The sequence below is a fragment of the Podarcis muralis genome, chromosome 13, assembly GCF_964188315.1.
Source record: "Podarcis muralis chromosome 13, rPodMur119.hap1.1, whole genome shotgun sequence".
Taxonomy (NCBI): domain Eukaryota; kingdom Metazoa; phylum Chordata; class Lepidosauria; order Squamata; family Lacertidae; genus Podarcis; species Podarcis muralis.
Window position 1 is genome coordinate 44,752,060 of NC_135667.1, and position 119,425 is coordinate 44,871,484.

Genomic DNA, 119,425 nt, shown 5'->3' on the forward strand with positions numbered 1-119,425 from the left:
GCAGTCCACACCTGGCAACGCACAAAGGCTATCCTGGCAATCTTCAGGCAGTGCCAGGATCTCAGAGCCGTGGTATGCCTGCCCCACCAGTACTGATCCTTGCCCTGCCCACCCCAATGTTCTTGTTGGCTGAGTCCTGGAGCCATTTAAGATTATCCACATTGCTGTTGACCTAGCATAAAAGGTAAAGGGACCCCTGACCATTAGGTCCAGTCGTGACTGACTCTGGGGTTGCGGCGCTCATCTCGCTTTATTGGCAGAGGGAGCCAGCGTACAGCTTCCGGGTCATGTGGACAGCATGACTAAGCCACTTCTGGTGAACCAGAGCAGTGCACGGAAATGCCGTTTACCTTCCCGGTACCTATTTATCTACTTGCACTCTGACATGCTTTCGAACTGCTAGGTGGGCAGGAGCAGGGACCGAGCAACGGGAGCTCACCCCATCATGGGGATTCGAACCACCAACCTTCTGATCGGCAAGTCCTAGGGTTAACCTTGTGGTTTAACCTTGTGGACCTAGCATAGGCATGTCCAAAGTCCGTTTTGGGGGCCTAATTCGGCCTCAATCCTTAAAAAAGGTCAAAATTTGGTTGGCCCTTTGGGCGGCCCTCACGGCCCTTCATTTCATCAAATCTGGCCCTCTTTGAAAGAAGTTTGGACACCACTGACCTAGCATCACATCCGTGGCACTCTTGGGTACCACGGCGCCCTGTGTGAGGCCAAAATTTGGCATTCCTCCAGCCCAGCTCTCACGCTGCCTTTCCCATTGTGGGTAAGGAGGTGCCCAGCTTTGCGAAGGAGGCGTGAGGGCTCTGGAAGGGTCCTAAGATGGCAGGGAGAAAATTAGGCTCGTAGGCTGTATGAATTGTGTATTGCTTTGTAACGATTTGTTGGGTCTCTGGACCGTAATAGAGGTTGATGATGATGAATTAGGCTCAGTTCACATTTAAAGGCAAAGCAACCAAATTTGAACTTTCTGAAACAATGTGTAAACTGAAACACGGTTGCCCTTCTAAATTCACGATTCTCTGAAATTTGCAATGTCGTTCTCCGGACAAGTTCTGTGTACAAAATTGCAGATATTAGGGTAAAGTGTGCATTAAAACGCATATATTATTGAAAAATGGCATACAGAAGTTCTTACATTAAGAGAAGTACAGCAGTACCTCGGGTTAAGTCCTTAATTCATTCTGGAGGTCCGTTCTTAACCTGAAACTGTTCTTAACCTGAAGCACCACTTTAGCTAATGGGGCCTCCTGCTGCTGCCACACCGCCGGAGCACGATTTCTGTTCTCATCCTGAAGCAAAGTTCTTAACCCGAGGTACTATTTCTGGGTTAGCAGAGTCTGTAACCTGAAGCGTATGTAACCTGAGGTACCACTGTATAAATATCCTGTGCAAAACCGTTTCTAGTAGTCAAGATCGCTAAAAATATGTACTTTAGGGTTTTTTGAGAAAATTGCACAGAGGTGAATTTTCATGGGGATTTTATAGGAAAACCACAAATTGACGTGGAGAACTTAAGACTAGGGGGGGGGGGATAGAAATTGAGAGGAACCAAAAGTGACAGATTTGCCCATCCTTAAGGCAGGGCCAACCCAAGATGTTTTTCTGCCCTGTGTTTAGAAGCTGGCCAGAAGCCGGTTCCCCACTTACAGAAGCTGGCCAGCTGAATCTCAGTTTGAACACTGGCAATGGGACAACACAACTTGCATAAGAGGGCACAGGGAAAGCTGGCCTCCAAACACCTCACTGTTGCTCTTTGCTCAAAAGTATCAGCTACCTGAGGCAAACACCTCACTCTGCCCGTTGGGAGGGACAGAATCAGGGCTTTTTTTTCCAGTCAGAACTCACCGGAACATAGTTACAGCACCTCTCAGGTTGGCGCCATTGCCATGATAAGGGAACAAGGGAGGCGTTTGTGGTGAATTCCGGCCCCCTTTTTTCTAGAAAAATATTTTTCTAGAAAAATAGCACTGGCTGATCGCCGAAGAATTGATGCTTTTGAATTATGGTGCTGAGGAGACTCTTGAGAGTCCCATGGACTGCAAGAAGATCAAACCTCTCCATTCTGAAGGAAATCAGCCCTGAGTGCTCACTGGAAGGACAGATCCTGAAGCTGAGGCTCCAAGACTTTGGCCACCTCATGAGAAGAGAAGACTCCCTGGAAAAGACCCTGAGGTTGGGAAAGATGGAGGGCACAAGGAGAAGGGGACGAAGGAGGACGAGATGGTTGGACAGTGTTCTTGAAGCTACAAGCATGAGTTTGACCAAACTGCGGGAGGCAGTGGAAGACAGGAGTGCCTGGCGTGCTCTGGTCAATGGGGTCACGAAGAGTCGGACACAACTAAATGACTAAACAACAACAACAACAAGCACTGGCACAGACCCAAAGTTAAGATTCACTGGCACAGTCCAGCACAGGCCAAGTGACTCTGAAGAGACAAAAAGGAATGAGTAAACACTTTTTCAAAACTGGGAATGTTGCCCCCTGCCCCTGAGCTGCATATCTGAATAGGCACAGGCAGGTGTGGTGTCAAGAAGTCATTTCCTAGGAAATTAAGGTAAAAATGAATCAGACCTCGGCAGCCTCCAAGTTGTGATGCAAGGAGGTTCCTTCCTCATTGTCGAGTGTTTAAATATGTACCTGTCTCAGAGCTTGTGGTTTGCTTTGGAAGGCGGCCATGTCATCGTTGCTGCAGGATATTTAACAATAATGCTGATTTTGTAAAAGAGATGACACGTGCTTCGTGCTATTGGGGGAGAGAAACAGAAGTGTCATTTGACGGCTGGTTTCCCTACCGTTTTTGCACCTAAGTTGATGTGTTAAATTGTACAGTGGTACCTCGGGATGCAGGTGACGCTGTGAGTTAATCCACAGACCCTAGGGCTTGCTGATCAGAAGGTCGGCGGTTCAAATCCCCGTGACGGGGTGAGCTCCTGTTGCTCGGTCCTTGCTCCTGCCAACCTAGCAGTTCAAAAACATGTCAAAGTGCAAGTAGATAAATAGGAACCGCTCCGGTGGGAAGGTAAACGGCGTTTCCGTGCGCTGCTCTGGTTCGCCAGAAGCAGCTTAGTCATGCTGGCCACATGACCCGGAAGCTGTACGCTGGCTCCCTCGGCCAATAAAGCAAGATGAGCGCCGCAACCCCAGAGTCGGCCACGACTGGACCTAATGGTCAGGGGTCCCTTTACCTTTACCTCGGGTTACATGCGCTTCAGGTTACATACGCTTCAGTTTACAGACTCCACTAACCCAGAAATAGTGCCTCGGGTTAAGAACTTTGCTTCAGGATGAGAACAGAAATCGTGCTCTGGCGGTGTGGCGGCAGCAGGATGTTATACGCTGAAAGAAAATTATATGAAAGTGATGTACCAATGGTATTTAACTCCTAGCAAATTAGCAAAAATGTATAAAACAGGCTCAAATGTATGCTGGAAATGTAAAGAAAAAGAAGGCACCTTTTATCATATGTGGTGGAAATGTCAGGTAGTAAAAGGATTTTGGGAAATGATATAGAATGAGTTTAAAAAATGTTTAAAATAACATTTGCTTAAAAAAAACACCTGAAGCTTTCCTTTTAGGAATTCTAGGAGCTGAAATCCCAATGGAGGAGAAAATACTATTTATATATGCGACCACAGCTTTGTGGATGTTATTGGCCCAGAGATGGAAAGAAGATAAAGTCCCTACCAGAGCAGAATGGCAGATCAAGTTGATGGACTATGCCCAAATAGCTAAAATGACCGGAAGAATCAGAAATCAGGAAGACCAAAATTTTAATAAGGAATGGGGAACATTTGGAACTTATCTTAAAGACCATTGTAAACAGTTAAAATCATTAGCAGGATTGGAATATCACTTGTAGTTTAATGGTGAATTCTAGATACAATGGAGATGTAAAAGATTTGGAGCATCATAAAAGATGCAGGAGGAAATGGTTAATAATAGGAGGATGGAAAGCCAGGAGATTCCTTGGAAACTTGTTTTTTATTATCTATGTTTGATATATGACTGTAAAATTTTAATCTGAAAAACCAAATAAATTTATATATATATTAAAGAGAGAGAGAATCATGGCACGAACAGGTTGCAAAAGGAAGAAATTCATTTTACGCAAAGAATGAAGTAAGGATGGCCACTCTCCCTCGAAAGACTCTCCTCCCTGAAAGAGAGGGGAGTGGTTGTGGGCGGGACCCCGAGCACCGCCCAGCAGGGGGTGTTGCCCCCTGCCTCCAGCTCACCTGGCTGGCGCTCACGCCCCCCCCCCCCGTGGCCACCCAACCAGGTGCCGCGGTGGGGGCGTGTTCAGCAGCCTTTTGCTGCAGCGCTAGCCTTTCCCTGGCCTCATTCCTCGTCGTCATCCCGTCACGAGTCACCCACCCTCCACTCCCTTTTAGTTAGGGCTTAGGTCATTGGCCTTGCTATGGACCTTAGGTTGGTTGCCCCGGTTGCCCGGGGGGCCTGGTAGGAGTTTTTCCATTTGGCAATAGGCTTTTTGGTTTTTTCGCCTACCTCGTAGCAATCATCACAACTTTTGTGGTATTGGTGGGTAGGTTAGGCATTGGAATAATGTGTTGTGGTGTGTCGAAGTGCTCGGTGTGGCCATCGCCTATGCCTTCAATTTTTAGGGGTATTCCGTTAAAGGAATCTGGCGGTCGTGTATTCTGTCCGATGCCTGCTTGGCGGGAGGCCATGGCACGACCCTGGGTGACAGCAGGGGTGAGCCTATAGTTGGATTAGCATCAGCAGGTGATGAACCCCTGGTGAATAAACCCACTTGTTTCGATCCAATGCCTAAGCCAATACCTTTTCATTGCTGTAATCAATAAAGTTGTGGCCTTTTCTAGCCCATTAACCTTATATCACGTGTCCTTGTGTCTTCATTTCACTTCGCGGGGGTCGGGCCCTCGAACCACAACAACCCTTTTCTACAACAAAATTAGATGTGGAACAAAATACTAAATTTTAGTGCCTAACTTTGAAACGACTCCATTGTCAGCGCTGCTGCAACTGATTTGGGCAGCGACTCTGGCATGAGCTAGGGAGAGTTCAAATGCGAGGAAACGGTCCTGCAGACATCTCACTTGAGAGCGAAGGAGAGCAGGCATGGACATGCACAGATCAGTAATGTGCCACCCCCTCATATGCTCACATTGGACAGGCCCTGGGGATAGAGATGGAGGAGAAATTTGCTTCGGTTCTCATTTGAATGTGAACTTACTTAATTCATACTTCCTGAAATTACGTGTGTGGGAGAAAACTCCTTTTGGGGGGTTCAATACAGAGACTCAAACCAGATTCCCAATTACTCAGACTTTTATTTGGTAATGCATTGCCGTCTAAAAGAGTCTGTGAGAGCAGTCCAGTAAAACACTCCCTGTCTAGGAAAAATAAGATTTCTTGGCTGTTTCAACCTCTTAGCCAACCACCTACAGCCACCCTGGCACCTCATCATCTCCTCATCCAAGCATAGTACTTGAAAACACTTCGTTTTTTCTTGTATTTGCAGTGGCCTTCTTGCATCTGATCTAGAATCATGGAATCAGAGAATTGGAAGGGACCCTGAGGTTCATCTAGTCCAGGCATAGGCAAACTTGGCCCTCCAGATGTTTTGGGACTACAATTCCCATCATCCCTGACCACTGGTCCTGTTAGCTAGGGATCATGGGAGTTGTAGTCCCGAAACATCTGGAGGGCTGAGTTTGCCTATGCATGATTGAAGGAATGACCGCTGGGTGTGAAGCACACTTCCGTCCGCATACAAGCCACAGCTGTCTGAACATCATGCCCTCTATCTAACCTTTTGCTCTCTTAGTGGTCTGCCATGCCCTGTCTGTGACCTTTATCTCCTTCATTTAAACATTTTTCAGGGGGGAAATGACGCGGTGGAAACAGGTGCCAAAATAACTTTGTACCATCCCATGATCGTGTGATTGGAAGATATGTAAAGGGCACAGTCCAAAATGTATCTGACTGGTTTTGCATATTGTGCTAATAAAAAGAGCCTCTGCAAAGCTAGCTGGCAGCTTGCTTATGCACAGCTCACCTACATTATCAGCTCCTGTCTCATGTCCTTCACTTCACATTATTTAGTCCAACATCTCACAATGCAGGAATCTCAACAGTCCCCCATCCAATTTGAAACCATACTGACCCCTGCTTAGCATTGCAAATATGTTAGCAGCTTTATCGCTGCACCACTGGAACCGTTTTTCCCTGATTCCCCCTAAATTGGTTCTTGTCAGTTTTGTGACCAGGTCGTACCCTTATGTATGTGAAGCTGACCTTACTGATAATGGGTTTTGCAGAATTTCCACCTCACGTGCAAACTGAAATGTGGCTATCCTTCCAAAACCACACTTCTCCAAATTTTGCAGTGCAGTTCTCCAGCCATGTAATGTGTTCAAAAATGCATGTACTAGGGTGGGGTGGGGATATGCATTAAAATGCACATATATTGGTGAAAAGGAACCTACAGAACTGCATTATATTAGGTGAAATGGCCTAAATTTGGGGAGAAAATTGCATTAAAATGTGTGTATGTTAGGAGAAATTAGCACTTAAATACTGATGAATTTTCATGATGACCTTTTTGATTAAAAAAAAAAGTTAAGAGTGGAAAATGGAAAACCATGATTGACAGACCCACCATCCCTCCATGCAGATATTTTGTCCAGTGCCTCCCCAATTCTGGTACTTGCCCTGAGTTTTGGGTAGGCTTAGAGAAAAATAATGACAAACCTAGACAGCATCTTAAAAAGCAGAGACATCACCTTGCCAACAAAGGCCCGTATAGTTAAAGCCATGGTTTTCCCAGTAGTGATGTATGGAAGTGAGAGCTGGACCATCAAGAAGGCTGATTGCCGAAGAATTGATGCAGCAACAGCAAAAGCTGGATTCAAGCCACTTTAAGAAGTCCTGAATGTTGCGGAGGGCCACCAAAAACCACCTCGAGGGCTGCTTACAGCCCCCTGGCTGCATGTCGGACCACTCTGATATAGGCTGTAACTCTGATTTGTAGTAGGAAGAGTCTTTCATTCTGAGTATCATTCTGAGTATTCCTGTATCACCTTACCAACAAAGGTCCATATAGTTAAAGCCATGGTTTTCCCAGTAGTGATGTATGGAAGTGAGAGCTGGACCATCAAGAAGGCTGATCGCCGAAGAATTGATGCTTTAGAATTATGGTGCTGGAGGAGACTCTTGAGAGTCCCATGGACTGCAAGAAGATCAAACGCATCCATTCTGAAGGAAATCAGCCCTGAGTGCTCACTGGAAAGACAGATTGTGAAGCTGAGGCTTCAATACTTTGGCCACCTCATGAGAAGAGAAGACTCCCTGGAAAAGACCATGAGGTTGGGAAAGATGGAGGGCACAAGGAGAAGGGGACGACAGAGGACGAGATGGTTGGACAGTGTTCTCGAAGCTACCAGCATGAGTTTGACCAAACTGCGGGAGGCAGTGGAAGACAGGACTGCCTGGCATGCTCTGGTCCATGGGGTCACAAAGAGTCGGACACGACTAAACGACTAAACAAGAAGAAGAAGATGATAATGTACTGCATCTTGTTCATGAGTAACCCCATGATGCAGAAAAAAAGAAAAAGAATTGGCCTCAGCCCTGGTTCTTTGCCTTCTTTGCCTGCTCATGCCCAGATGCCTGATACCTTAGAGCATGTCTGTGCATTGAAAAGGGGGAGTGGGGAGGATGTTGCAAGTCTCTGAAGCAAAGGATGTTCTGCAGTGAAGCCTCCTCACGTCAGATCCTCAGCCCCTGACCTTTTGAGTCATCCAGGTGCACATTAGGTAAGGAGAGCTCTGATAAAATCAGTCTGGAAGATTAAAGGGCCGTGGATTTCCCGTAGACTCGAGCGCAAATTGATGTGCAAATTCCTCTAGAACAACCAAGTCTGCCAGTTGCAATCTTATTTTCATATTTGGGAAATGGGCAATTGTGTGCACAGGTGAAGCACGCCCAATTACCTCTGCATCTGCTGTGCTCTTTCTTGTTACTGACTTTGGCATTGTTGTTGTTGTTGTTTTAAAAAAACTTATTTAAAAGGTTTCACATTCACAGTGTTCATAACCTGCCAAATGAGTTGTGCTGCCAATTTTCCCCTTCTTATTGCTATTCCTGCAATGGCTATTTTGGGGAAACTGGTGTTATTTGGGACAGAGGGGTGGAAAATAAATATTAGGTTACAAAATGTGAGGTGGTAACAGAAATCCCACAGGTCCTCTCCAATAATGAACCTTGCTTCTAAGTAAAGATGCACATGATTGCACTGTCAGTCTACTCTATAGCATTACTTAGAAAAAGCAAAAGGTACATGTTGGCCAATAAGAAGGGCAATGCTTTTACTAGGTAAAAGGTAAAGATACCCCTGCCTGTTCGGGCCAGTCTTGCCAGACTCTAGGGTTGTGCGCTCATCTCACTCTATAGGCCGGGAGCCAGCGCTGTCCGCAGACACTTCTGGGTCACGTGGCCAGCGTGACAAGCTGCATCTGGCGAGCCAGCACAGCACACGGAACGCCGTTTACCTTCCCGCTAGTAAGTGGTCCCTATTTATCTACTTGCGCCCGGAGGTGCTTTCGAACTGCTAGGTTGGCAGGCGCTGGGACCGAACGACGGGAGCGCACCCCGCCACGGGGATTCGAACCGCCGACCATGCGATCGGCAAGTCCTAGGCGCTGAGGTTTTACCCACAGCACCACCCGCGGCCCGTGCTTTTACTAGGCGAACCAAAATCTCATAAAATAGCTGGCAAGCTTTTCAAGTTATCCAGAACTCTTCATGAAGGTGTATGTTAAACATCTTGCAAGCTATTTTGTAACACGTTGGTTGCCCTTAGTAAAAGCATTGTTCTACTACGGATTTCGGAATCAAACAAGTTTTAAAGTAACATCGTGATGGCAACTAGGATAATCAATTCATCCATTAGGGTGTAGTGCCATCTTGAGGTAAAATGCCAGATTCAAATTTCTTTTCCCGTAAATCCAGGGTGCCTCAGACTATCACTACTTTATAGGAGGGATTCAAGAGCATACTGTAACTGTAGGTTACATTAAAACGCTCTGTTGCCCTAGCAGAACAAATCCACAATCTTTTAGAAATGGATCTTTTGCAGTTTTGTGATGGGGAAATGAATTGAAAAGTGTGCAATGTGCCATCAAATATAGTAGTACCTCGGGTTAAGTATTTAATTTTTTCCGGAAGTCCGTTCTTAACCTGAAACTGTTCTTAACCTGAAGCACCACTTTAGCTAATGGGGCCTCCTGCTGACGCGGCGCCACCAGAACACGATTTCTGTTCTCATCCAAAGTTCTTAACCCGAGGTACTATTTCTGGGTTAGCGGAGTCTGTAACCTGAAGCGTATGTAACCTGAAGCATATGTAACCCGAGGTACCACTGTAATGGTATGAAGTGTCAATGGCACCCTGCAAGCAAATCAGGATGAATACTACCGGTATATTGATTGGGAAGTTCAAGTGCTGGAGGGGCCATATACAGAACATTTGGGAAACACCCAACGCAAGCATACTAAAGATCAGTGGTATCCTGGTTGAGCAGAGTATCTGGCAATCAATATAATCTCACTTTTTCTTCCCTGCAAGATAAAAATACCAGGCGTTCATATGAAACATTGGAGAAACCTCCACTCCACCCAAAAAATGTAGGGGAGAAGAAAATATGCTCTTTCTAACTCTAATTAAGAACGTTAGTCTCTAAATATATATTTTTTTAAATGAACCACAAAAGTTTTTTGGTGTTTTTTTTTAAGGTAAAAGACCCCTGGGTGGTAAGTCCAGTCAAAGGTGGCTATGGGGTTGCAGCACTCATATCGCTTTCAGACCGGGGGAGCCAGCATTTGTCCACAAACAGCTTTCCCGGTCATGTGGCCAGCATGATTAAACCACTTCTGGCGCAACGGAACACCATGACAGAAACCAGAGTGCACAGAAATGCCGTTTACCTTCCCGCCGCAGCGGTACCTACTTATCTACTTGCACTGGTATGCTTTTGAACTGCTCAGTTGGCAGGAGCTGGGACAGAGCAACAGGAGCTCACCCTGTCACGGGGATTCGAACCACCGGTTTTCTGATTAGAGGTTCAATGGTTTAGACCACAGTGCCACCCAGGTCCCCAATAAAGCACAAATGCAAAGACAGTTCTTACTGGTCCATTGAGGTGGCTGTGACCAAAACAGAGACTTAGGAGCAGGCATAAGCAAAACTTGGCCCTCCAGATGTTTGGGACTACAACTCCCATCATCCCTGACCACTGGTCCTGTTAGCTAGGGATGGTGGGAGTTGTAGTCCCAAAACATCTGGAGGGCCACGTTTGCCTATGCCTGCTTAGGAGAGTCCTCCTATATAGTCCATTTATTGTAGGTGCAGGCAAGGGAGCTGATAAATTAATGGCTTGTGTCCTTAGGATACCTCTGGAATGTGGTCCGCTGTTAACACTGCATGTTGGAACTGGGACAAGGTGGAACAATTTGCAACACCCCTGCAATTTTATGCTTAGCAGCGTCAGACCAAGTGTGGGGGAACCTTTGGTCATCGTCCATACATTGCCAAACAGCATTGCTCTCGCCAGCTCCAGCAAACTTCCAACAGCCAGTTTCCAGAGATTATAGGAAGTGTAGTTCTGCAACCTGGGGGGGTAGGGGTGGGCAAATGGTCCTCTTCACCTGAAATATATCACAGGATCCTTTCCACATACGACGATCGAGATTTTTAAAATGCCACTTAAAGAATGCATTGGTGGAATTTTAAAGCAAAGTTCGTGTGCATGCACGTTGTCCATAAAGTTGGTATTTTAGAATTGCTTTTGCAGCCCCCTCCAAAAAATCCAACCGGGGGGGGGGGGGTTGCAGCAAAGGTACACCCCACTTAAATTGCCACTTGAACCTTTCCACCTGGGTGGGATATTTTCCACTCCAGCTTGAGCTATGTGGCTCTATCTATGAGGTTTTGGTTAGTTGGTTGTGATATAGAAAAATAGGGGTGGTTGGCTTTTGCTGCCCAGCTCCCCAAGGGACTGAGTTCCCTAAGTCCATGATCGGTCAGAGATGAATGGATGGAGGCAAGATGAAGAAAACAAGGCAGATCTTTATTTTTCTGTTGCAACAGAGGTCCCTCCCCTCCTGGCCAGGAGGCAAGAAATACCCCATACCCAGAAGAAAACCTATTTTTTAAGGGTTTTTATTTTTGGTGTGGAGGACATCTGTGCTACAAAAAGTCAGAAATTACATCACACATAAGGTGGGGTTAATGTGGCTCAGGCAGGTCAAGGTGTGATGTTCTTGAGGATTTAGCAAGTTTTGCATAGTTCCATACACAGTTTACACAAAACATTCGCATTTGATAAGACAATCAGGATCCCTCAATGCCGAGCATCTGGGCAAACAATGACAATTAATACCAAGGAAGCTCAGAGATATATGAGAGGAATCCCTTCAGGAACATCCCCTGATTACTATCAGGCAAGGTGGGTTAAGGAGGCAGAGGAAATATTGAGTGTCTTTAGGAGAGCAAGATGGTTTTTGGATTGCTCTCCTGTACTCTTTGTGGTCTAAACCACAGAGCCTAGGGCTTGCCGATCAGTAGGTTGGCGGTTCGAATCCCCGCAACAGGGTGAGCTCCTGTTGCTCCGTCCAAGCTCCTGCCAACCTAGCAGTTTGCAAGCACGTCAAAGTGCAAGTAGATAAATAGGTACTGCTCCAGTGGGAAGGTAAACGGCGTTTCCGTGCGCTGCTCTGGCTCGCCAGAAGCGTCTTAGTCATGCTGGCCACACGACCCGGAAACTGTTTGCGGACAAATGCCAGCTCCCTCAGCCAGTAAAGCGAGATGAGCGCCGCAACCCCAGAGTCATTTGCGACTGGACTTAACTGTCAGGGGTCCTTTACCTTATTTACTCTTTTAGACATGTGGTTTATATTCTTATGTGTGTGTACCTCGTGCAATTATCAACATTTCTTCTCTGTTTGAGACCTTAGAATTCCTATAACAGTTGTAACTCTTTGGGCAACATAAATCGACTAACAAATAACACCACCACAGAGGTCTTGCGTTTCATTCACCCAATCAGGTGATTTTTATATTCTTATAAAGCCCACCTTTTGGTACAATAGCGCACAGACACTGGGTCGAATTCAAATATTTTAAAATTATTTTTCGCTTTTAACTTTTTTTTTAACTTCTTAATGATTTCATTGTATGTTTGTATATTTTTTATTTACAAAATAAAATTTTATTTTATTTTATTTTATTTATATATATTGTTGTAAGCTGGCTGTGATAAATCTTTATAATATACAGCGGACTATATATATATATATTTATAAATAATAATAAATAACTACATAAGCGCTCCCGCCCCCGCCCCCTCCCCTCAGCGCAACTGCAAATCAATCCCGCCTGTTTTTACATCCTATTGGACAGAGAGCATCTAATTGGACCGGAGCCCTGATTGACAAGGCCTCGGAGGCCAACCAGGAAGGCGCGGGGCGGAGCTAAGCTATTTTTTAAAAAAAAAAGCCGTTCGAAAGGAGACGCCTGCTGCGGATGTGAAGTTCCGGCTTCCGACGCTGGCCGCTTTCTGCTTCCGGGTCGCGGCTGCCATCTCTTCACCGCTTCCCCCCGCGAGGCCTTTGCCGCCGAGGGTGGGCGGGGCCCGCTTCCCCAGCCATGGCGGCGGCGGCGGCACCTGCTGCTGCTGCTGTGGGGCGGGAGAGGGCAGAGGGGGGAGGGGGCGCCCCCTCCCCCCCGCTGCCGCCACCCCCCCGCGGCCAGAGAGCAGGTGAGTGGTGAGCTGAGTGGCCGGCAGGGAAAGGCCCTGCCCACCCCGACTCTTAGGCAGAGGAGGGGGCGCGGGAGGAGGAGGAAGTGACGCACAGGAAGCTGGCAGGGACTGGGGGGGTTGTTTCAGGTAAATTGGGGGCTTCCTAGGATTTAGTGGGGGGTGATGTAAACAAAGTTTGCCCTTTTCCCTTATGGGGTATCCAAGAGCCCATATAGGGTCCTTACATAGGTTCCCTATTGGGTTCCCTATTGGTAGGAGGTTCCCTATTGGTAGGAGAAGATGACAGAGGCCAACCAGAGAATATTGAGAAGCAAAGCAGCTAGTAAGCTTGATCTTTATGGATCTGTTGCAACAGGGTGCTCCCCTCACCCGCTGGAGAGAGGAGGAACCCAGAACAATGGCTTGCAAGGCTTTATACAGACTTTTGAAATTGCCACCCTGTAGATCAAGACCACCCCCAGAAAAATCATACATACATCACAGAAGGGGTGAAATCTAAGACCACCCCCCCAGATACATCATACCTACATCACAGAAAAGGCGGTCTTAAAACAGACATTTGAATGTTGTTTTTCTCCTGCCCTTGTTTATCTGGCAGGTTACTTGCTTAGATTGCCTGGGTAGCCTGGCCACACACAATTAAACTTTGGTAGAGTTTCTGTGCAGCTTCTATTACACACATGCATAGAAACGAAGTGTTGGGACGGCAAGAGGCATCTTAGTCCAGTCACCTTCCATGCAGGAATCTTTTGTCCATTGTGGGGCTCGAGCCCACGACCCCAGAGATTCATGCTGAATTAGAGGAAAAACCAGCACAGCGCCAGGTGCTGAAAGGGCGGCAGGTTGGGGAACGTCGACAGGGAACCAACCCAATAGGTGAGCCGCCTCCTTGTGAGTGGTGTAATGTTACAAACAAAACAAAACTAAAGGGAGAACACAAGCAAAATAAGGGTTGGGTGTGTCCTGCTCAGGTGTACTTCCGTCATATTATGCTGAACATGCACATCATCTGCTCAGATAAGTAGTAAGTTGCTTAGGTGAACTTGGAAGAAATAAGGTCTGCGCCAGCTCTAGTGTCATTCTTGCATATAGAGTTTCTGCGGCGTTGTGTTGGATTTATTGGTTTGGACTTTGTATCACACAGTTCTGGTAAGCACTCGAAAGCGGCTTCTATGGCAAAAAAAACCCCACCATAATAAATGACAAACAGCAGTCATCAGTTTGAAAACAAGCAATCGTGATGTTGTAGGAATGCAGTGGTGTGGCAGGGGTCTAATGGCACAGTGGGCTTCATGGACAACAGACATGGAAAAGATGGGGAAATATAACTTTCCCCCCATAAGTATTGACCACACACCACCATGTTTTAAGAATCCTTTGTGCAGCCAAAGCTTCGTACCACAGGTGGCTACAGTAGTCAAAGCACATTGCAGGCAAACTGTCCAAGAATCCATTAACAACCAGACTTGGAGACCACCTCATAAAGAATCAGACTTGCAACACCTCCCAGGAATGCGTGGCAAGAGATTTCCTCCCTACAATATTTTACTTGCTCTGAAAAATATGCAGCAACTGTGAGTGAAATCTTAAATTTCATACAATACACCCACTAAAAAAAAACCCAACTCTTCAGAAAGCAAACATTTGAAAAATATCTGAAAACACATCACTTTGAGTTAGATAATTTTTTTGGCCTATATACAATCATAAAATTGTAGAGTTGGAAGGGATCCTGAGGGTCATCTAGTCCAACCCCCTGCAATGCAGGAATCTCAACTAAAGCATCCATGGCAAATGGCCATCCAACCTCTGCTTAGAAACCACCTTGCAAGGAGAGTCCACCACCTCTCTTTTGAGTGTTGAGCAACCCTTACAACCTGAAAGTTCTTCCTGATATTTAATCAGAATCTCCTTTCTTGTAACTTGAATAAATCGGTTCGGGTCGTGCCCTCCCATGCAGGTGAAAACAAGCTTGCTCCATCTGCCTTTTAGATATTAGAAGATGGCTATCATATCTCCTCTCAGTCTCCTCTTATCCAGGCTTCCTCATGAGGCTTGGTTTCTGGACTCTCGATCATCTTGGTCTCCCTCTTCCGCACTCATTCCAGCTTGTCAATATCCTTCTTAAATTATGGCACTCAGAACTGGGCACAGTATTCCAGGTGCGGTCTGACCAAGGCAGAATAGAGTGGTACTATTAATTCCCCTGATTTGGACACTAGACTTCTTTTGATGCAGCCTAGAATAGCATTAGCTTTTTTTTTTTTTTTTTTTTTGCTATTGCATTACACTGTTGACTCATGTTAAGCTTTTGGTCTACTAAGACCCCTAGATCCTTTTCGCATGTACTACCGGCAGGCCAGGTGTCCCCAATCTTACATTTGTGCAGCTGGTTCTTCCTGCCTGTGTGTAAGGTAAAGGTACCCCTGCCCGTACGGGCCAGTCTTGACAGACTCTAGGGTTGTGCGCCCATCTCACTCAAGAGGCCGGGGGCCAGCGCTGTCCGGAGACACTTCCGGGTCACGTGGCCAGTGTGACAAAGCTGCATCTGGAGAGCCAGCACAGCACACGGAAACGCCGTTTACCTTCCCGCTAGTAAGCGGTCCCTATCTATCTACTTGCACCCGGGGATGCTTTCGAACTGCTAGGTTGGCAGGCGCTGGGACCGAGCAACGGGAGCGCACCCCACCGCGGGGATTCAAACCGCCAACCTTTCGATCGGCAAGCCCTAGGCGCTGAGGCTTTTACCCACAGCGCCACCCGCGTCCCATCCTGCCTGTGTGTAGAGCCTGACATTTGTCCCAACTGAAATTCATTCTGTTAGTTAGGGACCAGTTCTCCAATCTGTTAAGGTCATTTTGAGTCCCAATTCTGTCTTCAGTGGCATTGGCTACCCCTCCCAGTTTGGTGTCATCAGCAGATTTGATTAGCCTCCCTCAATGTCTTCATATAATGTTGCTTCATACTACATCAGACACTTGGTTCATCAAAGCCTTGTGGTATCTGCTTTGGCTTGGAGTGGTTCTGATATCCCGTCCTGCTATCCAAGTTGGAATTAACTTTGGAAAAAAATTTCATGCAGGCGTGTGCTCTGCCACTGAGGTATGTCTCCGCCACCTTAACAGTTCATCGGTGGCATTACATTATTCATGTGGTCTTTGAAGATGGATGGACCTTAGTTTGTATCACACGTGTGGTGCCTTACAGAAAACATGTATGCCACTTACGGCAAGAGAAGTTTGGTGTAGATTCCAGATAATTGTCAGAGTTTGTACCTCTCCTTTTGAGTGATTGGACTTTGTGTGTGCTTCAGTGAGACATTTAAAATCTCACTCACTCAGATTGTCATAGCTTGTGAGGTCATAAATCCTTATTCATATCCCAGCAGATTTCACTACGGCCTTTAGGTATGGATTTTTAACTTTTTCTTTTTGATTTCTAACTTCCGTTCTCATTATTTAAAGCAATGAAAATACAGAGACAAGGGCAGTAGAATTTTGTCACTATAATTAAATTTGCCACTTGTTCTTTCCATCTCTTCTCTTTCTTCAGTTGAGCTCATTATACCTAAAGAGGAATGAGAAGTGATGAGCAAGGCTTATGCTATTCACACTTAGCAACAAGCACGCCCCATTGAATTATGGGGTTTTTGAGTTGGCCTGCATAGGATTGTGCTGCAAGTAGATTCATCTTTAAACAAATACAGTTCTCTCATGAAGTAACCTGCACCAGAGAGCAATTTTAAACAACCCCAGGAGTTTGCATACACCAAGGGATTTTTGGCTTTCCCCTTTAAACCATCTCACATACACACTGTATTTTGAGACTCCCTGCGGTTTTCACAGGGGTTTGCCATGCAGTGAAAGTTGTTGGCTGTGTAGGAAAGAAATTCTTAATGTTTCCTTGAGCACATGGAGCTAGTCCTGGGATAGCCAGTGTGGTGAGATGTTGTGAATGTTATTCCTGAGCTGAGGCTGCTGGAGTCCATGACATCTAGCGAACACAAAGCTGGCTTTCCTTGAACAAGTCTTCCTGCTTACATATCATCAGGATCCAGTGTGCTTGAGCCTCTGTGTTTTGCCCTAACAGCTAATCCGAGTACAGTGGTACCTCGGGTTAAGAACTTAATTCGTTCCGGAGGTCCGTTCTTAACCTGAAACTGTTCTTAGCCTGAAGCACCACTTTAGCTAATGGGGCCTCCTGCTGCTGTCGTGCCGCCGGAGCACCATTTCTGTTCTCATCCTGAAGCAAAGTTCTTCACCCGAGGTACTATTTCTGGGTTAGCGGAGTCTGTAACCTGAAGCATATGTAACCCGAGGTACCACTGTATACATTTCCATTCGAAGCAGGAGATTCTTGAAATATCTGTGCTCCCATACTGGTCTTTGTAGATTAGTTTTCATAGCTCATCTCAAACAGATAATGAGGGTGTTATCTGCGTCTGAAAATACGTTCACTGTACAAATGGGGGGGGGGGACATGCATCAATATTTAGGCAGGTACACTGAGGCTGAACATTACTGGCTCTATTTGTGAGTAAAATGTGTTGAAGATGAGTACAGTGTGGATCCTTCATGTCTTTTCTGTGAACCAATGAATAAAATTTCTATAGACTCCCATTCATCCATCAAAGGTGTACACTGCAGTCCTGTTTGGCATGGGAGGGAAGTTTGCATTGGTGACGGTCGGATTTATGTGTGCCAAATAGCAGGCTTTGGAGGCAGTGAGCCAATGCTGGTAGCCCCTTTCCACACCTGCAATTTAATGTTTTGAAAAGATTCACCCAACCACACACTGTAATGTAATTTGGCCTAAAAGTGAGTGGAGGTGTGACATGACTACTCTTGCAATATTTCATATAGGCCAGGGTGGTCCAACCTCTCAGACCAAGTGGGCCGCAAGAGTACTTTGACATAGAACCCGGGGGCCGCACCCTGAATGAAATTTCCATCTCGAAAATTAAAGTGTTCACAATATACAGTGGTACATCGGGTTAAGAACTTAATTCATTCTGGAGGTCCATTCTTAACCTGAAACTGTTCTTAACCTGAGGTACCAGTTTAGCTAATAGGGCCTCATGTCTCCGTCACACGATTTCTGTTCTCATCTTGAAGCAAAGTTCTTAACCCGAGGTACTATTTCTGGGTTAGTGGAGTCTGTAACCTGAAGCGTCTGTAACCCGAGGTACCACTGTAGTTAATACTATTTAATACAGGCAATTAATATATTTAAGGGTAAGGACTCCCAAGCATAATGAGACCTACTCCCGAGTAAGCATGCACTGAATCAGGTTGCTGCTCTACAATCCATAGAACAGAGCTGCAACTCTGTGCACCCTGACCTGGGATTAAGCCCTGCTCAGGTCAAAATGCAGGGCAAACCTCATGCGTTCCTACTCAAAAGCAAATGCCTTTAAGTTCACTGAGATTTACTCCCGGGTAAATGCATAATGTACAGGGCTGCAGCCTTAAATATATACGCAGAGTTATCCAGTTGCCCAATACCAGTGTAGGGGAAATACCTCTCTCGCATTAAATGCATTATTATTGTTATGATTACAGTGGTACCTCGGGTTACATACGCTTCAGGTTACAGACTCCTCTAACCCAGAAATAGTACCTCAGATTAAGAACTTTGCTTCAGGATGAGAACAGAAATTGCACAGCGACGGCAGCAGGAGGCCCCATTAGCTAAAGTGGTGCTTCAGGTTAAGAACAGTTTCAGGTTAAGTACGGACCTCCGGAACGAATTAAGTTCTTAACCTTAGGTACCACTGTACTTTGTTGCACGGTGAGGCCGTGGGGGAGGAGGGGGTTGGCCACGTGGCATTGCAGAGGTTGAGGGAGACACAACAAGCACTTCTACTGCTTGTTTTTGTGTGTTCCTCACAGCAGCAACAGCAAAAGCTGGATTCAAGCCACTTTTAAGAAGTCCTGAATGTTGCGGAGGGCCACCAAAAACCACCTCGAGGGCTGCTTACAGCCCCCTGGCTGCATGTCGGACCACTCTGATATAGGCTGTAACTCTGATTTGTAGTAGGAAGAGTCTTTCATTCTGAGTATCATTCTGAGTATTCCTGCATCACCTTACCAACAAAGGTCCATATAGTTAAAGCCATGGTTTTCCCAGTAGTGATGTATGGAAGTGAGAGCTGGACCATCAAGAAGGCTGATCGCCGAAGAATTGATGCTTTAGAATTATGGTGCTGGAGGAGACTCTTGAGAGTCCCATGGACTGCAAGAAGATCAAACCTCTCCATTCTGAAGGAAATCAGCCCTGACTGCTCACTGGAAAGACAGATTGTGAAGCTGAGGCTTCAATACTTTGGCCACCTCATGAGAAGAGAAGACTCCCTGGAAAAGACCCTGGTGTTGGGAAAGATGGAGGGCACAAGGAGAAGGGGACGACAGAGGACGAGATGGTTGGACAGTGTTCTCGAAGCTACCAGCATGAGTTTGACCAAACTGCGGGAGGCAGTGGAAGACAGGAGTGCCTGGCATGCTCTGGTCCATGGGGTCACGAAGAGTCGGACACGACTAAACAACAACAACTTTCCTGCATTGCAGAGGGTTGAACTAGATGACCCTCAGGGTCCCTTCCTACTCTACAACTCTGTTATTCCTTCTTGTAGGTGGTTGTAAGGTTAAATGGAGGCAGGAGGAGGCCTGTTCTTTCCTGAAGTTTCGTTCCAACCATGTGTTATGTCCCAACAGAACAATCTTCTGTTTGGAGTTAGTAAGCAAGTGATTTCTCTCTTTCTCTAATCCTTAAGAGACTGTGTTGAACCTCACCAAGCAGCAAACTAGGGGAACGATTGTGATTTAAGAGCTGAGTCGTGTGCCGTTCTTCCAGGTTCATACACACCACAAATTGTCACCCCACTGATCTGCGGTGACTCCAAGAGTCTCCAGCAAATGGGGCTCCCAGACCTTCTAACTCAGGTCGTTTAGCTGAGAGTGCTATGGATTGAGCCTGGGAATTTAATTCATGGAAAATAAATATCCACAGGGTTTAAGCCCCTTCTTCCTCGAGCAGGAAAATGTATTTTCCTGTACAGTGAGTTGAGAAGCCATTATCTTGCTTGCGCAAGTTCCTCCACCAATTCTCCGCTCAAAACAAGTTGAATGCTTACAGTGCACAAATTATATATGCGGCAATATATGAGACAACTCATAGGCTCAAAGCCCTGAGCAAAATGCCACTGTGCCACTTTGAGAGGCAATAAACATAAGATCAAATTATGAGATGGAATGCAGGAATGCCTAATGTGAAATAACTCTCTCACTCCGCATTAGACACCAGGAAACTTGCAGCAGTGGTACTAGTGTGCTGCTGAACTTGCGTAAAGTGCGGCAAAAGGTGGGAGGCAGACCCTGTCGCCTCTACTCAGGACCAACAATAAATGGCTGGCTGACACGTTGGACTGGAATTTTTTGTGAACTGATGATAGTGGGACATGAGTATATGGAAGCAGGGCGAGAAAGAATTAGAGGCCTTATGCCATGGCAAAATCACTCCAATAGTATTTTCTTGCACCAATTTCGCACAGTGAATCTTTTTCATCGGTGTTTCTACAGCTGGCATTTCCCATGTATGGGAAAAAATATGCAAGGCCCCCTGATGTGGTTAATAACTGCTCTCACCGCATGGGGTACATTCATAAGAAATATACACCACGTGAAATTGCTGAGACGAAAGCTACCGGGAGCTCAGCAAAATGAAATGGATTGCAACCCAAATACAGTGGTACCTCGGGTTATATACGCTTCAGGTTACAGACTCCGCTAACCCAGAAATAGTGCTTCAGGTTAAGAACTTTGCTTCAGGATGAGAACAGAAATTGTGCTCCGGCGGCGCGGCGGCAGCAGGAGGCCCCATTAGCTAAAGTGGTACCTCAGGTTAAGAACAGTTTCAGGTTAAGTATGGACCTCCGGAACGAATTAAGTACTTAACCCGAGGTACCACTGTAAAAGGGAAACAACATGGCCGAAAGCAGGATCCACTCTGAGCACCAAAAGCATTTTTGAGCTTACTTTAGAGTTGTTGACAAAGATTTTCCAAACCAAGCTCGAAAACTAAATTCGGAGGCTCTTAAAAGGCCACCACAAATGAGAGATGAGTTTTTGGAGCTGCAGGGTGTATTCTCCATCCCATATGAGAATCTGAGCTGCGGAAGAATTAGGGGCTCGTTTTCCTGGCACCTGCTGTTCCCCAGACCCCCAAAACACACTTTCCTCCTACCCTTTGCTCTTCAAACAGCAGGAGAAGCAACAGCCATGCCATAAGAAGGATTGAGGGGGGAGAGCTTCCTGAGATTGTCTTCATAATCTGGGTAACACAGCATTAGGGTGCAAAGCTTATGGGATCTGGGGAGACGTAGTTTTTGTGAGGACTCCTGCAATTGCAGTAATGTCTTGTGATCCTCTGCTAACTCAAAGCAACAGGGCATTGTAGAATGAGAGCCCTGCTGAATCAGACCAAAGACCTTTCAAGTTCAGCATCCTGCATACAAGAAGCCTAGAAGTCTGAGGGCAGTAGTCCTCCCTGTACCTGGTATTCAGAACCCCCAACCCTTCCATCTTGGTTCCACTTCTGCATGTAACACAAGGGGTGCGGGGACTGGTTGGCAAAAAGATCTCGGATACAGTATTTTCGAAATTAATCAGAGGCAAGCTTGGGCCTGCGCATCCACCTCCAGTTTAAACCCATTAAATGTCAAAGCTGCTTGGTGAAGCAGATTATCCGTAAGTGTACGTTTATAAGCAACATTTAGGGTTCGGATGTAATGTTAAAAATGTGGCTAATCATCAATGGAAGCAAAAGTTTCTGATCTTGTTGCTTTGGAAGGGGAACAGGGCCACGTGAGACCAAAGCTCCCCATAGGTAAAGGTAAATGGGCCCCTGACCATTAGGTCAAGTCGTGACCGACTCTGGGGTTGTGGCGCTCATCTTGCTTTATTGGCCAAAGGAGCCGGCGTACAGCTTCCGGGTCATGTGGCCAGCATGACTAAGCCACTTCTGGCGAACCAGAGCAGCGCACGGAAATGCCATTTACCTTCCCACCCGAGTGGTTCCTATTTATCTACTTGCACTTTGACGTGCTTTCGAACTGCTAGGTTGGCAGGAGCAGGGACCGAGCAACGGCAGCTCACCCCGTCGCGGGGATTCAAACCGCCGACCTTCTGATCGGCAAGTCCTAGGCTCTGTGGTTTAACCCACAGCGCCACCCGCATCCCCATACCTTGTTCATAATGCTAAAGCATGGTTTGCCATGGTATTCAAACCAGACCAATGTGGATGTGAAGAAGAATATGCGAAGCTGAATTAAAGTTTTAATAATTAAAAGAATTAAACATGGCAATTGCCTCAGGAGCATGGCATGAGTATTCACAAAATCTGCATACAAATAATACAGTAATCTTAAAGCATTTTTGTTTTAAAATCAGGCATACCACATGTCACCACATGTGCCTCTTGTGTGAGAAGGGGAGTGGAACGGTGATCCCTGTTTAATTCATTGAAATGTTTTTGTTTCCTAAGTGCCCAATTAGTTAGGGCCAGCTTGTCAACTGATCAAAAAGCTTTTAATTAATCTGATGTGAATGTGCATTTGTAGATTGGCACCTGAATGTTCCACTCTCCAACTCTGCCCTGTGTTTGGTTGTTCCTACGTAACCTTGCAGAATAAATACCTACTTGGGAGTGAGCCCGGCTGGTTGGACTGAGATGGCTGGGTTGACAGAGCATGACAATCTCAGGGTTGGGGGTTCAAGCCCTACGCTGGACAAAAGATTCCTGCATTGCAGGGGGTTGGACTAGATGACCCTCAGGGTCCCTGACGACACTGCAGTTCTATAATTTTAAATTTAGTGGGGCTTACTTCTGAATAGACTTTGCAGAAGAGATTTGAGCAGCTACTAGCATTCATACCTGGCCAATCTTGGAAAAAATCTATATTCTGGATAACGAGTTAGAACGTGTTTTTACAAGCAAGTTCAGGTACTTTATTTTAAATTTGAAACTTAAATTTTGATTTATGTTCGTTTACAGAAAGCCATTGACTCCCATTGAATCTTTACCCATGTAAATGGATTTTGGGCTTCAGCTGGATATCGTCACATGTTGCCTCGAGGCATGTGCACAGAAACCCACATAAACTTCGATACTTAGAATTAGCCAAATTGACAGACATAATAAGACAAAACCCAAAAAGTGAAGTAAAAAAAGAATGGGAGTGCCTAAATGAATACCTCAAAAGTCAAGGTTCGAGGCCAGAAATCTGGCTGAGTCTGGAATAACCTTGTGAAGGGAAAGGATATGAAAGAGGGATTTATATCTAGATGTTAGGATAGAGATGATAAAGAAAACAGGAAGACACAATGAGAGATAAAGGAGGTGCTGTGGGATTGGTGGAAGTCAATGTCTTGTTGTTTTAGTGTTTATAATATTAACTTGTAACATATGGATTTTATTTTTATTTTTTGGCTGCTTTCGTTTTAGAATGTTGATTTTTGTGTGTTGTGTATTGTTATTTTTCGATATCTTTCATGTTGTTCTTGTTGTGTGGAAAATACTAATAAAATTTATTTATTTTTTAAAAAAGAAAGAAATCCACATAAACACACTGCTCCTCCCACTGGTTCCCATGTTCATTCTCTTCCTCCACTTGCTGTGGGTTTTTCTTTTTTTATATAAAAGTGTTCTGCGTGGTACAGCATGCAGGAGAGGAGTTGGGGCAGGCAACACAAAGATGGCTGCCAGAAGCGGCCATTCTGTTAATCAGCAGCATCTTCTGACTTAGGATTTGCTGAATGGTTAGACAGAAAACCCCACCAAAAACACGAATGGATTGCCTTGACAATGCCCCATTTTCACACGATCTTGACTTCATTCTGGCTGCTGAGCTCTTAGTGTCTATGGTTAAGTGTCCAAACATGAAATCCCTCCACATTCCCCACTACTTCTGTCTTCCCGTGTGTCTTAATTTTTCATCCTTTCCCCAGTGCTTTGAAAATGGACCACTTTGTACACATCATAGCCTGATCTTCTCATAGTACGAGGTGGAAGGGAGTCCACTGTCAGATAACAAATCCTTTCCCCTTGCGCCAACACAGTCTGCATTACAAGCGGGGACCATTTTAGGCATGCCCAATTAACACGCGGTCGCCAACGCATGGGTCCTTTTGGACCCAGAAGAAGGCAAAACGGGCATGCGTGCTTATATGCACTCTGTCAACATGCATGGGGTCCGAGGACCAGGAACAGAACCCCTACATAAAATGGTCACCACCTGTATTATGACTAAACTTTTTTGCGGAGAAAGTCCCCAGTGCTTTTCAAGCTGCACTGGCTCCCGGTGGAGTACAGGGTCAGATTTAAGGTGCTGCTTTTGACCTTTAAAGCCCTTCATGGCCTAGGACCCTCGTACCTACGGGACCGCCTCTCCCGGTATACCCCACAGAGCGCCTCAAGGTCCATAAATAACAACACCCTAGTGGTCCCGGGCCCTAAGGAAGTTAGATTAGCTTCAGCCAGAGCCAGGTCCTTTTCAACTCTGGCCCCGGCCTGGTGGAACGCTCTGCCTCATGAGACCAGGGCCCTGCAGGATCTGATTTCTTTCCGCAGGGCCTGTAAAACAGAGTTGTTCCACCTGGCCTTTGGCTTGGAGCCAATTTGATTCCCTCCCTCTCTTTCTTTTTTCTTTTCCTTCTCCTCCTGCAATGAGGCTACATTTTAATATTTTAATGTTGTATTTTATTTTTGTTTTTAAGTTGTAATCATCCTTCTTGTTTTTATTATTGCTTGTAAGCCGCTCTGAGCCCGGCCTTGGCTGGGGAGGGCAGGGTATAAATAAAAATTATTATTATTATTATTATTATTATTATTATTATTATTATTAAACTTCCACCCATTAATTTCACTGGGTCTATTCTTAGTTGTATGCAATCCCTTATGATTGCTTTGGGAAATACAAGTAGCACACCAGTGTTTTCCACAGCAAACACCTAACATGTAGACATTGCAGATAAGTGTACATGCTTCTTTACATCACTTTTCACATATGTTAAGAAACACCTGTTCCCCACCCCTAGCAGCTGTAATGAGTGAAACTGGTTTAATTCAATCTCCTCCATTGGGACAAGAGTTGCCTGTTGTTGTTGTTTAGTTTTTTAGTCATGTCCGACTCTTCGTGACCCCATGGACCAGAGCACGCCAGGCACTTCTGTCTTCCACTGCCTCCCGCAGTTTAGTCAAACTCATGCTGGTAGCTTCCAGAACACTGTCCAACCACCTCGCCCTCTGTCGTCCCCTTCTCCTTGTGCCCTCCATCTTTCCCAACATCAGGGTCTTTTCTTTTTTTCCCATTTAATTTTTATTAGTTTCAATTCATTATACAACACCAAACATTAAAGCAACAAAAAAGACAAACAAAACACAAAAAACAACAAAAAAAGAAAAAAATTACATAACATAAAACACCAACAAATTAAACTTACAGTAACTAAATAACTAAATCAAACAACAATAATTGACTTCCCTTCAACTCGGTTTCAGAATATGTTACAAAAGGTTTTCTATCTGCAGTTTCGTTTTCTTAAAACTCTTTAAAGATATCAGGCATCCGGGCATGAGCAGGCAAAGAAGGCAAAGAACCAGGGTTGAGGCCAATTCTTTTTTCTTTTCTTCTGCATTATGGGGTTACTCATGAACAAGATGCAGTAAATTATCATCTTCTTGTTGTTGTTTAGTCGTTTAGTCGTGTCCGACTCTTCGTGACTCCATGGACCAGAGCACGCCAGGCACTCCTGTCTTCCATTGCCTCCTGCAGTTTGGTCAAACTCATGCTGGTAGCTTCGAGAACACTGTCCAACCATCTCGTCCTCTGTCGTCCCCTTCTCCTTGTGCCCTCCATCTTTCCCAACATCAGGGTCTTTTCCAGGGAGTCTTCTCTTCTCATGAGGTGGCCAAAGTATTGGAGCCTCAGCTTCAGGATCTGTCCTTCCAGTGAGCACTCAGGGCTGATTTCCTTCAGAATGGATAGGTTTGATCTTCTTGTAGTCCATGGGACTCTCAAGAGTCTCCTCCAGCACCATAATTCAAAAGCATCCATTCTTCGGCGATCAACCTTCTTTATGGTCCAGCTTTCACTTCCATACATCACTACTGGGAAAACCATAGCTTTTACTATACGGACCTGCCTGTACTGTATTGCAAAATCTGGCACAAATCTCCAAGGACCAGTTCAGATGGTCCTCAAGAAGCAGGAATCCTTACTGTGCTTGAACTTTGTCCACAACGCCCAAGGGCCACTTAAAATTCATTAGAATTTCCTAAATGCCAAAAGTGATGGGTTTTGTAGCATAAGGTCTGTTCTCTCTGCAGCTGCCTGCCTTTATTAACCCCTGAGGCTGTGCTGGCCTTTAAGGAAAGTAGAATCTACAAAACCCACAACCGGGCAATACCTTTAATAAGACACACCAAACTCTCAAAACAGTGTCCAAACGTTTGAGTTCTGTGTGTCTCTTAATTGAGCTAGATGCTACGCAGAACAGGGGTTGGAGGATTAAGTAGAAAAATAGAAAAACAAAAAATAGGGTGGATGTTATAGTCCTGGTGTTATAGGAATTAGACAGGGCTTCTTCGAGATGCACACTATTTTGCCAGTTGGATTAACACGCAGACCAACAGATTTGGTTAAAGTGGATTTGTCACTTGTGCACACACACCCTCAAAAGAACAACAAAAACAACCCAGATTTTGTAGGAAGAAAAGTGAGGGATAACAATTCCTTGATAAGACTTAATTTCTCTCAGGGCCGGATTTAGGTTTGATGAGGCCCTAAGCTACTGAAGGTAATGGGGCCCTTTATATGTCCAGCTGTCCTTTGTCAACAACAAATTGTCACTGTTTTTGTGTTGAATATATGCTATATGGTAATTTATGGACCTAATAGGTACCTAAAGCTATTTGCATGTAACAAAATAAATATGTATTTTATCAAAGTACTGTAATTGTTGAACTGAAATACAATTAAGAAGAAGCATATATAGAAATGAGCAAACCAGTGATATTTTAGGGAGCAGGCTAGCAGGTGGGGCCCATTACTTACATCATAGGAGCCTACACAACACAAAATACTGTTGCTGTATGTAGGTTTTATTTTATTTGTTTTCTATCTTATATTTTGGAAATGTACATCCAGGTTTTCTTTAATTTTGTTTTTGGGGCCCCCCAAGAGAATGGGGCCCTACGCTATAGCTTTAGCTTATACGTAAATCCAGCACTGACATCTCTGCAAATCAGGATGAGTGTTCAGTAATCAGAAGGATGTTATATAACCTCCCTGCAAGCTTTGTGCAAACAAATCGTGATGGATGCTCAGTAAAAAGGTCCCTCAGTTCCAAGATCAAAATTATGGGCTGAATAAGTCTCTGCTGAACGCTAAAGGTAATCAGATCACTGCTCTGCTTATTGACTGCTATATCCTTAATCATTCATTTAGATGATACTTTGGATGAAGTGACAAGGAAAGAACTGTGCACAGACACTTTCTGCAAAGTTTGTGGAGCTGTACTGCAGTTTGAATCGCAAAGGGCTGCACACTATGAGGTAAGCTTTTGGAGCGGAATATGTCAGTTGTGTTTCCTGCACACACACACCCCTTAACTCCTAGCAAAGGACATTTCAGTGTTTCCCAGTACAGGCTCAATTTCCTTGGGAGGAGAGTCCACTAGAGAATTGTAGCATTTTTAGAATATCTGTTCATTTATAAATATTCAAACTGAATAGGCAGACACCCAGACATAGAGTGTTGCACTTTGAAACAGTTCATTTATTTTATTTGTTTATTAAATTTGTTGGTTGCTTTTATCTTGCCCAGGGCAGCCCAAAGCAACTTACAAACAAACCACATAGATAGATAGATAGATAGATAGATAGATAGATAGATAGATAGAGTAAAACCAAGGGGTTTTCTCCAAAAATAGGCAGCATATTGGGGGGGGGGGGGCTGTCTCCTCAAAGCCACCTGCAAAAACTCACACTTGTCTCTGTGGGTTGCAGTACAAGTCATGCCCACAAATGCCCTACTTCACCCTTGGCTGGTAAGTCTTAAGAATCCCCATGAGCTTGTAATCACCATCCACAATTGTTCATTGAAGAAACCTGTTCTAGCCAACTGTGCGCTTTGACCCATTGGGAAAAGATCAAGTAATGGGTTACATCATCGCCTGACAGCCGTAACGATATTATCCCATGTAAGATGCATATTCATGCTGTCCTGCCATACAGTCGCTTCTCCTAGTCCTGAACACATGTTAATATAGGGCCACAGCTATTAATTTTCCTAAGACGCACACCCAAACCCAAGTACAGTGGTACCTCGGGTTAAGTACTTAATTTGTTCCGGAGGTCCGTTCTTAACCTGAAACTGTTCTTAACCTGAAGCACCACTTTAGCTAATGGGGCCTCCTGCTGTTGCCGCACCACCAGAGCACAATTTCTGTTCTCATCCTGAAGCAAAGTTCTTAACCCGAGGTACCCTGGAAACGATGCCTTATGAGGAACGGCTAAGGGAGCTGGGCATGTTTAGCCTGGAGAAGAGGAGGTTAAGGGGTGATATGATAGCCATGTTCAAATATATAAAAGGATGTCATATAGAGGAGGGAGAAAGGTTGTTTTCTGCTGCTCCAGAGAAGCGGACACGGAGCAATGGATCCAAACTACAAGAAAGAAGATTCCACCTAAACATTAGGAAGAACTTCCTGACAGTAAGAGCTGTTTGACAGTGGAATTTGCTGCCAAGGAGTGTGGTGGAGTCTCCTTCTTTGGAGGTCTTTAAGCAGAGGCTTGACAACCATATGTCAGGAGTGCTCTGATGGTGTTTCCTGCTTGGCAGGGGGTTGGACTCGATGGCCCTTGTGGTCTATTCCAACTCTATGATTCTATGATTCTACTATTTCTGGGTTAGCGGAGTCTGTAACCTGAAGTGTCTGTAACCTGAGGTACCACTGTAAAATATTTGTCTTGTTTCATTGCTAATAACATTGCTTTGGCCAGTGAAACCAACATATTAAAGGCATGGGATCCATTTTTCTTTATCCTGCGCCACTTTGATTTAATCCCTTCTCTAAGCCAGCTTGTTAAAGTTTTCCCCTGAGCATTTTAGCATCGGCTGCTGTGGACGTTCTGAGACCTTAAGTAGCCTCTGAACTGTCTGTGTTGTCACGCTCCCTTCTCTCCCTTCTCCTTGTCCTGCCTGGACACTTGAGCCTCTGCAGACACATTGCCTGAGGAAGCCCTGCACCAAACAAGACAAGAAAGGGGCGGAAGCTGTGCTAGGCCACCGAAGAGCTCTTTCGTGGCTCCCATTCATTCTGATGGGGCTCATACAGAATAGCTTCTGTAAGGAGAGTCGCGAGCCGTCTTGCATCGCAGCCAGCCATGCCTTGGCCACTGTTGGGATGCAAAGAAGAAACTCTCTAGCAGAGCTCAGGTAGTGGTCAGGCTGGCAGAGGAGGAGACAGTCTTATAAGTATCTGGGGTCAAGCTATTTATTGCTTTAGAGGTAACCGCAAGCTCTTGAAGCTGGCAAGCAATTGCTGCTGTTGTGAAATGGGGACAATATTCTCTCACCGCTAAGGAATTCTCTCTTTTTAAAAAAAAAAAAGTTTATTAATTTTTCATTAATAACATTGCAATTAGTAACATATCAAATCATGCTACATCACATAACAAATAAAAAGGCCAATTACAGTGGTACCTCGGGTTAAGAACTCAATTCGTTCTGGAGGTCTGTTCTTAACCTGAAACTGTTCTTAACCTGAAGCACCACTTTAGCTAATGGGGCCTCCCGCTGCCGCCGCGCTGCTGCTACATGATTTCTGTTCTCATCCTGAAGCAAATTTCTTAACCTGAGGTAATATTTCTGGGTTAGCAGAGTCTGTAACCTGAAACGTATGTAAACCGAGGTACCACTGTATATATTCTGAATTAAATAATTTAATGGGACTTCCCATGTTCTGGCTGCTCCAGAGAAAATCTTTTGCTTTTGTTCCTGCGTTTTCTCCCAATATCATAGTTCCGATCTTAACCCCTTCTTATCATCACAGTCGCTCGTATGGGACTTTTCCATCATACAGTGGTGCCCCGCAAGACGAATGCCTCGCAAGACGAAAAACTCGCTAGACGAAAGGGTTTTCCGTTTTTTGAGTCGTTCCGCCAGACGAATTTCCCTATGGGCTTGCTTCGCAAGACGAAACGTCTCGCGAGTTCTTGCGAGATTGTTTCCTTTTTCTTAAAGCCGCTAAGCCGTTAATAGCCGCTAAGCCGCTAAGCCGTTAATAGCCGCTAAGCCGCTAATAGCCGTGCTTCGCAAGACGGAAAAACCGCAAGACGAAGAGACTCGCGGAACAGATTAATTTCGTCTTGCGAGGCACCACTGTACCACATGTCCATATTATGTTGGCATGCAAGAGGGTTTTATTCTCCTTGTTATTCTTCTAGCTAAGGAATTCTCTAAACATTGCAGTTCTCCAAGTTTTTTTCAAAGGTACTGTATATTCCAGGCCTTACTCATTTTATCTCAAAAGAGAACCCCAAGGTGCATCCTGATATTAAACCAATCCTTCTGTTTTCCAGGGCAAAAGGCACGCTCAGAAAGTCCGGCTTTATTTACAGATGCATAGTGAACAGAAGGATGGCCAGGAGCCCAGCAAACAGAAGTTACAGTATGTGAATTTCCAGGTAATGTTATCTCATCCTCAGCATAAGCCTGGCAGGCATCAGAGATTGGGCCAGCAGCCAGTTTGGGGAAGACTGTGACCACCTTTCCTGTGCCTGATGCCATCAGAAATGGGGAATTTCAAGCTGTGGCTAAAGTGAAGAAGAGCCAGGAGCATGCCGTGCATGGCAAAAAGGCAAAGGTACCAAATTCAAGAGGGACGCAGGTGGCACTGTGGGTTAAACCACAGAGCCTAGGACTTGCCAATCAGAAGGTTGGCGGTTCGAATCCCCGTGACGGGGTGAGCTCCTGTTGCTCGGTCCCTGCTCCTGCCAACCTAGCAGTTCAAAAGCACATCAAAGTGCAAGTAGATAAATAGGTACCACTACGGCAGGAAGGTAAACAGCGTTTCCGTGCGCTGCCCTGGTTCGCCAGAAGCAGCTTAGTCCTGCTGGCCACATGCCCCAGAAGCTGTACCCCGGCTCCCTCGGCCAATAAAGCGAGATGAGCGCCGCAACCCCAGAGTCGGCCACGACTGGACCTAATGGTCAGGGGTCCCTTTACCTTTACCTTTACACCAAATTCAGGAAGTGCCAGTGTTTTTGGTGCAAAGAATCAAGAGTATAGTTAGAGAGTGCATTCCCGATTATTCCTTTGAATCAAAAGCTTGAATTGCAGGGAGCTTTGCAGTGCAAATAATCCTTGCCCACAGTGGCATCTGCCGCCCAAAGGGAGTTTGTTGCTCACCTGACGTCATGGTGGAATCAGGTGATTGGCAAGTGGTTGTCCCTAGCCACCTATCAGAATGGCCCAGCCGGGTGGGAGAGCTCAGGATCCAGCCTGGAGTTAGATCCAGCCTAGAGTTAGATCTTCTTTTCCACCCTGCTCTATATGGCTAGTTGCTAGACCAAAACCTTTTCAGACCTGGAATATGTTTTTAATCCCAAACTGCATCATAAACCCTGTTGTTGTTGTTGTTGTTGTTGCTGCTGCTGTTTGCACCATATACGCCAGTTTTTCTCCTTTTTCCTTTCCCTTTCTCTGTCCCACTCATTCTCCTCTCAGAAATTTCCCGTCAGTTTAGCACTGGTGGATTAAATGTCTTCACGCTTTGATTTCAGATGGACCCAAATGTGGACGAAAACACCTACTGCAGGCTTTGCAACATGGTCTTCACGTCCCCAATAGTTGCTCAATCACACTACCTGGGAAAGATTCACACCAAGAAGATGAAACGGCTGTCAGAAGATCAGGCACAACAGCCTTTGCAGAACTCTCAGCCAGAACCTGGTGAAGACCCAGTGGTTTTTAATAATAATAATAATCATAATAATAATCATCATCATAATAATCATCATAATAATCATAATAATTTTATTAGTTATACCCCAACCATCTGACTGGGTTGCCCCGGCCGCTCTGTCCTCTGTCAGGGCAAAGTGGTGCAACATTTTAGCTGAATCCAAGGAACTGTCAGGCTTCAGAGAATCCAGTCCCTCCCACGGTGGGCAGCCAAGAAGTTGACAACAAGAAGAGTTCTTACCAAGTCCTTTATTCAATATTCCCAGAGAGAGGCTTTGAGAAGTGCCTCTCCATTCCAGTAATGGCATTGCTCCGAGTAAAATCCCACGCCCTCCGTCTCTCCTATCATACCTAATCCTTGCAGAGCCAGTGTGGTGTAGTGGTTAAGAGCGGTAGTCTCGTAATCTGGGGAACCGGGTTCGCGTCTCCGCTCCTCCACATGCAGCTGCTGCGTGACCTTGGGCCAGTCACACTTCTTTGAAGTCTCTCAGCCCCACTCACCTCACAGGGTGTTTGTTGTGGGGGAGAAAGGGAAAGGAGAATGTTAGCCGCTTTGAGACTCCTTAGGGTAGTGATAAAGCGGGATATCAAATCCAAACTACTACTACTACTACTACTACTACTCTTCTTCTTCTTCTTCTTCTTCTTCTTCTGCTGCTGCTGCTGCTGCTGCTGCACCGGCTGATCTGAGCTTTCTGCCTCTGAGCTTTCTGCTCTCCTACTCTCAATGCTCTCCAGGAACTGGGAGAGGGTGGGGTGGGGTCTGGCATGCTTTCCAAAGACACTGTCTGTCACCTGTCTCACCTGGTGCTGCTTCTCCCTCCTACTCCTCTCCCAACATTTCCCAGCTTCTCCTCTCTGCAGCCTCTGAACTGTGACCTTCTACAAACCACTGTTCTAAATCTATACTGTCTCCCTCTTCTCTGGGAAGTGCAGCAGGGGCGGTCTCCACCATTCCTCCTCAGTCCAGTCCCTGACAGGAAGAAGGAAAGCAAAATTTCCCTTCTTCTTTGCTCCCTTGTTCACGTCTGCCTGTCCCCTGGTCTTTCTGCACAGTGCAGGAAAGGGAAGGGAGAAAGTATTGACTTAGGCCTGCCAACCAGCCGCTTGCAGGAGGCTACACCTATAGCAGCTCACCACCAAGTGTAGTTGTCATCCAGAGAGATAGACGCACATGGGATGAGGCATACTGTATTTTTTGCTCCATAAGACACACTTTTTTCCTCCTAAAAAGTAAGGGGAAATGTGTGTGCGTCTTATGGAGCGAATGCAGACAGGAGGCTCTTGCTGGAGCCACGCTGTCAGAGCTGCCCGAGCTCCCAGCTCACAAAGGACCAACGCCACTTCATTGTTATATACAAAAGTCTTTATTGAAGTTCAGTTTCGCTTTCACAGCCGTGGCGCGCAGCTCTACGTCTCAAACTCTAGACCGCCGAAGCTCCGTCTGAATCTCCTCCCCCCAGACACCAGTTTAAGACTCTAGCCTTGCTCCACCTCTTCCGTTTCTCTTTCCTCCTCTGGTTCCGCCTGTCCGCTGGGGTCTTGCCCTTCCTAGACTCTTCTGACGCTGAGTCCCCTGAGTCTTCCCCCTGCCTCCGGCGGGCTTTAGGACCTGGTTCCCAATCCGGGTTTTCTGCTGTCCCGCGCGCTTGTACATTTGAACTTGGCGTGCGCGCCCAGCCGGCCACCTTCCTCCTGACCGTTACACTGCTCCTGTCACTGCTTCCCCCTTCGGGGAGGCTAGCTGGACCTGACGTCCCCTCCGTTCCCCCACTCTCCGATAGGGGCGTGGTCAACCCTGACTCATCATCTCTCCCTGCTGGAGACGACGCTGGCCCTGACACATGGGACTCTTCCCCCCCACTGCGCTCTGGTGGGGAAGCTGGTCCTGATCTCCCACTGCTGCTTTGGGAGTCCCCGCTGGCCCCTTGCTTCGGGTGCGTCCCCCCTGGGACCCCCCTTGCCCTGACCATCGGCGCCCCCTTCTGGGAATCTTCTGATTCGCTGGAGAGGCTCATGGAATCTCTCGGGTCACTGTCATTCTCCCCTCCGCTGCCCTCAGATTCTTCCCCTTCGCTCTCCATTTCCTCTCTCCCCTGTGCCTCTGCTCCTGAGCCCCTGACACACGCACTCTTTAAAGAGCCGTCTGTCCCTTCCCCCACCTCCCGCAAAAGCCAGCAAGAGCCGCTGCCAGGCTCTGCTCAGCGCTCCCTTGTAAGGGCTCCCTTTCGTCCCTCATCCCGCTTTGCTGGGAATCCAGCAGAAGAGGTGCTGCGCAGCTATCGCTCTTTCTCTGCTGGTTTCAGCGAGAGCTGCGCAGCTTGCTCTGCTGGCTACTCAGCGAAGCGGGAGGAGGGACGGAAGGGTTTAAAGCAAGAAAAGCGAGAGCCGCTTACATTCTCTGCGCAGAATATTTTTTTTCTTGATTTCCCCCTCTAAAAACTAGGTGCGTCTTATGGTCAGGTGCGTCTTATGGAGCGAAAAATACGGTATTTGTATGTCGGGCATTCCTTCTTGATACATAAGAGCTGCACGGAATATATTTTATCAGTGTAACCGAAAGACTCACAGGGCCATTACCGTGTCTTCTCTGGCTGCTTTGTTGGGAGTGCTGACCTTCCTTCCTTGCACTTATTTCCCAGGTCCCTCTGCGGTTCCATCTCTGCCGGAGCCATCTGTTGAAAACGCCTCGCAGGACACTGATGTGAAAGACCCGTCGCCATCCTGTAAAGCCACGTTGGATCTAGACGATCCGGATAAATTCTGCAAGCTTTGCTCGGCGCCCTTCAACAACCCGCTTATGGCCCACCAACACTACGTGGGCAAGAAGCACAAAAGGAACGAAGCGCGCAAGAAGCTGATGACCGAGATGGGATCTGAGGCCGTTCCCGCGGAGTCCCAGGCCAATGGTAAGCAGGCGACACAGGGAGACGCCGTCCATTGAGGGTGGCTCAGAACCAAGCTACGTGGTCAGCAGACTCGTGGGACTTCGTGGCTGTTGCTGCAGCATTTGAGGCAGAGGGGTTCCATGTTTTCATGCTTTCCTGTACAGTGGTACCTCAGATTTCATACACTTCAGGTTACATACGCTTCAGGTTACAGACTCCACTAACCCAGAAATAGTGCTTCAGGTTAAGAACTTTGCTTCAGGATGAGAACAGAAATCGGGCTCCGGCGGCGCGGCAGCAGCAGGAGGCCCCATTAGCTAAAGTGGTGCTTCAACAGTTTCAGGTTAAGAACGGACCTCCAGAATGAATTAAGTACATAACCAGAGGTACCACTGTATTAAAAAAAATATTCTCTGAACGCGCGACACCGTATCCAGCTGTCAGTTAGTGGAAGACTTTTTCCAGGAACTGGCGGGCAGAGAGATATGGCACAAGGAATTCGGACACGTTTTGGGCGTGCCCTGGGGTCATTTTCTTTGCGATCTGTTTAACCTGCAGCCCTTTGTTCTTTTAGCAGTTGGAGTGGGCAGGTATATATGCCCCATATGCAGCATCAGTCTCACGTCCATAGAAATGTACCAGTCGCACATGCAAGGAAATAAGCATCAGATAAAGTAAGTGTTTTCCCAGGTGTGCATTTTTCTCTTCTCCCCAAGCCCCCCACAAACAAGACTTGACAGTTCAGTGTGGGAAGTGTGTGCTAATGTTTGCAGTGGAGACTCACAAAGACTGATCTTGGTGGTGGTGGTCTCTGTGCAGTCCTTCATCTGGGTTCAGCTGTCAACTTTTCCCTTTTCTTGAGAGGAATCCTATTCGGAATAAGGGAATCTCCCTTAAAAAAAGGGAAACGTTGACAGCTATGCTTCTGTACCTGCACAGCTTTCTCTTAGAAGGCAGAGGAGAAGAGATTTTTCTTCTCTTGCAAGCGCCTTGCTGCTCAGTTCTCTAACAGCAGTCCTTTTTTTCAGGGACGCAGGGTTACGCATACTCCTAAACATTTTCTGAATCTAAGTTTGGCCTCGTTGAATGGGCAGTATTTTCAATATGAGTAGGAAAATGAGAGTACCCCTAAACATTTTTTAAGAAAAGAAGCACTGAGTAGCATCAACTTTAGGACATCCTCTCTGAGGAGATGTCTCCTCAGTTTGCTCTTTCATTGTCCGTTTTATTTACTTCCCCAACTCTCTTTTTAATATTTATTAAAGTTTCCATTTTAACAATCCAATAAAAAACCACATTAAAACATTCTAAATTAGAATGCAATCAAAAAAGCCAAATATTCAATGCCAAATTATATATCTTTTGGGTGACTTCCCATGCTCTGAAGTTCTTTTGTGGTTTTAGTTAAGTAGCATTTAATATGATGGATAGGGGACGCAGGTGGCGCTGTGGCCTAACCCCCTGAGCCTTGGGCTTGCCGGTCAGAAGGTCGGCGGTTCGAATCCCTGTGACAGGGTGAGCTCCCGTTGTTCGGTCCCAGCTCCTGCCAACCTAGCAGGAAAGCTAATCAAAGTGTAAGTAGATAAATAGGTACCACTCCGGCGGGAAGGTAAACGGCGTTTCCGTGCGCTGCTCTGGTGTTGGTGTTCAGTTGCACCAGAAGCGGCTTAGTCATGCTGGCCACATGACCCGGAAAAACTGCCTGTGGACAAACGTCGGCTCCCTCGGCCAGTAAAGCGAGATGAGCACCGCAACCCCAGAGTCATTCGCGACTGGACTTAACTGTCAGGGGTCGTTTACCTTTTTAATATGGTGGATATTGTGACCTTTCCTCATGCTTACGGTGCAGCAGGTATCTTCAAGGAAGCACAGGGTTTGTGGGGAGAACATAACCACCTCTCATTAGTATAAGTTCCACTTGATTTGCGTCTACCCAAAGTTCACCAGGTAAGCTCAGTGGAATAATTTGTCAAGGCTTCTAAGAAGAGCTGTGCAGGAACAGGCCTATTTCGTCCACCGCTGTTCTTTGAGTCTAGCCAGGTGCCTTTCAGAAGCTTGCAAAAACCACCTATCTCACACAGTTGTTCCCTAGCAGCAGGTATTCAGAGGAATGCTCTGATCCTGGAAATAGATTGATTTTGTGTCTGTGTGTGTGTGTGTGTGTCTGTGCAGAGTAACTGATCAGTGTCCAATGCCCTAACCAGGGACAAGAATTTGGGTCACCAACTGTTGGAACTCTGTTTTCCTGCTTTATTTGCATTCCCAGTTCCAGAAACTATTTACAGTTGGGGCTGAAGCAAAAGATCTCTTTCAGTTTCTTCTAAAACAGGTATGTGTCGTGGAGCAAGGATTTTAACAGGAAGATAAGGCAGTTGCTTAAGTTATTTAGGAGCAAGAAGAGCACCAGGTTAGGCTTGGCTTTTGGGTCGCTCTTCATTGCCCACTGAGTCAAACGTTTTCCAGCAAAATCCTGCAGCAGTTTATCTTCAAGTTTGAAGCAACTGCACGTTTGATGGATTTGCTTGCTTTAAAAGATTTCTATACTGCCCTTCATCCAGGCCAGTTTTACAGCAGCACATAAAATGCTAATCAGTGAAGCAGCAGCAAAAGGCAATGCTAAAAATAAGGGATGGATGGATGGATGGACAGACAGACAGACAGATAGATAGATAGACAGACAGACAGACAGATAGATAGATAAGGTATCTGACATCTTAAAAAAGCATATTAATGTAGGCAAGTGAGCCTCACTGGAGAGCATCTTCCATCACTTTTATGCACCAGGAAAAAATGTTTTTCAGTCATGCTTTTGGCTTTAATTTGGAGAGTTTCAGATAAATGTGGTCTCCTTTAGTGGGTGGGATGGAGGAGACTACTTTTTACGTATAGGAATATTTTTAGCTTTTATATTGCTTTAGTTTTGTATTGGTTGAACATTTGTATTGCAAGTCACTTGTGAGCTCACTTGTTGTAAAGAGAAGTGGCTAATAAACGAAAAGGTCCTTTATCCCAGTGCACCCTACCTCTGTTCAAATGGCTGGGGCACCATTGGGAAGGACAGGGGTAGTAGCAGCAGCAAGAAAAGTAGAGGAGCAGCTCTTAGGTGTGCATCTGAGTGGGTGGCTTTTAATTAGTGTACCCAAATGAGATAGAGGAACACCCTTTGCCCCCCGAGGAAGACCTTTGATCGAAATATGTTGGGAAGTCTTTGCAGAAAAGCCTTGAGGTCTACTTCTTCCATTAAATTATATCACAGGAGAGCAGGATATCAAGTACACTCTCTCTTAATTCAGCTCCTGAATACATACTCATGTACTGGGAAGACAAAGGATTTGTTTCTCAGCAGTGTGAAACGGGCAAAAACTGATCTATCGCACGTATTATGTAAAAGCCCCTTTAAATCCAGACTTGCTTCCCAGTGAAATGTGGGTAGAATAATACTGCAGGAATTTAGGTGGTGCTAAAGTGGAACTGTGGGATGCGGGTGGCGCTGTGGGTTAAACCACAGAGCCTAGGACTTGCCGATCAGAAGGTCAGCGGTTCGAATCCCCACGACGGGGTGCGCTCCCGTTGCTCAGTCCCTGCTCCTGCCAACCTAGCAGTTCGAAAGGAAACAGTGCAAGCAGATAAATAGGTACCATTTCGGCGGGAAGGTAAACGGCATTTCCGTGCGCTGCTCTGGTTCACCAGAAGTGGCTTAGTCATGCTGGCCATATGACCCGGAAGCTGTACGCCGGCTCCCTCGGCCAATAAAGCGAGATGAGCACCGCAACCCGAGTCGGCCGCGACTGGACCTAATGGTCAGGGGTCCCTTTACCTTTAAAGTGGAACTATAAATCATTCAGCTGACATTTTGGTCCACAGGCGCTTCTTTCTTTCTGACTTCAGCCAATTTGGTTAAAAATCCTGTTGTTGTCATTTTTGCTCATTCCCGCCACAATTGTATCTCTTCTCCCTTTTATTCTTGTAGAGAAACCCTGATTTCCAACCTAATAACGAACTCCAAGAAAACATACGGCTCCTTCCAAGATGAATTGGAAGATTATATTAAAGTACAAAAAGCAAGGGGGCTGGAACCAAAGACCCACTTCAGAAAGCCAGAAGAAGAGTTTCAAATGGAAGAGTATGGTGCCATGAATGGCCACGAACGGGGCTTTGGATTTGATCAGGATCGGTTTTCCGGCGACGCTAACACACCAGAGCAGTATTCTGGCATTTTCTCAGAAACATGTCCACCTTTGTATTCTGCTAGCAGCAGATTGTCCCATTGGCCGCCAGGGTACAGAGACCTGCCGAAACTAGAAAATGCACCCGTTTCTCAGCACAGCACAGGTGGTTCCCTAGAAAAGCAGGCATCTCCATTGGCCACCTACAAAAGTGACAATTGCAACCCATCATCCGAATCCGTTGATGGCTACAAACATCTACCTTCCGACAGTAGCTCTGCCTTTCATAGGAGGAGCCAGAAGTCGCCAAAGACATTCAGAAAGGAGGAAGAATGTTCAGGAGAGGAAGACGGCAACCCTCGCCCACCCCTTGCTAAGTTCAGGAGAAAACAGCGCTGCGAAGGAGACGCAAACTTTGGAAAGGGCGGAGAGAAGAGGAAGAGAAAGAAAGAGGACGGCGACTCAAGTGCCGAGTCGAAATCGAAGCACGGTAAGGACAGAGGAAATACAGAGGGATCTTCTGAGAAGGAGAGCAGGAAGCACAAGAAGGAGAAAAAGAAGTCCGAAGCCAGTGGACCAACAGAGGAGGAGATGCTCTGGGATGAATCCATCCTGGGATTCTGAGCTTCTCCTAATGAATGAATTTTTGCGTTCATTTGAACCGTTGTGCACTTTTATGTTTCCATTACTGGTTACTTTCCCTGCCCCCCCCCCCTTTTAATTGCTTGTTCAGGAATAATGAATGAAGGGCACAAGATCTCTTAGCAAAGCACTAGGGAAGAAGTGGAACTGAAATTTTGTTGTACTCTATGAAACATAATTTGCCATTTTCAGTACTTATCCTGAAGCGGCGTTTAATGCGTTATGAATTTAGTGTGTAATATTCTTTCCGGTAGCATTTAAATGCAGGTTTAAAAAAACCCAAAAAGCTATGCATTGTCTATGGTTGCAGCGGTATCTGTGTTGTTGAAAGCTTTAATATGAAAGTATGGGGACATGGAGAGGGTATATTCCATTTCTTCTTTATAATTGTTTTCCCCTTCCAGTTCTGAAAGTATAAAATAACACATTAAACCAAGAAGAGGAAACTAGTTGAATGTATCCACACACACACCCTTTACATCTCAGGTTCATTTTATTTAGGTATAGTTCTTAATCCTAGCCCCAACACCACCTCATCAAAATCTCTCATAAAGGCTTATTTGACTACAACAGGTTTCACTGTTGAAACTGGGGTGAGGACCTTGCTTTCTGCAGTGCCTCACTGCCCACTGGTGCTTTGAAGCCCCAATTTCAGGACTTCAAAGCACCACATCTCCTGACGCCATTTGTAAACTCAAGCAATTGCCCATCTTTTAAATTTGGCCCACGAGCCAGATCCTGATAGGGATCTGGACCATGGAGCCAAAAAATTTCCCCATCTCTGTCTTCAAATGGTGGTTGTCACCATCTCCAACAGGTAAGAGGTGCTTGTAAAGTTCAAGGATGGTTTTTCTGAAAACGAAACACTATTTAAGAGTGTTCAAGGATCGGGGATTAAGGCAGTCAGTTTAAAATGAGAATTAAGATGCCCAGAAATTCATGCCTGCTTTTAAAGGCATGGAAATGGTTGAAGCAATGTTTGCCTTTACTTGTATGTAGACAGTAAAGATGATTTCTGAAAAGCGCTCTCCTGTTTTGCTCCCATGAATGTTAGGTCCCTGTTCCCACAATTCCACCTGATGTTTCACCTGCTCTGCAGGTCAGGCCGAGCACTGACCCTGGGGTCACTGCAATAGAAATGTTTAATATTCAGCTACGAGTTGAAATTAATGATGTTGGATTTCTGCTGAATGGAGAAGAAAACTTCCAAACTGCACATCTCTAGTATTCTCCAAAGCAACATGGATGGATATTTTCGTTCCATCTTTTAAAATCCCGTCATCTTAGAGGAGACCTATTCCTCATTAATTAGTCCTGTGTCAAATCAAGAGGGCAGAAGCAGTGGCTGGAACTCTTATGAACGCTCAACCTTCGTTTGTGCAGATATGTCCCAGCCACATAATGTATATGCACAGCCCCTTTCTCCTCATCGTCCAAGCAGGCACCGTTTTAACATTTCATGGGCACATTCCAACCAGATGAGCATTTGGAAAGTTGAAGCAGGGGAAGAGGAGGGGTGACCCGCCCCCGAACACCCTTTCCAGAAATGAGGTTATTCAGCTATATATGCTAAGGTATCAACAAAGCCTGTGCGCAATAACATCCTTGCTTGGAAGCAAAAAGGTATTTTGGAGTAAAGCATGTGTGACAAATGTGGGACGCGGGTGGCGCTGTGGGTTAAACCACAGAGCCTAGGGCTTGCCGATCAGAAGGTCGGCGGTTCGAATCCCCGCGACGGGGTGAGCTCCCGTTGCTCGGTCCCTGCTCCTGCCAACCTAGCAGTTCAAAAGCACGTCAAAGTGCAAGTAGATAAATAGGTACCGCTCCGGCGGGAAGGTAAACGGCGTTTCCGTGCGCTGCTCTGGTTCGCCAGAAGCGGCTTAGTCATGCTAGCCACATGACCTGGAAGCTGTACGCCGGCTCCCTCGGCCAATAAAGCAAGATGAGCGCCGCAACCCCAGAGTCGGTCACGACTGGACCTAATGGTCAGGGGTCCCTTTACCTTTACCTTTTTATGCGTGACAAAAGGGTTGTGCAAGTCAGCCATTTTAAACTCCAAAGCTTACAACATTTTTCTTCAAAAATGCCAGGAATGGACAAATTAATACAAACTCTCTCCAGTGCTATTTTTCTAGGGGGGAAAGGGTGTCTGAAGTGAACATGAACTCTTCCCCTTGTTCTCTTAGAATGGCAATGGCACCCACCTGAGAGGTGTCAGAACTGAGTTCTGGCTGGGGAAAAACCACTATCGGCAGACATACAGCATTTGCTGGGAAAATGAGACTTTTGTCATGAGTGCTTGTGTGAACAAAGAACAGCCCTCATTCAGTTGCTAGTAATTTTTTTATTATATATGTACACACACCCCTTTATACACAATAACAAATTATATAAAAAAAGGACCAAAACAGGTGTCTCCAGTTTAGTAGGAGACACATCTGGATGCAAACAAAAAAATCTTTACATTTGAGTCCGGGGTGCAAATTTATCAATCCCTCAGGAAAGGGGCTCATTCATCTGAATCCAGGTCACTGTCTCCTGCGATGGAATGGAAGTCTTCACTATCTTCCTCATCCTCCGACAGATGAACCTGACTTAACACACTAGGGCCACGCCTCTGGTCCTCCTCTTCTTCCTCTTCCTCTTCCGAGACCTCATAACCCCCAATGCTGCTGAAGCTAGTATCTCGGGTGTTGGATTTGGGGTCTGGTTCCTCGTAGCTACCGTAACTGGAGAAAGATAGAAATTAGATGGTGATGCTTTTGTTATTGATTGTGCATGCTGAGCGCTTTACAGAAGAGAAACTATGCGGTGAAGGGAAACACGAAAGTGTGGCAGATTAGCGTTTACTTGGTGCTTTTCTGCAGGTTTTTAGCGTCAGGAGTGCCGCAGGATCAGGCCAAGGGTCTGTCTAGTGCAGCATCCCGTTTTCAGTGACCTATCAGATGCCCATGAGAAGCCCGCAAGTGGGGCTTGAGGACAATAGCATCCTCCCCACCTGTAATTCTGAACAGGTATTCAGAAACAGACTGCCTCTGGCAGGAGAACATAGACTTTTCCTGGTTTTTTTTTGTAAAGCATCTAAGCTGGTGGCCATCTCCTCTGGTGCGGGGTTTCCCAAACTTTGGTCTCCAGCTGCTGTTGGACTACAACTCCCATCGTCCCTAGCTAGCAGGGATGATGGGAACTGTAGTCCAAAAACAGCTGGAGACCTGAGTTTGGGAAACACTGCTCTGGTGCAAGCAATACCGCCATAACTCTAGCACTCGAGACAGCAACATTTGGGTTGCTGTGCTAGATGTGGTTATGTATGTGTTCCAGGCAGAAGCCCAGAGACTCTGCTCAGCTTTTTAAAAAGCCTTTTAGAGACAGAACAAACTTTTCAAAGGCAGCTGAAACAGCGATGCATAGGTTTAATGCTCCACGCTTCATAATTTCATGTACATTTAATAACTATTCCAAATACACTTTAAAAGGAAAGGCAAGGCTGCGATCCTGCCCATAACTACGCCTATGAATCACATGTACAAAAGAAGCCATGGAACGGCACCCCAGAGTTACTACTAAAGGATTGTTCCGATAGCATTTGGTGATGTTACTTATCTGCTTCCGGCATCACAGCAATTGAAAAAAAGGAATTGTTCTCATTGCTTTAGCTGCTGTGCTTTCTGATGGTTTTGGTTGGGGGTTTTGCTGGGCTTTCTCCCGCTATGTGATTTCCCTCCCCAACCCCTGCCTGGATTTTAGAGTTTTAAATGCAGTCAGCATTTTCTTGTTTGAGCAGCCGGCCCAGAGAACTTGGTTGGATGGAGGGCACGGAAGTGCAATGAGTTAGCCAACAGAGGAGCAGTAAAGAGCAGAGAGACCCAGGCTTCGTAAGCATTTGCACGAGAATCGTTTGAACTGGGCACTGCCACCCTGCATCCGTGAGAGCCAAGCACTTGCTCACTGCCTCCAACAGCACGCTTGTCTATGGTTACCTGGCATTGCTGTCTTCCAGGGCATGCGATGTCTCTCCTCCAGTTCCCTCGTAGGACATCATGCTCTCTTCGTTATCCATGCCCATTCGCGTGTTCTCCTGAAGAACGTGAGGCTGCTTGGGTCTCACGGCACTGGACTCCACGTCGGAATCACTCCCGCTTTCACTGAGCTGAATAGCTGGGCAGAGAAAGGGTAGCCACATTGCAGTTAACCGAGCCTGATTTTCTCAGTAGTTTAGCATTCTGGCTAAGCTGCAGTTCCAAAACACTCTGCAGCTCAACAAGTCAACTAGGGCTGGGCGATGAGGCATCAATATATCACCCCAAACTGGTTCAAAGTCCACATCATGGTACTGGTTTCCTAAGATTTGACATGGCAACGTATCGCAAATCTCAATGTGTGTTCACGCTATGTAAAAGAATGACACGGGGGGGGGGGGGAGCGTGAAGCTTCCTTCCTCCCGTCTCCCCTTCTGTGTGTGTGCATGCGAGTGTCTATGTCTTCTTCCTTTTTCTGCCCTGCCACCCAGCTCACAGGCAGAAGAAAATACAGTGGTGCCTTGGTTTAAGGACAGCTTAGTGTATGAACAACTTGGATTAAGAACGCTACAAGTAGGTGTTTTGGTTTGTGAACTTTGCCTTGGAAGCAAAACGTGTTCCGCTTCCTGTTGAGTGTGTTCCATTTGTAAATTGAGTCCCTCGCTGCTATGGGAAAGCACGCCTTGGTTTAAGAACGCTTTGGTTTAAGAACGGACTTCCGGAACGGATTAAGTTTGTAAACCAAGGTACCACTGTCAGTGTTTCCATTTTTACTTTCCGGTGTTTACATTGTTCTCTTCCCCAAAATAGCTTCCCTCCATATTTTAGGGGAAATGTGCAAATTAAAAAAATATCTGTACTATAAAGTAACAGTTGTAACAATACATTAAGTAGAAGCAATAGCAGGGACAGGACCTCATCCGCCTCTACATAGTTCCATCCTTATTTCAGATATCATGATATATTGCAATGTTTAGCTGGTGATATATCCCAAGGCTTTCCCAAAATTCAGGCTCCTCGGCAGGGGAAGGAAACGGCTTTATTATACACCTTTAGCTGCCTGGCAAAAACGTTCCTCTTTAGCCAGGCCTTTGGCAGATTGAAATCCAAAGCCCTTTTAAAATGTGTCAGGGAGGGGAGGGTTATTGGGGTGGGTTTTGTTTTTATTGTGTAAGACATGTGGGTATAGGGTGGTATACAAATTTAATAAGAAGAAGACGACAAAGGCTATATTCCCATGAACGAAAGTGGTGGGGAAGCAGATACAGTGGTACCTCGGCTTAAGAACAGCCCTGTTTGCGAACTATTCGGTTTACAAACTCCGCAAAACCGGAAGCAGTGTCCGGGTTTGCAAACTTTACCTCGGTTTAGGAACGGAAGCCAAATGGTGGAAGGGCACTGGCGGCGGGAGGCCTCATTAGGGAAAGCGAGCCTCGGTTTAAGAACAGTTTCAGTTTAAGAACAGACTTCCAGAACAGATCAAGTTTGTAAACCGAGATACCACTGTATTGGCAACTGGCAGAGCCAAAGCTGAAAGGTTTTTTTATGGGGGGAGGGGGGCGTTTCCATCCCTCCACAAGTCATTTCAGTCACCTTTTCTCTGAGCTCTTCCCCAGCCCCCACTGCATAACTGTTGGCCCCCTTTTCTACTTCCCCCCTAAACCTAGTTGTCATATAGCGAGGACAATTTTCAGGGAGCATTATCGCTCCCCTCCTTTCTGCTCCCCCCCAAAAAGAAGCCCCCCACCAGCACAGCAAGGGATGTAGGGGGCACTGTGGGTTAAACCGCAGAGCCTCTTGGGCTTGCCAATCAGAAGGTCAGCGGTTCGAATCCCCGCAATGGGGTGAGCTCCCGTCGCTCGGTCCCTGCCCCTGCCAACCTAGCAGTTCAAAAGCACACCAGTGCAAGTAGATAAATAGGTACCGCTCTGGCGGGAAGGTAAATGGCGTTTCCGTGCGCTGCTCTGGTTCGCCAGAAGCGGCTTAGTCATGCTGGCCACATGACCCGGAAGCTGTACGCCGGCTCCCTCGGCCAGTAAAGCGAGATGAGCGCCGCAACCCCAGAGTCGGCCACGACTGGGTCTAATGGTCAGGGGTCCCTTTACCTTTATAGAGAGAGATGGGCCCATCACCTGACTTGGCCCTGCTGTGTAAAGAGGGACAACTTACACATGAAAGGGTTGTCGCCTTCCTCGTCGCTGCCGTCATCGTCCTCTCCATCTGACATGAGCAAGTCTTCGTAAAGAACGCTGGCCTGAGGCTGCTGCGCCGAGCCTTCTTCCTCGTCGGCCAGGTCTCCATCGCCATCTTCCACTTCCTGTCAGGGCAGAACAGCCGGTGGTTAAAGAGAGAGAGAGAGACGGGAGGGCAGCTGCCGGCGCCTGCCGAGTGTGGCATCTCTCTACCCGCGGACGTCCCTCACCGGCAAGGCCGTCTCGTTCTAAAGAACAACAATGGGCCCTGGCTTGCGTCTCCAGCCACTGCTACCAACGTCCCTCAGAAGGGGCCCTGAGCTGCCGCAGCTTCTGCCGCGAGGGCAGAAGTTCAACCCACAAACTAGGGATGGGATCAGAGATACTCACTGGGGCTGGAGTCTTAGGTTTCCCATCCTCATCCTCATCAAACCCTTCAATATCTACGTCAGAGTCTTCCTCGCCCAGCCTACCTCGGCCCTGCCGCATCTGAGTGGGGAACAGAGACAACACGGTTGAGGAAGGGAACAGGCACTCGGAAGCGGGCCGCAGCCGAGGGGAAAGACCCGCCCGGGACTTGCGGCACTTTCCTAAGCTCTTGCCTGAAATGAAATGCCTTCCTACGCCTCCCCCACGGCTTCGCACCTCCAGGACTTGCTCAGGGTATCAAGCCACGTCACAAAAGCCTACAAGCGCAAAGGGCCTCTTAAGATGCTGGCAGACAGGATTTCCTTTCCTCCACTGCCCTCTCTCTCCCCAAGAGCAGAGAGCCACCTTCCTGCAATGGCAGAAACCCATTTCGCAGGGCAACCTGGGTTCAAAACCCACAGCTGCAAACTTGATACCCCGCTTCTGCCATGCCGGCGCATCCTCTGGTAAACGGGTGAAGATGGTTCTGTCACAGCCCTGTACTCTTCTGCAACGTACGCTTTGTGTTTACACAGCCCCTTGCCCTTTCCTTTCCCCTCCTGCTACAAACCACGCCACATTTAGGCCCATCACATAAAGAACCTGCACAAAATGTATTTATCCCCAGTTAAATGGCCCAGAGCATACGTCCCATCCATTATCTCCAATAAATGCCTCTTCCCCTATTTGCCTACAATACAGGCATCGTGGGATCGGAACCTCCACAATATAAATCCTCCTCCAGATTTGTGGCACGCCGAGTTCTCATGCTCCACTAAAACCAGAGGAGGACTGGCTACCTGGTATTGCTGTCGCATATTAGTGCTCAGCCCAGAAGGACGTTTGGCTTTATGAACTGCTTTGACACAGTTTCCGCTTGAAAGGGATAAGGGCTAAACCGTGGCCCTTCTACACCATGTGAACTATTGGCTTTTATTATATCCACTCTCTGTGTCTATTCATAAAAGAAAGAATGCCAAGCCCTTGCCCAAGGCATCTTGGAGCTAATGGTCTTCCTCCTCCACAAGTCCCAGCTATTCTGGTTTTATTGAAAATCTTTACAAGCCTCCTCCCACATCTCTGTCCCCATTTCTTTGACCAGCAATTAACGATGATGCCAAATTATATCCATCTTGATACCGCATGCCCTGTTACATACTTCCCGTGCAGCTTCTGCCACAGGGAAAGCTATAACCCCTCTCTCCCCTGCCTTTCCCAATAGATATTTTTGCCCTCTTTGCTTCCAGACTTTTCTGACCTGTATTCCCTGCTTCTCAGGGGTGGTTGTGGGAATATCCAAAGCAGACAGAATGCTCTCATCTTGGTAGACCGAGGCATCATGGGACATGCTGAGAGAAGTGTTGGTGTCATACAGATCTGGAGGCTGGAGTACGTTTAAAAAGAAGAAATCAGAATTTCTTAGCAGTTTGGTAATGGCTCCTGCCCTCCTTTCCTGACTGTGGTTCTCTCTATAGTAAATGACTGGAGATTTCATCCCCTTTCTCACGGGGAAAAAACCCAGAAGCAATAGGGAAACGGGTAACAGATTCCAATATGCAACACGCACAGGGGAAGTGTCCAAAGGTCAGGCAGAGGATGAAATAGGAGCCTACTGCTATGGAAGCAGCTATTGTGAGATGGTGTGCTATCTGGTTTCAGATACAAAAAGCTTATATGGAGTTCAGTAGAAGGAAGCAGACAGCAGCAACCCTTGTCAGGAGGAAAAGAGGGCAGAATAGAGAGGACAAAAGGTGGATGGGGAAATCGACTCAACCTGCAATGCACTGTCTGTTGGTCAACCCAACACCCAATTTGGCCATGCTGCAAGGAAGCAGGAGGATTGCTAGGCCATTGCAAATTATAATATTATTATTATTATTATTATTATTATTATTATTATTATTATTATTATTATTATATAATAATAATTTATTATTTATACCCCGCCCATCTGGCTGGGTTTCCCCAGCCACTCTGGGCGGCTTCCACAAAGACCAAAAATACACTAAGATGTCACACATTAAAAACTTCCCTGAACAGGGCTGCCTTAAGACGTCTTCTGAATGTCAGGTGGTAGTTTATCTCTGACATCTGATGGAAGGGCGTTCCACAGGGTGAGCGCCACTACCGAGAGCTGCTTGGTTCCCTGTAGCTTTGCTTCTCGCAATGAGGGAACCGCCAGAAGGCCCTCGGCGCTGGACCTCAGCATCCGGGCAGAACGATGCGGGTGGAGACGCTCCATCAGGTATACTGGGCTGAGGCCGTTTAGGGCTTTAAAGGTCAGCACCAACACTTTGAATTGTGCTCGGAAACGTACTGGGAGCCAATGTAGGTCTTTCAAGACCGGTGTTATGTGGTCTCGGCGGCCGCCCGCAGTCTAGCTGCCGCATTCTGGATTAGTTGTAGTTTCCGGGTCACCTTCAAAGGTAGCCCCACGTAGAGCTCATTGCAGTAGTCCAAGCAAATTAGAGCAGGTGCTTCTATTGCGCTTGGCCAAGATACAAAAATGGATCTTGTACAAGGGTGCTTGGGAGTACTGTGCCAGCTCCTGCAAGCACAACGTTTAGTTGAATCCAGCCCATGAAATCCAGCCAGCTTCAAAGTCCCATCAGGATAACACCAGATGTTGACTTACAATAATAGGTCAGAATACTTGTCCATCTACACAAGTGTTTCCCAACCGTGGGTGTCCAGCTGTTTTCGGACTACAATTCCCATCATCCCTGACTACTGGTTTTGATAGCAAGGGATGGAGGGAACTGTAGTCCAAAAACAACTGGAGACCTCTTTGGGAAACACTGTACAAGACCACTGCGTCCAGCTGGTCTTAGTTGCAGAGTAGGGCGGGGCGATATTAGGCCTTCAACTTCGTGGTGTATCACCAGCCAAACAGTGGTGTTGAGAAAAGCTGTGTTGGCCCCAGTTCCTTCAGGCGCCGAGTGAAACTGTTGCAGCTCTCACTGCAGGAGCTGAGGCTCTTTTACCTCAGCGCCTTGCAGGTTGGGGCCAACGCAGCAGGCCCAAGCCTGCTGCTCAGCTGTGAGGGGAGATTCCTGCCCAAGAGCTGAGCAAGCCAGACCACTCCCCAAGACGGAGGAAGCCATGACAGGCTCAGTCGGCAGAGCTCTTTCACTGGCAAGAGGAAGGGGGTGGGCAAGCAACCTCTTTCTTCTTGAAGCCGCTTGCTTGCCCCCCCCCCCCCCCCAAGCTGAGGGAGCCCAAATTCTTCTCCTGCTTGCACAGCTGAGGGAGCAGAAACAGTTTAATGGTGCCCGTCCCCCCAGCCGATGGCTCGTGCGAACTGGTGGCGGCTCCGTAAAACTGCTTGGCTGAGGCGAGGGCAGCTGCGCTCTCCTCAGCCAAACAGTTTAAAGACGCAGAGGGAGAAACAAGCTGTATTGACACCTTGTTTCTCCCTCTCCGCTGGCATGAGGGACCGACAGTGGCGGTTTCACTCAGTGGCATATCGCTGGTGAAACCGCCGTGGGTCCCGAGTCCTTCTGCCTCCAGCACCCGCCTGCAGTTTGTTTCTCCCTCGGCACGCTGAACGCTGGAGGGACTCAGGAATGGCGGCGGTTTCACTAGCGATATACCGCTGAGTGAAACCACCATCGCAGTTAGGCCCTCATACCGGTCCTGGGCAATACAGTGGTACCTCAGTTTAAGAACAGTCCTGTTTAAGAACGATTCAGTTTACGAACTCCGCAAAACTAGAAATAGTGTCCCGGTTTGAGAACGTTACCTCGGTCTAAGAACGGAATCTGAACGGTGGAAGGGCACTGGCGGCGGGAGGCCTCATTAGGGAAAGCACACCTCGGTTTAAGAAAGGTTTTGGTTTAAGAATGGACTTCAGGAACGGATTAAGTTCGTAAACCGAGGTACCACTGTATATGTGATATATCAATATATCGCCCAGGCCTACTGCCAAGATATTTCCCATCAGCTGCTATCTGAGCCCCACCCCCCACTTTTTCTTAAACTGGGGGTGCCAGGGATTGAACAATATGAAAGGGATTGAGCAATGTGAAAGGGATAGCGCTGTGGGTTAAACCACAGAGCCTAGGACTTGCCGATCAGAAGGTCCACAGTTCGAATCCCCGCAACGGGGTGAGCTCCTGTTGCTCGGTCCCTGCCAACCTAGCAGTTCAAAAGTACGTCAAAGTGCAAGTAGATAAATAGGTACCGCTCTGGCGGGAAAGTAAACAGCATTTCCGTGTGCTGCTCTGGTTCGCCAGAAGCGGCTTAGTCATGGTGGCCACATGACCCGGAAGCTGTATGCCGGCTCCCTTGGCCAATAAAGTGAGATGAGCGCCACAACCCCAAAGTCGTCTACGACTGGACCTAATAATGGTCAGGGGTCCCTTTACCTTTAGCATGCTCTGCATGCCACCAGTTCCAGATTCAATCTCTGGCATCTCCAGTTTAAAAAAGGAGCTGGTGATAGGAGAATCTCCTCCCTGCCTAAGCTGTTGGAGAGAACTGGTCTAGCTGAACAACAGTCTCTCCCAAAGGCTCCTTCCCAACCAGACGCCTCCCGGTGCTACTAGGACAAGCCTGTGGCTCAGAAATCTAATACAACAAACCCTTTCCACAAGCGTGCATGATCTTCTGCTGTAGCCTCACCCCATGCTAGGGCCACAGCATTTGAGAGCAGAAGGGGGTCCTGGGAAAAAGCTTTGGTGGGCTGCCTCACCTGGGGAGTGTAAGGCCCAGGGGTCATTGGGTCAAGGCTTTCCAGATCTGCCTCCTCCAAGGCCGCTTCTTTGGCAGTGCAGATATCCCTCTCCAGCTGGGTCAGGTGCTCGTCATACTGAAGGAGCGAACAGAGAGAGAGAGAAGCGTTTGCGGAGGCTGTTGAGAATTCAAAACGGTCCTTGGCAGCTCAGCTTGCTGGGCCACTTACCTCTGCCAGCGTCTGGTAGCAGATGTTCACAATCTCCTGAGCTGTTTTTGTGTATTGGCTGTCAGGCCCTGAAATGGGGGAAAACAAAGGAACAAACCACATCTCCTTAGTGCTGGCCCACTGATACCTGAGCCCAGGAGAAAGCCACTAGTTCCACGTGGCCCTCTTCATTTCAAGGAAGCAGAGATCCAGGTAAGTACTGCTTTTGCGATACAGTCATAGGTAAAGGTACAGAGGCCACTGACCATTAGGTCCAGTCGTGACAGACTCGGGGCTTGCGGCGCTCATCTTGTTTTATTGGCCAAGGGAGCCAGCGTACAGCTTCCGGGTCATGTGGCCAGCATGACTAAGCCGCTTCTGGTGAACCAGAGCAGCGCACAGAAACGCCGTTTACCTTCCCGCCGGAGCGGTACCTATTTATCTACTTGCACTTTGACATGCTTTCGAACTGCTAGGTTGGCAGGAGCAGGGACCGAGCAACGGGAGCTCACCCCATCACGGGGATTTGAACCGCTGACCTTCTGATCAGCAAGTCCTAGGCTCTGTGGTTTAACCCACAGCGCCACCCGCGTCCCGCAATACAGTCATACCTCGGGTTAAAGTAGCTTCAGGTTGAGAGTTTTTGGGTTGTGCTCTGCAGCAACCGGAAGTAACAGAAAATGTTGCTTCCGGGTTTCGCTGATCACGCATGCGCAGGCGCTCAAAATGACATCACGCGCATGCGCAGACACGGCAAATCGCGACCCGTGCAGGTGCGGGTTGCGTTCACTTCAGGATGTGAACGGGGCTCCGGAATGGATCCCGTTCGCATCCAGAGGTACCACTGTACACACCCAGATCTTTCCAAAGCTTTGCCAGTGTGCAACTGTGGCAACTGAGAGTGATATGTTTCAAGGACTCTTTTCCTGGAAAGCTGCTTGTCTCAGCCAGCCACCAGCCAGCCAGAATTTACAAGATCGCCTTGAGCTCTGGGCCCTGTAGGACTTCTGAATCTGCCCTGCCCCACAGCACGCTTAAATAGCCCTTGGGATTTAAGTAAAACCAGTCGCCTCTTCCAGGGGCAGCTAAGGTTTCTTGGTTTTCTTGCTAATCCTCCAGGGATGGTTTGCCTGTAGTGGATGTGGTCTTTTGCACACTCTTGCACACACCCCAGGCATGCAGCTCTTCCCAACAGCTGGCTGGAAGGGGTTACCCACCCACCCCTTCCCATGCATCAAATTATCAATCTGAAGATGAAAATTAACATCCCCACCAGGGCACTGGGCTGAGTGGAGGGAGTTAAAGCTTTCCACCTCCCCAGCTTTTGCTACTGTCACCAAAATTGATCTCGGAGGACCGATAAATACATTGCTTTGGGGGAAGACAGATTAGAGCCCCGAGGCTTTGGAATAAGTTATCCCTCCTCTGTTCTGTTTGTGCCTACTCACGGAGTAGGATTGGGCCCCAGGAGCTAAAGAAGCGTAACAGGAAAGCGCCTAGAAGGAAGAAGCAATTTTCATCAAGTGACCCAGCCACGTTTTAGGACAAGGGACTTATTGATATCTTCATGAGCAGTTGTGAAGTCAGGCTCAGCTCTCGCCCTGAAAACTCCAGAAACATGCGTCAATGGGCTACAGATGCGGCACAGAGTTAAAGGGGTCGCTCACCGTTGTATCGGATGCTGTTGGCAAGGATCAGGTTCACGTCATCCAGAAAGACTTCTCGGTTCTGGTATTTGTGTTTGGAAATATTCTAGAATGAACAGAGAGGAGGCAAGGCAGGAGTGTAGAACTTTAAGGAGTCCATGTAAAGTCTTTTGATTCTGGCCTGCAAAATGTCCTTTACCCCTCCGGGCCAACTAGGGGCCACTTCTTTCCTCACGCCCCATTGTAGGATCTCAGCATTCTGGGGGTCCTTTCAAATGTGAAGCTGCTGCTCTCCATCACACCCCCACCCCCACTCAACAGGACCCAAGCCAGAGTTATCCAAAGGCAGCACATGTCTCTGGGTTATTTATTTCTCCTCATGACTTTTTGGCCCCCAAATCAGCAGCTAGTGGCTGAGGCTAAGGAAACAGAATTACAGTGGTGCCTTGGTTCTCAAACACCTTGGTACTCAAACAACCTGGAACCCAAACACTGCAAACCCAGAAGTAAGTGTTCCGGTTTGCGAAATTTTTTGGAAGCAGGAATGTGCTCCGTTTTGAGTGTTACGCTTCCAATTTGAGTGCCACACTTCCGTTTTGAGTGTTACACTGGGGTCTGTCTGTTTTTGCTATTCATTTTGCGTTTTTGTGACTCTTTGTTTTTTGTTTTTGTGGCTGTGTGGAACCCAGTTCAGCTACTGATTGATTATGTGACTGCAGTACATTGTTCATTGCTTTCATTTTATGGATCAATGCTCTCATTAGATAGTAAAATTCATGTTAAATTGCTGTTTTAGGGGTTGTTTTTAAAAGTCTGGAACGGATTAATTCATTTTGCATTACTTTCTATGAGAAAGTGTGCCTTGGTTTTGGAACACTTTGGTTTTGGAACGGACTTCCGGAATGGATTAAGTTTGAGAACCAAGGTACCACTGTATTTCACCCTCAGGCCATATATTTCCATACCTAGTTTCTATTTTCAGTACTTTATCTAAGATTTAAAATACAGGCAGCCAGCCATTCTGGGCCTTTGTTTCGCTGCTAAGGGTTTGTTTATCTTATTCAACAAAACTTATCTGATGCTCAGTCGTAAGAGAACCTCTAAGTGGTTTACAAAAGGCAGTTTTGAGAAGCTGCCAACATAAAAGCATAGTACGCACCTTCCGGATTGTCTCTAGGTCCATCGGGCTGACAATGACTTTGTAATAATCTGGCACGAATTTCTTGTTTACAGGATGGTGGAAGGGCCAAGACTGCAAGCAACAAGAGGGCAAGAGAGATGATGAGCAAGCCGCTCTTGCAGAGTGAACTGCATCCAGTTCAGGAAGCCCGCAATTTACGCGGGATCTGTGTTACAGGGATCACGCCCGAAGCCAAAATCACATACAGTCATACCTCTTGTTACGTTCGGTTTAGGTTACGTCTTTTCAGGTTGCGTCCCGCGGCGACCCGGAAGTACCAGAAAGGGTTACTTCCGGGTTTCGCCACCCTCGCACGCGCAGACGCTCAAAATGACGACACGTGCATGTGCAGAAGTGGCGAATCGCGACCCGCGCACGCGCAGACCCGGGTTGCATTCTGCTCATGTTGTGAACATGGCTCCGGAACGGATCCCGTTCACAACCAAAGGTACCACTGTACAGTTGGAACACACTGGATGCAATGGTGAGTAGGACTACACAAGCCTTTTTTCCTGAATGCCCACCCCCTTTTATTTTATTTATTTTTTAATTGCCAAGCGCATAAAGTCGAATGCACAGAAATTAAATGGGCAGAAGCTGTGGGCTTCACGCATCTTCAAGAGACACTGGAAGGCTTTTCCAGAACACCTAGTTGAACCTAAAGGAAACGATCCATTTCCTGCACCTGCCAGCAAATCCCAAATCCTATGCTGGTTTGCTTGCAGTCTGCTACACCCTTTTAGCCAAACCCAAGTAAATACAGGGATAAGAATACTCCAGACTTTTTGGCCTAGAGAAAAGGCAAGTAAGATAGAAATTTATATATATATAAAAGGAAATAAAACAGGCTTCCTCAACCTCGGCCTTCCAGCTGTTTTTGGCCTACAACTCCCATGATCCCTAGCTAGCAGGACCAGTGGTCAGGGATGATGAGAACTGTAGTCTCAAAACATCTGGAGGGCTGAGGTTGAAGAAGCCTGAAATAAAATTTTGCACAGCGTGTAGAAATGTGGATAGAAAAAGGGCTTTCTCCCTCTCTCATAGCTCTAGGGCGTTGAGTGAAGATGAATGGTAGAAGAAAAGGCAAAAGGTAAAGGACACCTGGACGGTTAAGTCCAGTCAAAGGCAACTATGGGGTGCGGCGCCCATCTCGCTTTCAGGCCAAGGGAGCTGGCGTTTGTCCACAGACAGCTTTCCGGGTCATGTGGCCAGCAGGACTAAACCACTTCTGGTGCAATGGAAACCAGAGTTCACGGAAATGCCATTGGATGAAAGTACTTCTACAGGAAGCATGTAGTTAAACTGGAACGTGCTCCCACAGGAGGCCACCAGGCTTTTAAAAAGAATTAGACAAATTCATAGGGGAGAGCGCTATTGATGGCCGCTAGCTAGGATGGCTATGCTCTGCCTTCTAGAGCTGGAGGCACCAATGCTTCCGAATGCCAGTTTGATGGAAACCACAGAAGGGGACCACCCCAATATGCCAGGGGCAGACCTACATCAGGAACAGCCATCATCTTCTGGGTGACAATGTTGTCCAGAATGAAGGAGAAGGCCACTTGGTCGTCATCATCCAGCAGGGGGTTAATTGCCTTTTCCAAACGAGCCAGTTTATCTTCCTTCTGGAAGGGCACAAAAGTACAGAAATGCGCACAGATTCACAGCATTCCTTTATAACACACACACCCCAAAAAATTTGGCTGTACACTAGAAAGGACCATAGCTTGATGGCAGAGTTCAATCCTTGGCATTCCCAGGTAGAATCGGGAATGTCTCCCCCTGGAGAGTGGCTTTCACTGTGAGCAGTCCTGCGTTGGTCGCAAAGCCACAAGCAATCTCTCCCTCCCTCCACACCCTGACTTGCCTCTTTTAATTTTTGGTCACAGAGGTCCAGCATCGACTGAGAGATCTGGGTCAAAGAGTGCTTTGGGCCTGCAAACACGTGAAATAAAAAAATTAAGGACGCACACACACACACACACACACACACACACACACACACACATATACACACACAGTCACACCTCAGGTTAAATTTGCTTCAAGTTGAGCACATTCGAGTTGCGCTCCGCGGCAACCCAGAAGTAACGGAGTGTGTTACTTCCGGGTTTCGCTGCTTGCGCATGCACAGACGCTCAAAATGACGTCACGCGCATGCGCAGAAGCGGCGAAAAGCAACGCACGCGTGCACAGACGTGCCATCGTCTTTACCTCTAGATGCAAACGGGGCTCTGGAACGGATCCCATTCCTATCTAGAGGTACCACTGTACATATAAAATAAATGTTCATAAATGTACCAACCAAGCGCATACATAGATGTGTGGACCACGTGTCTGGAGCAGCACAGGAAGACCGCCCTGAAACCATTTTGACTCCCCAGCTGACCAAATGTTTTCTCTGCAAGGAGGGAGTGGGTGGGGGAGCCTTCCCATTGTCTCAGGAATTGGGAAATCACCATCTCAAAGGAATGGGCAGACTACCAGGAAAGGCCATCAGATAAGGCATTATCAGATAACCTGGCAGGAAACAACAACAACATTCAAATTTCTGTTGTAGACCACCTTTTCTGTGATGTAGGTATAATGTTTCTGGGGTGGTGGTCTTGGGTTACACCCCTTCTGTGATGTATGTATGTTGTATGGAGGGGTGGTCTTGAGCTCCAGGGCAGGGAATTTAAAATGTCTATATAAGGGCAGGCACACCTTGGTTCTGGGTCCTCCTCCTCCTCCTGTGTGTGAAGGGAGCACCCTGTTGCAACAGTTCAATAAAGATCAAGCTTACAAGCTGCTTTGCTTCTCAATATTCTCTGGTTGGCCTCTGTTATTTTCTCCGACTGATGGAGAACCTACAAAGGACTCTATAAGGGCTCTTGTGTCCCCCATAAGGGAATCAGGGCAGATTTTTGTTTGTTACACACACAACAAAAACATTTATTGTGGGGTGCTGCTGTTGCGAGCTGCCTTGAGAGCCTTGCTAGGTTGAAAGGAGAATCAGAAGTTTAAGATTCCATATGGCTGGGTTAGTCGCATCTCCCAGTGGCACAGAGAGCTAACTCAGGGAGCAGACTCTCCCCTTTTGCAACCAGCTGGTATCCCCCAGCTGTTTTGGAACTGCAACTCCCATCAGCCCAAGCCAGTTAAGGTCTGGGACTGATGGGAGTTGTAGTCCAAAAGATCTGGGAGGGCATCAGATTGGCAAAGGCTGCCCTTAGGTGGGAGGGAGACTGAGAAGCAACAGGCAAAGCAAGCTGCTGGGAGATCAACAGAACCAGAGAAAAGGAGCAGGTTTCACAGCTCTTCCTAAGCACTCCAGAAGGACTAGTTCAGTTCTAACTGAAAATCACCCGAGGCAAGGTAGGTGCCGGTCCTGCTGATAAATAGGACAAGGAGAGGAAAGGGAATCAGCCACAATGAGAGAAGAGGAAAACCAGGAAACTGCAGGAAGGAAATAGGCTGGCAAGCTACAAATATGTAAGGAAATAGCTGGGCACCTAATGAAGATAGGACAAGGACTTTAAAGCATAAAATGGGTTGCAACGTAAAGCAGGGGAGCATCAGAAGGAATTTCCTTGGTACCAGGCAGCCTTAGAAAATTAAAAGCCACCCTTCACCTCCTCAGAAAGAGCACCAGGTCACTGCCCCAGTTGCTATGACTAGTATTTCAAGGCTGGGACACTTCATGCAAGGAGCTCAGGAGAAGGAGAAGGAGAAGAAGAAGAGTTTGGATTTGATATCCTGCTTTATCATTACCCGAAGGAGTCTCAAAGCGGCTAACATTCTCCTTTCCCTTCCTCCCCCACAACAAACACTCTGCGAGGTGAGTGGGGCTGAGAGACTTCAGAGAAGTGTGACTAGCCCAAGGTCATCCAGCAGCTGCATGTGGAGGAGCGGAGACGCGAACCCGGTTCCCCAGATTACGAGTCTATCGCTCTTAACCACTACACCACACTAGCTCTCCAAGTGTGAAGAGAGGAGAAGAGAGAAGTGTTTATTTCATTTTTTAAAAAAGAAAATAAAACTAATTAACCATCACCATTGTATGTGGCACTGTTCTTCACAATCAGCTCCACCTGCTCCCGGAATTCTTCGCGGGATGGGTAAAGGCGTTTGCGGACGTTTTCTCGCAGGGTCTGCAGGTCCATTGGCTTCGTGATGATCTTGTAATAATCTTTGACAACCTTCCCGTTAACAGGCTGGTGGAAGGGATATGTCTGGGAGAAGGAGAGGAAAACCCGAAAGGAAGGTGAGCTTCCCTTCTGCATCTTTGCACATCACTTTCCCTTAAGGGCTGGGTACAGCAACATAAAAGCATTAAAAACCCATTAAAAGCACTGCTCTCCAAGGCAGAGGGCAGAAAACAGCCTGCATGCCCCCAAAAGGCTACCAGAGCCTTTCCAAGCAAGCATCCTCCCTATGAGAAACGTTTTACACCATAGCTGTCAACTTTTCCCTTTTCTTGTGAGGAATCCTATTCGGAACAAGGGAATTTCCCTTAAAAAAAGGGAAACGTTGACAGCTTTGTTTTACACATTTCACCTTCAAGGTGAAAATCACCTTGTTTCACCTTGTTTTTCTTCACCTTGTTTTTCTTACGTATTTTGTGTTCTCATTTTCTACTTTTACATTGTGAACCACCCTGCAATCTTTGAACGAAGGGCAGTTTGGAAAAGGACACCCTGTAGAAAATCTCCTACAAAACCCTGTACAAAATCTCATAAATCAGGTTTTCTGTTGTTCCCATCCAACCAAGGAACTGGTCCTCCCGATACTGGGAAGCAAAGAGCCGCCTTGCCTCTGCACGCAACGTACAACCAGAAGAGGCCAAAATCAAACCCCGCAGGGAAAGAGGTCTTACATTGGGAAGATCTCGCATCTCATTGATAATGCTTTCCAGGATAGAGGACAGAGTCACCATGGGGTCGGTGCGACGCCGGTGAATGGATTTGTGAGGCCGCTGAAAGAGACAGAAGCGACACGTTAAAGACCCTTCCAAGGTTTGCACAAAGATCTTGACAAAGAGCATCGCCAGGCATGCAGCTGATCTCTGCTTTTTAGGGGAGGGATTGCCCTCTAGCTGGGGCCAACTTGCAGCCTACTGGCCCTCTGACCGAGGCTTGAAGTAAGTCCTTGTCCCTGCAACCGTCTCCCAGGTAGACCGTGGGCAGAGGGAAGGAGCACGAGAGTCATAGAAGGGCTCACGTTCAAGTAGTCGCAATGAACTGTGGTCCCGACGCGCCGTTTCTTCTTCGGTGGGAGCTGCTGTTTCGGGAACTTCAGCACTAAAGACTTCCTGCGAACTTCATCCGCGCTGCAGGGAGAGAGGGGAGAGACGTGAGCTGTAGCTTGCACCCCCTCTTCCTTTGGTGCGTCTAGCCGCCACTCTGGGAGGGACTGAGTCGACCACAAAGAGCACAGCAAGAAGCCGGTTTACTCTTTCAGTGGGCCTAGTCTGGGGTCAAAGGAGCTGTAAGTTGAAGACCTGTAACCCCACCACAGGTCAGCTCACAAAGGTGCTACCAATTCTACCTTGTGTGTCAGCCAGTTGCTGCTCCTGCTATTAGTAATTGATGTTTAGTGACTTGCTATGAGCTGTGAGTTAAACCACAGAGCCTAGGACTTGCCGATCAGAAGGTTGGTGGTTCGAATCCCTGCGATGGGGTGAGCTCCTGTTGCTCAGTCCCAGCTCCTGCCCACCTAGCAGTTCGAAAGCACGTCAAAGTGCAAGTAGATAAATAGGTACCGCTCTGGTGGGAAGGTAAACGGCGTTTCTGTGCACTGCTCTGGTTCGCCAGAAGCGGCTTAGTCATGCTGGCCACAAGCCTAAGTTAGGCATATTCATTATTTGGGTCTGCTCTCGATTATGATGAACACAGGACACAACCCTGTTATTCTATTTAGGGTGGTTACCTGTGTGCTCAAAAGGGTGCCAGAAAGGAGCAGGGCAGAAGCAGAACAGGGAAATCCCCACTTACTGCAAAGGAACCCCAGGGTAAGTTGCTTCCACAGGGGAGCCGCAAAAAGAATGTGATTGGTCAAGGGAGATGTGGACTCTTGGGTCCCCACTGTGAGATTAGGATGTTGGACCAGATGGGCCCTGATCCAGAAGACTCCCCTATCTGTGAGATGATGCTGAGCGCCTCTCACCTCTCGATGAGCTGCTTCCCTAAGACGATCTTGGTCCCCTCCACTTTGATCAGCTCCTCGTTATCGTTGGGGATGACGGTCTTCTCCAGCTCCTCCTCCTGCTCCTCCGTCATGGCAACGGGGTTGGAGGGCGGAGCGTTGGTTTGGTAGTAGAGGGGGCAGAATTTGTTGGTCCGCATGTGGCCAATGGCACCGCAAGCGCCACACTTTAACTGCAAGCAAAAGCAAAGGGGTGAGGGCTTGGCTCCAGAAGCAAAAAAAAAGGGGGGGGATTTCTCAAGGGACACAGGCAAGGCTTTCATCAACTGCACCACCAGCAACACAGAAGCAGCTTAAAGCTAAATTGTGTACATACTAAGTTGCATAGCTGCAGAATCCAGATTTAGGGGGAGGAAATCCCAGATAGGTAGCCATGTAGCTAAAAAAATTAAAAGAGTCCTGCGGCACACTTAAAGACTAACAAATTTATTATGCTGTCATCTTTTGTGGATTCAAGATCACCCTGTCAGAGGCATGGAGTTCTTAGCTGGAAGGTAGATAAAGGAGAGACTTTTAAGGTGGGAGCCGAATGGCAAGAAGATGCAAAAAAAAAACTAGTCTGTGATAAACTAGAGTTGAAACTTATTAAAATTTCTGCTTTCTTACTGCCAACTTTCACCTAATGCTTTTGACAAAGGGAGTTTGTGCCCACAAAATTTTATGCCTTAATAAAATGTGTTAGTCTTTAAGGTGCCTTTTTTTAGTTGCCTAAACATTTCCCCCTAATATTTAGTTCCCTAATATTTTTTAGTTGCGTGGCTACCACTCTGGGATTATTTTTTATTTAAAAAAATTGATTCTGCAGCTATGCAATCTAAATTCAGCAAAGTCTCTCAACAATGGCTGAATAAAACTGGGCTACACATTTCCTTCCTTGCAGAATTTATGCTGCTTCTACCAGCCTTGGAGGAAGGGACAAGAACAGGATAGCACCACCTGCTAAGGTCCGCACTCTGGTTTCTGAGATGCTTGCTTATTTTTCCTCCACAAACACAACAGCTGGACTATTACTTTAAAATGTAAAGACCACAAGAAAAGGAGCCAGAGGCAGCCCAAGTTTTCAAGAGAGACAGCTTACCTTAAGGTCCGTCCGCTCCTTCATCTTCTTGGGCTTCTTCTCAGGAGGACCCTTCAGCTTCTCCTTCTCTTGGTTTCGTTTGAGCCGCCGCAGCTGCTCCTGGATCCGACGCCTCTCTTTCCGCATCTCCTCCCGGTGCTGCTCGTCAAAGAGGGCAAACTTCCGGCTGGAAACACAAAGGCGAGGGACTTTGATGTTGCAGGACTCAAACTCCCATCATCCCAGACAATTGGCTCTGCTGGCAAGCCCTGATGGGAGCTGTGTATAGCCAGCAGCTTCCAGATGACCACAGGTTTCCCTGGCCTAACGGTAGGGCCGGCCACTAAGCATTAAAGCACACAGATAAACAAAAACTAGGCATATGGGCTTTTCAGATGTTGCTGGACTACAGCTCCCATCATCCTTGACCACTGGCTATGCCAGCTAGGGCTGATGGGATTTGGAGTCCAACAACATCTGATGGGGCCACAGGTTCCTCGCCTCTGGAATACAACATTGGCTGCTGCCCGATTTGATTCACTCTGCCTGACTCCTTGTGCTGGTTCCATATTTTCTTATTTGCTATATCCCACCCATGTGTATTTCAAAAAAAAAAATTCCACGTAGAAAAAGGCACAAAGGCAGGATGCAACTTTTTTTTAAAGGAACAAATATTGACATACTGCATGTTTTCTGGCCTCTCGCCGCTCTCCTTTGGCAAGGAGATTCCCACCCTACCAACATGTCACTCCCAAGAGGAAAGCAGCGTCTCTGGAATGCCCTTACATGAACTCGTCGTCCTTGGTTGTCCGTATCCTGCTGTAGGCATCGATGACTGCGGGCTTGCGGACCGTCTCGCACCTCACGTACTCTTTCCCGTCCTCGTCGCGGAAAGTGCGGTAGATTTTCAAGCGGCGGCCCGTGGCGGAAGAGTTCAGGCTGGTCACAGAAGCCGTGTCGTCATCTTTATGAGACCCTCCCAGGCTGCCAGGGGTGGAGGCTGCAAGGGAAAACACGGGCTGCATTGCCGAGGGGACAAGCCAAGGCGGTGAGCTCTCCATGCAGAAACTGAAATGCCTAGTATCTCCAATATCCAATGGGAAGGGGCAAAGGCACGTCTCGGGACTGGACGTTTAGGAGAGAGCACATAGGAACTGCCACCCCCCCATTAAACCATGCACCTTTTAAGCAATGTGCACCCTAGGAGAGCACCTTCAGCAAGTTCTCGTGCCCACTTTCCAAGTTCCCTTTCTCTGTAAGCCTTAAATGCCCAAAGACCTAAATGCTATGTCCCTTATACACTGACCACCATCTGAAGAAGCCTTCTGGACTATCCCAGTGTTATGTGGCATTTGTTTACTTTCTCTGTGTACACACACATGCACAAAAGAGAGAGACAGAGAGCTATACAGTGGTACCTCGGGTTACCATATTTTTCGTCCCATAGGGCGCACCGGCCCATAGGACGCACCTAGTTTTTTGGGGGGGAAATAAAGGGGGAAATTCTTTTATTTCCCCCCCAAAACCAGGTTGGGGAACAGCGGGATGGCGGCGCTCCGCCTCCCCGCTGTCCCCCGAGCTTCTGGGGCTGGCGCTGGGGAGAAGCGCGCTTCTCCCCAGCGCCAGCCTCCAAACCAGGTCGGGGGACAGCGGGAAGGCGCGCTGAGCCTCCCTGCTGTCCCCCGAGCTTCTGGGCTACAGGCTGCTGCCCGCAAGCCTTGCGAGCCCGCGGGAACTCCCGCCGGGCTTGCAAGGCTTGCAGATAGCTTCCTGAAGCCTGAAGAGCGAGAGGGGTCGGTGCGCACCGACCCCTCTCGCTCTCCAGGCTTCAGCGAAAGCCTGCATTTGCCCCATAGGACGCACACACATTTCCCCTTCATTTCTGGAAGGGGAAAAGTGCGTCCTATAGGGCGAAAAATACGGTACATACACTTCAGGTCGGCCGGCCACGACTGGACCTAATGGTCAGGGGTCCCTTTACCTTTACCTCGGGTTACATACGCTTCAGGTTACAGACTCCGCTAACCCAGAAATAGTACCTCGGGTTAAGAACTTTGCTTGAGGATGAGAACAGAAATTGTGCTCAGGCAGCGCAGCAGCAGCAGGAGGCCCCATTAGCTAAAGTGGTGCTTCAGGTTAAGAACAGTTTCAGGTTAACGGACCTCTGGAACAAATTAAGTACTTAACCCGAGGTACCGCTATATATAGCTATAGCTATATCTGGACGTTGGTGGCCTGTGGTCACTGAACCCACTGAACCTAGGGGTTGCCGATCAGAAGGTTGGTGGTTCGAATCCCCGCAACGGGGTGGGCTCCTGTTGCTCGGTGCCTGCTCCTGCCAACCCAGCAGTTCAAAAGCACACTAGTGCAAGTAGATAAATAGGTGCCACTGCAGCGGGAAGGTAAACGGCGTCTCCTTGCGCTGCTCTGGTTTCGCCAGAAGCGGCTTAGTCATGCTAGCCACATGACCTAGAAAAACTATCTGTGGACAAACGTCGGCTTCCTCAGCCAGTAAAGCAAGATGAGCACCGCAAGCCCAGAGTCGTTCACAACTGGACTTAACTGTCAGGGGTCCTTTACCTTTACTTTATATCTGGACCACAACTCCCATCATCCCTGACTGTTGGGCCATACTGGCAAAGGATGCTGGGAGTTGGAGTAAAAGAACACCAGGAATGCCACAGCTGCTGTTACATTAAGACTATAGCTGGATCCCAGAGCTGCACCCTATCTGGGCACCTTCCTGCCCCTGCCAGGCACTCACAGAGCCCTTTCTTGTCCTTCCTGTCTTTCTTGCCCCTCTCCTTCTCGTTGATGCTGTCCTCCCCCATCAACATCCTCTGCAGTTCCTTCCGCTCCTGCTCCTCCCTCTCCCGCGACAGCTGGGAGCTGGTCTTCTTGTTCTGGAGCATGTTCTCAATGTTCTTCCCCATCTCCTCAAAGTCGCTGTCCTCCGCAGAGCTGCTGTCGGTGTCCGTGGATAAGATCTCCGTAGACTCTAGGACCCTGAAGCAGAAAACCACCACCGGGGTCAACCTCTTTGGGTTTGTAGCATGCAAGGCGCTGGGCCGCAAACAGGGGGGCGGAAACACAAACATCGCAGCGGCTTTCAAGGAGTCACAACCACAGAGCCCTGGTGACTCTCCTACACACACTAGGACACCGAAAGCGGCCTAAAGCATAGCCAGAACACACACTTTGGCACCCTATTTGCAAAATTTAACAATTCCAAAATACAGACGCGCCTTCACTTTTGCAAGAATGAATATACTGCCTTTGGCTGTACTTGAGGGTCGATTTCAAAAACTTCCACTGGAAAAACAGTTATATCCATGTGGACATGGCAGTATTGAGTCAGTAGTTCATGCGCTTCTGGTCTGCACTCTTCATAAAGATTTGAGGAGTGAGGTTATCACCCCTCTATTATTGTCCATGCCGGGTCATTCAACCATTGCTACTGACCCTGCTCAGCGGGGCCCCAGTCCTGCCACTCACCACCTGGCCTAGGGCGGGTCCTGATGGGCTCCATAAAGGACTGCTGCCGCTGCTGCTGGACAGGGAGGGCTCCGTTTTTGGTTTTTTGGTTTTAAATTGCTGTTATTTTTTACCTATGTCATTATTAATGCTGTATTCTTAGTTTTAGATTTTTATTTATGTGGAAATTGTTTTCCATTTGGTTATGTTTTTTTTTATGTGGTTTATTTATTATGACTTTTGTAATTAAGTAAATCTTGTCATGTTGTAAGCCGCCTTGAGCATTGTTTTTAACTGTGGAGAGGCGGCATACAAATAAAATAATGATGATGATGATGATCAGGCGTCAGCAAAAACTGCAACGTTTCTAGTGGTGGCAATTAGAATAAGATCTATTATTGGATTATTGATATAAACCTCCCAAATGTATTGTACATAGTTAAGTTTTTACCTCCGTCTTCGGTACATTTTATTTTATTGCTGTGGGAAGTGGCTGGTGCAAATAAAACTTTTTCTGGTTCATAGTCAGGACACTGGTCCATCTATCTCAGAACTAACAACACTGACTGGTAGAAGGATGGGCAGGGTAAGCATGGCAGAAAAGGTCACAGACCAAAGAAACTCACTTGTTCTGCAGGTCAAAGATGCGCTGGCACTCCTCCTTGTACCTCTCCTGGTGCTCCGCCACGGAGAAGCGAGATCCGCGGGCAAATTTGCTCATGGGGGTTTCACCCGAGCGAGCCTGCTCCGTGGACATGGTGCGCACGACGTCAATCACCTCCCAGCGGGAGAGCTTCTTGATCTGCAAGGAGAGATTGGCTGAGTGCAAGAGGACGCTGAGCGGAGACTCCGGGCACAAGCCTGAGACAGCGCCTACTCACCTCCTCCTCGGGAACGCCAAACTTGCGCAGAAGCTGCTTGGCGTTTTTGAGCGACAGGCGCCGCAGGTCTGCGTCCGTCCCAGTCACCGTCTTCTTCACCGGCTGGGGCTCCTTGTCGTCCTGCTTGAAGAAGGAGAAGGAGAGCAGGACTCTTCCTGTCAGAGTCCCATCCAGTTACCCTCCCACTTCCCAGGCCTGGGCAAAGAGCTTGGGGAAGGAAACGTGCTTCAGGCCTAATAATAATAATAATAATAATAATAATAATAATAAATTTTATTTATACCCAGCCAAGACTGGGCTCAGGGCGGCTAACAACCCGTATAAAAACGAATTGATTGAAATAGAACTTAAAAACAAGATTAAAATACAACATTAAAACATTAAAATTAAAATGCAGCCTCATTTCAATGGAAACTAAGCCACCTTCAGTGGAAACTAGCCACCTCCTTAACCTTAAAGGTAAAGGGACCCCTGACCATTAGTCCAGTCGTGGCCGAATCTGGGGTTGCGGCGCTCATCTCGCTTTATTGGCCGAGGGAGCCGGTGTACAGCTTCCAGGTCATGTGGCCAGCAGGACTAAGCCGCTTCTGGCGAACCAGAGCAGCGCACGGAAACGCCATTTACCTTCCCGCTGGAGCGGTACCTATTTATCTATTTGCACTTTGACATGCTTTCGAACTGCTAGGTTGGCAGGAGGAGGGACCGAGCAACGGGAACTCACCCCATCGCGGGGATTCGAACCGCCAACCTTCTGATCGGCAAGTCCTAGGCTCTGTGGTTTAACCCACAGCGCCACCCGCGTCCCTCATAACCTTATCTAACCCCTAACTACCTCAGGGGGCAGAATAGGAAAGCTCATCATCTTCTCCCTTCCTTGCCGGCAAGTAAGAGGAGGAAGCAACAGAAAGAGGCGGCTCCTAAGCACCTGTTGCTCCACACTTTTCTAACCTGGCCCTTCCACTTACTTTCTGCTGCGTTGGCTTGTTTGGGATCTTCACATAGGAGAAGCCTTCTCCGCATCCTGTAGGGTCTGCCACTCCCGTCACTTCCAAGAGACACTTCCCCTTCATGGCTGCAATGAAGGCTCGTGTGGTGTTCCAGGGAGCTGTGCGGACCTGAGAGGAAGAGGGGTGGGAAGCCATGTCACTCCAGGCCTGGGCAGCCGAGGCCATGAGAAGATATTATCTCCACCTGAGAACATTTACGACTTCCCCAGTGGCCTAGCACCCGCAGGCCCCTATTGCACCCTGGATACCGCCAGTTGTACCTCATCATCTATCTTCATCTGGAAGTCCTCCTCGTTTTCCTCTTCTGGGGCAAAGAAGGATTTCTCTCCATAACCTGCGTCCTGAGGAAAGAGAGGGTTAGGAAGCAATTTTCTGAGTCACGTGGGACATAACAGATGAATGTCAGGAGTTGGAGTCAAGTGTAGGTCAGCAGTTTAAAAAAAAACAGCCACTCTGTCTGTGCAGTTAACTCTTCAAAGAAACCAAAACAGCGCAGGCCTTGTGGTCCCAGTAAGACTGGATCTAGGCACGTCAAAGAAGCTATTCGCTTAAATGCATTGTAGACTCATACAGGGAAATCTGGGAGGGAAAGACGGGACTCCACAACACCATATGGTGTCACAGTGTTATATCGCATATACAATGCATATACAGTGGTACCTCGCAAGACGAATGCCTCGCAAGGCAAAAAACTCGCTAGACGAAAGGGTTTTTTGTTTTTTGAGCTGCTTCGCAAGACGATTTTCCCTATGGGCTTGCTTCGCAAGACGGAAACGTCTTGCAAGTTTGTTTCCTTTTTCTTAACACCGTTAATACAGTTGCGACTTGACTTCGAGGAGCAACTCATAGAACGCGGTGTGGTAGCCTTTTTTGAGGTTTTTAAAGACTTTGGTGATTTTTGAAGCTTTTCCAAAACTTTCCCGACACCGTGCTTCGCAAGACGAAAAAAATCGCAAGACGACAAAACTCGCGGAACGAACTAATTTCGTCTTGCGAGGCACCACTGTAAAACACTTTTTCTTTGCCAGTCTAGCTGAATCCCAGGTCTTAATCCAATGAGGCAGTCGCAAGGATTTAAAAGTCCCTGCCTTCCCACCACTCTATAAGGCTCCACCTCTCCAGCGTCTTTCCCAAACTGCCTCTGCGTACAACCAATTTCTGCTCTGTTCTTTTCATTTCTCTGCATGTTTTGGAGACTGGGGGAAGAGGAGCTGGTTGCAGCAGGAGGGGGAGACTCCCTGGCTTCTTCAGCAGCTTGCCTCTACAATGCTTCTCCTCCCGCTCCTCAACAAACTGTCTCTGACCTGCTCTCTGCCCCACCTTCCTCCTCACTAAACCCGCTTGCCTCTTTAAGTTTCCAACACCTCCTCCTCCCTGGCCACTCACTCTCGCCCCACCACCATTCCACTGGTTCTGAGCCTTCTTTCCCTTGGGGGCTCACAAAGTAGTGCCACCCCCCTTGCATCCAGTCAGTCCACGACACTCCAGGGCGGACAGTTGAGGCCACAGGATCATCTACTCCCTTGGGCTAGTCTACTTAACAAGAAATTTATTTACCGTATTGGCCTGAATATAAGCCACACTTTTTTCCCCCAAATTCAGATCATGAAAAGTTAAAAGTGCAACTTATATTTGCGACCTTAAGCCACCGGCAAAGCGGCGCGACTCCCACCCCTCAGGAAGCAGCCCAGGAGAATAATAATAATAATAATAATAATAATAATAATAATAATAATAATTTATTATTTATACCCCGCCCATCTGGCTGGGCTTCCCCAGCCACTCTGGGCGGCTTCCAAAAGAATATTAAAATACTGTAATACATCAAACATTAAAAGCTTCCCGAAACAGGGCTGCCTTCAGATGTCTTCTAAAAGCCTGGTAGTTGTTGTTCTCTTTGACATCTGGTGGGAGGGTGTTCCACAGGGAAGGCGCCCCAACCGAGAAGGCCCTCTGCCTGGTTCCCTGTAGCTTTGCTTCTCGCAGTGAGGGAACCGCCAGAAGGCCCTTGGAGCTGGACCTCAGTGTCCGGGCAGAACGATGGGGGTGGAGACGCTCCTTCAGATATACTGGACCGAGGCCGTTTAGGACTTTAAAGGTCAGCACCAACACTTTGAATTGTGCTCGGAAACGTACTGGGAGCCAATGTAGGTCTTTCAAGAGCGGTTTTATGTGGTCTCTGCGGCATAAGGCAACGGCGCCCAGCCCACCCACCCGCCGCTCCCAAGCCTCTACATTTTAAAGGTGTGGCTTATTTACGGGTGCAGCTTATATTCAGGCCAATACGGTATTGTTCATTTAGGATGCATTTAAGATTTATTTGTTTACTGCAATTATATCCCACTATTTTTCTCCAAACAGCTCACAACAGCCCTGTGAGGTAGGTTAGGCTGAGAAGCAGTGACCGGCCCAAGGTCACCTTAGCAAGCTGCATGGCTGAGATGGGGATTTGAACCCCTGTCTCCCAGGTCCTAGTCTGACATTCTGACCACTCTACCACCACTGACCAGGTTCTGCAACATATACTGTACTTTTCTGTGTATAAGACACCCCCATGAATAAGACGCCCCTATTTTGGGGGACTCAAACTTAAGAAAATGGGGGGGAGATGGCTCTGAGTTGTTGAGATTTTTTTAGGGGGGAGTGCCAAAAATCGCTCAACTGCATGCGGTGCAAAATCCGCCTCTCATCTGTCCCCTTGTCAACAAAAGCTGCCAATCGCCTGCCCAATTGCCACAGCGTCACCCAATCAACACCAGTCCTTGACGCAGCGACCAATCAAACGTCAACTCTATGCGCTATCCATGTATAAGACGACCCCCACTTTTTAGCATAGTTTTTAAAAGAAAAAAACCTAGTCTTATACACAGAAATGTACGGTCCTTTGCCTTTATGATTCTCCCACTGGTGGAAACTGCCAGGAGGAAGATGGCCTTGCAGTTCTCAAAGCACCTTGCAAAGCGCAAAAGCAAGCAACCAACAAGGACTGGGGAAATTCACAAAAGGCATAGGCTCACCTTCAAGCGCTGCTCAGCAGAGATCATGCTGTAATAGGCACAGCACTGCTCCGGAGACACCATCGCTCTGATCTCCTCTTCGGTGGGGAGTCGGAAATCTGGCTTTAGAACCCACCAGTTCGAGTCCATCCCTGAAAAAGACAGGAGTCCCCAATAAGACAGGCTAGGAAATATTCCCTCCCTCCTCTCATAGTCCCAAGAGCAGGACCAGCAAGCAGACGACATTTCAGACGTGGGAAGTGTCGGAAGGCATTCCAGTTACAGCACTCATGGCCCGATCCTTTTAACTGGAGATGGCAGAGACAAAACACAGGACCCTCTGCTGGCAATGAAGATGCTCTAACGCCGAGCTGTGGCCCCTTCTCAGAAAAACGATGCTACGCTCAGCGACTGGCCACCTCGGCGGAACGGGGCACCTGCATGACGCCGCGAAGTCAGCAAAGCCTACCTGTGCGCTTGAAGTCGGCGCAGAGCTTCAGCCGCTTGCGGATGCTGCTCTCCGAGTGGGAAGGAAAGGCCTTCTTAATATCCTCCATGCGGATCCTTCGGGGCCGGTCTCTGCTCTTCCAGAATAGGCGATAGATGAAGACCTGGCAAGGAAGCCCAAGGAGCAGCATGAGTTACAAGCAGGGGCGTAGTGTGAGGAGGTGCCAGTAGGGGGCGTGGCCCACGCAGCTCCTCTCTGCCCACCAAGAGCTACATTGGCAGCTGGGTTTTCTCTATGTTGTGCATGAACTTTTGATTTGATTTGCTCAATTTTATTGTTTTCCTTTTTTGGAAAGTACTCATAACTTTTTTTCCCTCTTCTTCTTTTTTAGAGACCCAGGTAGCACTGTGGGTTAAACCACAGAGCCTAGGACTTGCCGATCAGAAGGTCGGTGGTTCAAATCCCCGCGACGGGGTGAGCTCCTGTTGCTCAGTCCCTGCTCCTGCCAACCTAGCAGTTCGAAAGCACGTCAAAGTGCAAGTAGATAAATAGGTACCACTCCGGCGGGAAGGTAAACGGTGTTTACATGCGCTGCTCTGGTTCGCCAGAAGCGGCTTAGTCATGCTGGCCACATGACCCGGAAGCTGTATGCCGGCTCCCTCAGCCAATAAAGCGAGATGAGCGCCGCAACCCCAGAGTTGGTCACGACTGGACCTAACGGTCAGGGGTCCCTTTACCTTTACCTAATAACTTTTTTAAGACAACAACAACAACAGTAGTCTCTAGCAAGTGAGCCAAACTGCAAGAGAGGACAAGTACTCTGAGGTTACTTGCCAACCTGAGCTGATCCCTTTCTGATCTCAAGTATGAAGACCCTTTTTTTAACTGTCTGCCCTCTTGCACAGACCCATGTCTCACAGCTGAGACAACACCAGTTGTATGTGCTAAGCAACTTGCTAATTTTTTTCCCTCTTCCCTGAGCTTGCCGCAGAGATAATTTGCACAAACCTGTAGAAAGTCTCGGATGTGAGTATTGGCCCGTTTAGAGTTGGGTCCAGGAACTTCAAAGAGAGGACATTCTTGTCCAACCACAAATATATCCACCAGCTCCCGGATGTAATAAGCTTGTCGCGTCCGGATAACTAAGAAGTCTGTTTCAGGCATCTTGTGAAGGTAGATCGGAGCCCGGAAGAGATTGTTTTCAAATGCCTGACGAAAGAAAAAGGGGCCACCTTTTGGTCAACTGCAAAAGCAGTCAGAGGAGGAAAAGAAATCTGGCATAACCTTACAGACCGGTTTTAGTCCTTGAGATGCACTGGGATTATCCACCAAATCCAAGAGACTGTCGAGATAACACAGCAGGCTCCAAGATGGGCAAGCACCACAAAAATATTTATACGCCAGAGTCTGAAGCTTGCAACACACACAGCAAGTCATTTTCCATTCCCCAAAGGTGACTGATGTGCAAAAAAAAAAAAAAAACTTGAAAGCGAAAGAACTGGTTGCTTGCCTGCATATGTTTTAAGTATACTCCCTGAAGCTACGGACCAGGTGGAGTACTGGATGCAGCCCATGGAAGAGTCTGCCATGAACTGGAATGCCTTAATCAAGTTGTTTTGCCACCCCCAGCCTCTGGCCTCTGCTGGTAGCTTGGGTAAGAAGCATCCACGCTCAAGACACAAACTCCCTAGCCGTGACGGAGTTGTCCATCACAACTTTACTTGCCAGGACCGAGGCTTCATGTAAGCATCTGAGCGAATTGGCAGTAAACACTCCTGCCTCCTTTAGGGGTCTTCCAAAAGCTGCATTGTTTAGATAGGACTTTACATTTATTTATTTTTAACCTATCAGTATTTGCTCTTTTTGTTTGTTTGTTTGTTTTTTGTTTAAAAAGAAGTTTTTGCCCGACACTTTTCCTGATTTTATTATAATCTTGTATTTTGCATACTGCTCTTGTTATACTTTCAGGAAATGTGGATTATTAATATTGCAATAAATAAGCAAATGAGTTTTGGATAGCTTCGTTGGTACCGCATGAGGCTCTTAAATCGCAGGGTTATGGGTTTAAGCCCCACACTGGGCAAAACGGCCTCGGCCCAGTGTACCTGAAGGAGCATCTCCACCCCCCATCGTTCAACCGAGGTCCAGCTCCGAGGGCCTTTTGGCGATTCTCTCCCTGCAAGAAGTGAAGCTACAGGGAACCAGGCAGAGGGCCTTTGCAGCAGTGGCGCCCACCCTGTGTAATGCCCTCCCATCAGATGTCAAGGAAATGAACAACTATCTGACTTTTAGAAGAAATCTGAAGGCAGCCCTGTTTAGGGAAGTTTTCAATGTTTGATGCTTTATCGGGTTTTTAATATTCTGTTGGGAGCTGCCCAGAGTGGCTGGGGAAACCCAGCCAGATAGGTGGGGTATAAATATATTATTATTATTATTATTATTATTATTATTATTATTATTATTATTATTAGATTCCTGCATTGCAGGAGTTTGGACTAGACAACCCTCATGGCCCCTTCCAACTCTACAGTCCTATGATTCTATGAATTAATATTGCTGCTGCACACGAAATACTTGCATTGAGAAAGAGATGGGCAGACCTTAGAAAGGCCACCTGCCCAAGCAATTGCAGCTGGTGGTAATTCGAAGCACACACCAACTCCATCCACGCGCCCCCTGTAAAAGTCAAATCTCTCACCTGGAGCAGCTGGCCCGGATGAAGAGAGCCCAAGAACGGGGAGGTGTGGCAGTACACCGTCTCTCCGTATTTACAGTCTGGGGCACCAGGATCCTTGCCCGGTTTCTGCCAGGAAGGAAGACAGGGTTAAGTCAGAAGGGCAGGTTCAGACTGCAGAAGCTCAAAACCCCGGCAGCCAAACCCCAGCGCACTCACCCGCTTGTAGTAGTTCTTGATCTTGGTTGCCATGCCGACCTGCATCATCAAGGGGGCGTTCTCCTCACTGTACTCGGCCAGGATGAGGTCGCCGTCCTTGCCAGTGAGGTCGGTTGGGGTGCGCATGAAGAACATCTCCCCGCCGCCAGAGGCTTGCCGCTCTTGTTCTCTCATCTGGGCGCAGAGAAAAGGAGGTGGTTATCAAGGGAGCAAAAGACAACGGAAACCCACAAGCCAAGGGGCGGATCCCAGGAAGAGCAAGGAAGCCCCTCAAAGTGAAGTGCAGCCAAGGTGGCAGCTGTCAAAGCAGAACCAGGAAGTGGGAGGGCCTCACCTTGGCTTTCTTCTTTATGTGCTTCAGCAGCGGCTGCACCGGATGAGGGCCGGGCTGGGAAATGGTCCCAAAGGAGTACTTCTTCAGGGGAGGCCGGTGAGCCTGGCGCAACTTCATGGGGCCCATGTGGGTGGGGAAGAAGGGCTGCCGGAGCTCCACCGCAGGGATGGAGTGCTGCACCAAAAAAAAGCACATGTGCGCCGTCACTCGAGGGGCACAAAAATCAGGACGCACATTACCGCCGGCCACAGGGACACCTCCCCATCCCAGAACAGGGAAATCCTGGGTCACAGGAAGAGAAGGGGCTGAGGGATGTGTCCACCCAAAGGACCTGCTATCTTTTTTATTATTATTATTCTTAAAGATTTTCTTGATTTACAAAAGTGTTTGCAATGTCTCTCTCTCTCGTATTTTTTTCCCATGTAACATTTTAACAAATCAGTTTCATTTGTCGAGACATTAGGAAGAAAAGGGGGAAAGAGGTGGAGGGGGGGACAGATGGGGAGGAGTGGAGTCGGGTGGCGATGTTTCTATTTTACTTACTATATGTAGGGTTTGGTGTCAGCATTGATTGTGCAGGTTCTTTGCTGTTCGCTTGTGTTCCTTTGGTGGTGAGAGAGGTTGGGGTTGGCCTATAGTGTGGTTATTCATTTGTGGTTGGCTGTGGTGGTCTTTGTTTTTGTGTGTGAGTGGGGTGGGTGGGTGTTTTGGATCAGGTTAGCCATATTGATTTGTATGCTGTTGGTGGATTTTTGTCGTTGTCTTGTTGGGCTGTGTATGTGATAAAAGTGAGCCATACCAGGGTGAAGTCGTCTTCTTCTATTTGTCCCCGTGTCAGTTTCAGCTTATTGGTTAATTTTTCTAGTAAGGCTGTTTCCCATACTATTTGGTACCATTGGTCCTTGCTTACTCCTGACAGGTCTGTCCAGTGTCTGGCTATGATGCTTCTGGCTGCTGAAAGTAGGTGGGTTATGAGTTCTTTGTGGTGTAAGTGGGCATTATTGTCTTGGAAGATGTTTAGTAAGGTCAATTCTGGGGTGATTTCTAGTACTTGCTTGGTTATTTTACTTATTTCTTGTATGGTTGTTGTCCAGAATAGTTGGATTTTGGGGCACTCCCACCACATGTGGAGGTATGTGCCTGTGGAGGTGCACCCTCTCCAGCATTTTGGTGAGGTTCCTGGGCGTATTAGCGCTAGTTTTCTTGGTGTTAGGTACCACGGACCTGCTGCTTTCTATAGCATGCAAAGCTTTGGGAAGAGGCCCTGCAAACTTCCAACCGAAAGCTGGGTCACCAGTTATACCTGCACAGGGCGCCTTGTCCTATGATGAAGGCAGGGAACACCATTCAATGCCACATGGTTCTCAGAATGATGGAATTCTACAGGAGATTGCATTTTGCATACTTAAATGCACACACAGAGCTGGAGAGAGTTACCCCTACTGGTTCTAACCTGGATAATGTTGCCTCCAAAGGTTCCACGAAGCCCCTGCTGCTTTGGATAGTAAAATTCGTCATTTGAGAGGTTCCAGGGATCCTTCACCTCCGGTTGAGACATATTCTAGAGTTGCAACACAGGGAAGCAAGAGTCAGGATTTTTCTTCTGTTCATCATTCTTATGGGGGGGACGGGGACCTGAGCCATTCCCACAAACCTGCTGAGTCTCTTCCTTAATGACTCCTGTCTTGCCCAGGAGAATCCGGCTCTTCTTTAGAGAAGACTCTTTCTTGCTCTCTTTGGAAGGAGAGTTCAACGTCATCTCTTCCTTCTCATCAGGAATTTCTAGGAAGGAACATACAAGAGAATGGATTCTGAATGCTTGCCTGCAGATATCCGCAGCACCACTTCAAAAACATAAAAGAACTCCAGTGGTGGTCAGGTGTCTTTGTCATCTCGATGTCTGTGACAGTGTTCACTGCTGGAAGATAAAAGTACTGTCCATTTTAGCTATCTGTCAGCTCCTCTGTTCTGGAGGCAGCTGATACCAGTGGGGGACAGTATTGTGCTTCTTTGAGAGTGTGCTAAGCAGTCAATATCCTGCTCAGTGCTAGACTAGAAGCTTACACAAATGGTCAACATGCAATGGCTTGAATTTCTGTGGTAGATTTATTTACCATGTATTATTCTCTTATGGACCTTGTTATCCTTGTTACCTTTCGTTTGAGCACCTGATTAGCTTAGAGATAGCACGGCTCCTTATTTTTCTCTTAAGTAACTCTTTGACATAAATGTCAACACAGTCAAAGGAATGTATTGCACCTGTTTTTATAAAGCAAACGAGTTTTTAGCCACAAATGTCATTTAAAAGGATATTTTCATTTCAGGGGGGGGGGGAATACATAAAAGAAGCCCATTTGAATGCAGGGCTTATAATCATCAATCTCGTTTAGGTACCTATTTGGACATGAAACTATTTATAGTAACCTATGATTTTAAGCCGGGATTGATGGAATATTCTTTCTTTTAATACCATTTAACAGTATTTTTATTCTGTTACATTTGCAAAATTATTATTTTTTTAAATGGCCTGATTTTTTTAAAATAGCCATTAAATTTAAAACTATCAGAGATTATGGGGATTTTTAAGCCTGAGGCAACGGTTCCTCCCTATGGGATCTTTTATATAACAGTTTACCTCACTCCCTACTTCTGCAATTTAAGCCCCACTGCTCATTACAGTACAGAAATAGCTACAGTGCAAATTTAAATAAGGGGGGGAGGCAGTTAACTGTCATGGTTGCTGCAAAAGAACCTTGGCAATTACAGTTTACTGAAAGTTCTGTAAGAGATCCTCAGGCTCCTCATATTAACTACAATTCCCAGAATTCATTAGGAGAGGTAGTTTCCTGGGAGATAGAAAAAGCACGAGCTTCACCGCCCTTGGACAGGTGGTTGCTGAGGAAAAAAATTCCCTCAGCCCACCTAAATTTTTCACCTTGAAGCCCAGTTACAAAATCACCATGCTTCAGAAAGCCAGAGATCTTTTCTCTCCAACCACTAGTAGGCCCAAAGGGAAAGCACAATGGTTCTGTGGACATACCTAGGATTATATTTTCATCATTTGGGTCAAGGGTCAGAACGGGTGGGGTCAAGACTTTCTCCATCGCCTCGTCATCCCAGATGATGTTGTCCTCCCAGCGGCCATAAACCAGTTCTTCGTTGTCAATGGGGAAAATAGAATACCACGGCTTGTCTTCATCCAGAGATGCTGCAACAACACAACATACGACACATCTCTCTATTTCTGGAGTACTAGGATACCGTCAAGTTCCTCTTCCCCCAAACGAGGCCTGCCACCCTCTGCAAAAGGCAGACCCTACCCCACAGAGTACCACCAGAAGAGACCAACTCCAGACTCTGCCATTACGAGACAAGGAGGAAGAGCACACTGTCAATGGAGAATGGCTCCAGGTGGAGATCTTGTGTGGAATCAATGCTGCTCGTTTAACACAAGGTTTTTGCACCGTCCGCAAGACATAGGTAAAGGTAAAGGGACCCCTGACCGGTAGGTCCAGTCGCGGACGACTCTGGGGTTGCAGCGCTCATCTCGCTTTACTGGGCGAGGGAGCTGGCGTACAGCTTCCGGGTCATGTGGCCAGCATGACTAAGCCGCTTCTGGCGAACCAGAGCAGCGCACGGAAACACCGTTTACCTTCCCACTGGAGTGGTACCTATTTATCTACTTGCACTTTGATGTGCTTTCGAACTGCTAGGTTGGCAGGAGCAGGGACTGAGCAACAGGAGCTCACCCCGTCACGGGGATTCGAACCGCCTTAACCCTTGTATACCCCATTCAGTAGCAGTAAAGCTCTGCTGGATGAAATACAATTGCCTCTGGTCTATTTTTGGGGAATCCTGCAATGTGTTAACTATACATTGAGATTCAACTCTGAATTCCATATATGAGCAGAATTCCCTACTTCTGCTTGTTCCTCACCAGAGCACACCCTTGCAGTCTTGTTCCTGGAAACCACTCAATGCCAAGGCGCTGCTCTCTCAAGGCCCCGTAAGAAAAGCCCTTCTAGACCAGGCCAATGGCCCATCTAGTCCCATATTGTATTCTCACAGTGGCCAACCAGAGGTCCACAAGCAAGACATGAGCACGGCAGCAAGCCCCTCTGCTGCTGTTTCCAGCAACGGGTATTCAGAAGAATACTGCCTCCAATGGTGAACATGGCCATCTGGGTTAGGAGCCTTTGACAATCTAACCCTCCATAGATTTGTCGAATCCTGTGCACATTTCCCTTAATGGTCAATAAAATTATTATACTTAACCAACTAATTGATGAAAGTGGGTCATGCAGCCACTAGTGGGTGAACACAGTAACTAGAGAGATTGGGGTTACGATTCTATACATTCGTACCTTGGAGCGAAGTCCCACAGAATTTAACAGAACATGCTGCTAATTAGACATACATAGGATTATGCTGCTGCAACGCATGTTCCTTGGCTCCCAGTATTATTTGGGATTTCACTGATCTCTCTTAAGAACCGGGGTCGTCACATCCCCGCCTTCTCTGGGGCTACTTAAGAAAGACTTGCATGCTCTGAGCGAAAGCAGAAGCAAGTTCCTGAATTTGGCTGGAGAATGTTTCGCACCCTTTGTGTTTATGTTTTAAACTGTGAACCGCCCTGAGACATATGAAGGGCAGTATACAAAATTCACCATCATCATCCCTTTTTAAAGCCATCTGAGTAGTCTTGTGTGCTCTGAAGCTCCTGCCTGACTCACTACTCTCCCGTGCGGCTAGGAGAGATGGGCGAGGGTGGAATCAGAAAGCCAGCTAGGAACCCAGGTGTAGGGATCTCTGGTCCTGGGGCAGGGATGCCAGGATTCAACAACTCTTCAGGGTCACTGGTGGTGTAGAGATCTGTTGTGGGGTGCTGCTTCCCCTCTGAAGAAACCTTAAGTTTAACGTTTGGGCAGGGCTGCAGCCAATACATCAGACCCAGAGCCTGCCAGGTACAGTGGTGCCCCGCAAGACGAATGCCTCGCAAGACGGAAAAACCCGCTAGACGAAAGGGTTTTCCGTTTTGGAGGTGCTTTGCAAAACGAATTTCCTATGGGCTTGCTTCGCAAGACGAAAATGTCTTGCGAGTTCCTGCAGGTTTTTTCCCCTCCCCCCCCCTTTTTCCCAAGCCGCTAAGCCGCTTATCAGCTGATCCGCTAAGCTGCTTATCAGCTGATCCGCTAAGCCGCTTAACAGCTGATCACTAAGCCGCTTATCAGCTGATCCGCTAAGCCGCTTAACAGCTGATCCGCTAAGCCGCTTATCAGCTGATCCGCTAAGCCGCTTAACAGCTGATCCGCTAAGCCCGCTAAGCCACTAATAGCGCTAATCCGCTAAGCCGCTAATGGGCTTGCTTCGCAAGACGAAAAAACCGCAAGACGAAGAGACTCGCGGAACGGATTCTTTTCGTCTTGCGAGGCACCACTGTAATTATCACCAGTTCCCTTTTTGCTGACCAACACATACCATCTCCTCACTGTGAGCCACAAGCCTCCTCTCCTCCTTACCTTGCTGCTCTGGGAGCTGCTTCTCTTTGCACTTGGCAAGGCCCATGACTCCGGACATGCTGGGCTTCTGCATCATAGGGACCGGCAAATTGAGCAGGGACCCACTGCGGTTCAGCCCTGGAGACAGAAGCAAGAGGGCGTTGGAAATGTCAGGGAGCCTCTGCTGAAACCAAGTGCCAGCTGGCTAAGAAAGCTTCCAGGGCGATGTACCAATAAAACCAGGCATTAAAAACAAACCGTTGACATTTTTGTTTCAATAAACTTTTGCAGCAAGAAGAAGAGTTTGGATTTGATATCCTGCTTTATCACTACCCGAAGGAGTCTCAAAGCGGCTAACATTCCCCTTTCCCTTCTTCCCCCACAACAAACACTCTGTGAGGTGAGTGGGGCTGAGAGACTTCAGAGAGAAGTGTGAGTAGCACCAGCTGCATGTGGAGGAGCAGGAAATCGAACCCAGTTCACCAGATTACGAGTCTACCGCTCTTAACCACTACACCGCACTGAGATGAAGGGTCTCTGCTGTATTCATTTAGCATTGGTTTTAAAGCTGTAGAATTTTTAAAACCATTTTTTAGCCATTCTTATTGTATGCCTGCACATCACCTTGAGGCGTATGTAAAAGGAGTAACAGTAATAATAAAAATTCCGTCATCAAGAGGGTAACAAAGAAAGTCGTCAGCTTTGAAGAGACATAATTATCTGGAAGCTGCCATATCTTGAGTCTGACCATTGGTCCATCAAGCTCAGTATTGAGTACACTGACTGGAAGCAGCTTCTGGGCTTTCCGGCAGCATTTCCTGACCATACCTGAAGATGCCAGGGATAATAAAAAATATTTATACCCCACCCATCTGGCTGGGTTTCCCCAGCCACTCTGGGCGGCTCGCAACATAATATTAAAAACACAATATAATATCAAACATTTAAAACTTTCCTAAACAGTGTTGCCTTCAGATGTCTTCTAAAATTCAGATAGCTGTTTATTTCTGATGGGAGGGCGTTCCAAAGGGAGGGTGCCACTACCGAGAAGGCCCTCTGCCTGGTTCCCTGTAACTTCACCTTGCAGTGAGGGAACTGCCAGAAGGTCCTCAAACCTGGACCTCAGTGTCCGGGCTGAACGATGGGGATGGAGTACTGGGAGCCAATGGTAGGTCTTTCGGGACCAGTGTTATATGGTCTCGGCGGCCCCTCCCAGTCACCAGTCAAGCTGCCACATTCTGGATTAGTTGTAGTTTCTGGGTCACCTTCAAAGGTTGCCCCACATAGAGCACACTGCAGTAGTCCAGGCGGGAGATAAGGAGAGCATGCAGCACTCTGGCCAGTCTCCGGGCAGGTAGGGTCTCAGCCTGCGTACCTGATGGAGCTGGGAGACAGCCGCCCTGGACACAGAATTGACCTGCATTTCCATGGACAGCTGTGAGTCCAGAATGACTCCCAGGCTGCGCACCTGGTTCTTCAGGGGCACAGTTGCCCCATTCAGGACCAGGGAGTCCTTCACACCTGCCCAGGGACAGAACCTGGGACCTTTTGCATGCAAGGCAAGTGCTCTGGCACTGAACTATGGCCCGTGTTGGCCCAGCTGCCTGCTGAGCTCACCTTGCTGGGCGTTGTAAGCCGTAGCATTCCTGGTCATGCTGGAGGGCAGCCAGCCAGCCAGACTAGCCCGCTGCGTCTTGGTCCCCTTGTGCTTGATGTCCTCCCCGTTCCAGATCACGTCGTCCTCCCACTGCAGCTGGGTCACCATGAGGAAGTGCTCGTCTGCCAGCAGCGCATCCTTCTCCACCACAGCGCTCTGCAAGGGCGGAACAGAAAAGCGTCAAGGGTTTCGACAGAAACAATGATTACTACTATGGAAACTACCGCCTGCTGCCCAAAATGAATGTCGCTGAGTATTTTAGACGACGCCAATGCAGATATACGGCCAAAAGAATTGATCTTGTATACGATCCTGGCAGCACAAATTGCAACTCAATGGGAAACAGCCCCAAACCTTGCACTGGACACCTGGTACCGCTCACTCTGGAATACAGCAGTAATGGAGAAAACTGTGCATAATTTGAGATTTCCACAAGGACTAGAACCTCCAGGCACTTTTAATATATTTGGCGTTCTTTTATGACATATAGAGCAGAACCAGACCTTTTTTTCCAACTCAATTCCAGCACCTCTCAGGTGGGTGCCATTGCCATTCTAAAGAGAACGAGGGAGGTATAAATTATGAGTTCCAGCTCCTCTTTTTACAGAAAAATAGCACTGAGTGGAACTGTCATTTTCAAGCCGACCCTTGTCATAAGCCTGACAAAACTTCATTATCTGAGAACGTTGATAAGTCTTTACTTGAATTTTGTTGTTTTAACTCATGTGGTCATTGTAAGTTTGTTTTGTAGTTCTGTTTTTCCATCTTTTAATTTTTTTTCATGGTTATAATTGTTCTCTGTTTTACAGTGGTGCCTCGCAAGATGAAAAGAATCCGTTCCGCGAGTCTCTTCGTCTTGCGGTTTTTTTGTCTTGCGAAGCAAGCCCATTAGCGGATTAGCGGATTAGCGCTATTAGCGGGCTTAGCGGATCAGCTGATAAGCGGCTTAGCGGATCAGCTGATAAGCGGCTTACCGATCAGCTGTTAAGCGGCTTAGCGGATCAGCTGATAAGCGGCTTAGCGGATCAGCTGATAAGCGGCTTAGCGGATCAGCTGATAAGCGGCTTAGCGGCTTGGGACACCACTGTATATGCGTTATAACATGAAATGATAATAAAACTTTACAGAAAGAAATTTTAAAAATTGCCAATGCACTGGCAGGAAGGCCCCGTCCTCCTGCCTCAGGAGAGACAAATTCAAGCCTTTCCCCCAACTCACTACCTCCTCCTTCTCCTCCTCCTCCTCCTCCTCTTTGCGCTCTTTCATCTTGAAGCCATAGTCGAAGCCGCTGCCATCCTCAGGAACGCCCAACATGTCATACCAGAGCTGGGCAGGCCCATAGCGCCATTCAGCCACCTTGGGCCTGGTGTCGGCCACCTTGTCCGCATCTCCTGTAGACTGGGAGAACTTGGACTCCACCGGTGCCATCATGGTGATCTGGAGGACAAGAGGGTGTTGGAGGGTCAAGGGAGACGGAACTGGGATCATCCTGAGATGTCAAGGCAGGTGTCAGGTGAAGGTCAGAAATAACTAACAAGGTGCCCGTCAAGTTAGCTCTTTATTCAAAGAAACTAAGCAGCTCAGACCCAGTGAGCACAGCAACTCTTCCCAGTAGGTCTTGCCCCCATGAGGCAGTTGTGAAGACTGAAGGTTCCAGCCTTCCCACTGCTCTCTATGGCCCTTCCTACCCCGGGTCCTTTCCAAGCAACCTGATACTTCTCCAGCTTACCTCTGCTTCACCTTATTCATAGTTCTCTGGGTTCTGGGAGACCGGGGGCGGGGGCTGGTCACAGCAGGAGAGGGAGACTCCCCCCCCCTTGGCTTCTTCAGCAGCCTGCCTCATCTCTGCCTCTTTGCCTTATCCTCTCCAGCCTCCACCTCTGCCTCTGATTCTGGGCTGCTCTCTGCCACAGACTCTTCCTGCTCACTAAACCCTGTTGCCTCTTCAGCTTGCAACATCTCCTCCTACCAATCTGCTCCCTCTGACCACTCACTGTCTTCCCACCACCACTACCCTGCCTTGTTACTATATCCAGCTGTTGTCGGCAGGGGGACAGTCCTACTGCAAAGCAGAGAGGAAGCCCTGCCCTCTCTCTTGGAGTAGGAACAAAGCCATGTGACGTGACACCCCACCCCACTTCTATCATCCTCTCTGCTCCTGAAGACTTACCTCGTCGTCTGAAAGGCACTGCTCCGGAGGAGGAGGCGGGGCATATTCGTACTCCCAGGAAGATTTCTCTTCCACAATTGTCTCAACCGCAGCTTCTCCATCCAGGATCTGCACTTCCGGAGTGACTTCCCGGTGCTTCTTCTTGCGCTTCCTGCGGGCGCTGCGCCAGACCGATGGGATGTTTTTCCCAGGGCCAAAGAGGCGCAGGAAGCGCAGCACCTAAGGGGAGACGCAGAAGAAGAAAAAGAAAAAGAAGAAGAAGAAGAAGAAGAAGAAGAAGAAGAAGAAGAAGAAGTAGTTTGGATTTGATATCCCGCTTTATCACTACCCGAAGGAGTCTCAAAGCGGCTAACATTCTCCTTTCCCTTCCTCCCCCACAACAAACACACTGAGGTGAATGAGGCTGAGAGACTTCAAAGAAGTGTGACTGGCCCAAGGTCACCCAGCAGCTGCATGTGGAGGAGCGGAGAAGCGAACCCGGTTCCCCAGATTACAAGTCCACCGCTCTTTTTTTTTAAAAAAAAAAAAAATTATTGATTTTCCAACATAAATTAAAAACAAACAATACACAATACATAAACAAACAAACATATAAACATGTATAATTTCACAACCTCTTTTTCATAAACCTTACTTCCCGGACTTCCCCATGCCTCCCCTTTTCTGCATCCCTGTTTTAATGTTTCTTCAGCAACCCCCCAGTTAGCTAATTGCTCATTTTCTTTTTGACCTTCTTCTCTTACTTAGTCGGTTACAGCTGTAATTCTATATTTCCCATTCCCTTGACATTTTAGCACTCATTAATTTTACAACAGTTCTTAAGATATATTTTAAATTTCTTCCAATCTTCTTCCACCGTCTCTTTTCCTTGGTCACTACACCACACTGGCAGAGAGTGGAGGAAAGGTTGGGAGGCGCAAGCGACTGGCCTCTGGTCACTCAGCTGTGTCAAAGGCAAGTTCACATCTCTGGCTCACTGGAGAGGCAGCCCTCTGCAGATGGGGATGCTAGACCAGGAGGACGAGTGGGGGAGCCTCCTCAGCTTGGGGGACACACGCAGAGTTATTTATTCAGATAACTCCTCTACACTCACGGACACAAACATCCATTCTGTCAATGTAACCTTTGCCCCCGCCACAACCAGGCATGAAAAACTGCTATAAAATAGGAGGCTTTTTCCAAGCCTAACTGCAGTGGGGCAGCAGTTTCAGTAGCAGGGAAGGGCAGATTTTTGGTGGGGTGGGAAGAGCTGCAATCCACTCAACAAAAAAGTGCCCCTGTGGTGGATAAATACATTGATGCACCTTCTGAAAGATAGCTTACTGGCAGTAAAAGCAAGTGCGAAGAAAATATTGAGTGAAAGGGTGTTGTAAAAGAGCAGAAATGTCTGTAATGAGGTATGAAGGAATCTGCTGAAACTGACAGATAAATATTTGAATTTGCTATTCAAGCCTGTTCCTATGATGTTACGTTTGCTCTTCTGATAAGGCCATTGGTTGGTTTCCAGATTGCAATCCTGCTTACTATAAGACTTGATTCCTACACATGTGAAAATCTCAGATGAGGCTATGCCTCGACAGAAGCCTGGGTAACATATGCCTGTGAACTCCGCTTTTGTGGGTTCCTAGCGACCAATGTATTAAACATCACAATTAATTTGTTTTAGCATTTTATCCTCTGTATGTTTTTAAGTAGGGACGCGGGTGGTGCTGTGGGTTAAACCACAGAGTCTAGGACTTGCCGATCAGAAGGTCGGCGGTTCGAATCCCCGCGATGGGGTGAGCTCCCGTTGCTCGGTCCCTGCTCCTGCCAACCTAGCAGTTCAAAAGCACATCAAAGTGCAAGTAGATAAATAGGTACCACTCCGGCAGAAAGGTAAACGGCGTTTCCGTGCGCTGCTCTGGTTCGCCAGAAGCGGCTTAGTCATGCTGGCCACATGACCCGGAAGCTGTACGCCAGCTCCCTCGGCCAATAAAACGAGATGAGCGCCGCAACCCCAAAGTGGGTCACGACTGGACCTAATGGTCAGGGGTCCCTTTACCTTTATGCTTTTAAGTATGGCTGTGATTTTTTTCCTCAATTTCGTTATTTTACCTTTTTGCCCAGACAACAAGCCTCGCTGATGTGGGCCAAAGGAATGCACAGCAATACATTTGGCACCAGCTTGGCTGCAGGAATTGCTGGAAGGAGGCATACAATGTTCCATCCAACCATGTTAGCAAATGCACCCCAGATTTGTGTAGGGCAGTGGAGGTTTAGGATCAGATTTTTCTTTCTCCTACAAGGGGCTCATCAACCCGATAAGACAGCCCATCTGTTCTGCTAATTTATATGACATAAAGGAAATCAAGCACAGGGGGAGCCCTCCATCCTTTTAGCACAAAGCATGGCCTTTCACTCAGTCCTCCCCGCCCCCTTTCTGCAGAGTGTCAACCTTCAAGCCCTACCTTGCCTGGTCTGAACTCGGGGAACAGATCTGTGACACTTGGCAGCTGCTTGGTGGTATCCTGCTGCATTATCCCTGCAAGTGGCAGCGTAAGTCTGCTGTCGCTGGACTCTGCCTTCCGCGAGTCCTGGGACCCCGACTCCGATTCAGAATCCGAAGAGCTGCTGAAGTCATTCTTCTCCAAGGCAGCGGATGAAGGTGCAATGATGGATGGAAGGATGATACCATCGTTGTCTTCAGACCCTGGAAGAGAGTACCTCTCAGAAAGAAAGAAAGAAAGAAAGAAAGAAAGAAAGAAAGAAAGAAAGAAAGAAAGAAAGAAAGAAAGACTCTACTTCCTAACCTCAACATGACAGAAAGCTAACCCTGGGTCACACGCCTTATTTCCAGGCATCAAAGACAAAAGTGCAGTATTTCTTGAAATTTTCAACTTGCATTTTAAAAAGGGTCAAGTGAGGGGGAGAGGAAGAGACACCAAGAGAATCCTCCTGGACACATCAAAAACTGCATGGACTCCGCACCCAGGGAGTTTTAAATTCTCAGATCCAATTCTCCTGCTTCCGGTAGATTCTACGGTTATTGAATAAATGAAGCACATTTGCATACTGCCTTATCACAAAGCTGAAAGCACTTTAAAGTGAAAAACCGCAAGCCAGAAAAAAAGCACATCAAAATAAAACCACATTTTAGCTGAGGCAGCAACGCAAAAGGGAAATCCCAGCTTAGGGCTGTATCCAAAGTGGCACTGTGTGAATGTTCTGCCAGCGCAAGGGTTTCTGCTTCTGCAACGGAACACCCTACCCCTCTCCTCCGCCGATGTAGCCCCTCCAGAATAGACTGGGTGTGTGGGGTGCACATGGGGGGAGTTACATGGCAGAAGCAAAAATACTTATGCTAACAGAACAATAGGTACTGCTACACTGGATTCCACCCACTAGTTTTCACTGTGTTTCTTTCAGACCTGGGACAGCTCAGTGGGTAGAGCATGAGACTCTTAATCTCAGGGTTGTGGGTTTGAGCCCGAGTTGGGCCAAAGATTTCTGCATTGAAGGAGTTTGGACTAGATGAAGAGAAGAAGAAGAAGAGTTTGGATTTGATATCCCACTTTATCACTACCCGAAGGAGTCTCAAAGCGGCTAACAATCTCCTTTCCCTTCCTCCCCCACAACAAACCCTCTGTGGGGTGAGTGGGGCTGAGAGACTTCAAAGAAGTGTGACTGGCCCAAGGTCACCCAGCAGCTGCATGTGGAGGAGCGGAGACGCGAACCCGGTTCACCAGATTACGAGACTACCGCTCTTAACCACTACACCACACTGGCTCTCTATGACTTTCGGGTTCCCTTCCAACTCTACAAGCCTATGATACTGCTCACCCCTGGGCCCTGCAGGGCTCACAGGCACTTCCCAGGAGTACATACTCACCAGAGGCACTTTCATCCTTTTCGTCCTCTTTTCTCATTGGCCCTGGAGGTGGTGGCGGGGGAGGCATCAGCTTGGAGTCAATATCTTCGGAGTCAGCATCATAATCGTCGTCATCATCATCATCTAAGGAAAGGAAGAAAAGAAAGGAGTGGTGGGCAGCCCTTCCATCACATCACAACTTCGGTTTATCGTCCCTGTTAAAAACCACCAGGATTAAACATTCCAAGAAAATCCAGGCACCCTCCATCATCCAAAACAGATATTCTATCCCCACCATGTGAACCAGATAGTAAAAAAAGGTAAAGGTTTACCCTGGATGGTTAAGTCCAGTCAAATTCAACTATGGGGTGCAGTACTCATCTCTGCTTTCAAGCCGAGGGAGCCAGCATTTGTCCGCAGTTTTTCTGGATCATGTGGCCAGCATGACTAAACCGCTTGTGGTGCAACGGGACAAGTGCATGGAAACGCCGTTTACCTTCCCACCGCAGCAGGTACCTATTTATCTACTTGCACTGGTATGCTTTCGAACTGCTAGGTTGGCAGGAGCTGGGACAAAGTGACAGGAGCTCACCCCGACATGCGGATTCGAACTGCTGACCTTAAGATCAGCAAGCCCAAGAGGTTTGGTGGTTTGGATCACAGTGCCACCCGCATCCCATTTGAACCAGATGTACAAAGGATCTGAATCAATATAAGGCGGCTTCCTATGTTCTTTTAATATAAAACGCCCAAATGGGTGTACAGTAAATTTAAAAACAAAGGGAATGTGACAGCACGTGACAGCAGCCACACCCCAGAATTGGCTTCAATTGGCCAAGCTAAACCAGGCGAGGGTAGTTGACAGGTCTCAAACCCCTGGTTAGTTAGGAACTTCCCATGCATGCGAAAAGAGGCTCCGGCGGATTGAGAGGACAAGAGCAATATGGGCCCAATAGTTTCTGCACATGCTGTAGAGAGGTGAAGAGCAGATGGGGCTGGTCATGCTGGTAGCCCATCTACCATAGGTACTACCCTTCCTCTAACGCCCCATACATAGGATGCTAAACAAGAAGAGCAACGGGGAGCCAGGGCGAGTGTCAGGTTAGCAAGGATCAGGTGAAGAGGTGAAAGATCAGTTGTGACAAAGGAAAGCAGCTGTTGCCACCACCTACCTGCCCTCTGAAGTGGCTGAAGGTTGCCCATTGCCTGCCGGTACCTGCGGCTCTCATCTTCGGCCACTTCGGTGATGTCAGAATAATCGACAGCATCCTCGGTGCTCTTAACCCAGCCTGGCGGCAGGGAGAGGAACAGGGAAGAGCACAGAAAAATTACAGACCCAACAGGCCACACCATTTTTCTATCCCAGCTTCCGCACCCACGTTCAAGAATGATATTGCTCACCAGGGCAATACGGGTTTCAGCATATAATGCCAATTCTGGCCCCACTGCACTGAATGCCAGTTAGTTTCCGGGCCCAATTCAAAGTGCTGGTTTTGATCTATAAAGCCTTAAGTGGCTCAGGACCTTTTTAGATTTTAATTTATTCTTGCTCTCAAGAGCTGACTTCCCTCCTTTCTTTTAAAATGTAATATTATATGTGTATGTATAGCAAGGTAAAGGGGACCCCTGACCATTAGGTCCTGTCGTGGCCGACTCTGGGGTTGCGACGCTCATCTCGCTTTATTGGCTGAGGGAGCCGGCGTACAGCTTCAGGGTCATGTGGCCAGCATGACTAAGCTGCTTCTGGCGAACCAGAGCAGTGTACAGAAATGCCGTTTACCTTCCTGCCGGAGTGGTACCTATTTATCTACTTGCACTTTGACGTGCTTTCGAACTGCTAGGTGGGCAGGAGCTGGGACTGAACAACAGGCGCTCACCCCGTCGCGGGGATTCGAACCGCCGACCTTCTGATCGGCAAGTCCTAGGCTCTGTGGTTTAACCCACAGCGCCACCCACGTCCCTTGTATGTATAGTATGTAATTATAAAAACCAATAAAGATCATATTTTTAAAAAATGGCTCAGGACCACAATACATTAAGGATAACCTCTCTCCATATGAACCTACCCAGACCTTGAGACAACTGTTGGAGGCCCTTCTAGGTATGCCTCCTCCACACGAGGTCAGGAGGGTGGCAACACAAGAACAAGCCTTTTTTCTGCAGTGGGTCTCTGCCTGTAGAATGCTCTCCCCAGGGAGGCTTACCTGGTGCCTTCATGATACACCTTTAGGCACCACGTGAAAGCGTTCTTCTTCAACCAGGCCTTTGGCAGATTAACATCTTATACAACTTTTACAAAGGTTTGTGGGAGAGGGTATGGGGGGGTTCATTGGATTGTGGTTTTTTGTTCTTGTTTTATTATGTATTTTGTGTTTTTATTTTGTATTTTTATGTTTAAACCCCCTGAGATCTATGGATGAAGAGTGGTATCCAAATTAAAATAAAATATTGTGGCTATCATGGTGGTGCTGGACTTTACAGGCGGCTTGTAGAGGCTACTGCTTTGCTACTAAGTTCAGCCATTACTTGCAAACCCTGAGTAAGCAATGCCAGAACACTGAATTAACCAGCTGCACCTCTTTTTAAATGCACAAACAGGAGTCAGCCTTGATCCCTGAGAGAGCAAAGCCCTTATATCCTAGCCTTTCCCAAACTAGTGCCCTCAGTAAGTTGCTGCACCATAAGTACCATCATCCTTGACCACTGGCCATCAGCTGGAGCTGATGGGGCTCCCAACAACATATGAAAGGCACCAGCCTGGAGAAAGCTATTCTGTCCCAGTCCTAAGACGTTCTCCTACCTTCCTCATCCAACTGGGCTCCGTCTGACTCAGAAGCATCATCTTCGCTGGCTGTGATTTCTGTTATGAGGCTCCCCAGACCCAATGCCCCAAGTCCGGCCAAATGTTTTTTTGACTCCTGGGGAGGGGACAGAAAGAAAACAGGATTTGGCTGGAAGCGGAGGGAAAGAACCTTAAGACCATACTGTGACCTTCCTCATACAAAGTAAATGCTCTAACTCAAACCGCCGTGCCTTGCTCAGAGATATGCACTAGTTGCCCATTTGCTACCAGGCTAGGTTCTGTTACGATCTTGCTAATTAGAGCGTGCTCCAGCTTCTGAAGGCTTCTGAAGCTGTGGGTCGCTGTTTCATGCTGAGCCAAGGACAGGAGATCACCTGGCTACTGGCCGGTGGGCTGGAGCCAGCTGGGGGCTTGCAAGTTGCCCCCGTTCCCTTGGAAGCATCCCAACAGCTTCAAAGTGTTACTCTGTTGGCATATAAAGCTCTGAATAGTTTGAGACCAGTTTATCTAAAGGTCACCCTCCCCCACGAGTGCTGACTCCCCCATCCCTTCCCTGCTGCCTCCCTTCCCCTCCTCCCTCCCTCCATCTTCTCTTCCCTGCTCCAGCTTGACCCAGAACCCTCCCCCCGACCCGACAGCTGCGCAGCCCTGCCCCCCCCATCCCCAGGGCTGGGCAGCCCCCACCCCGTCTGGGCAGTCCTCACCCCAACTCCTGTGGCTGGGCAGCCCCTCGCTCCCCGTCTGGACAGCCCACACCCCCCTCCCCATGGCTCGGCAACCTCCCCACACACCCCTGTCTGCACAGCCCTAGCTCTCCCCCATGGTTTGGCAGCCCCCTGCTCCCCCGTCTGGGCAGCCCTTGTCCTCCCCCCCCCCCGTCCGCATGGCTGGTCAGCCCCCATACCCATCTGGGCAGCCCTTGCCCCCCTCCCCATGGCTGGACAGCCCTCACCCCCCTCAGCATGGCTGGGCAACCCCACCCCCCCTGCCTGCACAGCCCCAGCCCCCCCCCCATGGCTGGGCAGCCCCTCACTCCCCGTCTGTACAGCCCTCCCCACCCTCCCCATGGCTTGGCAGCCCCCTGCTCCACCGTCTGGGCAGCCCTCGGGCCCCGTCCCCATGGCTGGGCAACCCCGCCGCCCGTCTGCACAAGCCTAGACCCCCCCATGGTTTGGCAGCCCCCTGCTCCCCCGTCTGGGCAGCCCTCGGCCCCCCCCGTCCCCATGGCTTGGCAGCCCCCCCCCCGCCCGTCTCTCCTCCCGCGTGCTGTCCTGCACCCCCCACCTCCACCCGGCTGGCCAGCCCCCACCGTTCCCAGTCCTCCCTCCCCCGTCCAGCTCGACCCGACTAGCCAGTCCCCCGCCCCTACCTTTCCCCTGGGCCCCCCATTCCAATTCGACCCAGCTTGACAGGTGTCCCCCTCCCCCTTTCAACTCGGCCCCTCCCACTGTGCCCCGCGCCCCCGTTACCTTGACACGGCTAGCTAGCCAGCCCCCCTCCCTTCGCCCCTGCCCCCCCCCCGGACCAGTAAGCCCCCACCCCCGAGAAGCGCCCACCTGGTCGAGGAGCCCCTCGCCCTCCAGCTGGCCCTGCTCGTTGATGTTGCCGAAGAGGAAGCCGGCTAGGGAGAAGGGCGCCGCCCGGCTCTCGCCGCCCTCGTCCTCCTCGCTGTCCGAGTCCGACATCTCCACGACGCAGCAGCAGCAGCCGACTCCGTTCCTAAGAGCGCCGCCGCCTCAGCCGCCTGCCTTTAAGTGTTTACGCCGGAAGCGGAAGCCGCCGCGACCATAAAAAGCACGCCGGAAGGGTAGAGCGGCGCTAGGAGGCCCCCTGGGCTAGTTCCGCATCAACTGCTACAACGGCGCCTCTAGGATTCCATCGGCCGGCTTCTCTGTCGATGGGTCGCTTCGCCGCTTTCGCTGCGATCGGCTATGTCAAAGCGGTTTACGGCCCGGAAAACATTGGAATATGTTGGAAATATATCAACATGCAGAAGATGAAGTTCCAAAACAACAACACACAACCCGGCAAAAATTAACGATTTTGCAAACGCAGCATGAATATAAACTGTGTTCTTTTTACCCCTAACATTTTGTGAATCTTTGTACTTTTGTACAATTATTATATTTATTTTCCCCGATTCGAACCATAAAATGGTGATTTTCTTGAGTCAAAATGAGAGTACCCCCTAAACATTTTTTTAAAGAAAAAATGCACTGAATATAAACAAACAATCTAGGCTGAAGTACTTAAATATGTCTAGCAAAACAAGAGTTCAAGGACCAATGCAGTTTCTGGCAATTGTCAAGCCGCTCCTGGCTTAAATATAGTTCAGAGGGGAGGGGTGGTAGACGGCATACAGCTGGCTCCCACGGAGGGGGTGTGTCATTGGGTTGTTTTTTTAATTTTAATTATATATGTTGTGGTTTTTATGTTGATCTTTTCTGTGAACCGCCTGAGACCTCTGGGTATGTTGTTGTTTAGTTGTTTGGTTGTGTCCGATTCTTTGTGGCTCCATGGACCAGAGCACGCCAGGCACTCCTGTCTTCCACTGCCTCTGGGTATAAGACAGTATATAAATTCAACCAATCAATCAATAAAAATAGTTCTCCCAGAGGAGGCTGGCAGCAGCAAAAGGCGACTATCAGGGAGGGCAAGGGTGGTAATTCTCTTTCCCCAGCCTCCTGCAAGTAGTACAGTGGTGCCTCGCAAGACAAAACTAATTCGTTTTGCGAGTTTTTTCGTCTTGCGAATTTTTCGTTTTGCGAAGCACGGTTTCGGAAAAGTTTTGGAAAAGCTTCAAAAATCACCAAAGTCTTCAAAAACCTCAAAAAAGGCTACCACACCGCGTGCTATGAGTTGCTCCTCGAAGTCAAGTCGCAACTGTATTAACGGTTTTAAGAAAAAGGAAACAAACTTGCAATACGTTTTCGTCTTCCATAGGGAAAATCGTCTTGCGAAGCAGCTCAAAAAACAAAAAACCCTTTCGTCTTGCAAGTTTTTCGTCTTGTGAGGCATTCATCTTGCGAGGTACCACTGTAGCTGCTGGTGCACATCTTACTGGAGTTATTGTGCATGATCTTCCTAGCTCTGCCATATCTTTTTGTGGGGCAGGGTGTGTCATGGAATTCTACTCAATAGTGATCCAGAGTAGAATCCCAATGTATAGTTAGCAGAGAAAAACACGTTGCAGAATTCCCAAAAAATAGACCAGAGGCAATTAATATTTCATCCAGCAGAGCTTTACTGCTACTGAAGGCATATGAGCATAATGGTCACAAATCCAATACAGTCAGGAGTGGCCCTGCCCATAAGAAATCCAGTTGCAGCAGACTTAACTTAAACTTACAATAACTTTTAATAAGTTTAAACCTTGACACTAAGCATACAATGTACAGAACGCTACACCAGAAGGAAAAGAAAGAAAGAGAAAGACATAGAAAGAGAAACCCAGGCTCCTTCTGGCCTCTTATTACAGTATAGTTAGCATAACCTTGAAGATGAGATAAGAGAACCCTTTTAAGCCAGCTGTACTCAGCTTCTCTGAAGGAATAATCCTTTCGACTTGACAGCTCAGGGAAGATAGCTAGCTTTATAAATTTGTAGAAAATCCATACTTCATCCATCCATCCACCAACCGACTCTCCCCATTCCAATGCCATTTTAACCCTTAAAGAAAGGTGAATTTGGGCTCCACCTCCTCCCTCCATGAACCAAGAAGCAGGATGCCACGTAGGCAGCAGGAACAGGGCATCCCACCATAATTCCCCAAGTGTGAGAGCACATACACAGCACCCCACCCAGGCAGTGACCAAGGGGGCAAGAATAGACATCCGCAGAGGCAGTTTAGCAAGTCAGGTGTTCTGAAAGCCCATCTCCAGACAAGTCCTGAGGGCAAGGATATGTAAAGAGTTTTATAGTTCTTTCGGAGATGGGTACTTAAGAGGTGTTGGGAAAGGTGTCTGATAAAGTGACCTAATGCTGAACTTGTGTAATCCTTGTATAAAGGTAATGGGACCCCTGTCGCGGACGACTCTAGGGTTGTGGTGCTCATCTTTCTTTACTGGCCAAGGGAGCCGGCGTACAGCTTCCAGGTCATGTGGCCAGCATGACTAAGCTGCTTCTGGCGAACCACAGCAGCGCACGGAAACGCCGTTTACCTTCCCGCCGGAGCGGTACCTATTTATCTACTTGCACTTTGATGTGCTTTCGAACTGCTAGGTTGGCAGGAGCAGGGACTGAGCAATGGGAGCTCACCCCATTGTGGGGATTTGAACCGCCGACCTTCTGATCAGCAAGCCCTAGGCTCTGTGGTTTAACCCACAGCGCCACCCGCGTCCCTCCTTAACTCTTGTATACCCTTCCCCATTTGTGACATGCTAGTGATGTAGTGATGTAGGGACGCGGGTGGCGCTGTGGGTAAAAGCCTCAGTGCCTAGGGCTTGCCGATCGAAAGGTCAGCGGTTCGAATCCCCGCGGCAGGGTGCGCTCCCGTTGCTTGGTCCCAGCGCCTGCCAACCTAGCAGTTCGAAAGCACTCCCGGGTGCAAGTAGATAAATAGGGACCGCTTACTGGCGGGAAGGTAAACGGCGTTTCCGTGTGCTGCGCTGGCTTACCAGATGCAGCTTTGTCACGCTGGCCACGTGACCCGGAAGTGTCTGCGGACAGCGCTGGCTCCCGGCCTCTTGAGTGAGATGGGCGCACAACCCTAGAGTCTGTCAAGACTGGCCCATACGGGCAGGGGTACCTTTACCTTTACCTTTAGTGATGTAGTGATGATGTATCAATGATGCTGCTCGAAGCGTATTCTGGGGGAAAGAGGGAAGTTTTAAAAGAGGATGTCATCCCCAGCTCGGAGTTCTTACTCCTGTGGGGACCTGATGCACAACAATAAAGATCATGGTCTACTGACCGCTGTTTGCTCCAAATTACCGTATTTTTCGTTCCTTAAGACGCATCTGACCATAAGACATACCTAGTTTTTAGAGGGGAAAAGCAAGAAAAAAAAATATTCTGTGCAGAGCATGTAAGCGGCTCTCACTTTTCTTGCTTTAAAGGAAGCAAAGTGAGAGCCGCTTATATTGCTTCTCTCCCGCTTTGCGCAGCTCTCACTTTGCTTGCCCATGCCTCCTCCCGCCTCGCTGTAAAGCGCGGCAACACCGGAGCAAGAAGAGGAGGAGGAGACACTGGGACGGGTGCTTTGCTTGCTTTACAGCGAGGCAGGAGGAGGGATGGGCAAGCAAATTGAGAGCTGCGCAAAGCGGGACAGAAGCCGTGTAAGCGGCTCTCACTTTGCTTGCTCCAGTCCATCCCTCCTCCCGCTTCACTGTGAAGCCAGCAGAGTAAGCTGTGCACGCAGCTCTCGCTCTCGCTCTCGCTGAAGCCAGCAGAGCAAGAGTGATAGTTGCGCAGCGGCTCTTGCTCTGCTGGCTTCACAGCGAGCGACGGACAGGAGCCATGGCTCCGGCTGCGGAGGCATCCCTCAGCTTGCAACTGCAGCGGTAGCCGAGGGATCCCTCTGCCGCCCAGTGCATTCACTCCATAAGATGCACAGACATTTCCCCTTACTTTTTAGGAGGAAGAAAGTGCGTCTTATGGAGCGAAAAATACGGTACTTGGCTGGAACTTCTTCTTTTACTGACCGCATAGACCTGCAGGGGATTTCCACCCCGACGAGCTGGGCTGTTGAGTAGTCTCACCCCGGAATTTTTTCCCTTAACACAGAGAAACTCTCAGAACCCTCTTGAATTAATTAGAATAGGAAAGATCTCTACACATCAGATCAATACTTTCTGCAGTAAGAAATGCAAACTGACAGGGTGATCCAACCTTTTCGATCCACCTTCCCAGTGTGAAGAGAATGGGATGCTTTGGCAGAGACCACTCTCTTATAATTTACATTGGTTCATGAGTCCCAACACCTGGGATCTTGTCTTGCCCATAGTGTTGGGGTCCGCTAATCGGGCCCTAGCTGCCTTGGTCACTGAAAAGCCAATAAATGCCATAGACAGAGGAGATTCCCATAATCACTTGTCAACTGAGTAAAACAGAGCGGGCTTTTTTCATACTTTTTATACGCATCCCCCCCCCCTCCCTTTCCTCCTTTCAAGGTTCCTTGCTCTGATCAAAACAGGACACCCTGCCCGGAGACCTTGAAAGGGAGAGTTGCCTGGCAAAGGGAGGTTTTCTTGAAAATCGCCTAGCAACGTTATCTGGCCTTCACATATTTGTGGCTCACAAATTCTAAAGCAGGCAGTTTTTTGTACAGAAGCAAAATGGCATCAAGGCTAACCAAAAAACAGGAGAAGAACAGGCCTCTGCGGCTTTTCCTGAGACCCCACAATAAGAGGTTGCAGGCAAGATCCATTCTGGGGAGAAACTGATGGAGCATCTTCTGTTCTTCACATGAGGAAGTGGGGCAGTATGGTGAAAAAGGACTCTTGTGAACATCCCAATCTCTAGGGGTGCCTGTGTTTACCCTGGGTTCAGTTTCTTTGGAATGAAGACTGTGGTGTCTTCAGGATACAGTGGTACCTTGGGTTACATACGCTTCAGGTTACATATGCTTCAGGTTACAGACTCCGCTAACCCAGAAATAGTGCTTCAGGTTAAGAACTTTGCTTCAGGATGAGAACAGAAATTGCGCAGCTGCAGGAGGCCCCATTAGCTAAAGTGGTGCTTCAGGTTAAGAACCATTTTAGGTTAAGTACAGACCTCCGGAACGAATTAAGTACTTAACCCGAGGTACCACTCTATTAGGCTTTGTTTGCACCTAGATACTAGGATAGCAGCTTTCACTGCATTAACCCTCCAACCAACCATGCTTCCCCATTAGTTTCCCTGGGATGGCCAAGACAAAACTTTGGGTCTATTTTTTTAAAAAAACACCTTATTTATTTTTCACAAAAAAATTACAAACCATAAGTTACTTTATCTGTTGACTTCCTGGCCTCCCCTCCTATGGTTTCCATATTTACCCTCTTTAAAAATATATATTTTTATCAAAATAATTGCAATTATAAAGTAATAAAGTGATGCAAAGGGGGAAAGAGGGGAAGTGAGGGGGGAGAACAAAGATGCATATTAAAAAGAAAAGAAAATAATATACAAAAATGCAATATAATATACTCCCAAATACTCCTACATAAATTTATAAAGTATTGTTTACCCTTTAATGCTGCATATTTCTCCTATGCAGCATTAACACATCCATTTTAACCTATCTTAATAATTAAACAGTGTTGCTCTTATTTCAAGTCCTGCTCACATTTTCATCTCGCTGTTTTAGTCAGTTAAAAGTTTCCAGTCCCCAAAGTCACTGGAATGTTGTGGGTCGATATCGTGGGTGTCGTCTTCAGTGAGGCTCCTTTCCCAGCAGATGACATTCTCCTTGCGTCTTCCTGTTTTCGGAGGCTGCCTCTCAGGCTCCAGCTGATAGGCTGCCATTTTTCATTGTAGTTTCATCGTTTCATGCAGGAAAGACAGGAGATTTTGTTAGGAGGGTAAAGGTAAAGGGACCCCTGACCATTAGGTCCGGTCACAAATGACTCTGGGGTTGCGGCGCTCATCTCGCTTTGCTGGTCAAGGGAGCCGGCGTACAGCTTCTGGGCCATGTGGCCAGCATGACTAAGCCACTTCTGGCGAACCAGAGCAGTGCACAGAAATGCTGGGACCGAACAACGGGAGCCACCCCGTCGCGGGGATTCGAACTGCCAACCTTTCGATCGGCAAGTCCTAGGCTCTGTGGTTTAGACCACAGAGCCACCCGTGCCCCTTTGTTAGGAGGGTACTAAATATCATTAGCATTAGACCCTCTTGTTGCCCCATAAATACCATACTTTCCCATGTATTAGACAAGGTTTTCTTTACTGTAAAATATAGTTCAAAACTGGGGGTTGTCTTATACATGGGCAGTGCAGGGTGGGGGGACGTGGGATTGGTTGCTGCCGCTAGCTGGAGATTGTCAGTGGCTATTGGCCGTGTTATTTTTGGCTTGTTATACACGCTCATTGGTCCTGTGGGCGAGTGGTTTTCGGCAACAGTTCCCCCTAAAGAAAGCTCAACAACTCTGGGTAAAAAGGTAAAGGTAAAAGGACCCCTGACCATTAGGTCCAGTCGTGACCGACTCTGGGGTTGCGGTGCTCATCTCGCTTTCCTAGAGCCCCGAAATGGAGAACCAGATCTTGCTAAGGAAGGGGAAGACACCACAGAAAGCAAACAGGGGCACAGTCCTATCCCATGCCTTGAACTCCGTTTGTCATACCATTGGGAGCTCACGGTGTTCTTCCTCTTACTTCACCATGGCAGACAACCTCTAGCTGAAGGTCTCCGGTCTGAAAAGCTGGTCTACGATGGCCATTTCTGGTTGCTCTCCAGTGGTGTCGAGAATGAGATGCAGAAGTTCCTTAGCCCCTCTGTAACCAAAGCAAGGCCAGAATTACCCAGAAGGTCATTGCCACAGGTTTTGGGGATCAGGGATCTTTTTTTGGGGGGGCCCAACAGCTGCTCTGAGCAGGGTAGCATCAAAAGATCCTTGTTTTCTGTACTGTTTGCTATTTGATTTTTGTAAGCCAGAAAACCAAGAACCAAACTGGAAAACCACATTTACGAGGCTACCCCAGAGGTTACCGTATTTTTCGCTCTATAGGACACATCAGACGATAAGACGCACCTAGTTTGGGGGGGAGGAAACAAAAAATAAATAAATCTGAATCCCAGAAGCCAGAACAGCAAGAGAGATCTGGCTTCTAGGATAGCCACTGAAGCCTCTCCCGGTGTGCTGTTCCCGGGGGGAAGGTTACCGTTGACGTAGTCGAAGTCCGGTCCTGGGTCACTGGCCTGAAAACAGTTCGCAAGGAGCGGGGCGAGGTCCGAAGCAGGAAGCCGAGCGGGGACAGGAACACTGGAGGGTCAGGTCTGGGTCCGGACAGGAGCAGGTACTCAGCGAGGACGTTGCTCCCGCAACCTGGGACCGGGCTGACTGGCCTTTATCTTCTCTGAGGCCAGGGGCGGTCCCGGCCCCCAGGAGACCCGCCTCTCCTGGACTTAAGGCGAGCACTCCTCCTGGGAGAAACCAGTTCCCTTCGCCTCTCTGCCCTGAGCCTCTGCAGTTCAGGAGAGGCTGAAGGGTTACTGGGCCCAGGGGGAGACTCACCTGCAGGCACTGAGTCCTCAACTACCTCTGGAGCCAGACTGGATTCACCTGGTGCCTGCTCCTGAGGATCCGGCACAGGTGCAGGCGCCTCAGAATCAAGGCGCTGCCCCAGTTCAGCCGGCCCTGGAGGCGGGGACTCCTGTGCAGGCTGGGATTCCTCCGGTTCATCCTCTGAATCGGATTCCCAGGCCATCACACCCGGGCAGCGGGATGAAGGCTCCCCCTGCCTGGAAGAGGCTGCGCGCAGGTAAGCTGCCCACTGTACCTTCCCCCATCTCCCGCAAGAACCGTGCGTTCTTTAAAGGGAGCGCGGTTCTTGGGGGCTTTTCTGGGAGGTGGGGGAAGGGACAGAGCCCCCACTTCCCACAAGAAGACTCCGCAGGGCAGCGAGGAGCCTTCATCCCGCTGTCCTACGGAGGCTTCGTGGGGGCTATCCAAAACCCGAATAGGTAGAGGGAGCGCTGCGCAGCGCTCCGTCTCGCTGTTCTAGCTTCGGGCTTAGCCGCTCCATAAGACGCACACACATTTTCCCTTACTTTTTAGGAGGGAAAAGGTGCGTCTTATAGAGCAAAAAATACGGTAACTTTTCCAGAAATGGTGAATTATGCAGATCTGCCTTGACATGCAAACAGGATCAGATTCCGTCCCCATCCTTGCTCCCTAGTAGCCACCTGACGGACAGTCTCCTTTGGAAAACCAGGCTGAAATGGAAACCCCTAGAGGCTGAAGGAGAAAGGATTCCATTGGCCCCTTTGCGACACACTACTCACTTGAGGAATTCCTGGTCATAGAGGAAGTTGGAAATCATCTCCAGGAGAGCTATCAGCAGCTGTGGGAAGTGATGGCACACATCTGCCTTATATTCCTCCATCCCAAGGATGGTGTGCAACAGGCTGGTCAGATGTTGCTGGAAGAGAGAGGTGCAAGTCACTTTCCTGCATTCCTTTGCCCTGAACTAGGATGCCACACACTTCTGCCCTGCTCCGCTGGCCGACCTGGTAGATAGTGTGCCAAGACAAATCTCCCAAGTCCAGAAGCCAATCCAAACAACGCAGTCCCGAGTCCAAAGATCAGGAAACACAGTCCGGGGTCAGTCCAAGTAACCCAAGACAGGTAAGCCAAGAAAATTACAGTGGTACCTTGGTTCTCAAACTTAATCTGTTCCAGAAGCCCGTTCCAAAACCAAAGCTTTCCAAAACCAAGGTGCACTTTCCCATAGAAAGTAATGTAAAGTGGATGAATCTGTTCCAGACTATTAAAAACAACCCTTAAAACAGAAATTTAACATGAATTTTAGCATCTAACGAGACCATTGAGCCATAAAATGAAAGCAATGAACAATGCAGTGTACTGTAAAATCAATAAAACAGTATTTTTGTTGATTTAAAAAATTGAAAATGTGCCTTTTTCTTACCTGCACTGATGATAGTCATTGTTTGGATGGGGGGTCGGGGTCCTCTTCCAAAATCTCAATCGGTGACTCCTCTCCTGCCATTCCTTCTCTTGCTTTTTTTTTTTTTTTTTTTACACCACTGACACCTGGTTCAGACTCACTGGATCTTTTCCTCACCAAAGTTTTTTCAATTGAGACTTGCTTTTGCCAATGTTTTAAAATTTGTCTGAAGTGAGACATAGCGTTATCATTGAAAGTGTTAGTGGCATGACTTACAGCAGCTTTATCGGGGTGATATTTTTCGACAAAAGTTTGCACTTCGGCCCATTTGCAAACATTTCTTTGATCACTACAGTAGATACACTCTCTCTGCTCCTCTCCTCCTTTGAAAATATTTCCTCAGTTGCCACCTGTCACTGCTTTATCAGAAAGTTTTGAAGTTCTTCTGTGATGAGCTCAGTCTTGTGCTCCTCCACTAACTCCTTATCATCACCACTCACTTCTAAGCCTATGGAATTTCCCAGAGACACAATATCCTCCACCATAGGTGCATCCTCTTCAACAGCCCCACATACCTTATATCACAGCTACAATTATTAACTTCAATTCGCATTAACACATATACGTAATCATTTGTAAATTCGCAAGTGAAGTTCTCCTTTCTTCTTCCTGTGTGAGGTTTTAATTTCCACCAATTGTTCCTCTAATTCTTTATCAAATATTATGTTCCTATTAATTATTCCTGATCCTTTTGTGCCTTACAGCTTTGTTGACTCGAAGTTACTCTGGAGAAATCTCTGTCTTTGTTCTCAACTCTTCTGATTGCAGCTGTAAAATTCCACTTTTGATTTCAGGCAGGGAGTATCCCAACGACCTGCCAAAGCCCTGGCAGGCCTCCAAATTCTCCCCTCCACGTCCCATCAAAACAATTATAATTATCTATAGAAGAATGATCTAGTGTCCTGCCAGAGCTATGGCATGTCTTCAAAGTTCAGTCCCTCCTCCCCTCAATCAAGTGAGAAATTAACTCCGCAGAGGCTCCAAGTCATTTTTATAATTATTCCAAACAATATTTTCCTCACACAGTCCAGCTTCTCATTATAATCCATATCTGTACTCCCATCTCCTTTCTTCTTCACTTGCTTTAAAGAACAAAGTTTTTGGCATTCTTGAGGGGTTTGCCGAGTCATTTATGTAAGTAAGGATTTATAATGAAGTGATTGGCTCCCCCCCCCCCAACACATACCATCTTGTTGCTCGAATGAAGTCATCTTTCCAATTTAAATCTGTACGACCTTGTAGCTGTTTTGATTTGGCGGTCCTTAATCTTGTCCCATCATTAACAGCATGTGTCTGTGCACTAATCCTAATTAATCTCTTAACGAGCAGAAGAACCGCTGCTCTTAATGGCAGCATTGGAGGGTTACAGAGAGGTGAAGTGCTTTTGCACCCAGCGTCTCCCTGCCTCTCACATCCATGTCGGAGCAAAAGCCAGGTAAAGGTAAAGGGACCCCTGACCATTAGGTCCAGTCGTGACCGACTCTGGGGTTGCGGCACTCATCTCGCTTTATTGGCCAAGGGAGCCGGCGTACAGCTTCCGGGTCATGTGGCCAGCATGACTAAGCCGCTTCTGGCGAACCAGAGCAGCGCACGGAAACGCTGTTTACCTTCCCGCCGGAGTGGTGCCTATTTATCTACTTGCACTTTGACGTGCTTTCGAACTGCTAGGTTGGCAGGAGCAGGGACTGAGCAACGGAGTTGGAGTTGCGCCAGCCTGTGTAGGCACCGCAGAAGAAGGGGAAGCAGCCCATCAGGTAGTTGTTGATTTCAGCCAGTCAGGAGCCCCCCGGCGGTTTGCCATGGATTGCCATGGTGATCAGCACGATGTACAAGTAGGGAGGCCTCGGGCAACGCATGCAAGGCTTCCCCGGTGCTGTTTTTGTGTTGCTGGGCGAATGCTCCGAGCCTTGCTGCGGAGAGGCCCCAATGCCATTGGCCAGACTGAGGGCGGCGCAATCGCTGTTGAAGCCCAGCTCACTGTCGTCAGGCAGCAGCGATGACACACTGCTGCTTTCCTCATCACTACTGAGCTTGTCCTCGTAACGAGAGGCGGAGATCTCCAGCTTCATGGTGGCGCCTCCAGCCGTAAAGGGGCCCAGCTTGGCTCCCCTCACCCACAGTGTTAAGTTGTGGGTGAACATATCAGATGACACAGCGATTCTTCAAAAAGCTCTTGTTTATTCACAGGCCAGAACAGAACTGAACTGAAGGGTTCAGCCAGCCTGCTTATATAGAGCTCCACTAGAATGCAACAGTAACCATTTTCTGTAGCTATCCAATCACTGAATGTCACTTTTGATCCCTTATTTGCATATGTGGACCTGAGTGAAAAGTATCCCCCTGCTGGCCCAGGGTGAGAACTTCAGTACATAACACACAGGTCTCTTCTTCCTCAGGGATAATGAGTGGGCCTTCCGAGCGCAGCAATGGAACGGTGTAGGCTCAGATCTCCAGGGGGAGGGGATGCTAACAAAATCAAAACCAGCGCATTGCACTCCTAGCATGCGTGGAGTCGGCTGGTTTTCAAGTGTTTTCTCTTGGCAGTCCTCGATGGTGCGTTGCTGAGCAAAGCCAGCCTCTGCTGGCTTTTCCCCCCAGATGATGATCCATGGCGGCGCTTGTCAGACTCAACTACGCTAAATTTGGGGGCGCTGGCAGATCTCTGCACCCCGGAGGCGCATATGCTAAAGACAGCCCTGGCAGTGATTGAGCTTCAAGGCTTTATGGAGGCCTCTGGAGCAGACTGCGGAAACAGGAGAAAGGGTCTGGTTTATATACAGTTCAGCCAGCCCCCTGGCGACACCCACCTTGTGCACGATTGGCTGCTTTGCGCCAGGCAACGAATCACAGTGCAGGTTTTTGAAGCCTGGTCCACCTTGTATTGCAGATTCCAGCTCAGAGCAGGAGACGCTAAGGAACGAACAAACATACAGAACACCTGACACCAACCACTTTCATTGGAGCAACATAGTGCAAGGCTTCTGTGTTGCCCCACAGGCTGCCAAGGTCTGAAGAAGACTGAACTGTGGCGCTGTGGTCTAAACCACTGAGCCTCTTGGGCTTGCCGATCGGAAGGTTGGCAGTTCGAATCCCGGCAATGGGGTGAGCTCCTGTTGCTCTGTCCCAGCTCCTGCCAACCTAGCAGTTCGAAAGCATGCCAGTGCAAGTAGATAAATAGGCACCGCTGTGGCAGAAAAGTAAATGGCATTTCTGTGCGCTCTGGTTTCCATCACGGTGTCCTGTTGAGCCAGAAGCAGTTTAGTCATGCTGGCCACATGACCCGGAAAGCTGTCTGTGGACGAACGCCGGCTCCATCAGCCTGAAAGCGAGGTGAGCGCCGCAACCCCTTAGTCGCCTTTGACTGGACTTAACCATCCAGGGGTCCTTTGCCTTTACCTTTTTTAATACAGCCTTCAAGTTTCTTTGGAGCAACATGGCAAGGCCCCAGGGCAGGGGTGGACTGTCTCGACAACCTGCAGTTTGCCCCAGATTGCCGATGTGGCAGACGGCAGGGGCACTGGGTCACGGAGCAAGGGACGACTGACACTCCTGCGATGCCACCCCATAGCCGGACGCATCTGTTTGGGAAAATATAAAGATTTTAAAAACAAACAGACACGCTCTGAACTGACGAAGCTGGAAAAAAACCTACGTGTTCTATAGTCTTTGGTGTAAAAGATCGAACTTCAAAGAGATCCACATCATGGTGTTTGGAATCCGGAGGGGCTTTGTATGTTTTTTTTCCTTCTTCTAACATTAACAATTGGTTTTGCATGCCAAGCCTCATTAAGTACCCAAATTGCTTTTTAAAAAGTGAGCACAGATGGACTTTTATGTATAATTGGGACTTATTCGCAGCCGCTTTTAAGATTTGAAATGCCTGTTAAAGACGAAAACAAAGAACAAAATGGTACCTACCCGCTACGCAGTTACGGAATATCTGAAATACCTCCCTGATTAAGAGAAACAGGAGCTAACCAATGGCTGGTTATAAAGATTGGAGACAATATTAAATATGCAACTGCTTGCAAAAAGAACTTTATGAGCGAGAGAAAAGGCTAAATGGATGTCTGGCAGCTCCCCTCCAGGGCCTGAAGGGGGGACTCGGCGGATTCCAAAGGCTAATTGATCATCATGTCTGATATATGGCTACATAACAAGCAGTTTGCTTAAGAATAAATCAACAAGCTTTGAAGAAGGTTTTCTTCTGTTTCTCTGATAACAGCTGGATGGGAAAGACTAACGATTTGGGAGTTGCCAAAATAATAATCTTTAAAGAGCTGGACAGAAGCCTGGAATGGAGGCAATTAGATGAAGCAATCGAAAAACAAAAACAGTTGAAAGAGTACAACACACTGGCAAATCTGCACTCCATGGGAAAAAAGCATTCGCCTTCTGACATGATTGACAAACGTGGAGGATAAAATCATGATATGGAATTATGAAAACATCTATGATAAGACGCAGGACTATGATGTAGAAAACGCTTTGGAATTCAGACCGTGGGAAGTAAAAAAAATTAAGATTACAATTTGGAAGACAATTGGACTTTTTTAATTTTAGTTTTTTATTTTTATTGGATTTGATATGTTAATTGGATGTTCTTACTGGAAAATTAATAAACGCTTAAAAAAAAAAAAAAAAAAAAGAATGGCTAGGCTGCCCAGGTAATGCAATCAGCGACTATTATCAGGTATCCTGGCAGGCAGGATTTCTGCTGTAGATTGCCTCCTATCATGTATGTATGATGGTTTTGGGATGGTCTTTGGGTAAGGGGGTTGAACAATGTCAAAAGGTTCCTGCACACTTTTGTTCAGGGTCTCTCCGTCCTTGGAAGGAGGGGAGTGAACTCTGTAGCAACAGAAAAATAAAGATCTGCCTTGCTTTCCACTGGAACCTTCCTCCATCCATTTTTCTCTGACCTATCATGGACTTAGGGGACTCAGAGCCCCATGGGGAGTTGGGCAGCAAAAGCCAAACCCCAATTTTTACATCACTATCAATGCCCCAGATGCACCTGAAGGCGATGGTTAGCTCCCAGTTCCTCTTTCCCAGGAAAGCTCAAAGCAGCAGAATGAACAAGAAACTGAAATTTCTAGGCAAGACTGTTACTTGTCCAAAAATGGGGGAGGGGGAGTCCCAGCAAAGGAAGAATGGATACAAAAACTTATGGAATATGCAGAAATGGTGAAACTTACTGGAAAAATAAGAAATCAAGATAAAAGAATGGAACTGGTTTATTGAATATTTACAGATAAGACTGTAAACAGATAAGAACATTGGCAGGATTATTGTAATAACTGGCAGTTTTATAAGAGTATATATTTAAAGTAGATGAATAAATGAGTAAATTAAGTTAATTTGGAATATGCAGAAAATATAAAAAATAAGGAAACACAGAAAGAGGGGAAAGGAAGTCAAGTTCTGAAATGTTAAAATGATTGTAAAATTATTGAAATGTATAAAACTGAAAATCATAAATAAGATGATGATGATGATGATGATGCTGGAGGAGACTCTTGAGAGTCCCATGGACTGCAAGAAGATCAAACCTATCCATTCTTAAGGAAATCAGCCCTGAGTGCTCACTGGAAGGACAGATCATGAAGCTGAGGCTCCAATACTTTGGCCACCTCATGAGAAGAGAAGACTCCCTGGAAAAGACCCTGATGTTGGGAAAGATGGAGGGCACAAGGAGAAGGGGACGACAGAGGACGAGATGGTTGGACAGTGTTCTCAAAGCTACCAGCATGAGTTTGACCAAACTGCGGGAGGCAGTAGAAGACAGGAGGGCCTGGCGTGCTCTGGTCCATGGGGTCACAAAGAGTCAGACACGACTAAACAACTAAACAACATTAATAAAGAACAAACTGAAGTTTCTATGACCTTGCACTGCAAAATAAGCTATGGACTGCCCTTTATAGCACTATGACCAGGGGTGGGAGAGAGGCACTGTCCTCTTCAAGATCCACGATAATCCTCTACAAAATGGGCAGCACATTAAGAACCCCTTACATGTGATTTATGTCCCTGCGCACTACTGCTTCATGCCCACAGATGGCAGTAAACTTCTTCTTTTTTTACCCTCAATCCTGTGCATGTTTACTCAAAATTGAATCTTGCAGAGTTCAACGGGGCTTTGGGTCCATAAGAAATGCAGGAGATCCATCTTTGACTTTGGAGGAGGGGAGTTAAAGCAGCCATGCCGGGGTGTGGGGGTAGGATCCCACACGTTGTTATCAGAGAGTGAGGATAACCTTTCCCACGCCAGGTCCATGCCATTTTCTAGATTCACCACCTCCACCCAATGCTATGAATTGGGTAGTGGAAAAACACAGGCCCCATTGTGGTACCTGAGTGTGATGTGTGGGGTCTTTTTTTTCCTTTTTAAAAATTTATTTAATCATTTTTTCAATAACAACAACCACCACAAAAAACACATCCAACAAAAACCGCAATAACACTAATAATACAATTTAACATTACAGATTTGAGTTTTGATATACCTATGACTACACCATTTAAACAATATTTCCCCACCTCTCCTCCCCTACTTCCCACCACTATCCGCCTTATCACTTAAATATTCCTTCTAGATTTCTTCATATTTATCCATCCTTAATTTACGTCGACATGCAATTCGTTCATATGTGGCTAGTCTGTCCATATTGTCAATCCATGTGCTCAATGGAATCTTTTTGCGGCTCTTCCAATTCATCAGAACAAATTTTTTTGCTTCTAATATGGCATGGTACATATTTTTTATGGCACGGTACATCCACTTTTTTGACCCATAGAATCATAGAATCATAGAGTTGGAAGAGACCACAAGGGCCATTGAGTCCAACCCCCTGCCAAGCAGGAAACACCATCAGAGCACTCCTGACATATGGTTGTCAAGCCTCTGCTTAAAGACCTCCAAAGAAGGAGACTCCACCACACTCCTTGGCAGCAAATTCCACTGTCGAACAGCTCTTACTGTCAGGAAGTTCTTCCTAATGTTTAGGTGGAATCTTCTTTCTTGTAGTTTGGATCCATTGCTCCATGTCCGCTTCTCTGGAGCAGCAGAAAACAACCTTTCTCCCTCCTCTATGTGACATCCTTTTATATATTTGAACATGGCTATCATATCACCCCTTAACCTCCTCTTCTCCAGGCTAAACATGCCCAGCTCCCTTAGCCGTTCCTCATAAGGCATCGTTTCCAGGCCTTTGACCATTTTGGTTGACCCCTTGTAATCTCCCACGTTTCTGGTATATAATTTAGAATTAAATTCAAATCCCCTAAATAACAATTTCTTTTTTTTTCTGCTGCAGGGCACACAGTAGCTCGAAGGAATGATGGGCTCAAAAAAAGGGGGGGGAGGAATGCAGGCATCATATAAAGCACCCGCTTGCACAAGTTGCTGTTTTCATGAAAAGTCGGGAGCCTTCCCTCCTCTCCGTGCTTTACATGTTCAGGGTTTTTGGTTTTGGCTTTTTAGAAAGCAAAATATCCACCGCAGGTCTCACATGTCACATTCATTATGGCCCTTATTTTGTTTATTTTATTTATTCCCAAACAGATAATTACAATCTCAAAGATGGAAAGGATTGCGGAATCAGTTTCTGCAAGGGTTTTCTTTTGAACACTAGAAAGGGGGAAAAGGGGAGGTATTCTGCATCACAAGAGTCATGGTTTCACTAAAGAGAAGCAATTTATTTTGTGTGTGTATAAACACACCTCCCCTCTAGCCAGCTTGTGCTCTGAAAACGAGCGGCCTCTTTGCCAGGAATATATTGACAGACCGCCTGCTATCAGTAAAGATCAGACGCACATCACGCTTTACCAGCACCTGTCTGCACCCAGCTAAGACGGGGCACATTGAAAGGCTCCATTGAGTCCCGTGAGAATTCCCTTCTCCATGCCCAACTCCAGGCACATGGGAAGGGATGGGTCGTGCTGTGTATCTTTCATCAAACCAGCTGCATTGAATTGCGGATGCTGCATATAATGGAAGATTCCATATACAGTAGTACCTCAGGTTACAGGCGCTTCAGGTTACAGATGCTTCAGGTTATAGACTCCGCTAACCCAGAAATAGCACCTGGGGTTAAGAACTTTGCTTCAGGATGAGAACAAAAATCATGCTCCGGCGGCACGGCAGCAGTGGGAGGCCCCATTAGCTAAAGTGGTGCTTCAGGTTAAGAACAGTTTCAGGTTAAGAATGGACCTCCGGAATGAATTAAGTACTTAACCCAAGGTACCACTGTATAGAAGATATGCTAGCTACAAAGAGAGGGGCACAGAGTAAAGCGGCTAGGGAGACCCTCTGGAGATAGGCAGAGTCATGCTAATCTAGACCCTGCTAGTTGTAATAATAATATGTTGTAATAGCAGCACATCCAGCTTTTTGTGCTCTCTTTTTCTGTGACTGACATCACATTCACTGCCTATATACAGTTATTGCTTCGAATAAGAAAAAAAAGAAGCCAATAAGCCGTGCATGAGCCTGCTGCCTGCTTTCTCCTATTGTGAAAATGTGAGCTGTTGTTTTTCCTATAGGTAAAGGGACCCCTGACCATTAGGTCCAGTTGTGACCGACTCTGGGGTTGCGGCACTCATCTCGCTTTATTGGCCAAGGGAGCTTCCAGGTCATGTGACCAGCATGACTAAGCCGCTTTTGGCAAACCAGAGCAGCGCATGGAAACGCCGTTTACCTTCCCGCCGGAGCAGTACCTATTTATCCACTTGCACTTTGAGGTGCTTTTGAACTGCTAGGTTGGCAGGAGCAGGGACCGAGCAACGGGAGCTCACCCCGTCGCAGGGATTCGAACCACCAACCTTCTGATCAGCAAGTCCTAGGCTCTGTGGTTTAACCCACAGCACCACCCGCGTCCCTGTTTTTCCTATAGTTCTTCATTTAAGTGTTAAATCAAGGCATCTGTACCCTACTCTGTCTTCAGCCAAAAAGACTCCCGGCATGTCTTAATTATCAATAAAAACAAGACGATTCCTGTCCTCAGTTTTACAATCTAAAAAGATATGATACAAAAGGGAACAGAGAGAGGGAAGCAGGATATTTCTCCTGGACATAGTCGGCCAATTGGTCCCAAAGAAGGACAGAACTTTCTTTATGTATGCTACTACAGCAGCAAGAATACTTATTGCAAAGTATTGGAAGACACAAGATTTACCCACTCTGGAAGAATGGCAGGTGAAGGTGATGGACTATATGGAACTGGCGGAAATGACCGGCAGAATCCGAGACCAGGGAGAAGAGTCGGTGGAAGAAGATTGGAAGAAATTTAAAGACTATCTACAGAAACACTGCAAAATTAATGAATGTTAGAATGATGTTGGATTGAAGTTAAGCGGTTTTTAGTAGCAATGTTATAAAGGAATATGTAAAATGGTTTGTTAACAGGTGATAGTATAAAGCTATAATATATTAAGATAAAAGATTAAGATAAAATCAATTGAACTGGAATACAAAAAAGGGAGGTGTGAGGAGGTCAGGGAAACAAGCAAATGAAAGATAAGATTTGGAAAAACTGATCTGTTTTTAACTGTTTTTACTTTGTATTTTCTTTTTTCTTTTTTTTCTTATTTTTGTAAAACGTTGAAACTTTAATAAATATCTTTTTTTTTAAAAAAGGATATTGTCATGGTGGTGATGTGATATATATGCTCATGGTTGCTGAAACATATTTAGATGGTATAGTAAGCATCATAAAATAATAAACCATTGCCCTCAGTGTCCATGGTCCATAAATCATCTTTAGCCTTTAGCTTTAACGCAGGATCCCTTGTTGCTTTTTTCTCGTTTGAGACATTCTTGTTCATAACCAATGAGCAAGTGCTGAATTTTTGTGTCAGCTCGGTTTGCAAAGATTGTGGTGAGCCCTGACATCCAACATAGCAACACCTGGGTACCGTGAGATAGAACGTGGCTGCATTTCTCTATGCTGGTGGGTTCGTTAGACCCCCTAAATGTGACTGAGGTTTCCTGTTGTTCTGAAAACTTCCTGTCTTTCTTTTACTGCCTCTTCTAATCTACATTACAAAAACCAAACGCCCTGAGGACTATTAAACATCTCGCTGTGAAGGACTAAAACTCTTTGCACTCAAGACTAAATTATGTCCAGGATAGATTGCTATGAATTAATAAAAATATGACTGTGCATCTAAGAAACACATTCAACTGCTATTAGACAGCTTTATTTGGTAACACATAACATAATACAGTGGTGCCCCGCAAGACGAAATTAATTCGTTCCGCAAGTTTTGCCGTCTAGCGAATTTTTCGTCTTGCGAATTATTATTTAGACAAAGGAAACAAAGTCGCGAGACGTTTTCGTCTTGCGAAGCAAGCCCATAGGGAAATTCGTCTTGCGAGGCAACTCGCAAACGGAAAAACCTTTCGTCTAGCGAGTTTTTTGTCTTGCGAGGCATTCGTCTTGCGAGGTACCACTGTATTTAGGGACATGTGTGGTGCTGTGGCTTAAACCACAGAGCCTAGGACTTGCCTATCAGAAGGTCAGTGGTTCGAATCCCCGCGACGGGGTGAGCTCCCGTTGCTTGGTCCCAGCTCGGTCCCAGCTGGACCTAATGGTCAGGGGTCCTATGCAGGAGTTTGAAGGAGCATCTCCACCCCCATCGTTCTACCTGGACACTGAGGTCCAGCGCCAAGGGGCTTCTGGCGGTTCCCTCACTGCGAGGAGCCAAGTTACAGGGAACCAGGCAGAGGGCCTTCTCGGTAGTGGCACCCGCCCTTCGGAACACCCTCCTGTCAGATGTCAAAGAGAACAACAACTACCAGACTTTTAGAAGACATCTGAAGGCAGCCCTGTTTAGGGAAGCTTTTAATGTTTAACAGACCACTGTATTTTAACATTTTGTTGGAAGCTGCCCAGAGTGGCTGGGGAAACCCAGTCAGATGGGTGGGGTATAAATTATTATTATTATTATTATTATTATTATTATTATTATTATTATTATTAGTCTGGTTTAGTTCAATTTGAGCCCATATCAAACTTAAGATGCTGGAGATGGGCTGGGCTGGAAGTTTCCACTTCTATCCAGCAGCAATGCATAAAAACTGGCTGCACTGGGCACGTTCAATGCAGTTAGCAGAAGGGCAAACCTTCCCTCCCTTCATGCTCCTATAAGTGTTTAGTTTAACCTTTTATTGCCTTTTAGGTCATTAGCTTCTTATGAAATTTAACCATATTTTCTTCCAGGGTTGGATGTTCAACTGTTTTTCGTTGTTGTTGTTGTTGTTGTTGTTGTTGTTGTTGTTGTTGTTGTTCTTCTTCTTCTTCTTCTTCTTCTTCTTCTTCTTCTTCTTCTTCTTCTTCTTCTTCTCCTTCTCCTTCTCCTTCTCCTTCTCCTCCTTCTCCTCCTCCTCCTCCTCCTCCTCCTCCTCCTCCTCCTCCTCCTCCTTTGTATTATCTGACCTTGCTATGGTTGCTAACGGTTGTCATATTTGGAGCCAGGAAGGAATTTGCCTGCAGACAGATTGGCCAGTCTGGAAGTTTTGCCTTCCTCATAGCAAATGTCACAACATTTGGTGGTAAATGGACACAGGTGGTGCTGTGGGTTAAACCACAGAGCCTAGGGCTTGCCGATCAGGTTGGCGGTTCGAATTCCCACGACAGGGTGAGCTCCTGTTGCTCGGTCCCTGCTCCTGCCAACCTAGCAGTTCGACAGCACGTCAAAGTGCAAGTAGATAAATAGGTACCGCTCTGGCGGGAAGGTAAACGGCGTTTCTGTGCACTGCTCTGGTTCACCAGAAGCGGCTTAGTCATGCTGGCCACATGACCCAGAAGCTGTACCTCAGCTCCCTTGGCCAATAAAGCGAGATGAGCGCTGCAACCCCAGAGCCGTCCACGACTGGACCTAATGGTCAGGGGTCCCTTTACCTTCACCTTGGTGGCAAAAGGCATTGGGTGGAATCCTAGTCATCAAGCGGAGCCAAACCAGTGGCACATTCAGGGTACCCTGTTAGAGGTGTGTAGGTGGATGTCTCTGTGCGGAAGCCAAGTGTGAGTCAGACAGGCCATAGACCTTCCAGCTGTGGCCTGAGGAGAGACCATAATCCTTGGCCCATCCCTATAGAAGTTTCAGTCCTCCGCCAGGAGGTTGAAATAGAATATACTGTACAGTGGTACCTCGGGTTACATACGCTTCAGGTTACAGACTCTGCTAACCCAGAAATATTACCTCGGGTTAAGAACTTTGCTTCAGGATGAGAACAGAAATCGTGCAGCGGCGACACGGCAGCAGCAGGAGGCCCCATTAGCTAAAGTGGTGCATCAGGTTAAGTACAGTTTCAGGTTAAGAACAGACCTCCAGAACGAATTAAGTTCTTAACCCGAGATACCACTGTACAACCAATGCTGTAATAGTTGGGGCTTTTTAATAGAGAGGGGGAAAAGGTAAAGGTAAAGGACCCCTGGACGGTTAAGTCGAGTCAAAGGCAACTATGGGGTTGCGGCGCTCATCTCGCTTTCAGGCTGAGGGAGCCGGCGTTTGTCCACAGACAGCTTCCCGGGTCATGTGACCAGCATGACTAAACCACTTCTGGTGCAACGAGACACTGTGACGGAAGCCAGAGCGCATGGAAGCGCCACTTACCTTCCCGCCACAGCGGTACCTATTTATCTACTTGCACTGATGTGCTTTTGAACTGCTAGGCTGGCAGGAGCTGGGACAGAGCAATGGGAGCTAGCTCCATCGCGGGGATTCGAACCGCTGACCTTCTGATTGGCAAGCCCAAGTGGCTCAGTGGTTTAGACCACCCGCGTCCCTAAATATAGAGAAGAGTAAAGGGAGGCATGAAAGAGGTGTATAAATTATACAAAGTATTGAGAAAGCAGATAGGAAGAAGTTTTTCTCCCTCACAAAATACTGGAACTCAGGGCCATCCATTGAAGTTGGAAGATTTGGGATGGACAAATGAAAGTGCCTTTTCACACAGCCTTTTCTCATAATCAAACTATGAAATCAACGAACCTGTCTAAGTTAGGTCTATTAATTTCAGTAAGCCTGCTCTGAGTAAAACTTAAATTGAATATCACCCAGAATGCTTCAACTAGATGGTTCCTGGCTTGATCCAGCAAAGCTAGAACATTTCTTCCATGTTCTTAAGTATACTCCTGGTAATTGCATACGGGAATTTGTATATTAGGAGAAATTAGCAGAAAATGCTGGTGGATTTTCATGAGGACTTCTTTTTTAAAAATTGCAACCAAGGTGGAAAGTAAAGAGATGAATCTAAAATTGGAGAAATGATGAAACTGAGTGAAACTGAAATGGACAGATTCACCCAACACTCTCTGTGTAGATTCTCAGTGAAGGACGCACTCATCCTGGTATTGTTGTTGTTGTTTAGTCATTTAGTCGTGTCCGACTCTTCGTGATCCCATGGACCAGAGCACGTATTCGACTGCCTCCCGCAGTTTGGTCAGACTCATGTTTGTAGCTTCGAGAACACTGTCCAACCATCTCGTCCTCTGTCGTCCCCTTCTCCTTGTGCCCTCCATCTTTCCCAACATCAGGGTCTTTTCCAGGGAGTCTTCTCTTCTCATGAGATGGCCAAAGTATTGGAGCCTCAGCTTCAGGATCTGTCCTTCCAGTGAGCACTCAGGGCTAATTTCCTTAAGAATGGATGCTGGTATACCTTTCCCAAATGGGATTTGTGTCTTCCTCCAGCTTTCAGCTGCCAGGCATACTGCGTGGATTAGGCCTAGGATTTTCTAGTCCTCCATTTGTTTCGCTTTCTCATATCTGTTGCGCTCAGGAGCACAAAGGAACCACAACCCAACCACAACCACCCACCTCTTTTGTTTGGGGTTTTCAGGCAGTTGATTGCAGAGGCAGGAAAGCAGGTGGTTCTCCCACGGTGTCACACGCTGGACCTCCAGATCAGCTGCAGAAGACAGAATTCTTTTTAGATGCATTTTCTTTTCTTTTCTTTTACAAATGCACAACTCTTCTACAAATGCATGCTGTGAAAAATGGCACATCTGTGTAGAACAAAATAGACCATTTCCACAGTTCTTACAAGACAAGGCAATACATAGCAGTTTCAGGAGTGTGTGTTCCTGCACACACCTGTCGTTTAATGCTTTCATGTGGCAATACTGTTTTTTGAAAAGTGGGGAGCACGCCGACTGTAACTTATACACCAACTCTTGTAGCAATGTTCCAAAGCAACTTCAAAAGGCTGTGGTTTTCGGCGGAGATGCAATGAGTGGTGTTTTTATTTTATTTTATTTTATTTGTAGCGATGCCGCTGAAAAATAAGCCAGTTCGTAATTTGAATGTAGCATGTATAAACCCTGACTTTGACCCAACAAACTTACGATTGTCATAATTCAGACTCAGATTGATTATGAGTTAATCTGTGTTTTCTTGCACCTGTGCAGTCTGCATGTGTGTTGGGAAGTCTTTGTAAACTTACAGTAATGAAAGGTGGCTAAGAAATTTTATTTTTAAAAAAGTTTTTATTATTAAAATAATTCAGCATTAATACACACATATCGCGAATATACAAGCATACAAACATACATTTCATACAAAACTGTTCAAACATACCTACACTCAATCCCACAGATAATTCCTTTTCCCATAACCATCCACCACCCCTCACCCCACCTTTGTGTTGGACTTCCAATCTACTCAATTGCAATTTCTTTCCACTTCTATTACTTTCTTTCACACGCCTTTAATCTAATTTCATAATTCTTTTTCTATTACACATTGTTATCCATCTTATTTAGTAATGCTTCTTTTTCTATTACACATTGTTATCCATCTTATTTAGTATTTCAGTATTTAAAACGGAACTTGTTTATTCTAATAGGAGTTCTGATTTTTCGATATGGTTTTGCAAGTATCCTTTAAACACCTTCCAGTCCCTGTCTATCTTCTCTTTTGAGATCCTCCCAATTTCTCCCATTGTTTTGGATATATTGTAATACTCCAATAATTTGGCAAGCCAGTCTATTTTTGTCAGTGTAATACCACTTTTCCAACTTTTCGCAATCAATAGCCTTGCGGCTACTGTTGCGTATAAATATAATGTCTTGTCTTCTTCCTTTAGACTTCCTGGTACAGTGGTGCCCCACAAGACAAATGCCTTGCAAGACAAAAAACTCGCTAGACAAAAGGGTTTTCCGTTTTTCGAGCTGCTTCGCAAGACGAATTTCCCTATGGGCTTGCTTCGCAAGACGAAAAAAATTCTGGGTTTGAATTTCTGTGTGGTGGGTGGCTGGGGGAACAGTTGGGGAGGGGTTTGCAAGAATCTGGAAGCTTGTGTGGTTTAATTCTGCATTTTTATGATTTTCTGTGACCATTGGGCCACTCTGCTGTTTTTTAAAAAAATTTCTGGGTTTGAATTTTGAAATGCTCTTTACAGTATGTGTGACTTTAAAGAGCACCTAATAAACTCTTGTTGTACCAAATTTGGCTTTGTTTGGACTTTTTTTGACCATAGGAACGCATTAATTAATTTTCAATGCATTCCTATGGGAAACCGTGCTTCGCAAGATGAAAAATTCGCTAGACAAAAAAACTCGCGGAACGAATTAATTTCGTCTTGCGAGGCACCACTGTACTATTCCCAATAGAAAACCTTCTGGTGGCTGAGGAATTTTTAACCACTTTCTTCTTTATTTTCTGTAACTCCCTTAAAAGTAAATGTCTCTCTAAGAGATTAGGAAAAGCAACTCTCTCTGCACACTTTAAAAACATTTTTAAAATGGCTGTGAGGTGTTAAGGCCTCTCCCCGCAAGGCCCTTTCCACCTGGCCTAGGGGGCAGGGCCCAGACTTACCCAGCCCTGCTGTGTTAAATATGTATTCTGTAGTTGACCTCCTTTGTAATGTTTTGTTTTGATATCTGCGTCCCTGAGGACTACTTTCTATTTTTGGCTGAAAAAAACCCACTGAGGAATTTCCTGGAAACCTTATCGCTGAAGAAGCCCGGTGGGCGAAACAATGGTGTATCCTGAGAACTATTCTACCATTAGCTGCCTTTTGTTACTAATTAGTTCCCTTTGCGTGTCAAGGACCCTCAAGACACCCCTGAATAAAAACACATTCACACATGAGCCAGAACATAGATGCATTTATCAGTAAATTGTTACATTTGGTATCGTGCAGCAAAGGCCCTTTGAATGGATAGGAAGAAACTGAAAAGCCACAAAAGGGATTGTGCTGGTTTTGGTAGTGGGCTGCACGTGCATGATATCTGCTGGAGGGGCAACCCCCCCCCCCCAACCTATGCATAAATTCCTGCCACACCACAAATATGTGAAGACCAGATAACGTTGCTAGGCGATTTTCGGGAAAACCTCCCTCTGGCATGCAACTCTTCCCTTCAAGGTCTCCAGGCAGGTTGTCCTGTTTGGACCAGCGCAAGGAACCTTAAAGGGGGGAAAGGGAGGCGGGGTGCCTATAAAAAGTATAAACAAAGGCTATTTGGCGCGGCTTCACCATCACACTGGTGAGTGTGGCTCGGCCGCTCTGTTTTACTCAGCTGAATAAACGAGTGATTATGGGAATATCCTCTGTCTATGACATTTATTAGGGACGTGGGTGGCGCTGTGGTCTAAACCACTGAGCCTAGGGCTTGCCGATCGGAAGGTCGGCGGATCGAATCCCCACGATGGGGTGAGCTCCCGTTGCTCGGTCCCTGCTCCTGCCAACCTAGCAGTTCGAAAGCACATCAAAATACGAGTAGATAAATAGGTACCGCTCCGGCGGGAAGGTAAACGGCGTTTCCGTGCGCTGCTCTGGTTTGCCAGAAGCGGCTTAGTCATGCTGGCCACATGACCTGGAAGCTGTCTGCGGACAAACGCCAGCTACCCTCAGCCAGTAAAGCAAGATGAGCGCCGCAACCCTAGAGTCGTCCACGACTGGACTTAACTGTTAGGGGTCCCTGTACCTTTACGGCATTTATTAACTTTTCAGTGACCAAGGCAGCCCAAGAGGCTCAGTGGTTTAGACCACAGTGCCACCCGCATCCTATGATTCAACTAATGCACCTGCTACAGGATTGGTCCTACCATTAGGCAAAGGGAAGCAGCCTCCTTAAATGGAAGAGGCTGAGGGATGGAGGGCAAGAGCAACAGCAAAGAGGAGTTGGAGCTATGTGCCCCATGTAGCCTGCCCTGCTGTCCCTGTGATAACCTGCTGCCCCCAGGTCTGGGAAAGGACACTGTCCTGTTGCCCAAATTGAAGGAGGATTCATCTACCTGTATGGGCAGCTTTGCAGCGCTGCGGGTGGCACTGTGGGTTAAACCACAGAGCCTAGGACTTGCCGATCAGAAGGTCAGCGGTTCGAATCCCCGCGACGGGGTGAGCTCCCGTTGCTCGGTCCCTGCTCCTGCCAACCTAGCAGTTCAAAAGCACGTCAGAGTGCAAGTAGATCAATAGGTACCACTCCAGCGTGAAGGTAAATGGCGTTTCCGTGCGCTGCTCTGGTTCACCAGAAGTGGCTTAGTCATGCTGGCCACATGACCCGGAAGCTGTACGCCGGCTCCCTCGGCCAATAAAGCGAGATGAGCGCCGCAACCCCAGAGTCGGCCACGACTGGACCTAATGGTCAGGGGTCCCTTTACCTTTACCTTTAGCTAAGCTTGCGAATCCACAGCATTGACCAGAGGAAGAAAGACCGCTGGGAGGAGCACAGAAAGAAGAAATGCCATGGTGCATCTGCCTGAGCACAACCGGTCGCCTTCATCTGCCCCAGCTGCAACAAAACATGTCTCTCCCATATTGGTCTCTACAGCCACAGCAGGCGCTGTAACCTTCCAGCAGTTTGACTTCACCCCCAAAGGCGCACTCCTCCTTAGTCTCCCAAGACAGATGGATGTCAGCGACAGGAGATAAAACACATATAAAGAGTGAATGTTAAACATCTACGTCGGTTATCAGTTTCATTATGAAATGATTGACCACAGTGCTATAAAATGCTTAGTATTTTTCCTCACAATAAATGTGGTGGTTTGCTCGCTAGAAATGAGAGCCTGTTTTTATTTCACCTTTGAGCTAGTTTGCCAGTGGCAATGGAAATAATCTATTTTAAGCTTCTCAAATGCGCTCATCATGTCCTGCCCATGGACTTTCTGTAGGCATCTGACTGGATACTGTGAGAGCAGAAAGCTGGACTTTATGGGGCTTAGGTCTAATCTTATGTTCTTTGTAAATGCACACACAGAGATGCAATTCCTAGCACCCTTGTTGTTGTTGTTGTTTAGTCATTTAGTTGTGTCCGACTCTTTGTGACCCCATGGACCAGAGCACGCCAGGCACTCCTGTCTTCCACTGCCTCCCGCAGTTTAGTCAAACTCATGCTGGTAGCTTCCAGAACACTGTCCAACCATTTCGTCGTCTGTCGTCTCCTTCTCCTTGGGCCCTCCATCTTTCCCAACATCAGGGTCTTTTCCAGGGAGTCTTCTCTTCTCATGAGGTGGCCAAAGTATTGGAGCCTCAGCTTCAGGATCTGTCCTTCCAGGGAGCACTCAGGGCTGATTTCCTTAAGAATGGATAGGTTTGATCTTCTTGCAGTCCATGGGACTCTCAAGAGTCTCCTCCAGCACCAGAATTCAAAAGCGTCAATTCTTTTGCGATCAGCCTTCTTTATGGTCCAGCTCTCACTTCCATACATCACTACTGGGAAAACCATAGCTTTAACTATACGGACCTAGCACCCTTAACAAACTACAGTTCCCAAGATCCTTGCAGGGGGGAACCATATACTTTAAATGTGCGATTCAGGTGTGACTAAACAGAAAGAACCAGGGAATCAGTTCAGCACTGTTGCAGACCCTCCAAGTGTCCCTATTTTCAGGGGGGCATTCCTGGATCTAAAGAAGCCATCCCAGTTTCTGATTTGATCCCAGAATGTCCTGCTTTTCCTTAGGACGTCCATATTTTCATCGGAGAAACGTCGGAGGGTATGGAGTTATGCGACCCCTGAGCCAAGGAGATAAGTAACTAGACAACCTTTAGAAGACATAGGAAATGTTTTTCAAAATGTTTTATGATGTTTTTATATATGTTGCAAAGCTGCCCAGAGTGGCTGGGGCAATCCAGTCAGATGGGCGAGGTATAAATAATAAAAATTATTTATTTTTATTATTATGGAATAGGATGTCCCTGTTTTCATCGGTGAAATGTTGGAGGGTATGGGTCGTGCAAATCAGGTGAAGACATCCTACTCTGGTTTGTACAGCAAACTGCAAATGTGAATTGAAAAGTGGGACAAGTTGGGGGGGGGGGGCGACGACACACACACAACCTTGCTGAATCCAGCCACTAATGTGTACATCGGGATGCGGGTGGCGCTGTGGGTGAAACCACAGAGCCTAGGACTTGCCGATCAGAAGGTCGGCGGTTCGAATCCCCGCAACGTGGTGAGCTCCCGTTGCTCGGTCCCTGCTCCTGCCAGCCTAGCAGTTCGAAAGCACGTCAAAGTGCAAGTAGATAAATAGATACCGCTCTAGGTAAAGGTAAAGGTACCCCTGCCCATACGGGCCAGTCTTGCCAGACTCTAGGGTTGTGCGCTCATCTCACTCTATAGGCCGGGAGCCAGCGCTGTCCGAAGACACTTCCGGGTCACGTGGCCAGCGTGACATCGCTGCTCTGGCAAGCCAGGGCAGCACACGGAACACCGTTTACCTTCCCGCTAGTAAGCGGTCCCTATTTATCTACTTGCACCCG

At 47.4% G+C, this 119,425-nt stretch overlaps 2 protein-coding genes, 1 long non-coding RNA gene and 1 other non-coding gene across 10 annotated transcripts; 2 read left to right on the plus strand and 2 right to left on the minus strand.

The window, feature by feature from the left end:
* The first annotated feature begins 12,615 nt into the window (after positions 1–12,615).
* On the plus strand, positions 12,616–40,557 carry KRCC1 (lysine rich coiled-coil 1). The gene is made up of 7 exons (XM_028703188.2): positions 12,616–12,809; positions 27,316–27,422; positions 30,453–30,557; positions 31,656–31,824; positions 34,479–34,745; positions 35,299–35,398; positions 38,695–40,557. The coding sequence occupies exons 1-7, from the start codon at positions 12,698–12,700 to the stop codon at positions 39,512–39,514; spliced, it is 1,680 nt and encodes a 559-aa protein (XP_028559021.2). The 5' UTR covers positions 12,616–12,697; the 3' UTR covers positions 39,515–40,557.
* Positions 40,558–41,856: 1,299 nt separating this feature from the next.
* On the minus strand, positions 41,857–90,875 carry LOC114581559 (transcription initiation factor TFIID subunit 1). Of its 6 annotated transcripts, none has more exons than XM_077917492.1 (40): positions 90,664–90,875; positions 89,105–89,222; positions 87,477–87,593; positions 86,326–86,448; positions 84,905–85,146; positions 82,458–82,676; positions 81,509–81,724; positions 80,248–80,443; positions 78,652–78,768; positions 76,173–76,340; positions 74,787–74,914; positions 74,586–74,693; positions 73,133–73,306; positions 72,799–72,972; positions 72,604–72,708; positions 70,914–71,114; positions 69,927–70,068; positions 69,479–69,609; positions 66,722–66,802; positions 66,420–66,569; positions 65,455–65,574; positions 65,200–65,375; positions 63,864–64,105; positions 61,886–62,099; positions 61,121–61,286; positions 60,004–60,215; positions 59,059–59,167; positions 58,715–58,813; positions 57,893–58,070; positions 55,724–55,791; positions 55,359–55,481; positions 53,839–53,931; positions 52,701–52,785; positions 51,055–51,122; positions 50,845–50,961; positions 47,410–47,535; positions 46,134–46,232; positions 45,721–45,868; positions 43,513–43,690; positions 41,857–42,261 (listed from the first exon to the last, which is right to left on the minus strand). In XM_077917492.1, exons 1-40 carry the CDS (start codon positions 90,790–90,792, stop codon positions 42,042–42,044), a joined length of 5,880 nt encoding a protein of 1,959 aa, XP_077773618.1. In that variant the 5' UTR covers positions 90,793–90,875; the 3' UTR covers positions 41,857–42,041. The 6 variants fall into 6 exon arrangements, with proteins under 6 accessions (XP_077773618.1, XP_028557642.2, XP_077773617.1 ...); XM_028701809.2 differs by having other exon boundaries at positions 65,455–65,577; XM_077917491.1 differs by having other exon boundaries at positions 81,506–81,724.
* Positions 74,997–75,199, plus strand: LOC144325399 (small nucleolar RNA SNORA74). Its single transcript, XR_013390562.1, has one exon. It is a non-coding gene; the product is annotated as a small nucleolar RNA SNORA74 (small nucleolar RNA).
* Positions 90,876–96,028: 5,153 nt separating the features above from the next.
* Positions 96,029–113,624, minus strand: LOC114583687 (uncharacterized). 2 transcript variants are annotated; one of them, XR_013390466.1, is made up of 4 exons: positions 113,536–113,624; positions 99,032–99,168; positions 97,371–97,521; positions 96,029–96,546 (listed from the first exon to the last, which is right to left on the minus strand). It is a non-coding gene; the product is annotated as an uncharacterized LOC114583687 (long non-coding RNA). The 2 variants fall into 2 exon arrangements; XR_003703573.2 differs by lacking the exon at positions 113,536–113,624 and adding an exon at positions 99,676–101,491.
* Positions 113,625–119,425: the final 5,801 nt, after the last annotated feature.

Excerpts from the sequence above, each read along its gene's own strand:
- KRCC1 (XM_028703188.2), top strand. The coding sequence starts at position 12,698 with ATGGCGGCGGCGGCGGCACCTGCTGCTGCTGCTGTGGGGCGGGAGAGG. Across the intron at positions 27,423-30,452 it reads AAAGGGCTGCACACTATGAG|GGCAAAAGGCACGCTCAGAA; the intron begins GTAAGCTTTTGG and ends TCTGTTTTCCAG. Across the intron at positions 35,399-38,694 it reads GGAAATAAGCATCAGATAAA|AGAAACCCTGATTTCCAACC; the intron begins GTAAGTGTTTTC and ends TTATTCTTGTAG.
- LOC114581559 (XM_028701808.2), bottom strand. The coding sequence starts at position 90,792 with ATGTCGGACTCGGACAGCGAGGAGGACGAGGGCGGCGAGAGCCGGGCG. Across the intron at positions 72,973-73,132 it reads ACATAAAGAAGAAAGCCAAG|ATGAGAGAACAAGAGCGGCA; the intron begins GTGAGGCCCTCC and ends CTCTGCGCCCAG. Across the intron at positions 45,869-46,133 it reads AACCTAAGACTCCAGCCCCA|GAAGTGGAAGATGGCGATGG; the intron begins GTGAGTATCTCT and ends CTGCCCTGACAG.